Below are 144179 nucleotides of genomic sequence, written 5' to 3'. Positions count from 1 at the left end.
CAAGGGAATTAATTAGATACAGCTCCCGTTCTGATAGGACGTTTTGAACTCACTCTGCACTTGCTTTGCACAGATGTAACTGGGTACAGAGGTTACCAAACATCATAGAATAAAGCCTGTCTTTGTCTATAAACAGGTAAAAAGACTTCGGCCAAGCCCAAAACCAGGCCTGACATTCTGTAGAGATCTACAGCTCCTGAGTCTCCCTTGCATCTTTTGTTTTCAGTTCCAGCTAAATCCAGATGCTTCTAACAAGAAGCAGATGTAAGTTAGCATTGCCATGATCCTGCCCTTAGTCCCGGCTCTGTGTTCCTGTCTCCAGACTAGCGCTCTTACTCCACCTCTTGGGCCAGCCCAAGTGCTCAGCTCATATTGCAAAATGAGCCAATTCAGGGAACTAAACTGATAAAAAGCTACTCTTTTTTTTTTCTTTTTTTTTCTTTTCCCACAAAGATAGTTTTCTGCCAGTTTTGCTCCTTGAACAGGTTCACCGCAGAGTCAGATGAGCATCACAGCTGGAACAAGGGAGGAGGAAGAAATGATTAATCAGGAATTTCAAGTTGCCTCAATTTAAATTTGTCATGGAATTAAAGCCCCTGGTAAAAGCCTTGATAGCCAAAGTTTTCTTCTGTGGTCAGTGAAACGGGAAAAGTAGCCTAAATCACTTCATATATCACCCTATATAGGACTTGATTTTTCTTTACTGGTTGTAGAGACATCTTGGAGATGCAACCGTCTTAACCTAGCCACTACAGTTGTGTTATGGACTAAGCCAAAGAAGTAAACTTTGGAATAATTTAGAGTTTTCCAGTCCAGCTTTTGTAAGTGCAGATGTTATGACATTTCCTGGCTTTTGCTCCTTCCCAGACCCAAGATTCCTGTAACAGAAACACAACTGTGTTCAGGGGTGCACGTGGCAATAACTGTGTTTCTCATAACCAAAAGTGCCCAATATTTCAACTTACATTCCATTCTAACCATGATAGTATTATGACTAAATACATATATTGTCATGCTTTTCTGTGTATAACCAAGCATTAGTATAAACTTACCTGTGATTCATTCATTGTAGAGAGAAAAGCCCAACAAACGTACTCACGAATCTCAAGTTATCTTGGACATAAGTATGCCATTATGTGGGGAAAAGGACCATTACATAGTCCTCCTTATTCAAAGACTTATAGTGCTTTGCAAAGGAAAATTTAGCACAGTCACATATGGGAAAGCTGAGATGTTGTAAGATTAAATGACTTGCCATTTGCCACTCTGTAACATAGCATAAGAGACAAACATAATTCAGGTACCCTTATTCTACTCACTTTGGTTGCTGTCTTGCATGGTAATCACTTTGCACTTAATGATAGCACAGAATGCATCCAGGATACTGTTACGGATACTGTCATGGTACTGAAGTAGTCTGTCCTTCCTGTGTGATCTGGTCAGGCTGCACCAGCTTAAAACCTACAGATGACCAGTGTTTTTTTCTGTAAGTGCCATTGAGCTCCATACCCACTGGAGTTCTCTCTCAGGATTCTGTAGACAGCAGTAGGATTCACTGATGCAGTTGCAGGCAAATTTATGTTGCCTAAATGCAGACAGCACTGAAAGGCATAGATTTCAAACAATCAGGAAGACTGCTAGGTGTACTGTCTTACCCCATCCAGGGCATCTAATCCCAATCCTTCAGCTGTGGCACCTTCCTTACCTAGTTCTCTCTGCTGCCCCTTCTGCTCCGTCAGCCTGATCTGTTGGGGAATGAGCACATAGATTCCTCTACCCCTCTGTAGCACAGCATGGTACGATATCAGATCTCGGATTCTCAGTGCCCTGAAAGAAGTAGAGAGGCTAAAGAGCCCCTTTTTTTCAAGGCTAGAGTACACCTGACCAGGTGATGTTTGATGGGTTTCCTTATCTAGAACGTTGCCTTCCTCTCCATCTTTTCAACAATCAGTTTTGCTTTAGCCTCACAAGAAAGAAAGAAGGAACACAGAGACATATGCATAGTCTTCATACAAATTAGTGGTGCATAGTCTTCGTATAAATTAGTATGTCCAACACTTCATCAGAAAGATACTTTACAAATTGCCCTGTCTGCTTAATACCAGTTGCTGTTTTAATTAGAAATCCAAATTTATCCCAGTTTCTTACATAACATTAGGATAGCTTTTATACCACAGATAGTATTAGCCTGTGACATTTTATATTAGAGCCATGGTGGTTTGTGCAAAACTAGCTCAAAGTGATAAAGCCTCTATACAACTCAATGTCTCTTAATTTTACTATCTCATCTAAATGGTGGTCTTGCATACCACTTAGGGAAAAGCATCCCAATCACAGCATTTTATTCATTTTTTTTTTTTCTCTTAGGAATTAATAAAACCATGTAGATTCTAATGCTCAAGTCAGACATCTGTGCTTTCTAATACCATCGAAATACATCATAGACTCACGCCAGGTCTAAGCACATCTCTCCCAGGGGTTATTGTGTGGCCTCATATTACCAAATTTTATTCATATTTGTAAAGCATTCTTCTACAGTTCATTTATGTATACTATAGGTATCATCATAAGTAACCGCAACTCTGAAACAAAATAGGGACATTATATTCCATTCACTTCATTTGCTTGCTTTCTTTGTAGTGCATAGGCGACAGCGTTTCCTATTCATTCTCAGATTCATATCTCAGAGTTTCTGTTGTGATAGGGGAGGGGACGAAGTTATGGTATGACTGAATTGGTGCCTCATTGTCATATTCAAGAAGGTGGTCTTGACTGTAGTCTGATAAAGCCGAGGTGGTAGGGATTCAGCATCTTTGTGCCAGAATGCTGGTGGGAGTTAGCCCTAAACAAGACATGACTGAACTTGGGTTTTTTGGGAGTGCAACTTGGAGTAGCCCTCGGGATGTTCTAAACCGGCACAGTCAAGCTGGTGGCCTGCAGGCCAAATCTCACCTCTGGCATGCTCCATCCAGCCTTCTGCTTTTCCTTTCCAAAACATCACCTTGTCAATAGGTGATATTTTAGAGCTCAGCAGTAGTCCAGTATCGGGAGAACATAAAGGCCGCATTTCCTCCTTTCCCTGCCTGGCTGTAGCTGAGGAAGTGGGTGGCATGGTCTTTAGCAGTGGCACACAATTTCACAGCCCAATTACATGATGACTCAAGGGAGTATGACTAGCGAGTGTGATGTTTGCTATTTGGCATATCTGTCAAAGTCCTATAGATATTTCTTGGCATTTTTCCAGTTGCCTCCTTAATGTCTTATGACATGTGTTCCGGAAGAGGCTGGATTTCATGTTTACATCTCTCTGGCCAGAAAATGAGCACCAAAGCAGATATTCCAAACCTGAGTTTATTAAGCAGTGCAAGCCAAATACTTTGGAAATAATTTCATTTCCATGCCTTATTTTCTCTACAGTTTCTCTTCTATGACAAACAGTGCTTGCTTTAAACAGGTGCAGAACTGCCAAGGGACCAAGAGGGATGCAGTCCCTCGTTAACACACCCAACACATCAGACCCTTTAGCTGCATCTATGGTAGTAAATGTAACGTGTGCAGCAACGTTCCCAGATACTGATGCCAGCTGGCAAAGAATGTCTCATGCCTATGCTGGTTTATTCTGTTAGCTTCCGAAACAGGGTGCTGCATGCAAACTGCTTACTGAGAATAAGCAAAGCCCGGGAATAATTTGGGAAAATGCAGCTTGGCCTGGGCCAAATGCCAGGTGCCATTCTAGCAATCGAGTTTCGGTGCCCTTGGAATTTACCAAGTATGTTGGGATTTATTAGTAGAGACAAAGTTTTCAGGGAAGAGCTTGCAACATTTCACAGCTTGTCATCTTCACCATCCCAACAGTGCTGCCTCCAGCTCTACCAGTAAAAGCTGATCTCAGTTAAAGGCCAGTGCTGCGGCCAGGTAAATCCATAGACCTGCACTGCATAAAGCACTTTGCATTTCTGTATTATCTCTCTTCTTCAGTATCTCTAAACGACATCAGCATAGAAACAGGAAGTCCCTGCTTGTGGTTTGTCCTACATTACACAATGGGTAAGTGTTCTTAGCGCATGAGTGATAGCATTATCACCATAGAGTTTCAGTTTGCCTTAACATACTCAGTCACAGCCCTTTTCCATGAGAAAAACTTATATTAAGCAAATGTAGCTTGGTCATGAGAGTCAGTTGGGTTTGTGTATTTTGAACATGCAAGTATGTAAAGAGCGTGTGTTGCAAACATAAAAAGTAGTTGCTTTGGTGCAAATAAATGGATTCAATTCCCTTGAAGGGGCTTTTCAGTCTTTGTTTTAAGTGAGCTCTGTGCGTAAGGAGTCCCTTTGAATGAATAGCTGGAGTCAGAAAATCAAAATGAGGTATTACGGCTTCACTAACAGTATGTTTTTGATTGCCTGTGCTGAACGTATTTTCTGAACAGGTGAGTTCTAGGCCCATGTGTTCAGCAGGCCTACCTGCTTTCTATTTTGATTCCATCAGCATAGGTACAGTTTAAGAAGCCATTGTATAAAGCAAGAGAATTAAAGGGGTTACAGGGCATTTTAACCTAGAAACCATTTTATTATTCCTTCAAATACAGGAAGGGAGCACTTCAGTTAGTATTGTCTGATTTATCTCTTTCATGTTCCTGGCAAACTGCACTGAAACTCTTTTTATTGCTTCTGCACCCCAGATCCCAGTGGGTCAAAGACCTGCAAGTCTAAGGTCTTATTTCCTAACATAGGCTCTTGGGTCAGACTCATTTTAGCATAAAAGCATTCTTCAGCAGTTTTAAGTGGTGAAAGCAAGGTACTGTCTGGCAAGCCACTCACACGCAGTTCCTGACCACTGCTAATGCACTGTGTCACTGTGGATCTGTTATATAGAGACTGGTGAGCCCGAGGCCGTAGACATAAGCAAAGTAGGCTATGGGTGAGGGCAGTGGACCATTGAGAGCAGCAAGTAGTCACATTCCAGCTGTCTACTTGGCAATGTCTTTTGCCAGCCCCAGAAAGTCAGATTGGTTCCTGATGCCAGGGGTAGGGTCGGATGATGTTAGAGGTAGTGATGCTCCAGGGAGTACTCCTTCCCAGCAACACCAATGATTACTGCGCTCCCTCTCTAGAGCCCATCCCTCCAGCAGCTGTAAGAGCAACTCACACGCTACAGCTCTCAGGCCTAACTCTGCACAGCCCGCGATCTCCCCTTCCCACGCCTGCAGCAGCCCAACAGCTCACTGTTGAAGCCGCAAAAATAAGTAATGGCATTATTAAGTTATGACAATGGAGGTAATGGTGGTGTTGAGAAGCTCTTCTTCCCTGCCAGCAGGCAGCAATACGTGCACGCTGCTTGCCATGTAACGGAGAAGCAACCACTTGGTAGTTGCTTTCATATCTGTTTCACTGTTTCAAACTGCCTTGTATTTGGATGTTTATAAGATATATTCTGCATAAAACACTCAAGAAACACAGGGATTGCTCCTTTTGTACATTATATATGATGAGTGCTGAGGCCAGTTTTACTATTTGCACGAGGGAAAACGAAGGACTGTGCTGTTCCACCTTGCTCTATCGAAGGTGACTAGATGGAGCTACTGAGTCTAGTTCTCAGCATCTCAGTTTATTCCTCTCTCCTTGCATACTTCCTCCTGTGATTGCCAATTTGTTGCCCTCCTATTATGAAGAGAGTAAAAAGAAAAAAATATTAAGTGAGGCTTTTCCAGAATGTTTAATAACTGCATTTGCATAAAAGAAAGCACTGTGACAAAAAATACTATGGAGACACTGTAGCTTTTTATATCATATCACTCTGGGGGTAGTTTGCACCGAGTTTCAGATCTATGCCCTGAGCACTGAAATAGTTAAGTGCCTAAAAAGGTACAAGTCGGTTTCAGGTTTTTCAGACTGAATTCAGTCTGCAGTGATTATTAAGTATGCTTGCCAAAAACCTTGCTTTGCCCTCCAAACTCGTGCATCGCATTATACCTGCAGCCTGTAACTACTCTTTCTAAAGCTGGGAACGTAGGAATTGCCCCTGACAAATGGTGACAGATCGTCCCCACGAGGCGATCGAGAACTCTGACTGGTATCGGTCTTTCACAGCACTGTCACCAAGAGGTAAAAATTGTTCACAGCTCCCAAGTCCTGTCTCAACTCTCCTGGACAAAAGGAACTGCAGGATGAAGTATGCTTTTTTCCATTTATGTATTGTTTCAGTTGACAAGAAAAGCCCTTTTTCACTGCTCTGGCCATTTCCACAATAACTGAAAATGACACTGTATCAAGATCTGTCAAGCAGAAAAAATGCAGCATAATAATAGACAGCAAGCACTACATCTAGTTACATAGACACATCATAATCTGAAGCAAAAATCAAAGCTGTCCAGTGAACAAGTCTAACTGCTTTCCTTACTAAAGGTTGAATAATATCCATAAGATGTTAAATAGGATCCTGGTGGCTTTTCTGAAATAGACAACTGTCCGTAGAGAGCAGAAGTATAACTACCAGGCTCATTGTACATCAAAATTCAGTGACAATTTGGGGGCAGTGGCTTTTATTAAAGGCAGTGACTGGGATCTGTGGTGAAATGGTGATGACTCAGGTTCTTTTCAAATCCTGCCTGCTATCAGATTGGGGTATAAACAATCACCTTTTCTTTTGGTTAGTCGGAAAAATATTTCCAGTCAGTAAGCAGATGGGGGTTTTTGGAGGATTGATGATAAAGCACATACAGAGCAGAAAGCTTTCAAGAAAATGGGAAGTTACTATCCAAGGAAGAGGTAGAAAATGAGAAGAAACTATTTTTAATACATATGAAACCAAGAGGCTTTTATATGCCTGAATTATTATTGAAATCTGGCTGGATGTGATTACGGGGAGCTGTTGTTTCATGAATGATTTTTAATCCTGTTGGCAGAGTCAGACAGGGTGTAAATTTGCAAGTTGATTTGTATGCAGATCACCCTGCTGCCTTGGTATTGATTTGAAAGATGCAAGATGAATGTTTTCTGCTTTATAAGGAAAGCATATGAAAAGGAAAAAAAGATGCTCTGAGTCCCAAGACCTTTTGTTAAACACTGCAGGATGGGAACATCAGCATCTAGAGGAGACACTGGATGTCATTCCAGGAACTGGAAGAAACTGTATCCAGGAGACTTCACCTTAAAAGAGATGCTGACATGTGGTATGAGGGTTATGGATGTACAGACTAAGGGCACTAGACTAATCCATTTGTTTTTCACCTTTGAGGGCATTGGTTTGGCCCACAGTGCCTGTCACAGTGTAATGACCCAAACGAATCCTCTTTCTGAGATCCCTTTTAGCCTTCATCTAGCACCTTCTCTTTTAAAACCTCAGCATGATCTCACACGAATGTAGCCTCTCGATGACTCAGAGTGAAATGACAGAGGCAGAGTTTGCTAGTAAAAACGAAATGCATTGGCTGATGTCATGGACCCAACAATACTGGAGCAGCAGAACTTGGGTAGTTCGGGGCAGGAATACAGCTCATGGGAGAAGTGTCAGGGAGATGGTGACTCTCCTGATGGCTTCTCTCAACCAGATTTTAATAACCCTTTACTTTTGTAAACAGTGTAATTGTCATAGAGGTTCTGTAAAATATGGGAACTGAAGAGGAACTGTAGTTCTGATAAATTTACCATGCTCACATCCCAGTTCTGCTGTTTTACTCCCCATTTCCAGGGCTGCATAGTGTGCATGGCAGTGGGACCTTGGACCACTTTAAGAGCTCAGGTCTCCTCAGTGCTACCCCACCAAAACCAAATAGAGCTGTACAGGTGCAAACAAGTCAGTATCTGAACTACATTTGTGCATAACCAATCTGCAGACATATATCTGCACTGAATTCAGAAAATCTTGATCCCTAGTCTAACCCTAGACAGGTTAATCCTATCTGCAACTTTAATAAAATGATTAAAAATACAGAAAGTGGGGATTTTGCTATCTTTGCCAGGGCAAAGACACAGTGACCAAACACCAAAATAACACAAAGGACTAAAGTAAACTAACAGAAACTGCAAGTATACATTTCATGCAAAGTGCACACTTCATGCATGAGATGCCAAACAAAACTGTAGAGGAGAGGCAAAGATTAAGAGAAAGTTCTGATGCAGTGAGTTGTGCAAAGAAGGCCAATTCAGTCCTAGTTATTTTTTGTCACAGCTCCACAAAAAGAAATAAACCTAGTGAAAATTCAGATGGCACTTTTAAAAGAGGTAATAAGAAATTTGTTTTTAACCCAGAAGACAAGGGGAAGTCACAGGCACTGAATATTATTCCAGTTGTGTAGTATTCAAAAAGAATCAGGTATTTAGGCAAATAATAAAGTCATCACCTCTTACATTAGATTAGATATGATATTATGAGGAATACTAATGCTTTCACTACTGAAGATTACTGCAGATCCAGTAAATTTAAGCTGCTGACCTTAAAGCAGAGCGCAAGGACGGTAGTCTATACCCTCTCTGCCCTTTTGGAGCAGAGTAAATCACAGTAGAGGTTGCAAGACAGCTACCAATAAACAACTGCTTGAACTGAGGAAGAAAATTAAGATAATGTGCGAGCATCTTTTTTAGCACCCTTATCATGGAAACATTTTATCCCTTGTGTTAATCTTTCAAGCCAAATTAAACTGTGATGAAGCTCACATGTCTACCCGTGTGTCCTATCAAATACTTTTAAGGATATATTTTACCGACTTCCTAAAATCAACGAGACTTCCTTTCCCCCACTTTGTATTTGAGAGTGAGAGTGCACAATTATCTGCGCTGTTGAAGGACTGGATGATTACCTTTTCTCTTGATGCAGCTAGAACACATGTCCTTTAGCATACCACAGCCCAGCCCAGACTGCCTACTGATCTCTTGCAAATGCTGGGTTCTCAGGCTATCCACGCACAATTCAGATGCAATGCTGGAAGTATTAATGAACTGTTCTACCTTGCCAGCAGTTACGGTATTCAAGCAGGTGGATAATTGGTCTTTCTGAATGTGGTAGTAACACAAAAACCAGGCTGTTCTCAGGTGGCAGGAAGGAAGAGTTCTGATAGGACACTTATCAGCATCGACAGGACAGTTTTTAGATCCTTAGTGATCCATCAGACGCACCCCATTATGGCAAAAATAATCTGCTGCTCTTTCCTGCACACTGAATTTTGGGTAGTTATTTTTTTAAGTTTATTGTTCAACTGGGATGAGACCATTAGTTCTGCCTATCCTTGGAAAATTGTCCTTTTAAAGGAGCCTGTTGACTCCACAATAATCTCTGGGAGGCCAAGCACTCACACTCCATATATAATTTTCAGGATATTCAGTGGCAATACAAATTCTTTACAAGAAGTCGTGCCTGGCTGTAGAGATTTGTCTCAGTCGTTGAAGCTGATGCATTGATCTTCCATCTGCTATGCAATGTAAAATGAAGCAATAATGCCATTTTAATGGGTTTTAAACCATTAAAAAATGCGGTGGGTGTTTCTCCACTCTCTCTCTCCCAACAATTTGCAAAAGCTTTCTGTGGTTTCAGGGACCCTGAATGTTTCGGCTCTACATTGTTCCTTCTCAGCTGCAAATCTGCTTGGAATATTCAACAAACACTGAGGTAGGAACTTCAGGGATATTGATGGTACCTCTAGAAATTGTCCTCAGCTTTCCACATCCTCCCCTCAGGGACACATTGTTTGACATGGATCCAGGCTGACATAATACAACGTGACACCACATCAACCCAGGTAGCCTTCACAGTCACATTAACACTCTAATTCTTAACAGTGCTAACGAGTCACCTTTAGGGATGCGAATTAATTAAACTCTTTTAAACTTTCCCCCCTCACTATTTCCATGGGTAAAATTCACACAGTTCTTTCAATAGATGTTATCCTTCAGATGACCCAAACCGTGGGTGACAGTCAGTCTCATTCTCTGTGCAAATTGTATTAAGCCTGGAACAAAAGCTCAGATTTGATACAGAGATTGGCAGAAGAGGGGTTTGGATTATAACAGCAATGAAAGCAAGCAAGAGAAAAACAGTAAAGAAGGAAGAAAAAATTCTTTTAGCAAGACCTTTTGAGGTTTGTTTTCAAACAATAAATAAACATTACTAAAGAAGAGAGAGAAAAATGTAGACTCTTGCTTAGTAGAATAATATACTGTGACTATATACTGTATATGGTTAAGGCTCAAATCATTGAGAAATCATGGCAAGTAAGAGTGGCCGATCCTGACCCTTAACTGTGTCTGTGTGCTGTGAGTGCATTAGAGGGAAAGAACGTACAGTCTTGCTGTTCTATGGTTCTATGCTCCCTTTCCCACCAAGGGTTGGACCAGATTGGTCTTTTCCATTCTGGGCTGTTCTATGTTCTGTGGTTCCATGGTCCTACAATTCTGTTCCTTTTTCCTTCATTCTGTTTTGCTGCAGAAGAAGTAGTTCCTGCGCACAAGGTCTGAATCCATCATACTTCAAAACAGTTTGAACGCATTAGGGATATTGTCATGAGTCTGCTGGAAATGGGAGAGATGCAGGCAGTTTCTCATATTCTGGGAGGGTCAGAAGCTTTCATTCATCCATGCCCATCTCTCTCCCCAACCCACACATCTCAGGAGTGAGCACTGTTGTTTAAGCACTAGTGTTTTACATTCCCAGCATAGTTGTTCTGCCCTGAGGCAGCCAGTGGTAGGTAAATGTACATTTAAAGAAATGCTTTTAAACACATGCAGAAGACCACTTGGGAGGGATGTAAATCTTTCTCCCAAGCATTGTAAATTCATATACATGTCAATATTTCTAATTAAGAAAATGGGAAGAATCTAACATATACTGGAACTACTACAGGCTTACTCTGTTCTCACAAATCAGCCCTGGTCTGAATCTGGGATTGTTCTATGCATGCTTAGGTGGCTATTTGCCAGGTAGGTTACATTAAAATCATTAAGCTAGCAGTAGATATGTAAATCAAAACCTTGCCTTCATTCCTACTAGATGAAGAAATGGATCATGACTTTTTGGAAGGATAGAATGAGCATGGGTGACGAGCAAATACGGACTTTATCTTTCACAAGTGTTAAATTATACTAGGGTTCATAGCTCATGGGTTAGACATCACTGTCTTCTAGATGACTACGGGTTGAGCAGTCTCGTGGGATTTGCATAGGTGTTGGCTTAATATCCCCAGAGCCTAAAATTGTCTGTGTGTTCACAGGCAATTATTTCTTTATATGCAAATTTGCCATAGCTCCTTCACTGAAATACTCACCTGCTATCAATTTTTGAAGTCCTTCGTGCTTCTACTGAGACTGCCAACAAGGCAGATGCATAGAGTGGTTTTGTAATGTTGATGGTCACTGAAACCAGTTCATCAGTAAGATCTTGTAGCCAGCACAGGTCACCAAGCCGCAGAAATCTGTGCAGTTTTACCAAGGACCTTCTATTAAAAAAGAGTAGGTCTTTGCACCTCTCTTTGTACCTTAAATTTTCCTCCATGTAAAATAAAAAGAGTTTTCATTTTTTTTTCAGTTCTGAGCTCATTAACATTGGGAAAATGGTATTTTATTACTACATCTCTTTCCCTTTCACCTTTACTAATTCATATCTCAAACCTCAGAAAAGTAAGTCTGGCAAGAAGACACAAAAATAAAATATCAAACAAGGACATAGAGGAAAACATCTCATGGACCACTTCAAAGAAAGATTTGGTGGAAGCCATCTTATTGTGGCAGTAGTCCTGTATTGATTTGTAGTGAAATAGGAAGAAAAGGAGTCAGGTGAGTGTATGAAAATAAAGCACATCTTGACCTGATGGAAATACTTGCCCTGTCCAATTTTTCAGGATTCCTTGTTGTCTGCGAAACTGTTTGTATGAGCTTCATACGTAGTCCATCATTCATCCCAATAATTTTGTTCTGCTATGCGTCTTTTCCTCCTTTTCACACACCAGCACTCATCGTCTTTCCAAACACAAGCAAATGATACATTGAGACCTAGCAACAAATTGAAGTTAATCATTTTAGCTGTGTCCTGTAAACCATGATCCAGCAAAATTAAGTCAGTCATTTTCAGATAGAAAATTACACCTCTGTGGAGTGATGAATCAGCAAAATCTTGGTCAATCAGCCTTGAAAACACTTACCAAAGCAAAAGCTATTTTAGTTGCAAAAAGATGAAGCAATTATTAATTTTATCTGTCCCTAATTTGTTTTAATGACTGAATCAGAGCCACATTAAAAGCTCAGACTTCAGACTATCCTAACCAGCCAATGCAGATAGAAGTTTGTGATAAATGTCATATGGGTAATTAAGCTTATGCATGAATAATTTATTATATCATCTGGGGGGAATGTGGCATTTTTTGGATGACATGTAAAATTAAGTCCTGGACATCTCACAGTTCCACTCATAAATCGTTAGATGTGGTCTTTGGACAGGCTTCTGACAGTTCCCTCCCTCATGGCTTCCTAAGCCTTTTTGGCAATTTCAGCTGGGTGCAGAAGTGTTCCGCAGATTCCAGCTTTCACCTTCCATTACTGTGTGGTGCTGAAAACAGAGCAGAAGGTCCTTTTGCAGAGAAGTGGGTATTTTTTTGTGGGGCTTTTTTGTGGGTATTTTATGTAGGGTTTGTTTTCTATCTCACATGTTCCACCTTTAACTCTTGTAGCTAGAGAAAAGTATCTTCTCATACCCACTTTCCCAAGCAAGATCAGACACCAAATCTGTAAAGTGTTTAAGTCTTAGCTTTGTAAATGAAATGTAAATATAAACGATGTGTTTGTCTGAGGTTGAATGATTCTCAGTCTGGTTTTGCCATAATGACTGGCAATACTCTTTGTTTTACTTAATGAGCTATATTGGTGAGTTTTATTCAGTATGACTAAAGGTAGCTGAGTCATGTCCTCACTCTGTCTGCATGTTCGGCAAACAGACATATAGATATATAGTAGCTGTTTGTGATTCCACAGCTTGTGTCACTGTGTTAAAATTCCTATTTAACTGAAAGAAAATGGATATCGACCTGTATTAGCTTGATTGCATGTCAGGTTCTGCACTCAGTTTGAATTATTAGGAAATAGCCATGGAAAATGGATTGTATCTTAAAGATCCTGTGAAAAGTTTTACAGCTGTGCATTAGGAAAAGGGTGTTAAGCAAATGAGAACTAATTGTTTTCAGCAGCATTAGTAATTGTCCATTCTGCCTTACCTCTTCAAAGTGCATTAGTTTTCTCTGAATAGGAACAACAAACAAAAGTTCCATAGTGTCGTTAGCTGCTATGTAGGATTCACAGCAAGACACAATACAGTATTTTCAGCACTCAGAGATTCATCTTGCAACACTGCAGATCCCAAGACCAACGGTATTGGAAGTAATATATTGCAAAACTAGTCATGAGCCAGACACGAGAACACCCACCAACTTTGTTTTCGTTTCTCGTACTGAAAAAGTTGCAGTGGAAAGTCAATGCAGTATTCTCCAGTTGTGAACGACAAAAGAGCAAAACCCCTCTGCCACCCTCCAGCCCCGAGCCCTGGGTGTCCTGGGAGAGCCAGGCAAATGCCGAGCCTGGCCACAGCTGTGAGTGAGGGAGGACCCGAAGGCTGCCGTGCACCACCATGGTGCTGGGAGCACCTTCTCCAGGCTGGGACCAGTGTATCGGGCTAGCACTGGGCACTCCCTCCCTGAAGAACAAAAACCCACCAGGCAGAGTACCATTGCGGCACCAAGAATGGGACTTTTTAATTTACCTGAGCCTGAAATGAGTGGTTGATGGGGTTCCCGTCCACATTTTCCAGAGGCAGTTTTGTAATTTGATCAACTCTCTCCAGTTACAGTGACCAGCTTCTGACATGGGGGTTGTGTACAAGTTGGCCTTTGATTAGGAAAATGCCTGCCCTGGGTTTCATGGCTAACATCAGCGTTAACACTCATGTTCATATAAAGACTTGGCGTCATTTCTAATGATCATATGTTCCAGAAACAAAATCTCTCAAAATGCTGTTACTAGGTTAGCCAAGTGCTATTTTTGGTGTTATGGAAGCTCACTTCCAGAACTGCCACTTTTTGGAGGGGATATGAGCTCATTACATGCGCAGCTCTGCACTGAAAGGGGTATGAATCTGTGTGAGTGAGCTGCCGACAACCTGCCAGTGTGAGCTAAAATACTTTCTGGAGCTGCTCCACGTCTAGAAGAGATTTTGTGCTTTGCAGTGCCTCTGTGAGAACACCACATATGAGCACATAGTGGAGCTGAAGATTACATTCATTTTAGTAGGATAGTTAGACAGCAGAACTTCGAAATTTCTACAATGTTAAGGCAAAGAGAAGGAAAGCTACAGAACAGTCATCCAAAATAGGCATGTTTCCCCAGCCTTGTCATGGTTAATCTTTGTCTCTGCCAATGTATTTTCATCCTGCCTTTACACAAGGTTGGAGTTTCTTTCTCATCCCACACAGGAATCTGTACCGAGACCTGTGCTGCTGAAAGTATTCCTAAATGATCTACTAAAGAAGGTAAACAGTGAGGAGACAAAGTCTGCAGACAATACAAAATTATTCAAGAGGAATCCAGGCAATGAAATTTTGTAGAAGGGTCTCGTGATACTAAGCAACTGGGTTATAAAACAGCAAATTAAATTAAATGTAAAAAAATGCAAAGTAATGCGTAAAGAGAAACCAATGTACAACGACCATCTCTAAATTAGTATTTTTCTTAACACTTAAGAGAGAGACACTGGAGTTATTGTGGATAGACCTCTGAAAATATCTGCTTCATGCACAGCAACAGTTTAAAATAATGTTATGAAATAGAATTGCGTATAAAAAAATTAAAAGAATATTATGACTTACATATTAAGAAAGCATAGCGAGAAAAAATTAATATTGTTACACCAGCATGTAAATCCGTTTATACCCACACCTTGAGTGCACTTTCAATCACTGTATCTTGAATAGGCTGTAACACAGCTAGAACAGTACAAAAAGCAAGGATGCCTGGAGTTATTGAAAGGCTTGTATATATTTAATGATAGAACTCCTCAGCTTGGAGAACAGATGACACAGAAATGGCAAGATACAGAAGGGGCAACGTTGTTCTGTACTGGCTATACTCTTATATTCATTCTTCACCTCAACTTCCACTGTTGACTGTTGTCAGGGGCAGTATAGGGAGCTTAGTGAGCTTCGGAGACTTTTGCCCTGTCCTGCTGTTAAGTTCTTATGGTCTTTTATTATTTTACCCTTTTCCCTGCCTCAAGACTAATTAAAATTGGCTATGACAACTTAAAGCCCCTGGCAAACTGGGGCAGATTCTTGAGTATTCAGAGGCATCCAAATTCTGGATATTTCTGCAAATGCCATCATGTTCTCCTCTGCCACGTGCAACAAAAAGAAGTAACTCCTTGGTTTTGTTCTGATGTCTACATTGCTATTCATGCCAGGAGACAAAAACATGCCCAGTCAGCAAAACTGTCCCTCCAACTACAGCCATGTGTCATTCACCAAAAGCTTGAGGAATATCTTATATTCATTTGGAGGTATATCTTAGAGGAATGTGAATTTCTTATCACTGTTTCCTTGCATTTGCCAAGAGGCAGCACGTCAAATAAATAATTTAGACTGGCTGAGGCACCGCAGGAAAACAACGCCATCAGTTATCTCAGCTATATTATTGATCACCAATAACAAGATACTTGCTAAGACAAATGGTTCTGTTATTATACTAGTGAATTTTAGTCTACCCTGACTAAATAAATCGTATTGAACTGTTTGTTGTTTTAAGATGTCCAAACATTTCTGTAATAATTTTTACCTTTCATTCTGTCCAGCTATCTGTAGAATCTCTCTATATATCTGTTGTTTGTTTGCCTACAGTCTTTCTCAAAGTACGACTATGTACTTACTTACCTTAAAAAGCTGGGTAAGGAATTTCATGTCTGTATATGTACTTTTTATATCCACAAGATCATCTTATTAGTTTGGATGCAGAGGAAAACGTGAACAAGGTGATTATGTAAGTCAAGCATTCCACGAGCTCTCCATACAAATGTTTTTCTGCTATCTTATAGTAATGGAGCTTGTCAGGTTCTTGTATCTGGTGTTACAATATTATTATTTTTACTTTACATATGGCTTTTTCTCCATTATCAACATGTAATTATGATAATAGCAGTGCCCGGAGCTTCTTAGTAGACGTATTCCATAGAAGTGCTTCAGTATCTCAGAAATATCCTCCTTCCTCTCACTCTCCTTGCAGTATGTGATAGCTCAGAATTTGACAGACCTATGCAGACTGCTGTGTGCTCCTCTGTCAGCCGCCTGGATCAGTCTCTGGGGGAAGGTGAAGATGCCTCTCCACAGTGAATCTAACCAGTTCTAAAGATACAGGGAGAAACACTTGATCCTGAGCCTCTGAAGTGTCAAATAGTGTTTGCAAGATGCTGTGCTGTCACAGCAATCAAGGGACAAGTTCTCAGCACCTTGGGGATGTGTGGAAGAAAAATTTGCAGCCAAAGCATGGGCTGAGAATGGCTCTCACAAATCCTAAACCCCTGAGCTTCCCACATGATTTTTTTTTCCAAGACTTTTATAAACTCTGGGACTGATCTTCACCAGAATTTTTTATTTCATGTTAAATCTTGCCAGTTAACTTGGAGTAACTAAGTATTTTAAAGGACTAATTTAGGCATTCTCCAGACATTTCATCAAAACTAAAGGCATATGTGGGCTAATTTTAAATTATGGGCAGTAAGTTCCAAATATCACATTCCTAGGAGGAAAGCAATCTAAGAATGGAAGTGAATACAAGTGAAGTAAGATAATATGGTGGGTGGAAGACAAGAACAACAAAAACATTTCTAGAATTACAGTTTGCAAAATGTGAAGGTGATTGAAGGAATGCTGATTCTCTAGCTGAAAGCATCAGCTGTGACTTGCTGACATTTTATTGAACAGAAAACTGAAAACAAGACTTCCCTCACTGGTAGAAATACATGCCAGAGTCTTTGGAGACTTGCAGAAGTATAGAGAGACAATGAAGGCAAACAAAAAAACCCCTCAGTATTGTCTGGGGTCTTGAAAGCTGCAGTCACCTCAGGGGCATGCTGTTGTGCACCTCACTGGTGGGAAACAGTAGTCACAAATAGTACAAGTGTCACAAGAATCCACACTGTGATCAAATGAGATTGCAACCTTGGATGGCTATATATAAATGGCAAAACTAGAAGCACTAGGTCCAAAATCCCTAGCAGAGAAAAGCTGAAGTGGATCACAGTCGGTAACGATTGAGAACACCAAGCCTCAGGACATGGCACAACCACAGTTAAGGGTCTTACGACCATCTGACACCATCCCACTTGCTGTTTTGGGGGCCACTTCCTAGGCATTTCTGAGCCTAATTATATATTGTAGTTCAGAAGGTTTATCTATATGCCTGACATTCCATGTCATGCTTATAATCACTGTTTTGTTAAGTTTGGCTGAAAAGGAAGATGTAGAGGTCTGCACCTGAAGGATCTTGCAGGAGCCAGTTTCCATATCGTTTAAGAGCTCACCTTAGCAATGCTTATCAGTCACAACTTGGGCTCTTGATAAACCAGGTGACTGTTCAAAACTCCAATTTCCAGGAACGGAAGCTTACGTTAGGATCTTTTTTTCATTAAATGCCCTATGCAGCAAAACTTCGATACATGCTGGTCTGAATTGGTAGAAAATGCCATAATCAAGCAGTTTTTGCCCTCTCAACTGATTATACAAATACCAGCTGGGATTCTTGCTATTGAGAGTCACGTAGCTGTCAATCATGGTAGCTCTGTGGAGCTACAGAGATTTACAAATAGCTGAAAACATATTTGTTCAAAACTCAGGAGATGAGTCTCTGAAACTAGAAATACAAAGTGAATAGTAATACAGAGCACATTTTAGATCTTGAAACACTTCGGGAAGGTGACGAATGCTATTGTGATGTTAAAAACTGGTATCTGTAAATTTTCACAGTATTTTGAGTTTTCTTAGGACTCCAAATTCTCTTTTACATATCAGAATGAAGGAGCACAGTTACAGCTGCTATCTGATTTTTAATTTGTTCAAAATGGATTATACACTCTTACCCTGTAGGTGACCCAGCTTGAGCAGTTTCTTCTTCTTTCTCATTAGAAATCCCTGTGGAAAGCAGTGAGATGGCTACAGACAAAAGAAAACTGTTGCCTGAAAATCTTTCCAGGTTTCCTTTCAAGAGCTAACATTTCTCAATCTAAAACATCCTCAGTGGCCTTTGAGCGCTCTTGAAGTCAGTGACTAAATTCCCATTGATTTCAGTGAACCTAGTGCTGCTAATTGATATTACTGAAAAATGTGTCCTGTATCTAGAACATGGGTTCTTTTTCCTGTTATTATTGCTTGTTAACGTTCACTTTCAAATAATGTAAAGAAAAAAATCCCTGTTAATGAAACTGAAAACAAACACAGAACTAAAAAAAGCAACGATAAGATTTCTGATTAAAGGGCTATGCTAAAATGTGACTAACAGAAGGAGTTACCAACTCCTTCATAGAAGTCTCAAACATGGGTTCTTTATCATACTCGTTACTACCCCATCGTACAGATGACACTAAAAGACAAATAGATTGGGGAGGTGCTGGACATCCATCAGGCAGCTCTTTGAAGAGAGCTTGGGCTTTCTGATTTTCGTATCATGGGTATTTGCTATCATGTGCAAAGACCAGGCCCAGTTGTTACCCTTAGAACTAAGCAAGCTAATGCGTCGTTAACCTTGTCTAAAGCTTTCTGTTCTTTGTCTTGGTCAAGCCCTTACACTCATCTACCCCGCTTTTCAAGATTTGGGAAAACATACTTATATTGTCTTCTCCGTTTCTTCATCTGCATATGTCTCTACACTTCCAAGACAAGAATTCAGAGAGTCAAATTATCTTGACAGTTTCAAGCAACTGTTTTGACCCACTTTGATGAAATAGGTAAAAAAGGTGAATAGGTAGAAACTATGATCAGTAGCTACCTCAGGCAAAGAGGTAACAAACTGGTACCTGTTCTAATAAGAGCTCAAATGACTAGACCTGTAAATGCAAGCTGCAAATCCAGATTCCCTCCTCTACTTCTTCAAAGAAGCACACTGTTTCTTCTTAGCCCAAAAAATAATGCAGTCCTCCCTCCTTTTGGAACAGATTAGTTTTCTACGCCATCTAGCCTTAAGAATTCTCAGGCTGACTAACACCCAATCTGCGAAGCATGGACATTTAAGATATTCTTGTGGCTGCATTTCACAACTGGAGGGGCTTGCTGAGAACCTGCTGCCAAATCATCAGCCCAAGTGAACCTGCCTACTAGCTGGTTTCCACCTTCTTCCAGAAGCAGGCAAACTGCTTCGGTACTGTATGGAAACAGGCTTTGAATTGCTTTGAGAACTTTTGGGATACAGAAAGGTGACCAACATTTGAAATTGTATTAATATAGGTTACCTAATTTACAGATGCTAGACAATGCATAAATCTAACATGAACATTGATTCAGGAAAGTGACCTATGTTGTCCTTCGATAGATAAACCTCCAGGGATGAAGGGACGCTCTTTTCAAATTGTATTAGCATACACAGAAATACTACTTTATGTTTCTCAGCACCCTGGAGCAGAGCTGTGTTCTGCTCGTAGCATTGCTCTCCTAAATGACATGAAAATTATCAGAAGGGGTGGATTATGTCTACAGAAATCAACCGTGGTAATGCCTATAGAGGCACTTTCATCCCCATTTCCTTATTTACATTTGCTAGCACCTTTCAAAAACTGATGGACAAATTGGCTTAGCGATCACTGTCCATGCTTGGCGTGTCTTGATGGAGGCTGACAGTTGAAGTGATTTAGCTTTTGTTGCAGCATAAAGACATTCCCTTTTTTCCTTTTCCTTCCAGGGGATAATAGACCTTGTCATAAGCTATTACGTCTTCTGATTAAAAAAAAAAATTAAAAAATCACTCCCCCTCTCCCTTCTCCTTTAGCACAAACGGGAACCAATATTTACAGGTCATATGCATCTTAGAGGGCATGTGTTCTGGGTCTCACAATCTCATACAGACAATAATTAAGCTCTCTGATGTAAATCTAGCACTCAGGAAAAGAAAACATTATGTTGTCAGGTGGGATCTTTTTCAGAGAAGACCAAACTTGTCTGTTTCTTGCTGTGGTTGCCCTGCTTTCTCCCTATTTATCCCCAGGAAGGAGGCAAGATAAGATTGATCATGGGTAATTTTGTTATTATTTATTTATTTATTTATTACTTCAGGAAACTTTTGTGTCTCTAGACAAGTCAGATTGAGGGCTTCTTCCCGTGCATGAATAACTCTGTTTCATCTGTACCTTTTCCACTTTCTGAGTCAGCCACCAATCAACACTCCCACGTATTTTTAACTTTTATTTTTGGAATTGAAATCCCCCCTGAATGAAAAGGGAGACCAGCTATTTTCTAAGGATCAGAAACGGTCAACAGTTCTCCAGTCATTTAGTCCATTACCTTCCCTATACTGTGCTACTGCAATGTGTAAAACACTTCTCATGGGAAAATCTGGGTTGGCATCTTATGCTGCAGTTCAGGGAATTGGAGGCTCCTGTGCTGAAGGGTCTTCAGGAACTGATGGACAAAGTGTTGCTGAAGCTACTGCTGTATATCTAAGAATGGGATGCATCCTACTTGTTTTTAACCATATCTCCTCAAATCCTCTGTCCAATACACTTGTTTATCTTGCTTCTTTGGTATATTTTATAAGTTTCTCATGTCTTCGTTACTACATGAAAGTAATTACCATAATGAGATCCTGATCTGTACAATATCTAGCGTGTTCTTTACATGCTATTATTAACAGTATTTTAATGCAATCAATAGAGAATAATATTCTTAACATTGTATTTTCTCCTCCTGGTCTTACTGAATGGTATGAAAATTCCAGCTTCAAATTGCAAATTTATCTTCTGAAGGGAAAGGAGTTATAATAATACAATAAAAGAAAGCTAACTCCTGAATTAATTTAAAAGACTGCAATAAAACCCCTGTGTTCAAAAGGTTACCTGAACTATACCTGTGCAGTACTCAGCTAAGATTGCAGAAATTGTGTTATGTAGTTTCAGAAAGACAATTAAGCACTATTTGGAATTGGCTTAAACAGTTGTGTTGGTACATTAGTAATGACGTACATTCTGATAGTGGAATAGGTCAAGACAAGGTTGAGTTGTTCAGTTTTACGTTAGTTAGTCTGGTGTTGAGATCTGGTATCCCATCACTAAGTAGCCTTTGCTGCAGGTGTGCAATAGAACATTAGCTCTCTTTAATGACCCCCATCTAATAATCTCATGCGTCCACTTGTCAACTTCAGTAAGAGAAAATAAAAAATCCACATAGGAATGATCTAATGTTCTCATCTCTCGTTGCAATCTTGCGATCATTATGAGAACGGACTAACATCTTGCCTTTTGACCCTTGTTAGACTCTTTGACATGAAAATTTTTATTACAGAATTTTAGTGAAAGATAGGTACTTTGTCTTCCCAGAGCACAGACACTGTTCTTTGCCAAATCTACTGATAGTCAAAACCTAGCCTTTTATATATGCATCTGTTTTTATGACAAATGATATAATAAGAGTACACAGAAGCATCAAATTCATATATACCATTGACAGTAGTGCTCAGAACTCTTCTTTCTACCTGGCAAAGGATGGCCAAAGGATGAAAAGAAAGCGCTATATGACGGGCATTTTTCTCTCATCCATATTGCCTCTGCTTATGAGAACTAAAATAGAAAGTAACTCACTGTAATAGTTTACAGTGTGCCAAGAGTTTTAAAGATTTTTCCAAATCTTCATGTTCCTCAATAAAGTCCCTGAAAGGGCTATTCCTATGGACAAGAGCATAGACTGTTTTTCACCGTGTCTTGTGTATACTTGAGCAACGTGAAGCAAGCATTTGGCGAAACTGCCAGGTGGGAGAATTAGATACAGCTGTGATGGCAAATAGTATGGTACACCAGGAGTGGATATTGAAGCAGTTGGTGCTAAAGACGTGCAATCCACACTGTTCACTTATCAGTGGTTCCATTTCAGACTAGCTCTATCTAGTCTTGTCTGATAGCGTGAGTACCCATTAGTAGCTGGAGCACAGTAGGTACTCTTCTAGAGCACATTTTCTGGTTTACCTCAGTCTGAAAGGAAGCCGTTTAATGAGCTTTAAGATATAAACAAAAATGCAGTAAGTGGGGACACCCAGGAGATCTACATCAAAGCCTTATCCTGACCAGAACTAAAGAAATAGCTTTGACACACCCCTGGTTCTCCAATTAATACTGTCACAGTTTGTGCTTTTAACATTGATACTCATTTCCTAGGGACAATTAAAGTTATGTCCTTCTAATAGCATGGCAACTGCTTAACTCTAAATGTTCTCCTGCTTCTTGGCTTCTGGAAAAATTGCAATCTCTTCCAAGTATGAGGGCTTATTGGAAATTCAGTGTTGTCAGTTCTCATAAAGCACAGGTAGGCCAAAGCAGTCTTAGAAAACAACTTGTCCATTCAGTAAGCAGTGCCCTTCTTTCAGATTTAATACAAAAGGGATGTTTCTTCCAAGGGAAATACCATTCAAATGTGACAGAAAGCAGATGGTGGGAAGCCATAAGTGGAATGACATAAGTGGTTGACAGCCGGCTGAAGATGAGCCAGCAGTGTGCCCACGTGGCCAAGAAGGCCAACGGCATCCTGGCCTGTATCAGAAATGGTGTGGCCATCAGGAGTAGGGACGGGATCGTGCCCCTGTACTCGGTGCTGGTGAGGCCACACCTCGAATGCTGTGTTCAGTTTTGGGCCCCTCACTCCAAGAAGGACATTGAGGTGCTGGAGCGTGTCCAGAGAAGGGCGACGGAGCTGGTGAGGGGTCTGGAGCACAAGTCTGATGAGGAGCAGCTAAGGGAGCTGGGGTTGTTCAGTCTGGAGAAGAGGAGGCTGAGGGGAGACCTCATCGCTCTCTGCAACTACCTGAAAGGGGGTTGTGGTGAGGTGGGTGTTGGTCTCTTCTCCCATGTAACTAGCGACAGAACGAGAGGAAATGGCCTCAAGTTGCGCCAGGGGAGGTTCGGGCTGGATATTAGGAAAAATGTCTTTCCTGAGAGAGTGGTGAAGCATTGGAAGAGGCTGCCCAGGGAGGTGGTGGAGTCACCATCGCTGGAGGTGTTCAAGGAATGTGTGGATGTGGCACTGTGGGACATGGTTTAATGGGCATGGTGGGGTTGACGGTTGGACTTGATGATCTTACAGGTCTTTCCCAACCTTAATGATTCTGTGCTTCTGTGATTCTGTTACTTCTATTTCAACTAGGCAGCTCTGCAGATGCAATGCATCCTAACAGCACTGATATGTAGAAAGATTAAATGAAAAGAAAATATAAGCTTTGACTCTACCAAGTACTAGGTTTGCAAAAGTGAAAGTCCCGCTTTGCCATGGTAAACAATGGGGCACTTGCCACAGAGGGGTTTGACTGCCTAGGATTTTCCCCTGTAACCCAGAATGGCATGGTACTATGTCATCTATAGCTAAAAATTCAGGTGCAAAACTGCTTTGCTGCTACATTAATTCATGTTGGAGTGATACCCTGTGGTGTTGTCATAGTTCAACCATTCCAAATATTTTCAAGCTATCATTTTGTAGTTGTAATTGTTTTCAGTGATAGACACTTTGGGAAATCCGATTGAGATAACAGGAACATTTCTGGATTGCCTTCACTTTGGACTGTCATTTCCATTTCTCCTCTCTGATTCCTTGAGGTGATTCTTGCTCAAGAACTTTTGCAAACTGAATTGTCTGTGCTTATTTTTGAGACCATACACATATGCTTTGTGCTTGTTTTACTTTGACCCACACACAAAAATTAGATCACAAATGATCCCTGGCACTCTAAACTAATTACTTATTGATTTACGAGTTGTTGTGTATGATTTCAGCCAATCCAACAAGCTTCAGAATAAGAAGAAAAATAACAAATCGGTGTCAGTGGTGTATAAATTCAGAAAGAAGCGTTAAAAGGATTGTATTGATAATGGCTAAAACAGAAATTTAATTTTTTGAAAGTCTAAGATACCACCACCGTTGACGATGGAGGATGAAATTACCATGTTAAAGGAAGAGAGAAAAGATGCAGAATGCATAATACTGCTCTCTTTTAAGTGGAGTAGGAAGACAATTCCATGCAAAACCGTGATGCTGAATAAATGACTAGCAGTAAAATTGTCAGAATGTTCTTGATTTCAGTTGCAGAGCATAGGCTTTAACCCGGCTGGGATTTGTGCAGGTGAACAGGAATATTAGCTTGGTGGGGTCTGTCTCCCTTTGCAGCTTTACATCTTGCGTCTTACTGGTTTACTAGTGACCTCAGCTACATCTGCGTGTTAAAACACATCCTAATTCTGATGTCATTTTTACTGGCTCTCTGCCATTCTAAGTTTAGTGGAATTCCTGAATTAAATAAGCAACACATAGATAAGCTAGGTATTTTCAGACTTACTTTTTAGGCAGAAAATCTGAGTAAAAATAAAGTAATTTACTTATGGTTGCAGCAAGTCAGCCTTGGAGGTAGATGATCAGCTCTATCTAGAAACAGACCAAATGGATGAGTGAGCTAGAAGTGGGATTTATGGGCCAGATCCTCAGCTACAGTCAGTAGAGTTGAGACAATTTATACAGGCTGCAATGTGTCTGAATTTCTGGTTCTGCCACTAAATAATGAACATTCTCATGACACTAAGTCAAGTTTTAATAGAAGTTTTAATGAAAAAAGCTGCCAGGGGTATAAGTTTTTGATTCGGCTGAAAAACATAAATAAGGCCTATACATACAAATAAACAGTGAAAGTGATAGTAGGTTTGTCTGCACACTTTCCCCAGTGGGAGAAACATTGTGCCTGAAAAACAAAGAGAAGAGACAAAAGCAAGTAATCTTGCAAAGATATTTGCATATTGTTATTAAACAGCCAACCTTTACATAATGAAGGGCATATTTACAGTGCTGCTCAAATTGATTGCTCTAAGGCTGTTTTATGATATTAAAATATTTATAAATAGGCTTTAATTCAGCTTCACCTCTGCCAGAAAACTCAATGGAAATCCTAATTACCATTTCTCTGCGCAGATGAAAGGCAATCATACGTATGTATTGACATTCCGCTAACACTATTCCCTAAAAGGTTCAATTGTTTAGCACGACTGCCAAATCATTACATAAGGGCATAGGCTGTTTTTATAAATAATGCTGACTGTATTCAGAGTGTTATAGGACACCCTTGAGTTGTACTATTTAGGTAAATGAAATTGCCTATACCCTCTCTAGCACTGCCAGGCTTGAGATCAAATGGAATGATAGAAATTAATTTTTAGGCCTGTCATCCAGGGTATCTTTCACAAGCCTTAGCTTCAATAAATGTAAATAGATTCATAATTTAAACACAGTATTCCCCGATGCTATTGATTAAGCTGCACTCTTGAAACATGGTTCAGGCTCAGGTCTTTCTCTTTAATTCGCTGAAGCATTCTCTGCACTTACCCTAGAAAATGAATAATCATAGCTTGACACTGATGGGCAATGGGACGCACTGACAGGTTTGATTTCCTCACTTGCCCAACCTTCTGTATCTGCTGGGCATGTTTAATTTTGCCATATTTGCTGTCAAAGAGCCTCTTCACGTTTGCCACTGCACCTGCATTTTATGGGAAGAGAAAGAGGAAAAGGCATAGTGGAGAATTATCGTAAACTAGCTTTTGGGATCCACACAGCCAGAGAAGAAAAAACAAATACTGCTATCCCTTGTGTTCTTCTAATCGGCGCATCGCCTCAGGCCAGTCATAGCTTGGGTACTCGGGACTTCCCCAAAATTCACTTGCTTAGCTTCTTACAAAACAAACACGATATGAGCTGTTACTAGGTCTTCAGGCGATCCGTACAACAATGCTTTTATTTGTTTTATTGTGCTTTTTAAGCAGACCGATTTAATTCAAAGAGATTGAAACTACAGGATTTTGATCATTATCCAAATCAGTGGGTAGAAAATTTGCTTTAAACTTTTAAAATTCTGTTATTATTGGTGCATTCCAGCTGATTTTCTAAAGGAAGGAGTTTTCTTCTATCTGGCATTTGTTTTTACTGACTCAGGAGAACATGCTGAATGTATGGGCATTGATGTAAATCATTTAGAAAGCTTAATCTATAGCCATTCAATTCCTTAATTATCACATGTTTAATTTGTTAGAAAATGATTAATTCTACATTTTTATTTATTACGCGATGATTATCTTACAGTTTATGCCAAGCTGCATTTGAAAGGAAACTGAAGTACCATCAAAATCATGTTTTTATTTTTCATTTTGTTGTAAATCAAGTGAAGTTGCTTTAGGCCTGACTTCATGCAAGTCTTTCCAAACCACCAAGAAAGGTCTCTTAGTAGAGGACGAAAATTGAAGAGATCATTTCTAATCACCAGATCCTTTATCTTTCTAAAACTAATTGATCTTCTCCTTCTTATACCCAGACTTTATTCATGGGCTGGAAGAGGAAACATAATTTTTATCTTTTTATCAAGGCTTTCCAAATTTCTCCCCTCAAATGGAATCAGTAATTGAAACAAACTTTTTGAATAATGACTTCTTCTCTGTAGCACAGGAAGAGGCTACAGCCATTTTGACTGAGTTAGCAAGTCAAGTGGATTTTCAGAATTTGACAATTTACTTCTACCAGCTTAGTGGTTTCATATGCATTAGCATTATGATAGCAAACATACTACGTTTTGTATTAGTATTTAATGTGTATGATTTTAGTACAGCAATAAAAGTTTTCATAACTTCATGATTAAATAGGAATTATTTTTATATATTTTTTAAAATCTAAGAGTTTTTTATTAACTACCTTTTATTCGTTCTGTCTTGAAGTGCTACTTGGTTTTTTTGGCAGTAAAATCCACAGAGCTCTGGGAATAATTCATGCAAAGAATGGCACAGGTTTGATGTCACAGAGCCATTTATCAGGTTTCACAGAGACAAAAGTCTCCTTTTACTTTCTTTGTAAAGACAATATAAATGTAGGAGAGCAAATGTTTCTTCTTTCATGTTTCTTCCATTCTCACATATCATCAGGCGGTATCATATGAGATGGAAATAACATACATGGGATTTGGAATCTAGCCTGGCTATGAAGATCTGACAGAAAAAATATTCTGTCTCCTGAAGTGAGCCAATTTCTTCTGACCTCCTTGACGGAGAGCAGATTTGGTACCTCACAATCTCACTTGGAGTGTTACCTTCCAACCATACCCACCCGTAAGTTTACACTGCCATCAGTTTTGAAATATGGTGCTGTGAGAACAATTTACAGGCTTTGACAGGGTGCCACAAGCCGTCTTAGCCTCTCTTGAAATTTGCAGTTCGGAGGCAATGCGTTCTTACCACTGTTACCAAGCTGTAAAAGCCTTGCTTTGAATGACAAAAGCATGTCACAACAGTGCATGAGTAATGTGGAAATATTCTGCAAGCTCCTACACTGGAGAAAAGAACTGGGGGGTCTGAGAGCTCAGAGGGCAGCCTGTGACCCGGGCAGCATCCACGGCAGTTCGGAGAAGCGCCTGAAAATGCGGAGCATTAGAGATTCTTTGGAGCTTTGGAGTCTGGGTTAGAACACTTCTCTTTTGGTAAACTTTTTTTCTCTTTTCAAGAGTGTTAGCCTTCCGAAGGCATAAGGAAGAAGAATATTAACACTTGCTAAGCAAGAAATTCTTTTAACATTTTCAGAGGGGAGAGTTATTTACTGATCCAAACTTCTTTAAAGTCTGAAAAGACAAGCTCGAAATCTTGGTGAAATGGCTCATGCCTGCAGTAATTGCGTGTTTCTTCTCGACTGGAACCCAGAGTTACAGAGCTACCTTGAAAACAAGCAATATAGGAAAGACAGTTAGCATACGTATGTCACAAAGTAAAGATCAGATTTGTGCCAAGGACGGGGCAAGGGCTCAGGCAGAACCTTTGCTTTTCACGGGATAGGACAGTGTTGGCATAACAGTGCAGCAGTAGTGGAAGAACCTCCGTGGCAGCAGTCTGTGGCACACAGAAGGAGAAAGTAGGGAATCCAGAAAAAAGGGAAAGTGTTTGTCTAAATGGAGCAGAACCACAACATAAATCAAATGTAATCACACTTTTAAAGTTACATCCCAACAAGTTAGATCATAGTTGAAGAAAACAGAATGTAGCTTTGCTTGGTACCCACCAAACTGAGTAATTACGAAAATCTGAGGGTTTTTTTCTGGTTCTTCCACTGATTCAGTCTGAGGTGCTAGACAAATTATTTGTTTGAGTACAGACTGTTCATAGAAAGGGGCAATAGTATTGTGCTTAGTTGCTACACAGGACTGTCCTGATGAACTCACAGCTTATAAAGCACTTCGAGATAGCAATCAGTTGAAAAATGTTTTACAAAGACAAGGGTGTAAAGTACATAAGACTTGAGCATGTTTGTCCTAGATTTTCAGTAATTAAAATTGGCAGTATATTTACTATATGAGCATTGATAGAACTACTCCAGCGTATAATTAAAAAGAAGCAGAAACAACTTTGCCTGACAAATGCCTTAATAAGTCATGATTTCATTCCACACTTTGTCTGCTTTGTAATGCCTATCATTACAATGTAAGTAACTAATTGGTATCTGTGCAGAGATGTCTCTATTGGCACATTAGACATCTAGAAGAAAATATCTTATTTGCAAACAACAATAAAAATACCAATGGAAAGACTTGTTCTTAATACCGCACTGAATACAGCCTGAACAAATGAAGAGTCTTGATGTGATTTAGTATAATGCCAACAGTGCACACAACTGTAAATTATTTTTGCAACCTGCTTTCGGAGTCCCAAATTGCCTTTTTACTGTCTGCATTCTTAATGATGGTTGATACATCCCAGGGAGAAGAAAATACTGATCTCTTTTATCATGATTTAGTTACTGAGCTGGGTTCTTTTATATATTGAAGACCAACAAGAACAACAACAACAAAAAGTTCTGCATTTTCAATGTAATAATGGAAATACATTCTAAGAAAAGTAGAAATCACTGTTCATGAATAGAAAGCTTTTATAGTGGTAATTTAACCTGGCTGTTATTTACACTATAAAACTGTCCCTATGTCTGAAGCTGTGTTTACTAGAAAGCTCAGAGAAGTTTTCTTGCCATTTTAGCTGGCTTTAAGGAAAGCAAACTGACAAAGTCACCAACTATGCTGTGCACAGAACAGAAATTCTAGAGTTTCTAGAATTCCTGTGAATTTGTAATGTTTAGGGTATTTCTTTCCATTTCTAAACTTAGGAGTTTGAAGAAATAAATAGTATAATTCAAATGGAGACTAGAACAACTGTACTCTGTCAATTTGCTGACCTAAAAATTTGTTCATTTACATAATGATCAGCTCCTCAATATGCTGTGCCAGTTGTACCTTGCAGATATATATCATAGTGTCCTAAATTTCTGGGGTAGGAGGAATGTGATGAACACCTAAATTTTGCATGTCGTAATATATAGGCTTTTAGAATTTGGACTGGAATTTAATAGTAAAAACTGTGAGGCTTATGTACTGTTACAAAAATTTTTTAATTACAAGTACTTAAAGGCTTATTTTCAGCTGGCTAAGTGACTTTTTGTGATGGAAGGTGCACCTGACTGCAGACAAAAGCACTTTTAGGAAGTGCCTGCATGAAGCAAGGAAGCATTCTGGAGAAAAATCCCCACTAAATATACTGGTTTGCCCACATGATACAACACAACCCTGAGCTGAGATACTAGCTCTGAAGTACTATTAGTATATCAGCACACTACTACACTGAAGCTAATCAGCTTTTCTTCTTAGTTTGTATAACTGGTGCGATTCCAGTGCTGAAACAACACAGGCACGCTGCCATTCAGGGCTAGCTCATGCACGTTTGGATGGTGATGTGTTGCCTGATGTTGACTTGCCTTCACTACAGGGAGATGTGGACGAGATGTGGATTGCACTGCACGCTTACTTCCCCTTGTAGGCAAGCCCTAAATATATGGCATTGTATAACTTCATCTGCATATAGCTTGATCAGTCTGACTTTGAGATTTGCTTTGAGATGAGTTCTTGCTGGCAAGGGCTGACTTCTGGACATGGAAAAGCATAGCTGTAAAACCAATAGGACCCAATCCCAACTGATGCTTTCGTGTCATGATTCAGTAATAATACGGACATGACTATTCACATTAGGAATCTACCTCCAGGTTTTCCATGGCAGAAGCCTATCAGGTCAGCCCTGCAGCTGTATGTTAGAACCTTTGGGTAAAGCAAAACCAGTTATAGGTTATCCTCAGGCTGTGCAATGCTGTGGCACAAGAGCTGCGATACCAAGTAACTTATCATCTTCAGAGAACCTCTGCGAAGACCATGTGAGGAACCGTGTTGGTGATCCTAAGCAAAATCTTCCCTGGCTAGGAATCAGAGCCCTTTAGTTATAAGCCTTTCCACACTTACTTAAGGTAAGGTTCAACCCCATACTAGAGAGAACAGTAACGCATATAACAATCAACTACCCTAGGGCAGAAGTGGATTGAAACAGTGCTGAGATGTGAGCTAGAAATAGACCTTTCAGATTCTATCAGGCCTTTTCATCTTCTCTGCCAAAACAAGGTCATTCTTGTTCATACATTTTCCATAAAAGTTCTTAAGTAACAGAGCTTTTCACCAGAAAGAAACTTTTCTTTTAACAGATACACTTATACAAAGGGCCGTGGCCCTCTTAGATCTTATTGTTATTCTGACAATGTTCAGTGTGTCTGCTTAGGGGATGTCACTCTCCTTTGTGATTTCAAAGATATTTTACCATTCACTGATGCCCTTGACAATAAAATTCCTCCCCTCAGAAGCTGTGAGTGCAGCAGCAGTTTAGTATAAAGGAATGCAAGTGTAGTATATATATTACATATATATATCATCAAGTTTGCAAAGTCTAACACTCCAAAATTAGGAAGTGTCAGAATTAAGGTTCAAGCACAATCTTTCTTCAGATCCCCTCTGCATATGCCGTTATGATACTTTTTAATTACAAGATCAAATGTTTCCCATAGGTCCCCTGCCTCATTTAGTGCACCGATTGGATAGTACTTACTGAATGGTAGCTACTCAATAGTGCTTTTCATCTTCATCATTTATTGCACTGTCTCCCATGCTTTATTTACTATATGCCATCCAATACCTTCACTGAATATAGAATTAAAGGCCAATCAACTTTATTCATAATGCTGTGTCTTAGTTCTTAGCGAATACATTAATTCGCTAAGCCTTCGTCACTGTCTCCCGCAGCATTCTCCTGGAGAAGCTGGCGGCTCGTGGCTCAGACATGTGCACTCTTTGCTGGGTAGAAAACTGGCTGGATGGCCGAGCCCAGAGAGTCATGGTGAATGGAGCGAAATCCAGTTGGCGGCCGGTCACAAGCAGAGTCCCCCAGGGCTCAGTTTTGGGATCGGTCTTGTTTAATATATTTATCGGTGATCTGGATGAGGGGATTGAGTGCTCCCTCAGCAAGTTTGCAGATGACACCAAGTTGGGTGGGAGTGTTGATCTGCTGGAGGGTCGGAAGGCTCTGCAGAGGGATCTGGACAGGCTGGATCCATGGGCCAATTGTATGAGGTTCAACAAGGCCAAGTGCCGGGTCCTGCACTTGGGTCACAACAACCCCACGCAATGCTACAGGCTTGAGGACGAGTGGCTGGAAAGCTGCCCGGCGGAAAAGGACCTGGGGGTGTTGATCAACAGCCGGCTGAAGATGAGCCAGCAGTGTGCCCAGGTGGCCAAGAAGGCCAACGGCATCCTGGCCTGTATCAGAAATGGTGTGGGCAGCAGGAGTAGGGAGGGGATCGTGCCCCTGTACTCGGCGCTGGTGAGGCCGCACCTCGAATGCTGTGTTCAGTGTTGGGCCCCTCACTCCAAGAAGGACATTGAGGTGCTGGAGCGTGTCCAGAGAAGGGCGACGGAGCTGGTGAGGGGTCTGGAGCACAAGTCTGATGAGGAGCAGCTGAGGGAGCTGGGGTTGTTCAGTCTGGAGAAGAGGAGGCTGAGGGGAGACCTCATCGCTCTCTACAGCTACCTGAAAGGGGGTTGTGGTGAGGTGGGTGTTGGTCTCTTCTCCCACGTAACTAGCAACACGACAAGAGGACACAGCCTCAAGTTGCGCCAGGGGAGGTTCAGGCTGGATATTAGGAAAAATTCCTTTCCTGAGAGAGTGGTGAAGCATTGGAAGAGGCTGCCCAGGGAGGTGGTGGAGTCACCATCCCTGGAGGGGTTCAAGGAACGTGTGGACGTGGCACTGCGGGACATGGTTTAATGGGCATGGCGGTGTGGGGTTGATGGTTGGACCTGGTGATCTTACAGGTCTTTTGCAACCTTAATGATTCTGTGTGTGATTCTGTGTGTAATATTTATATCAGCTGTGTGAAGAGAGTTGTATTACTGCTTCATTTTACACATGGGAAGCAAAGGCACAGGTGTGCTATTCTGAATTAGCCTTGGGTGTCCAACCCGAGAAACAAAGTGGTATTCCAGAGTATTTAATGTTTGATATCAATTTATCTGCCACTGACACCTGCTATATTTGCTAGTAATCTGCACTTCAGCAAATCAGTCACCAAGTGTTAAATTAGGTACCCTTTAAATTAGGAAGCATCTGGAGGAGAGGGTAACTTACTTTAAGGAATAAAGTTATCATTACTTAATAACTTACTGTAAGGAGTAAAGCCCACCTGTTAATAATCAAGTCTCCTTCCCTGTTGGAGGCAAGGATCACGATCAAATGTCAGATGGTCCATGTGGATAAATTATGCCAAGCGCAGGGAAAGAAGCTTTTGCAGAAGAAAGGAAGGGAAAGGAGAGCAGCTAGAAACTCTGTACTAAGATCTTCCAGCTTATAATGGGACAAAAAGGAGTATTATAATAGGGATTCAATTTAGGATGAAGAATCAATAAAGTACTGGTAAAAGTACATAAAATTATTCTTGTGTAGTGTGTATATGATGAGAAAAATCAGAATATTTTTCTTCTATTAAGAGATGAGGATTTTGTATCAGCAATATTGTGAAAATGCAAACATATGTGCATGAGCAACTGTTGGTTTTCTGTTAGTTTGGCAAAATAACATACTAGTGGCTTCAAAGAGGGAGGGGAAGAAGAGGAGCTAAAAAGCCGAGACCTCAGGAGGAAAATCAGAGTGATGTGATAGTGAATTGAGGACTATTTTTTAAACATCATTGGAAAGTGTAAGTGAAGAGAGGGCAAAAAATGTCCTTGTTTTACATACAATCACAGTTTAAGGCTGAGGCTTGTCTGAGTTCATTCCTGACTAGTCTGGCAATCTACATGTCTTTCCTTTTGGGACCTGAAATGTGCAGTGAATGGTGTGAACTTAGGAGGCTATTTATAATTATTGGGTAATCTGAATAGCAGGTTCAAGCATAACAGGGGGTTCAGCACCACAAAGGGGTCTATTTATTCATCTCTCTTGTGGTGCACCACCCAATGTTTACTGATTATAAAACAAGATCTTACTTCCTAGCAATCTCTGCTTCTCTCTGTCTGTGTTCTTGATACTGCTCTAAAATTCTGGTGCTCAATTTTTCATTCGTGGAGTCTCCCTTTCTTTGGCTACATGGCAGGTTGTAGGTCTCAGTCAGATCAAAGTAAAACTTCAAAGCAGCCGACACCCAAATTTTTTTCCAAGTATTGGTAAATGAGGGTATACTATATTGTTCACTGTGCAGCCTGTTTGCCACAGGTCTAACTGGATTTATAATTTTCTGTGATCATATAGAAATCAGTGTGATAGCACTCAAAATGTGGCAATACACTGCTATAGGCATCTTGTATCCTTTTCATTCATAGATATATTATACTTGAGTTATTGGTCTCAAAAGCCAGAGGCAGAATTAACAGCTAATCTAAACATTTGCACTATTTTTGTATATGGGACGCTATGAAAGATGAGGGCCAATGAATTTTAGCTCTCTGCCTGTAAAATGTTCAATTTAACACTGAGACTCCATCGCCCTTAACGTTCCCTTAACTACACTGCGTGTTTTTCTCTGAAACACTGGTGACACCTACAGAGACCAACACACAACTTGCTCCGGAATCAGCTCCTGAAGTAGGGTGCCAAACCGAATGTGATCTGCTTGGCCTCTAGTGTAGGAATTGCCACTTTCTATATTCTTGGACAACGTTTTAGCCTCTTTGCCAAAATTTGGCTGAGCTATGAACCATGGTGGCCCCTGTCAAGGGGACTGGCAAGCAGTAGAGAGATGTTAACTGAAAGGTGTAACTGAGTTATAGATGCTAATCTTAGGCTCTTTTATTCTTCCATAGCAGAGACCCAGTCATTTGTGTGAACAACAGGCATACAAGCCTTGACAACCCAACAGAGCTATATTTTCACATCATGTTTCACATCTGAAAAATTAATCTAGAAATGAAGCTTCTCTTCATGTTCCAACTTAAGGTAATGTTGCCACCTTTCAGGGACAGCAAAAAGGCAGCATTTTCTACAGTTTTTAAAGATACAAGACTTAGTTTTACTTTGTTTCTGAGCAAGTTCACACTTTTACATTGCCGATATACTTCTGAATTACTTCCACATGCTCACCAAGTTTCCTAAATCTGCTGCTTCTTTTAGACTATTATAGAGTGTATCTGCTTTTAGCTGTTTTTAGTCTCAGTGGCTGCACTGGTATAAAGTGGACTTGCTAAAACTGGAGTAAAAAAATCAGATACAGATAGAAGGAAATGCAAAGGGCAAGATGAAATGAAGTACACTCAATGTGCCATCTAGTAGGTAGTTACAGTATGTACTTGATGCTTAGGCTTCCACACAGTTTTACGAGGTCTTTTATTGCCAAATCACTTCTGAATAAATTGCAAAAGCTATGTCTTGCATTTACATGAATAAAATGGTACTATTCAGTGTAGAAGTTCCCACATGCCTAATGATTTGGTGTTCTTTAGATTTCAAAACTGAGTGTTTTCGTAGAGGTGCTTTCAAAAAACCTTTATTTTGCGGGAGAGAATACCAAATACTTTCTAAAAATCAAGCCCCTTGACAGAATTTCAAATGCACCCCAAAGCTTGGAACAGTGCTAGTGCCTACCTACTTTGCAAATGCAGGACGAAGTATGTATCTTTCCGATGCAGCATGAAGCAATTAATGTTTGTTAAATGGTTAGAGAGCATATTTTCCTGTCCTCTTATCTACAAAGTTGATTTCTTCCCAAGCCTGAATAAAGTGCATCACTGTACTTTGGTGTACATGAAGTGGATTCCCAAGGCACGAATACATCATTTCAGCAGCATTCGTTTTTCATTAAAAAAATGGAATGAGATTGAATTATGCAGTCGGATCCCAGAGTCCTTGGTAACTTTTCTCTTAGAAACGCTTTCTCTTATTCAAAGTCTTGTCTTTTCATGATTAAATAATACACTCATTTGTAGCCATAGGATGCCTGTCTCCAGGGACACTGCAGAATAGCTACAGTAGTTTCACCAGCTAGCAAACCTAAATACATCTGTGCCAGGGAAAAAATACTGCACACTTGAGCTGTGACAGACAGAACAAATGTTCCCTAATTTTCTGTTGGAGGATTTGCAGTTTTCCACTTGAGTTGATGATGCTGAAATGAGGATTTTCACTTTTTGAATATGACATAATTTATGAGGAAGACATACAGTAAATATTTCAGCTGGAGTAGGTTTAAAATTAGCCCAAGCTCAAAAGGTTTAAAAAATAAGTTCTGTCTTTCTGGGAATTAATTAAGCTGCGTGGGCTTGGATGGGTCAGTGATGAATGAATGACCACCTTGGGAAATGGCTTTGCTTGCGAAGAACATGCTATTTCCCCTGATCAGAAAGAGGGTCCTCTCCTCCTCTGTCTCCCCTCTCCCCTCCCCTCCCCTCCCCTCTCTTCTCCTCTCTCTTCCTTTCATGTGCTTTTTTCTCTCTCCCTCTTTCATTCTTATTGTTTCACCTGACATTATTATTATACCTCCAACCTCCTATTTCTTTTCAAGCACCCTTCCCTGAGACATTAGGTCTGAAATACAGTGGAAGACTTCATGGCACCAGCAGGACTCTGCTTATATGTGTTCCCTTATGACACAATTGTGCATTTTTTGACTTGTTGTGGGGGTTTTTTTGGACAGCAGGAGAAAGACCAGCAGGAGATACTCTTAGTAGGCTGTGGGGCTTTCAGTCTGCAGCTTCAGTTTCAAATCTGACCTGTGTCGGTTGTCGTGTGACGACCAAAGGGCAAATTTGTCAGGAACATGCAGGAGTAACAGTCTAGGATCACTTCTTCGCAACCAAATGTGTACATCCCTTGCAGTGTCATTACAGGGTGTTTTTTTCTTAGCAGAACTCTATACCAGAAACACCAATGACAAGGAGTTCAATCTCACTCACAATCCCTGTAGCTGTTTACCTAAGTTCAGCCTGATGACCACCAGGATTGTATCTGTTGTATCGAGGACATGGCTAAAATTACCTCAGTTTCCAGGGAAAAAATCATTTACAGGCAACAGATGAAAAGGTGAGCTGTTGTGGGTTTTCATGTTTTCCCCTTAGAGACACCCACTGACATTGTGTTCTCTCCAGCAGATGATCTCCAGCAGCAGAGCAGGGGTGACCTTAGCAGAGGAGTAGGCAACATATCAGAAGTGACTCATTGATTTTATGAAGCATTTCCCTTCACAGCCGTGACCCATCGGCATAGGAGCTTTTAAAAATAAAAAGTTGATAATTAATTTTCCAAGACAGAGTCAGATGTCAGAAAACTCCCTACCTCCCTTGTTAAAATGTGGTGTGTTCTACAACCTATTTAGAATATCACACAACATTCAAGATGCGGTTAGTGATTTTTTCTTTTATATTAAACAAAAAGAGTTATAACCTATCTTAAGTGAAATGCAGGGTAGTCAGACATCATGAAAATGAATGTGTAAAACAGAGAAAGGGAGTATAAGGCTTGCCACAAGATTAGGTAGAGCACTCTCTAAGGAGAATGTTTAATAAAACTGCTGGATCACCTTCCTTCAGTGTATGGGGGCACTGAGGAGGGTCTCAGTAGTTACGGCTTTCATAAGGGATACTACATCTAGTAAGCACCATGTATAGCCATATAGCCTAATCTTTCATAATAACCTTTCTGGACCTGTAAGCACTCCAGATGAGTCACGAACTATGTCTTTTTTTTCTGGACTATTTTAAATATGGAAAGACTGAAAGTCTGAAAAATGTGAGCCATCTTCATTAATGCTAGGGAAGGAGATCTTCCTTTGATCTTCCTTACCCAACTAATATATTTTTAGCATATATATTGGAGTAAACTGGATATTACTATGTCCCTAAATGTATAAGCTGTTAGCTAGCAGCACATATTTTTATGGAGGTCTGTAGCTTAACAGATATTGTGGCAAAGACTGTAAGTATAGATGGCAAGTATATTCTGTGCGTGGATATATACTCTCCACCTCAGAACAAAGGACTGTCCCAAACAGGACAGAAACCAGAACTGAAAGGATATATCCTGGGTGACTGTAATGTCTGTGAAAGATGCTCTTTCAGCATTTTCCCCTATAGCCAAGTGATTCTCCTACTCCTGGAGAAGGCCCTACCCACAGTTTCCTATATGCCAAGTATTTCAACACTTCTCACTTCGGTTTGGAGAATGCAATTCTCCTTTCAGCTAGCACAGTGATGGTAGGGAGCAGACAACCCACTGAAAGCTAGGTATTATTTACTTCTGAGACTTCTGTGAAAACTTGCCTTTAAAACGCTAAACCAACCTGAAGGATTTTGCATATCTGCCCTAAAATTTATCATCTCCTAGATCTCAGAAAAGTCTCTCTGTGGGTCAGTCCCATTTCTCCCTGACAGCATGTACCAAAAATCTCTTCTGATTCTTCCCATGAAGACTTCTCATTCCCTGCAAGTTGCTTGAGACTTAATATGACTGTCGCAGCTCTCAGCTTGCCCGGTTTTGGGTAGGGTTTTGTACCAGTTTTGTGTACCTTTTTGTACCAGTTTTGTACGTATACTTACGTCAGCTACATTGACTTGCTGTTCTGTTTTTCCATAAACCTCCTCTAGACAGAACCGATGCATTCCTACAGAACAACTTCATAAGCAAAGGCACAGTAACTTCTCCATACTGACTGCATCTGTGCTAGCATTCAGAATATCATTATATCGAGGTGTCCTTAAATGAAGAGTTCATATCTGTCACTGCCTATTCTTATGCTGTCATAAACAAGTCACGCAGTGGCTTTAGAACGCTGTGACAGATTTGAAAGTACGGGTGGGATTCTGCTATAACACCATTTCTGCAAGGGCTCTGTTCCAAGTCAGCGCTTTCATCCTCCAGTGTTGCCTAGCATCCGTGCAGGAATTCTTCTGCCTGCCTGCAAGGTAGCAGGCAGATTTTTATAATTCTTTTTAATATTCTCTTGCATCTGAAACGAATAATAGACGTGCTCTTTCCATTCCAGGAATCAGAGCACTGTTAACTGTGGTTTATAAGCTTCCAGCATATGATGTTTAAAAGCCATTCGAATACATTATTCATCTTTGAAGGCAGTGGGCCAGCCCTCTAAACTTCACTAGTGGTTGTGTGTGTTTTTGGGGAGGGGAGTCCTTTTCTTCTTACGCTAAATGGAAAGATACTAAAGTTACTGTACAGTTAAATCCTCATTATATATGGTATTAATAAATGTGCCACTGGGACAGTCTGTTCTGTTAAGTAACTTCACTAATCTGAGCACATTATGCTGGATTTATACTGCAGAAAAAAATCTCTGGGGAAAGCAATGAAACAACCTAATGCAGAGCATCCAGATTTATTGTTGTCTCTGCTTTTGTGGCACAGAGAGAGGGAGAAGAAAATGTAAAGGAAGAGAATTTGCATCAGAGTGACTGCAGTATGTTCTGTCGTTGGTCACGCAGATGATCCTTTCTGGATTCTTCCAGTATCCCCGTGTTTCTAAACCATCCTTATTTCATTATAGTTCCAAAATGAACCCCCATAATAAAAAGGCTCATTTTTAAATGTCAATAAATATACATAGACATTCCAGGAGTACAAGGAGCGCTTTGGTGCTGCAGGTCACGGGCTTTCCCTGTCAATCATCCCTTAAAGATCCCTGGAATACCCCTGAATTCCCCAGGTGTCTCTCAGGAAGAAGAGAAAGGACTGGCGAAAGGTCTTTGCAAGGATGTCCTGCAAAATGCAAGGTGGTTCTCACACAAGAGGACAGGTGGTGTACGCATTGAAACTCCACAATATGCTGGGACTTGAATGAAGGAACTTGGCATTAAAAAGTGCATTTCTATCACTTGGAATGGTTGGAAAATGTATGGTTAAAGTTTGTCTTTCACGGGCATTCATGTGCAACACAGAGACAAATTTCTTATTGTGCTTTTACTGTGTATGCAGCCCCTGTACACTCAGACAGTATCAGCTCTGTATGTTCATGTACTCCCAGATCAGATCTGTTCAGATTGCATTACAGCTGGATCATTCAGTAGGCACCTGTACAAAACATTATTAGTTGGCCACTTAAGCATACTATCTATCACCAGATCACAAAGCAGGGCTCTACCATTTCAGCCAAGACAAAATTCCTTTAACAGTTGTTGCTTCCTGTAGTTAAATCTTCTTTATAGATTTCCAGATAGCAGCAAGTTCAACTAATGCTAGGGCCTGTCAAACAGTTTAAATGCAGCAAAGAACTCATGGCTTCAACTTGTTCAAATGGTTATATTTCAGTAACCATTAGAACCCAAAGGCAAACATTCATACACTGAACTAAGAGAATAAAGCAGTTTTTGTCTTCTCACAGCCTCTTCTCCGCTCCTTTTCTGCTTTATTCCTCCATTTCATATTTCCAGCTTTGCATCAAACACTGAAACCTGTCATTCCAGAGATTAAGATGTCGGCATGATGGCATAACTCGCACTTCTGTGACAAAGTATTTTATCTCTGCAATCAGCGTGACAGTGCTGAAGTTCTCTGTAAGCATCCATGTGCACGCACACACCTAGGAACATCAAGACTGAGCACATCATCCATAAAACTTGGAGCACTCAACAAATGAGTTCAAGTGAAAAGCAAGGGGAAAAAAAAAGAATATTTAACTACATTAGAAGCTCAAGAGGTATATATTTGACAGGATGATCCAATTTCATGCTACATTAGTATAAATAGGTGTAATTTGACACACATTTGTATTAGAATGATCTTTTATTTTTCAGGATCAAATTTCGGCATCACGTGGATATTTAAACAAAATATCCTTGCTTTGACTTTAACCAAAATCCCTTTGGGGCAATGGGAGAGAATCTTTCAAGCAAGACTATTGGTCCTGCTTTCATGTAACAGGGAAATACCAGTATATTTGTGTCTCTGCTGCCTCCTTCAGCACAAAAATAATGCTGTTTAAAGATTTGTATCTGTCATCCTCCATTGACTGAAGAACCTCCAAAGTGTTTAGTTCCCTCCACAGGAAAAAAAGGTGGAGATCTCCAGTTAGCTTTGACCTCTAGAAACTAGTCTTTAGTCAAAAACCTTACTGTCTCTTCTCTTGTGTTGCACACAGGAAGCAGCTAACAGTGCACAACGGTAAACCTTGTTGATCCCTTTCTTGAGTCTCTTCTTTTGATAGTACCTGTTTAGTGACATATAGGCTGAGAGCACTTTGAAATGTCCCAGGGGTACAGTGTGTAGAAGATGATCAGGTTACGTGTGTACAGCCATGGAGATTGCATTAGCCACAAAATTAGAGTTGCACCATGAATGGCATCATCCATTTTATTAAAAGTGATTTTCTCACTGAGGCTTTAATGCATTTCATACCTCTCAGAAGAAAATGCCAATATTTGAACTGAATTTTTGAATTCATCAGAAGCAAAGTACAATACTGGGTCTCGGCAGCTCTCCGGGATATCAGCTCTGTCCTTCTATTCATAAACACATCTAGGAGCATGTAGCTCCCAGTTTGCTATATCCACTAAGTGCTATTATTATACAAACAGTAGTAAGAAGAAAAGAAATGTGGAAACATGATGTATTTGAAATTGAAAAGGACTTTCCTTGTCGATCATATGGAGAGGCCGTATAGTTTTGATATCAACTCCGCTCCTGTTCCTAGTCTTCTCACTTATGATTACCAGTCACAAAGGGATTCAGCACTTTCAGAACCTATGAGGAAGCTCAGTAACGAGCTTAATGACCTTACCAAGACGACATCTTAGGAGAGGTATTTAATCTGGTTTAGTAGAAACTGATATTTTGGTTTGGGTTAGTTTTTCATTTAAAATTTTGTCAAAGCAGAGCAAGATTTCATCAGTGATGTCAGCCAGTCTCTTAGCTTCTTTATTAGATGTACAGATCCCTAAGAGCCGATTGTTTTTCTCATCTCCAGGTTCTTCAGGCACAAAGTAAATCCAGATGCTATTCTTAAGAAAACCCTCATTCTTTGCTCTTCCCATTCCTCCCCTGCGCTGCAACTGTTTCTACTTTTCTAGCTTCTCATACTTTTCAATTTCCCAGCCATTCTTCAGAGAACTTCACCATCACTCCTTCCATTCCATCAGTCGCAGACATTTTAGAAATTTAGAAATCCATCCTTTCCATCTGTAAGGCTTTAGCAGGTTGTCTATGACCACAACTCAAGAAATTTCTTTTGACTGATCCATAAAAACTTGCTTTTCTGAATGAAGCCACTGAGCCCTTTATAGCTTTTTATTATATTATGATCCTGATATCCTCCTTCTTATAGCAACAGAAATCTTAAGTACTTAGACTAGCTGTAATTGTTCCTTGGGGAAAGCACTGTGCACTTTGAGAAAGGATAGAAGTAGATACTCCAACTTAATACCAACATCTCTCCTTGCAAATTTTGAACATTTTTTCCCTTTTTTGTTTCCGTGCATGCTTAGCCATCTCAGTGATCACATATTGCTAAAACACTGTGACACCAAAAAGCATTGAAAATAGCCTTTTGCATACTCCTTGCTTTCCTTCATTTGCTACTAGGCTCTTAGACTCCGAAGTAAACTCTTGAGAAAGAACAAAGTGTCCTCTGCTCTCTTCGTGCCTGTTTAGGTCATCCGGAGTCTTGGGTTTGCCCTTTTTAAACTCTTTTATATCAATCAGACATATGTTCTTAGTAGAAGTGAGTTTAATGCCAGCTTGAGTGGTACACTGGCAGCCCTGGAGACCGGTTGTCCCTTGTTTATGCTCGGAAAAGGTTGAGCACCTCCACTATTGCAAAGATTTCTCCCTGTGGCCCTTCATCACCTCTGATGTGGAGAGACCACCTCTAGGCAGAAAGAACACTGGTCTCTATGGCCATTCACTGGCTGGCTTGCAAGGCACCTTGGCAGAATTGTGCGAATGAAGCTTTTTTGCAAAGGAGTTCAATATCCAGGGCTGCCATGCTGGTTCCTTTTGGCTCCTGATAAACACACTTGCGAATTCAAAAGCAAAAGAGAGTGATAATGTGACCTGGTCTTTGTTGTGTAGCGCAACTTCTTCTGCCTTGTACCTGTATACCAAACCTATATTCTGCTGGTTTATTGTTGAACTACTAGTGTTGCAAACACATCCAGATGTTATAGAATAGGCACCTTTTTCATCTTTTGAAGCTATGCAATTCCTACGTCTCGGGAAATCTTGCCATAGACTTCAAATACCTGTTTGACTTGACTTGGCTAAGTTACAGAGAAGGCATAAAATACACCAGTGTTTGTTACTCTCTTCAGACATCACAGTTACTACTCAAAGAGCCTGTGTCGTGGGTCAGACAATGAAAACACTCTTTTTAATGACTTAGGCGACTCCTAGTATAAGCTACTGCTCTGTAAATTAATATTGGAACTGCAGTGGACGAAAAGGTGCCCTGTCAGCTGGCGTCTTGATTAGTAGAGAGCAACCCATTACTCATCATTCAGCCTACCACAGGATTTCCAACACTGTCTTCTCTGACACTAAAGGGAACACAACCTAGCATGTCTCCACTCACTTTACATAAATACCAAGCCTTACAGCCCCTGTAAAGAAATACAGAGTGACAGCAAATGCATGGATAAGTCATAGGACTGGAATTCTGAAGATCTAGATTCTTAGCCTGGCTCTTCTCAAGATTTCCTGTGTCGTATTGGATACATTATTTTTATTTCTGTACACCTCATTGCTACAGCCGAGTTAACTTTGTCAAGTACCTTAAGGTATGTAGGCTAAATCCGAGAGTGCTTATAATTCTTACATGGCAGGTTCTTTGCATTTACAAAGAATAGATTTTCTTTTATCCATTTATGTTGTGGGAACATTATATTTATATATCTTTTTATATATCATGAAATAGAAGATTTCAAACATCTGGTTTTTGGTGATGGACTACTAAAAATTACATGTATCATGTTTCTTTGTTGTTAATAATCTAATTTATGAGATTGGCAGAGATGGAGAATTCCATTTCACAGATAACCCCTTGAAATATGATTTTGGGCTGATTGAAGACAAAACTCCAATTTGTTTAAATTCTCTGGGAAAGGGGCCAGAGCTCTGACCCCCATGGTCTTCACGGCATGGATTCCCTGGGACGTGTGGCCCGTGGAAGTGCTCTGCGGGTTCGGCTGTCCCAGAAGCTGGAAGCCCTGGGAGCCCAGGCAGGTAGGCAGCTGAGGGTGCTTGGGTGCCAGGCTCCCATCAGCCCACCAGCCGGGATGCTGGGGAGCCGGGTGTTCAGGTCCCAGGGCACCAGGCTGGAGGAGATCTGACAGCATCGTAGTCACATCACAACTCTATCAAAATCAAATTGCCTCTCTTGAATGTTTCAGTTTCAGAAGACCGGCAGATTCTGCCAAAATTCTGTTTTGTTGAAAAATTCACAGCTACCTCTGGTTTCTGTAAGTGTTATACATATCGGTCATGTCCTTGCTTGTTCTCTCATGCGTAGATATGTAAAAGTTACAGTGATAAATAAGAGGGAATTGAAAGAAGGACACTGTGGAAAGGCACTTTAAAAATCCTAAGTTATATGTTAAAGCAACTTCCTTTTAGTCATAAGGGTGTTACTTAGCGGGGACATGAAAGTGGACAGAAGATGATTGTGATAGTGGCTGATTTAGTAGAAAAAGTAATTTTTCTCAACTTAGGCTGGCTAAGGCATTAGAAAGACATCTGACGATTCGGGTCTGTCATCCTTTGTGGATAGTTTTTGTCCAGAAACTACTGTTTTCTCCAGCTGGCGAGGCTGTTGCTCGCCCCAGCTGCCTGGCACGTGCCTGCGGGGCTGCGGGCACCCAGCTCGTCTGCTGCAGGAGTTGCGGGACAGCTAGAAGCAGCACCTTGCCACTCTAACAAACTGGCACAAGCTCTGGAGAATGGAAAAGATGTGAGTGTGGAAAACATGGGGACTGAGCTTCCTGTGAATGAACTTTATGCTTGATGTGCATAAAAAAGTGTGTGGGGGTTTTTTTGGGAAAAAAAGCCTTACCAAAAGGAGAAAATTTGTATATTAGTCCCAAATTTATGAGTGTTGGCTTCCTCCAGGGCTGTTGGGGCTGTTGAAATATCCGGTAACAGACTGAATATATTCATCTTGAAAAAATAGTTTTACTTTTTAATGTTGGTGACATACATTAGGTTTCACAGAAATAAAATATATTTGTTCGTTCAGTGTGCAGTGATCAATCCTCAGCTGGTAATAGTCAGGGTAGCCTTATTGGAGGCTGCATGAAAGTCTGGCTTTCAAAACCAGAGCTTCTAAGCCACAACACTCCGTTAGAGCATACAGATGCCTTCATATAGAAATTCAGAAAATCTGATTTAGACAGAGGTAGAGGGACATTCCAGAAATTATTTGTATTTTCAATGTTTTTGTTGATGTGTTTTGCCAGATCAGAGGCTGAAGTAACTCAGTTAAGAAGTCAGGGCTCCTGAGCTCTAACCCTGGCTTAGTCATAATATGAATTCTTATATTGAAGAACTGGTTTAAAATATTTGTGCCTTGTTTCTCTGTGTAAAAAGAAATTACAGTCACCATACTGGAACGTTTGTTATGTGGCTGTCTGAAATCAGGACATCTAAAACTGAAATTTCTAGAAACAGGAATTGCCATTGAAAAGCGAAATATTTTCTGGGGAAAATTGAAGTAAACTGATTCAGTTAGCTGATGGAAAAAAAAAGCCCAGATACACCAGAGCAGCAGTTAGTAGGAATATGAGCATAAGAAAACCATTGGAAGAAGCATATTTTGTTCTTGCAGGGTGGCCCCTTTGTTTTACATTATCGCAACAAGGGCACGACGTGACAAATGTTGCTGCTTCTGAGCTTGATAGCGTGTGCAGGAGGAGGTGAGAGCCAGGGCCGGGCGCCTCGTCTGCAGGGTGCTCACGGGGGAAGCAAACTGCCAAGGGTTTGGGCTTCGGTTTAGATGTCTATGCTCCAAGCCACGCTAAATCTCCACGCGCGCTCCTCAGCGAATTGCTTCTTGTTATTTTATTATATTAAGCAGCAGACTAGCTCCTGCTTAAATTGGGAGATGAATTCCCCTGTAGTCTTTTTCAGGGTTTATGGATTTGTCATCAAGATTTCATGGCTGCTGTGATGAATTGCCATTAAGACATCATCCTCAAAAGAACAGAGAAGGGCTTTTATACCTGAGCAGTTTTGAAAATAAAAGGAGAATTTAACTAAAGTGAAATGACTGCTAGAAGAATATTTCATACTGTGTCCAGAGATACTTCTTTTTGCTAAACATGTTAAAGCTTGACTTCCCCTTTGAAACAGAAATGAAGATATTACTCTGCACGTAATGCACGCGACATCGCAGCCTTCAGTCACGGAGATCAGCGTATTCCTATACATGTCCCAGACCTGAGGCAACATTATATTTAAAAACAAGCACTGGTCTGTAAGGGTGGATCTCTTGCAATCTAGCCCCAGCTTGAACATTTATTCCCTTTTGTGGTTTTGCTCTACTCACCACCATGTGTTACGGTGCACTTCCCTCAGCTATAAACAGGATTATATGACTGATGGATATCTGGACCGGTATTAGTTAACGTCTGAAAAGACAGTGTTGTTTGGATCAGCATTACATGTTGTAGTTCATACCAACATTACAGCTTCACTATAGAAAAAGCAGCTAGATCATGAAGGAGCAGCTTTTTAATAGCTATGGAAATTAGCAGGTATGGTGTGAAATGTTATCTTAGTCCGGTGAAGGGTAAATGAGTTAGTGGTTAACGGTCAGGACTGTCCAGTACTAACCCAAACAAAGCAGTAAAGCTAGCATCCTGTGGGAGATCAGTTGGCTTTATAGCTTCCCAATTGCTGCTTTCAGACTTATTTTCAGGATTTTTTTTTCCCTTTGTCACTTTCTTGTTTTGTACCTTTCATTGGAGGAGACAAAAAGTAATTCTGAGAGGTATAGAATTATAGAGCGGGGCAGAACAGGATTGTACTGGCATGGAAATACTGGCTATTTCAGCTGCAGGAATTTTCTCTATTTAGTGGATCACCTGGGTAGTAGTTAGCAGTAAATGGACAGCATTCCCACTCTAGCTCTGTAGGTGAAGCTATGTAGCAATTCTAGCTGAGCCATACTGAGACAGTCTTTTGTTTTCTAAAAATAGTCAGTTTGTTAAACTGAATCATCTTTGTGATTGCCACAAAATCTCATGTGGAAAAACTTCTTGTATTCACAAAAATTTGGGAAGTGATTGTTCTTTATAATATCTATATTCACATCGAACATGAGTAATCACTGGCCATTGTTTTTTCTCTGATGTATGTTATTCTTGCAGTGATGTGCCACAGGCAAGAAAAAAAAGGTGACAATCATGTGCCTTGATTACTTATTAGAAGATAATGAAGTTCATGAGCAGCTCCTAAGATGAAAACAATTTGTTCCCACTGTCATTTACGAATAGTAGACATATATAGAGAAAATCACAGTAGATAGTCAGAAATGCTGTGGAACATACAATAGTTTCTTACTGTGATGCTGCTTTTAGGCATTTGCATGCAAGCATGTATCCAGGATACTCAGAACTGTTGAGAAATAGAGTGCATTGATAATAATATTATTACCATATCATTCTTGCTGTAATAATAAGTCTGGGTCAGGTTCCACTGCGTTTGTTGCTATTCACGCTCAGTCAAGGTTTACAATCCAGTAAGAGGTATATTCGCGTGTTAGCTACAGAATTAGATACATCCAGTGATTTAATGTTTTCACATTGGTCATTAATTCAGAGCTTCACACTAATTATTTGCTAGTTGAAGAGCATGCTGTTGATGGCTTGAATGTGGTCACTGGCTTTTTTGTTTAGAAGGATGGTAAATAAAGCTTTAAAAAAGAACACAAAGAATGAAACTAGTTTTACAGTTTTCCTGGGATCCAAGCTGAAAAATAACAAGAAAAATGTTAGTCAAACAAGATGACAAAACCGATTGTGTTTACAATGGTTTATTACAAAGTCCTACAGCTTGACACATTTAATTTAATATTCTTTAACTAGGGAAAAGGAGAGATGTGCATGACAATATTATGCATGGAAAGTGGTTTTGCATTACTTTCAAATAATTACTACTGAGAGGAGAAGGGAGAAAGGAGAAAGACAGTCCAGGCTTTCTGTTTTGTTAATGTAGTGTTTCTAAACTAGAAAGAGAAAACAAGAGAAAGAAAACTGACAATTTCTGTGGCTTTCAGGTGAAATATTCCGTAAGAAAAGCCTGAGACTCTGTGTGCTGTGTCACAATAGCTATTATACAGATAGGCTTACCAAATCAGACTCTATGTCAAGGTGGAGAGATTACCTTGACTGCTGATGTTGGGAGATCACCAGGGTGACGGAAGCAAAGAGAGAAAGAGAGCAACTGCAAGGATGATAAGCTATGTGCATGTAGAGGAGTTTCATCTTTCTATGTATAGGAAATGAGTTTGCACTTTCCCTCCCAGAGCATTTCTCTCTGTTGTCCAGCGGAGCAATCCGGCATTCCCTAGGTGTCTGTGCAGTATGTCTTACAGAAAGCGTTATGATAACACAGCATGGGAAGCAGCCCAGCGTGCGGGAAGAGTCTCAGAGTCACACACACATCAGGCCATTGAATGGGGGAAACTGGTACAGTGGATCTCCCCAGCTTCTCGCCCTTATCTTTGGAAACAGTACAGCTGCAAAGGTCAGGACCATTATCTGATCTGTTACAGGAGACTGATAGTTCTCATCTTCCACTTGGCCTCTATTGCATTTTCGTGGTGGAAATTTAATAGCAATTACAGGATTTTCAAATTCATTTGTGTGGTAGATGAATGGAGAACGAGACAGAAGGGGAAAGCAACAAGGAACGCAAGTGGTGGCAGTGACATATTATCTGGGTATCAGTAGAGCCAGGAACACTGCTCTCATCTACCCAGCTTTCCCCGATAAGATTTCTCACCACCAGTAGTCACTGGCAGCAACTGATGGAAAGCTGGGATAGACGAAGCATCGCCTCCCAGTGTTTTCTCAGTAGGTCTTAGAACTAGGTCTTGAGAACAACATCTAGCCTATGCTAGCAGGACTCTTTTGCCACCTGAAACAGAACTCTTTTGCCACTTGGCACTACAGCAGAGAGAGTACTGGCAGGAATTTTAAACTAAAAAAAAAAAAAAAAAAAAAAAAGAGTTAAAATAGGACATCCAAGAGGAACAGGTCCAATCTTGCCTGCTTTCCAGTAGCAAAATTCCCATTGAAAACTGATAATTTCACCTCAGTAAAGGTCATATAGCTCGGGGCAGGGAATAATAAAGAAGCAGAGACACACAGACACAGAGGTATAGGTGGAAAGCAGTATGCACATCTACTTTTCCAAGAACGACAGGTTGTACAGGAGGAAAAAAACATTTCTGTGATGTCGATTTACATTTCTGTCCTGCTAACAAATGGGCCAGTGAAACAGCTGACTGCTCCCCTATTGCAGATGTGGGAGTTATTTACTTTCTAATCCTTTCCCTTTTAGCCCTGGCTGGACAAGAATGAAAATCCCTGGCATTAGGTATTAGAAGAGATGGAGAGAGCACAGGAACCAATTTACAGAGTTTCACTTGACTAGTTTTCTTCATCTGACTCCTATTAGCTCTGATAATGTATCCTCACCATTAATCAGCTAGGGAGAGAAGAGGCGATGCCTGGTTTTTCACGTGCATAGGAGGATGTATGTACACCACAGCAATCTCTTTGGAAAAAGAAGGTCAGTACCTTGAAGTGTCTCCTTCAGGACTTACAAGGCACAAAGGCACTGACCCTGAGCACTGAGACAGCTGTCAGCAGGCGCAGAAGGGTTTGAAGGAATGTCTGAAATAAATATTTGAGTTAGTGGTACCTTCAGCATAAACTCTGTGGAACAAATCGATCCCTGCTGTAATGCCATTAGAAGCAGTGGGACCAAAGGGACTGTGGAGGCAGCTGATATTGTTAGATCTGAACTTCTTCCAAGTAGTGAGTTTCCCAGCACAAAAGCACAGACACAACAATCTAATAGCTGCTGTGGTCGTATCGGCAGTTCCTTTGGAGAACTCGCGTTCTGCCTGTTCCTGGCTGCTCCTGAGGAGAAGAAACAGGCTGTGAGCTGAACAGTCCCTGAGCCTTCATCTCTTGTGCCTTGCACTACAGAAGCCAAATTGTTTCCTCCCGTGACCCTATGCAGATATCAGAGCTTCATCAGTATGGAGCTTGTGTAATGTTTCTGCATGTTATGCCAGTCACTAGTCAAGCTTGACAGCTCCTCATTGCTGGATCATTACACAGAAGTGTAAAAAAAATACAAAAGGTGTTGGTTGATTTCCATGAGATTTGATGCAAATGCATCATCACTAATGTATTTTAAAAGTGTAGTCAGTAAATTGCAGTAGAGTTGGTTTCCATAGCAATGATGTCGACAGCAATGTCATTGAAATTTGAGATTTTGTCACACAAAAATAACGATGTCCATAATGAGTCAGAACAAAAGTCCAGCCAGGCCTGTATCTTATCTCCGGCGGTGGCCTAGATAGATGCCTAGGGCAGAATATAAGAGCAGGGCAATTGCAGTGTAATGTATTCCAGAGATACAGCAGCAGTATCCAGGGGTCTGCAGCTCAGAAACTTTCTGAGTTAGAGATGGTGTCTTTGTTTTCAATGGCCCTTGATGGATTTTTCTTGCATGAGTTTGTTCTATTCCTTTCTAAGCCTATTTAATTTTCTGCACCAGCTGTTTCTCTGTCTGCCACTTCCCTGCACTTCAAAAACCTTTACCAATATATACATATCAGGAAAGAGACAGGTAAACCAAAACTCAATGTGAAGTCTGTTCCAAGACTCCTAAGACCAAATTTAAGCTTTTTCTTTCGCTAGCAGTTAAAAGTTGGTATAACGGACTTGCCAGAAATTCCTCTCTCTGGTTACTAATTGAACTATGAGCAATCAGGCCTGAGGCAGAGCACCCAAAGTCTCCCCGAAAACTAAGCTGACTCATGGGAATACCTTGCATTTGGATTATTCCCAGCAGCTCTAAGCCCCTTGAGGAAAAACAAATAAGGCTTCGTGTTGAACTGGACCCTGGCGATGCACAAATCTTCTTCCTTAGGACTGATATCTATCTGATCCAAATAGGGGGCTACAAAAGATTTACACCTTCTCTGCTTCATTCCTGCTAGCCCTTACCCCTGAACCAAGTTGAGATGAGGTTATAGCACAGAATCTGAGCCCTGTTTCAGTGAAACAATTCAGTGTTTGCTTTCCATCACTCACTGTTTCATTAAGACCCCAGATTTGTCCCCCCCTATTTAGATAAAGAATTGTTTTTTCAACAGCTGTATTTTAACTAGGAGAAGTCCTGAAGAACCATATGGAGCCTATAAGGTGGGACAAAGTATCACAGAAAGTTCCTAAATTTCAATACTTTGTCATGTGGTAACTGAAGAAAAGAGAGGGGAAAAAAAAAAAAACCACAAACAAACAAAAAACCCCAACTTATTTTACTCCTCTGCTCAGTGCAGAAATATTTCTCTTTAAGGGAAAGTGTCCCAGCAGCTTGTGAATCTGGCCCTCACTCTGCTGGAGTGGGCAGCTGAATCTGGTTGCTTCACTAGATTCTCGCTAAAAAGCATCCTCTAAAACTGCAGCATGTTGCCCCAGCAAAGCTGATTTGGGAATGTGTTTATAGCAAATAATTCAATGTCTTCTTCCTGTGCTTTGCTCATGGCTGTTTCAAAGCAAACACATAATATCTGTGAATGTCTCTACTAATAGTGACTATTCAGCAAAGGGTCCATAAAACAAACGACAGCCCAAGAGCTATGTCCTGCAAGAATTCACTGCCCAGTGTTCGCAGTGGATTTTATCATCTAAATTACCTGGAGTGTTACCTGTTTCTGAGTGAGTGGCTGCAACTTTTTTAGTGAGTGAATGAATAATAAATAACAAATATCAAGTAATGAGAACAAAAGTCAGGTATTCTTATTCATCTACACTCATCCTCCCTCATCTACCAGTTTGGTCTGCATGCAAGGAACCGTTTCCTAAAATACTCTTGTGAACAGTCCTGGGCTGTTGCATATACATGAAGAATTTCAGACTCAGAGGAGAATATTCCAGTAAAATATTTTCATGACTGCAGTATGTTAAAACAGAAGTTATTTTACTACTCCAGTATTATGGTTTGAGAGGGGATCATAGGAATAGATGGCTGGATAGGGCTTTAATTTTGGACCATCTGGATAGCTAATGTTAGGAAGCCAAGCTCACATAGGTTTTCTCCACTGTTATCCTTTGTTACAGTTAACTCTTGAGATGTGAGTGTCAAAATTCTGCTGATGTCAAATAAATCATCCTTACCAGGCCTCAGCAGCCAGGCTATGCGCCTTCCCTGGCTACGGGAAGGTTACTGAGAGAACAGGGCAGACTCTGTAAGATCAGCCACAGTACCACAGATCACAGAATCACTAAGGTTGGAAAAGACCTGTAAGATCATCAAGTCCAACCATCACCCCAACCCCACCATGCCCACTAAACCATGTCCCGCAGTGCCACGTCCACATGTTCCTTGAACCCCTCCAGTGATGGTGACTCCACCACCTCCCTGCTTTAGTGTGCTCGTCTCCCTCATGAGAGAGAAGGTGGCATGATCTGAGGTAATTGCGATTACTCATGAGAAAGAAAGTATTATTCAAAAGTTACTGCACTAGCCTAGGTCTTCAACTATATCCCCTTTCACTGTGACTACCTGCAATTCACAGAGCTTCCTGATAGATCAAGCTTCTATTTTCAGTAGCACTGGGTGAATAAATGTATTTTGACTGTTGTGGGCTCAGATGATGTACTAACAAGGGTGGATAAATACCCACTATAAAGAGAGGCAAAGCCTTCTCCCTCTTTGCCTCACCACAATCATTCCTTCCATGTTACTGCAAAGACTGCTATGATGATTAGGCTGCAGTGCCTATAAGAGGTAATGTTGGGGGGTCTCTTTTTCATTAATAACTTTTTATTTTTTTATAACTTTTTCTGCTTTTTGTAACTTTGTCCTTTCAAATATTCTCAGATTTACTTCAGGTTTTGGAGAGCTTGACTTGCAGCTACAGTCTCATGGCACAAAGGTCATCAGATGATTAATTTCTCCTGGCAATGTCTGTAGACATCCCAAAAATACAGAGCATTCTGCAAGCAAATCAGCTGATGGTTTTGTTCCGTTCAAAGACAAAAGACTGAATCAAATTTTTAAAAAACCAACAATACAAAACACAGAAACATACATGCCACATTGTGAAGTTCAAGCATGGAAGTCCTGTGATTAGAAGTAGAAACTGTTCAATGCTTTGGTCTCAGTCTTCTTGTGAGTAATCAGTAATAAAATTATTCTGCTTTTATGATGCACAGAAGGACACATTAAGGTCTAGTGCAGAAGGCTTTGATTTTTTTATGCTTTTTTTTTCTATTGGATATGAAATTACCACTTTAGCCAGTTGGAAACGGTGTATGGCTTTAAGTATTTATTTCCTGTTACGTCTTTTTCAATCCTCAAACTCCTGTAAAACTGTTTAGTACAGGGAGCCACTAAAACTGAGCTGTGCAAAAAGTACTGAACGTCTTACCTTTGGAGAGCTGTTTTTGCCTTGATACTGATCACTGAAATTAAGGGTTAGGTGTACATCTGCTTTCTTCCTTCATGCTGAGAATTAGTTGCTCCATCCTAATACCACCCTGAGATCCTCTGGAGCCCTAGAAGAGGAGAAACAGAGGATTTTTAGTTGAGGTTAATAATCCTTTGGAAGGTTAAAGTATATGGGGATAGCAGTGAAACTTACAGGTCTGGGATGAGGTTTATTATCAAAGTGGATACAGCAGGAGCATCTGTGAGTCCGGAGAGTGAGCACAGCAGTAAGCCGGGACAGAGCCAGTTCTGAAATACAAGAGGAATAATGGCTGCAAATTAGAACTTAGTTTTATCTGTAAAAACTACAAATAATTCTTTACACTGCAGCTATTGCAAGAAACAACTTTTTTTTTTTTAAAGAGTTGCCAGGAACTCAGGAGAAGTATTTTCAATTCCCACTTCCATTTGGGCCAGCCACTTACGGTTTGGTATTCAAGATCTGGTGTTTGGATGGCTGCAGATGCAAATAGGTCTCCCATTGTACATCCTGTCTATTGGAATTGTAAACTTCTCAGGGTTGGAATTATGCCTTGTCATGTTGTTATACTACCTGGCAAAAGCTTTCTAATTTTGATTGAAAACTCCAGGCATTATTGTAATGAAAATAACTGTAACGATCTCCAGTGGAAGAGGCTGCCCAGGGAGGTGGTTGAGTCACCATCCCTGGAGGTATTTAAAAGACGTGTAGATGTGGTACTTAGGGACATGGTTTGGTGGTGGACTTGGCAGTGTTACCTTAACGGTTGGACTTGATGATCTTAAAGGTCTTTTCCAACCTAAACGATTCTATGATTCTATGAAAATCCAAGTGTCAAACTGAAATTGAAATGCTAAAATGGACGTAGTGGCAGACAGGTACCCACAGTGCAGTAGAAGCCTCTTGTATCACAGACACTATTAAAACATTAAAATTTCAATCAGCATTTTTCTACAACTACGAGTTAATACATCCTTGCATCAGGTTTTATGTAATTTCTAAATTGAACTAGCCGTAATCCATGTACGTCCAGAAGTACTTTCTTCTGGCAGGTTTCTAGATCCCTACTTTACAAACACCCATCTACCCCCCCCAAAAAAAGCTGGTTCTCTAAAGGTAGCTATCAGGAACAGAAGAGATCAGTGAAAGGCGTAGAGTTGTGAAATGGAATAAAAACCATGGCAGTAAATGCCTGGAACCAACAGTTCTGCCTTCAGTTTAGGCTCTTTTCACCACCCAGGCCTCAGAGCTACTAACAACAATCCTGTTTATTGCTAAAATGTCGCTTAAAATGTTAAAACGTTTAAGTTTCTATAGTTAGTCAAAGCTGTGCTGGAAGCTAATGAACTACAAGACAATGCAGCTGGTTCCGTGCCAGTGTGATCCTCAGTGCCTTCTGGAAGTAACAGAATACTAGGAATAAAGTAAAGAGGGGGAAAAGGAACGGGAGTCCTCTCCGTGTGTGGTTGGGTGGGCGCATGAGAGAAAATTCATTTTCAGGAACAGGAAGAACAAAAAAAAAAGAAATTCAGATGATCAGTCAAAATAAATTAAGATAACAGTTTTAGAGATCTGCCCTTCTGTACAAGGGTTAGTTCTGCCTCTAGAAGAAACGGTGCCAAGCAGGTCACCAGGGCTGATTTGATGCACACGGAGTTTCTGAGCCATATCAAGAAATTTTCCAGGAGCTTTTCTCACTTGTATTTACACTACCTGTTTGTGTCACGTCTCTTTACTCCGTCTCCACCATCTTTGATCACTTTTGTAGATTCCTATCCTCACCTTCTTATCCTTTTGCCTGATATTTTGAGGAGAAATAAGGCTTATTAAAGGTGATCTTTCAATAAGGCACACTGAATATTTACTCAGTTAGACACAACCTGTTACCAAAATCACATTTGCTTCTTTTCACTCTTTTGTGTTTCCATTCCCATTCTTCCTCAAGGTTCTGGTTTTGTGTTGTAAAAAACAGTGACTCTACCACAATTTTTAACATGCAGTGCTTTCTCAAGAGGCGTAAGGTACTTATTACAGTCAATATATAACACCCAGGTTCTGTTATCGAGCATTAGAAATTACTTAAATGGTTATAATTATAAATTTTTTTAACCAGAGTATATAGCAGTTTTCACTGGGTTACCTTTGGAGCCTTGGAGGATTGTTGGAGCACTTTAAAAGATATTTAAGCATTAATATCCCTAGCTAAATGGCATGAGAGATGGTAAAAACTTAGGAGCAGTGCTTTGGGGTGGGAGCTTTGAAAAGCTTGCTGGTTTGAGTCCACTAATAACTGGAATAAAAGCACTAAATTTACTTCGCACGAGTCTGTGACTAGCTGGTAACAAGAGTTCACTAGAACAAGGACAAACAAGACATGCTAGCCTGGAGAGCTGTGAGGATGTAATGTTCAGAATGAGGATGTAATAAGGCACATGTGTTTTCCGAGTGACTTATATACAAGACCTTAGTTGTATTGCAGTTCTGCCTGAGTAATGTAGACAACAGACTGCATTATTGCTTTTAATAGAGATTGTGTTTAATTGTATTAAACACAATTATATTGTAGTTCTGCCTGAGCAAGGCAGACAATGGAATTCATTATTACATTTAACAGAAAATGTATTTAATTTTCTAGTAAGTAATCTCATTGAAATTGAAATGGTCTACTAAAATATTTTCCAAAACCAAATTACCTTTGGCTGTAATATTTTTGCAAAATAGAGCTGTCCATATTCAATTAAGTTAATTTCCTTTTAAGCCGAACTGCGGGAAAAAGTGATTTGCTTTTAATTTTATGTGGAATTGTTTCACATTTGATCTAAACATTACCCTTGTTTTATGCCCTAGTTACGAGCTTTCTGTATAATAAGAAAAACAGAAGCATCCATGTACATATGTAGATATATTTACACAAAGGCTTTATTATCCAGTTCAGTGAGTGGGACAGAGAGACCCGTACCACTGGGTTTCCTTCCCAGGGTAAGAATGCAACAGAAAAGAATAAAGTGCACCCCAGGTGTCATATGGAGGCTGAACATGGCGAGAAATCTACCTAGATCCAGAAATCTGGAGGGTCCAGAAATCCTGTAGATTAGACAATAGCTGCTGAGAGCCATATATATTTAAAGTACATCATTAAACAAATAGGTTGATAGGTTGATTTAAAGAGAGGCCATTTGCAAGCAACAACTGTTCATGTGCGCAGAGGCAGCTATGCTCACTGTCATCTAGGTCTGGTCACAATGCCCCCGTGGATTAAGATGCTGATTTGTGACTAGAACAGAGCATGTCCCAACATGTGTTCTTGCAGCTGCTGCTGGGCTGCGCAGTCCCCCTGCCTGCGCAAGACGGACAGGCCAATATTAAAGTAATTTAGGCGAAGAATGGCTTGAAGGTGACGTGACCATGACTGGTTTGCCACTTCTGATCTTAGCAGGAGCTCTGCTGAGTCCTTTCTTTTTTTCCACTCTCTTTCTCCCCGACCCACTTCTCCTCCCACTGCTTCATATCCTTCTTAGAAAGAGAAAGACAAGGTAGAGGGAATGCATTTTCATTAAAAAGTAACAACAAAAGCTGAAATCCAAAAACATAAATCCCAATAAAAATTTCAGTAAAAACCAATGCATTTTCTTTCAGTAGCTCTCACAGGGGCACTTTGAGAATCAATTCAGAACAGCATGTTCATTATGCTTGGATCAAAGAAACTGGAGAAGGAAAGGCAATGGTTTATAATTATTTTATTTATAGTTTGGTAGGATCAAGGACTTTCTGATGTGGATCAGGACCTCATTGTGCTGGACATCGTAAGCACAGAATAAAAAGATGATCTGCGCCTTGTGGAATTTATTACCACTGTCGAATTTTGGCAATAGCAAAATGAATCTAGCTTGGAAAAGCAGCTTTTGCTAACTTCTGTGCTACATTCTCATTTTCTTAGGAGCTAATGATAACTATCCATTGTGAATCATTACAGCTGTTTTTCTTTTTTCCTATTGTCAAAGTAAGCCTCCCGAGCTGGCGGGTTTTTTATGGGCAGCAAAGGTTAGTAGTGAGATTTGTTGGGGGCCAGAAAAGTGGGGCATTCCTACTTATAATTCACATCTTGCTTCTGCTTGCACTGCAATTCTCAGGACTTCATGTGCTGTCAGATTTATTGTTGGAAAACTGATTCAGACTTGATCTTAATAAAAACCTATGCTAATTATATATATATATAAAAAATCCTAAAAAGCTCAGCTTGCTTCTTTGTGCCAGACAAATTCCAAAACCAACCCACGAAGTAGAAAACTACTCTGGATGGCATCGCATGTTCATAACCTAGTTTTTGTATCTGTCTTAAACCTTTGAAAAAAATGGTCATGTGTAGCCATCCTTGACTGCAAGACCTAAGGAAATTTCTTTTTGTCATGAGAGAAAATCAGGCTGAGATTTTTGGCTTCTCTGAAATCAGAAGAAATTTTGCAAGTGACTCCGGAAGGAATGGGGGAAGAGAGCAGGGTCAGTAGCATTCCTCCTCCACGGGTCAGCTGTGTAAATCCAGTGTCAAAGGCAGAGAAAGAATTTTCCCAGTAGGTAGGAAATGACACAGAGAAGAAAACTGGCATGTGAAATTTAAGTAGCTACTGCAGTCTTGGTAACAGGGCCATCAAAGAACCCAGTACAATAGTAACACCAGCATATTTAGAAAGTCCAGGGATACCAGACAACATTTGTCTCACTGTATGGTAAATGAGTGCCATCTACTCAACAGCAGCAGGGAAGTAAAGTCTGAGGCAAGAACTCAAATTCTGAAACAGCCTTCACGCCCGCTCTTCTCACATACGCCCACCACCATGGTGGCACTTTGCAGTGGAGAACCATGGATGCACAATTCAGCAATTACCTTTCAGGATGGATAGGCTCTGGGGGCTCCGTTCTCCATGTAACCCTGGAGCCTGGGCCGCGATAGTGAAGACTCCATTAGTGTGACCTTGAGGACCTGGATCTTCTCTGCTTGCCCAGGAGGGTTTGAAATGGTGAGTTTCACTCTGTTGCTAATATCTCACCTCAGCAGAGATGAGACACTCGGCAGAGACAAGATGCATATCCAGTCTATCCTTCCCCAGTCCTCACTCCCCACTGTACCCTGGTCTGTATCTCCAGCTCCTTCCTTCCTCCAGCCTGACTCTGAATGTCTCAAAAAGGTGATAAACACTGCAGTTTGGTCTAAGACCCTTTGAGGGGAAGATGCAGAGCAGAAGACAGCTGCTGGCAGTCCCAGGTTATGGGAGATAGAAAACGAAATATCAGAGACTTGCCTACAGTACCTGAACAGGTTACAACAGCATGGAAAGAGTCCTGAAGTCTGTGTTACGTTGGGGAAATCCCCGATCTCACTATCACACACTTGCGGTGAGGCACTGAACCTCATGACAGGCGCAACTCATGCCTCCCAGCACCACAGCTTCCTCCTTGGCAGAAGAACCAGCCCGTTTTTTAAATGAAAGCTAAACCATTCCCCAAAGCTTTGCAGCAAGGCAGAGATTCTGAAGCAAGTCTAAGCTCCACAAAACTGAGAAACGCATTTGAGGATGACGTGGGTCCAGGATAGTTTCAGAGCTACATAACCCTCATCACACCCAAAAGTACAGAAGAAAAGAGAGCAGAAGATGCTCACGGGAGTAAAAAGGAGTCCAGGAGAGGCACGTGATTCCTGAGTGCCCCATGATATTTCAGTTTCTGTCTTGCTTCGGCAGCACTGTTATCAATAACAGACTATTCTAGGATTTCTCGCTACAAACTGCAGCCAGTGTGCAGTAAAGGTTTCGAAACAGTTTCTTGTAACAGAAATAGTTTTCCCTGTTGTCCTTGGCTGTAATTTTCCCCTCTCTATACACTTTCTGCTAGTGCAGCGTTTTAGTGCTGCAGTTGTATTTACATAGTTTGTGAAGTGCTTCAGGACCATTCAGCTTGAGGAGAGCTATATTAATGTAAAATATTCTTCAATAACTAAGTTAAACAGTAAACACTATATTGATTCAATGCCTCACAAGGTCTTACAAGAATTGATTCAGATAGGCTCGGATGTAAGCCTTTGTTGCATGGACTGAAAACTGGCTGAAGGCTTGTAAACAAATTGCAAAGATTAATCGCACTGCAACTTGCTAGGAGCCTTCTCAAACACATTTTCTGGGTGCCTTGAAACATTAAACACTCACGCTTGCAACACTCTGGAAGTTGGGAGTTACTGTGAGAGGTCACCCAATTTTGCAGACGGGAAGCAGAGAAGTCTGGAGAATCTTTGTAATGCATCAGCCAGGATTTTGGTAAAAATTCAAATCCAATCTAATACCCTAGTTGCAAAACTATCCTTTCAGACAAATCTTCCCCAAATCTCTCCGGAGATACTGATACTAAATCTATCAGTTCTAGATCTGGTTTGAATTAACACATTTCTCAAGCTTTAAGAAAAGTTAAACCAAAAATTAGTGGTAGTTTCTCTCCACATTTCCGTCACTTTCTCTGCTCTTCCTAGTCATACAAAATTTAGTATTATGACATAAAGTGCGCCTTATAAAGCTTGTTTTCCATATTGACATTTTAAAATATTTAGAGGAACATCAGAATAGCAGCAGTTGACAGTATCCCCTCTCTGACATTGACCAGAAGAATATGGAAAGGAGGCAAGTGTATACCTTCCCAGCCCATGGTCTATAGACCAAAGATTAACTCAGTGATTAAATCCACGTTTTAGATTAATAGCTCATGGTGTGCCTACCCTCTATCAGTTTTTCCAGCCACTTTTTAAACCCTGTAATGATTTTGTTCTCTTCATTCTATGACAGTGAATTCAACAGTTTAATTACACATTGAGTAAACAATTCCGTTCTTTTATTTCAAGCTTGTTGGGCTATTTCACTTAATAATCTCTGTTCCTTGTCTTACAAAAATCAGTGCATAATCATGCCCTTTTCACCTTCTTCAAGTCATTTGTGATCTTACGTTTTTCACATACTCTCCCAGCCTCTCTTTGTATGAGACTATGTTCTTTTAAGACCAACAGACTTTTGGACAAGAGCATCATCAAAAGCTTTTCGGAAATCCAAATGCGGTATACCAAGAGGATGACACATGCCCAAAGATCTCAGCTGGATTTGCGAAGCAGAGATTACTGGTTTTTTAAAGAAAAGCTTTACTGACTCTTCCAGAGAATGTCACATTTATCCACGTCTATCGTTTTTATTCTTTATCATAGCTTCAGTCAATTTGCTTGATAAGAAAATCAGACTTGTTTGTTTGTAGATTTCACAGCCTGCTTATTCCCTACCCGCACGCACCCCACGGGGTCCTTTTAAAAATGAGCGGTAGGCTTGCCACCTGCTCTTTCTCTGGTGTAAAGACTAATTTATTCAATAGTTCACCCAGAGCAGTTAGTAGTTCAGCAGCAACTTCGAGAATTCTTGGGTTAATACCATCTGTTTCTTACGGTGTTTGTTATTATACATGTTATTGATCTGTTCTAAAACCTCTTCTGCTGACACTTCACTTTGAGACAGTTCTTCAGACTCGTCCCGTGTAAGCAAAGGCTTCAGTGCAGCAACCTCTCTAAGCTCCCAGTGGTTAGCACTAACGTAAGCAGTTCTCTTAGCCTTTCTGCTACAGCCACAGCATCCTCCAGTGCTTCTTCCATAGCTCAGCCGCCTGTCAGCCCCACAGACTTGGGAGGATGCTTGGTTTTCATGTGTTTTAGAGAGATTGTATTAACAATTTCCATGCCTTTAGCAGCAGTTTTGACATAGCTTATTACGTTTTTACATTTCGTGTATCAGAATTTTTATGCCTTTTCTGTTTTGAACCTTTGGATACAACTTCTGGTTTTTGAAGGATGTTGTTTTGCTTTTAATTGCCTCTTTCCCTCTGTTGTTTAACCACACTCCTTCTTTTTGGTCATTTAGACTTTTTTTTGATGGAGATAAACATTTGCTTTGAGGCTGCAATATGGTGTCTTTAAATACTCTTGAAGGCATTTTTCCCTTTTGATTACTCCCCTTCATCCTTTAAAATAGTTTCCTGGTTACCACATAGTTCCCATTTTGAAGTTAAATTTTACTGTAGCAATTTTTTTCACTTCTATAAGGTTGCTGAATTTGAATACATGTGGTAACTGTTCTTCCTTTTGAATATAGTTGCTTCAAGGGACACGCATCAGTGTTTTCTAAGAATGTGATTTTTGCATAGTGCCTTACCTTGACACTTAGCTAGCATTCGTGGGGAAAGGGGAGGTCTCATTACAGCTGTGTTTTCAGCCCTTGCAGGCTCTCTTATCACTCACAGCATTGTGCAGTCATCATTCCCCTCCTGATCATGTTGTCAAGACATCCCATAATATTCTCCCCATTTAAAAATGAAATTTTAATGTGAAGAATTTCTGTGATGCAGATTTAGAGATTTTACTTTTTAAAGTTAACTTATATTAACCACGTACACCAATCATACAGACTTTTTGTCCCTATGCTTTCCTCAGCATAAAGCACCAGGCTCTAATTCGCTCCTTGATCTTCTAGCGTGCCATTAATTATTACCCTTCCACCAAGTACCCGAGACGAACGTTACGCCAACTGTCTCATTCATAGCTGCAGTTTTTCCACATAACCCCGCTGTTACTTCTCCCAGTGCTGCTGTTTCCTGCAGGAACATTCACCAACAGCTCCACAACAGTATTCTCTAGGAAGTTGTCCAGATGGCTCATGAAATTTGCCACTTCTGCACCTGGTAGAGAAGTCATCATGCATAATGTAGGTTTTTTTATGAAACATGTCGTTTTAAAATAAATAAATTAGGAAATAAAGCCTTTTTTTGGCTAGATGCTCTTGTTACAGAGAGTGTTTATATGCTGTTTCCTAAGAGACGTGGAACAGAGAGAGTACAGACTCAAGAACCCTTGCATGAACACTTGCAAAACTACTTCATTATCTTCATCCAAGTATTTCTTCAAAGCTGTGGTTTGCCCATATGTTTGTAACTGTTGAAAATCATTAGGCTGTTAATGCGTGATCACTTTATACCAAGCCAGTGGTTTCTTTGCATTTGACCCCATTTATGTGTGTCCAGTCTCTTGCCTTTGACCTGATAGTCACATTGCAGGTCTTTGGGACAGAGTAGGAAGGCTTTCTTTTTATTCTGTATTTCCTGAGTTGCTATTAAAGTACGGCAATACTCCACAGGTACCAATTCTACATAGGCTACACATTCATCCTGCCTGTGCCAGATGGACACAATCAGCCCATATCTGGTCAGGTAATTGAGTTGGGAGGGAGTTCCTACGACGTGATTTTACAGACCCGCACACACAGACTCCCCATGTAAAAATGAACTTATAGTTGGTGTGTGACAAGTGCACGTAACCTCATTCATTCACAGAAGTGCTGAACTTGCATGACACAATGCCAAGTCTCCAGTAGGGACAGCTTTAAAAGTTTAGTTAGTGCAATACAGTCAGAGCCACTGTAATCAATAAACGATTTACATTTTCATCTGGTATACAGCCTTAGTATAATAAATTCAAACACCTTACAAGTCTAAGATAGAATATTTGCATAGAACTTTATATACAGTCAATGTTCTGATTATTATTATGGGGTTTAGTGTTTTTATCTACAGTATCTGGGTCTTTTTTATGTAGCTGAATGAATAATTTAACAAATGACTTAGAACTGACCCCAGGAAGAATCTCAACTGTTCCACTGGCATTGACAGATCTTCTGAGTGGGGTGATAACAACGAGAGGCACATGCTGTCATAAACAGTGACTTTACAGAGCTTATAGAAGCACACAAACCATTCAGTCAGGCCTGTAGCATTAGTCAAACCTCTTTCCCAGCAGGAACAAATACACCTGTCCTCATGCATTTGAAGACTGTAACACAGAGTTCCAGTTTAAGGTCCTTTAAATTTTCATTTCTTCTGATTTCTTGCGTTTAGTTCTATGCAGCCTCAGCTTGTGTATTCCTTACTTCGTCATTCTCTGTTCCTGCAGTCCTTGCATGCACATAGCATCTGAGCTTCCTTTGTGCTACTTTTTCTTTGACGGAAGATAGGAATTCCCTTTTTCTTTGAGTCACTTGCTGTGAGAAAGAGGAATTCCCAGAGCTGACTGCAGCCTTTCTCCCTCCGATGGCATATAGCACACACACAGAGGATTAAGGAGGGTGACGAATGCCTGGATATATTTATTGCTTTACAGAAACTTATTAATTCTATTGAAAAGGTATTGGAAAAGTGGTTGGAAACTCAGCTTTAGAGAAAGATGGCTCATGCTATGCCAGTAAGAAAATGACTCCATGGTGACCCAGCATGCTCTGGAAATCATTTCTTATAAGACATCAGAGGAGACTGCATGTTCAGGCTATGTTAAAGCCCCTCTTTCCATTTCTGCTAGTTTATCTTTTGGAGTACGTGCAGTAAGTATGTAAGTACATGCAGATGAAGCTATTAAAGGTGTTTCTGGATCTTTGTTGTACAATTTAAAGGTACAATTAACTGTAGAATTTACAAACAAAAACAGGCCAGGGAACAATAACGGAGAGAATAATATTGCAAACATACAGAGTCTGGGTCATTCCCTCGTTCATCTTCAGCTTGATGGAAGAAGGTCTGCAGTAAGTGAAGGATGGGCCTGCTGTAATGAAGCTGTCGGCAGTAACGAAAGTCGTTTGTGCATGGCCTACCACACTAAATTACTACTGACTACCTAAGACGGAGTTCTCATCAATCCAAGCACACCTGCTGGGCAGGGCGATGTGGACCATGGGGTAAGGTATCATTATTCTCTCAGGGAAGCCTCTGCTGGTTCTTCATCATCTCGCATCCCTCCTCTACATGAGTTATCATTGATCAAGTCCTGTTATTTCTTCAGGTACAGAGCCATGGTACATACAGTAACACCATTACTCTTCCTTGCAATTCACATCCACCTCTGAATTATTTCTTGCCCTTCCAAATGAGTTACTGTCCAACATCTAAGCATCTAAGCTCTTCTTTTTTTCCACTTGTGCCCTGAATATCAATGCTGGAAAATAAAAAGGAATACTCCACTTAAATCTGTGCTTCCTAGACTTAAGCCATTCACTATATCTTCTCTAAAACAGGTGACCGGACCATTTCTAATTAGCTTTCCTTAGTTGAGGTTCACGTACACGTTTTTTGGAGGGCGGGCCCTGAACAAGAAACAAATCCGAACGTTACCTGTCTGAATGCAAGGGCAACACTCCATGCCAAAAAGTAAGGTTCGTCACGTGTGTAGCAGAAAATTAAATTTCAGCAACATATCCCTTGGCTATAAATGTCAGGAAAGATCAGTAACAGAGAGAAGCATTTGTTCAAAAGTAATTCTTTGGAAGTAGTTTTTCCGTACAGGAGAGAAGGATGGTATGTTGTTTACACAATCAGCACTCTAATTATATTCTTTCTGATGAACTCGTCACACCTTGACATTTATTTTACATCACTTCCACTGTATCAGTCTCAAAATTAAACCAACATTGAAATGTTTACCACTGAATCTGTCTCTTCTGGATGTGCCTAGTCCCAGGGACTGTTTCTTCTGTAAATTGGCTGCACAGCATCGTGAGAGAATTCACATTTCTAGTCAAGTGAGCTGTTTGCTAAGTAAACTTGTGTTCAGTGTTGTTGGAACATTAGTTATCATTTTAGCTCTGTGTATAAAGACTGGGCACTTAGTATCACCTTCAAATTATCTGTCCTGCAACCTGTGCTCCCATCCTCGGGCTCTGTACAGACCCTACATCCCGCCTATGAGCTACACAAGGTTCTGGGTTAAAACAATAGCAAGTGGATGCTGTGTCTGTGTGATCCCTGTTTATTACTTATATCTATTTTCCACAGCTTTCTATGCATTTGGTCAGAGCTGCATTCAGTGGATAACCCCCATTCATCAAAACTTAGGCGCTTCAGTCTAAGTTTTGCAGCAAAGTTGCACTTTCTGGTTCTGATGAAGACCTGAAATGAACATGCCAAAAGACACATCCTGAAAAGCTGCCCTTTAACAAGTATCAGAACTGATCAGAACAGCAGTGAAGTAATTTTGATTGCTCATCTTAAAACTGGTTGTAAGTCATTGGCTTTCTTAAGATACTGGGCAAAGGATGGAGTACCCAGATCCATTCTAAAGAAAAATGGCATCTTACTTCTCTATCTGTCATATATGCAAAATAAGCATTGTCCTCCAAGAGATACATAAATGTGATTCACTCTCAACATTCCATTTTGTGTCGTGGCAACACAGTTCTGCAATATCCATCACCTCTAACTTGCAGCATTGTTAGCTCTGTATTTTTTAAATGGCTTTATTACCTACATCAAATGTGCTTTGTGAGTCCAGCAATAAAAGTTATTAGCATCTTAAAAAAACTAATCCTTTTCATTTGCAAACGTAAACCTGGCTCTATCATAAAAATCAATGAATGGAATACATCAGAGAGAAATATGGGAAACTGCCAGGTTAATATTTCGGAATATCGGGATGAAAATGTATGTGGAGAAATCCATTTGGTTACTTAGAAGAATAAGCCAGTCTTTTGTCTATTAATATTCTTAACTATTTCGCCTTCCAGATTTATGCTCAGGTAGTAAGTCATTAGACATAACTTCCACATTTACAGTTATGAACGAGGTTGGACACTGAAAAGGGGTGAGAAGAAAGTGGAAAAACAACAGAGACAGAAACGTGTAAAAGACAGACCTTGAGTTTTGCTTCAGCTATCCTTATGTAGTGGATAGGACGTGCTCTGTGGTAGTGTGTAGCTATGAGAGAATGTGCGTATATATTGCTATGTGTTCATCAAAATGAAATTATTGTGTGCTCAATTTGAAGAATTTTGTCAATGTTTCAAGGGCAAGCATGGACAATTAGGATATAACAGAATTAAGGGAGTGCCTGCAAATTTAGTTTGGCCTCTGGTATAGTTTGGCATTATGATACAGCTCTTAATCCCATGATCACATGCTTTTATTTACAGAGGACTGTTGTCTCACTCAGTGTTCAGAATTGACAGGATGTACGTAATGAACGGCTCTTTAATATTTGATTTTCTTCTTATTGTTCAGTATGTGCTCTTAGTCCTTATTTACTGCATTGCATTCAAACCCTGCTCTGAATACGGAACTATTCATTTCCTTGTGGACTTTCCTGTGGTGTTCATGACTAATATCTAAGTACTTCACAAACATTAATGAATTTATCTTCTCAAAACCTAGGTGAGGTGAAGGCTGTCATTATCCTCTTTTTTGTAGATCGAGAACTGAGCCACAGAGGAGTTAAAAGTCAAACATAGCCACTAACACCAAGCAGGCTATCTGAGATGTGTAGCACTTAAGTTTTCAGAGTATTTAGCAGTATATCTCATTTTGTATGCTGAGAGCACATCTCTGATTGACTGCAGCTATGGTTGTGAGCGTTTTACACTCCTGCCAATCAGGAAAAGGAGTCTCATGCTGGGCACCCTGGGAACAGGGAAAAACCTCCTAATGACCCCATCTGAAAACCCCGCTTGGGATTGAAGTCACTTGCTAAGCAACACATCAGAATTCAACAGAAAAGATGAAAGAAAACCTAATTCCCGAGTTCAGCGTATGACTGTTTTAACTATGAGACTTGCCATTCCCTTCTTAAAATTCCTGCCTCAGAAACCAAGCAACTTCTAAAAATGCAGAACAAACGAAGGAATGATCCTATGCAAGTTTCTTGCACTACATCACATGTATTTCCCATTTCTTATTCTTCCAATAAGCCGGTGTGTTTTATCTTAAGTCATAGTTTAAATGACAGACATCTGGAAGTCAATTTAAGCCCAGAATCTTTTGTCCTGAGGTAGTCTCGTTAGGAAATGATTGCTGTGGAGGGAAAGATAGGTATCATCATGGACAATAAAAGCTGACTGGAGTCACTTGTTTCATGAGCAGTTAAAGATAGGTTTAGTCTTCTGTCCTTTCTGCACTTGTGGCCTTAGAAACACGTCCTTGTCTCGTGTAACAGATGGAAATGAGCAAAGACTAACATCACCATTTTTATCATAAAATCATGGAATGAAAGAATAATTTAGGTCAGAAGGGTCTTGGAGCTGTACTCATCAACCTTTGCCGTTTTAAGAATGTCCCTAACTAATAGCAGTTTAAAACCTCGCTACTAATAATTTATGATTCCATTCAGGACACATCCTCTGGCCTGCTCATTACTGAATGAATGAGCAATGTTATCAGCACATTATCTATCTAAAGATTCTAAAAATCTGCATAAAGACAGTCCCAGATAAAGAACCTACACCTTACAGCCTTATTGCTCAACACGGAGGACTGGTAAACCTCCAGAGTCAGTTTGAATTAGCAGTAAATAATATGGACATCTTTTCTAAGGCTCGTGATGATGTTTAGTATGGTTAAATATAAAATATGACATAAAACTAGAACAAGTCTTAATGCACCTAACAGATGACAAAAGGGGGTTTTCAGTGCTATTTATACAAGTCTGATCAAGAACAGTCATCTGAACAAAGCAGCCTCATAAGACATTTGCCAAATGACCATTTTAATGCCATTTAGTAGATTAAAACCAAAAGTTTTGGAAGGAAGGATACAAGCAATTCCCAACGCTGCATTGATTGCAATTCTTTATTCCAGTGCAATGAGTAGTCAGAGTCAGCATCTGAATTATTTTAAACAATATACAAGATAAATTGATAGATTTCTTTATTTATCCTGATCATAGTAATGCTGTTCAGTAATCGTTGCTGAAGGATGGAACAAGGTGAACATTGTGAACACACCCTGGAAATGCTAAGAGGTGGGGCAGGCTAATGAAATACGGCAGAGACTGAATGATCCTGCCAATAAAATTACCCAGGATGTCACCAGTAGTTTTAAACCTGGTTTTTCTTTAGTTTATTTCTCTTGCTCTTTCTTGTCCTGTTTTGCCATACTCCTTCATCTACTATTCCTTCCTTTTAATGCCAATAAATTCTATTTATTTAGAAAAGGTCATTGCAGAGGCCACACTGTCCAAGGCAAACACTTCAGCGAAAACTGCTGTTATTTCAGTGACAAGATAAGGTAGTTTCTAGCCTGAAATAGTCACACAAATGAGTATATAGGTGTTTAATGACCATCCTACAGAATCAAAGAGTTCGTTAGGGACCACAATGGCTTTCTGTACCTCCTATGTCCACTGGATGCGTGTGCCCTGGGAACAAAGGTATTGCAGTGCTATGAGTTTCTTTGGTTTTCCCCTGTGCTTTTTTTTACCCCTTTTGTCCTCTCCCTTTCACTGTACTGTATTTGTTTTCCCCAAATACTTTGTCCTAAATCTTATTGCTTTCCTAGTCTTCCCATTTATTGATCCTACTTTTCCAGTTCCTTTCTCACCTTCTAAATTTCTCTTTGCTTTCTTTCTGTCCTATCTCTTCTTTTAAACCTTTTTTCACTCTGTACTCAGTTCTGCCCTCCTGTAACCTCAGTCTCTCGAGTCCACATCCCTGTCTCTTTTTCAATGTAACCTTCTTTCTGGACTTATATTCCATCCTTTCTCTTGTAGTTTTCCTTGTCTTTCTTCCCTGTGACCCTACTGCCCAGTGGCCAGAGAAACAGAACATTCTGGATATTTACCTTCCTTTCCCAAGTAATCCAGATTCTCTTTATGAGTATTATTTGTATTTCAAAAGAAATGAAACACCTTAAGTGATCCCAAAGGCCTTGAGGGCTAGAAATAGTACATGTAGGATACTACATATAGGAATAGTACATTAAGAAACAGTGCTCGTGCAAAACAACTTTTAATCAGGTAACCAAGACCTACAAAAAGGAGAGGGAAGGGAATATTATCACTGTTTTATAGTGATCAAATTTAAGTGATTTGAAAATTATGTCTGGAAGCCTAGGGAAAAACCCCATCAGATCTGGACTGAACTCAGATGTCGTACCTCTTGATCCCAACACCTCGAGTCCACTACCATTTGTTCTGTCAACTTCTCCTTCAGTCTGGATGATTGCCTTGGACTGTTACAAGGAAGAACAGGATCTGTCTGGTTGTCTGTTTTTGCCTGTGGCTCTCACTTCTTTAAAGAATCAAGGCTCAAGAACTTCCCATGAAGAAATCTGCACATAGCCCAAAGAAATAATTTGTTTTCCTATGTTTGTATTTTAATTGAAACCTAAAAGCAATGAGACTAGAAGAAGCGGCATGTGTAGTTCGTGATTAAGGATTTGCAGCTAACCAAGATAACCCAGCAAAGCTCAGAGAGGGAGTTCTCTCTGTGGGAGTGCCTGACCTTTCAGGTCAAACCCTTTCTTCTAGTCCTTCCTTTCATGGCAGATGAATACGAACTTCAGTGCAGAGACACAAGTAACTGCTGACTAGAGAGAATGGCAATCTGTGATGAGGAATGAAAGACACTTCTCCTGTGCTCACACAGAAACAGTCAGTATATTTTTCTTCTTTCTCTCATCATATGGCAACAAAGCTCCTTCTCTAGCCACCAATTATTCAACACAGCTTCATTGGTACATAGATAAAATGAATCAAATATACATACCTCCATCTCTAAGACCTAATAATTAATCACCTCTAACCCACTTAACAGCCCACCCCTAGTCAGCTTGTAATGGTCATTATTTAATGATACAATTGCAACATCAATACAAGTTGAACTTTCAATTGCTGCTCAAGTCCATCTTAAAGAACAGGGTAGAGTTAATCATTTCAAAAATAAAAAAGAAGCAAGGTTCTTTTTAGCATAGCTTTGTATTAGCAGAAAAAGAACAAGCTGAGCCACAAACTATAAGCCTTCCTTCTCAAGCAGCTATACCCCTTCAAACACAGTGTCCACACCTGTGTTTTGGGTGCAAATTGCCAGAACTTTCCGTGTTTGATGTCATTCTGCCCTGCAGTATTCTAATGCTGTCTGTATCATAGCTCTAAATTTTCACAAGTGATCCTAGCTGCAGGAGCAGCTGCTGTTCTGTGAGACCCTTGATATCACCATTTAGCCTGTGTTCGGATATTCCCTGCAGTTTCAGCTGCAGAGGTGTAAGATGCTACTAACCTCAGCTAGCTTGGTACCAACCCGCTGTTGGGGCTTGCCCACCCCGCAGCAGGGCAGCAGAAGGGAAGGAGCCCCTTCTGCGAGTGATCCTCATCTCACTGCAGTGCAAGGAAAATATTTTCACTGAAAACACCAGTGAAGCCTGTCTAAACTGAGCCGGCTGACTTTGCGCTGGAACAGAAGAATAACCATAAGCGGCCGGGAGCCTGTAACAGCTCACGTGATGCACTGATCCTTACAGATCAGATGATCACAAAGGGAAGAGATGTGTGCTGACTTCTTGTTTTCTCTTTGGGGCTTCATTGTCCCCACGACTAAAGTGAGAGCTTTTTCCGAGTGAAAGTACCCACGTGCTTTCCACGCATGAAAAATAGAACGCATAGATGACCTTGAATTTGTGTATATACAAGCTGCGGTTTGTACTTTATAAATCGCTTGTTAAAGTTTGTTGAATGCGTTGTGATCTCGGATAAAATGTCAATTAGTCTTCTATACTTTTGAAATGCTTTTGTGAGCGCTTTGTTGCATCCCCAAGTAATAGAGCTGCTTATAAATGACAGCAGCAACCCTGACGGGCTTCCGAGATGTCAGCCTGCCCTGTATGAGAATGCAAACTAACACGCAGCTTGTGTTGAATTGGTCAGTGCCACCTGCACTCAGTCCCAAGACAATGCTTAACAATTAGAAAACACATAACCTGAGTTAACAGATGTATCTTGTTTTCTCTTATCCCCTTGCCTGCCCTACCTTAACACAATTTAGTCTGCAAAAATTCTTCTCTGAAATCACATAGTGAGAGGTTTTGATAAGCTATCACTGTGTTAGTCATCTCTTGAAGGAGAATCTGAGGAAAATGTACAGAGACAAGGCCTTGCATTCATGCATATGAATTCAATAACGTATCAAGTTGCCTTTCTCCTAGGATGGGAAAATTCAAACAAGGCAGACGCAGCTGATGTGACTGGAGCTCACAAATTGTAGCGGTGCTCCCAAAGCCTTGGCAGCCTTCCTTTTTTAATTGGCATATGTGATTACTTCTCGGGCAGAGTGGGGGTTTTTTTCCCTCTCAGTTTTCTTCACCGAACTTGAAGTACTGACTGCTGGAGACTGCTGTTGGAAGGTGTCACTACTGCGATAATGTCTTCTCGTTATTAATTTCACCGTTAACAAATTATGTTTGTACATTGAAAGATATGTAATTGACAGAAAGATGCATTTTTGTCTATCGCTAGTAAAGGGCTGTAAGTAGGCAGAAGGAATTATTTAATAAGATTTTTCACTCTCTACTGTGCTCAGCTGAAGGGAGAGCACATGACTGAGAAGTCCGTTGTCTGGCCCCTTCTCGAGGCAACCCAACCAAATCACCTAGTTCCATGTTTTTCAAGTGCACTGTCTGCAGGGTAAGATTTGGCACCTGATTCTCCTGAGCAGCTGCACGTTTGCAACTGCCCACAAAATCAGTGTCTGTAGTGGCTTGAAAAAGGTGCCCAAGATTAGAGGATTTTTTGAAAAGCCAGAAAATTACTTCATTTCCTTGTGGGATGGGAAAGGAAAGTGAGCGTAATGATACAAATACCTCTCAGTTTATTCTAAAATGAACAACTTAATCTAAGAGCCATGAGTGTTTCAGACGAAGCGTCATGCAGAAATTAGTAACAGTCGCTGTTCAGGGCCCGGTTTCCTACGTTGCCATTGCATTAGCAAATTCACTTCATGTACAAAAGACCTTTCTTTTTTCTCTTGGTATTTTCGTAGTGGCACTACTTTGTCACTGGATAATTCTCAAATGATAGGATGAATAACTAGATACGGATGACACAGTCCAGTCTATTAAGGCCAGTTGTTTCCTGTATTTAACATAAATCATTCTATTCGGCATTTACCACACATTCTGGATCCAAAGCCTCCTGAGATGCAGGCTCATAGTGTAGGTGTTATTTTTTGTAGCTTGACAATCTTGTTCGGAAGGCTTCCCCAGCAGAAATAGAGATATTTAGGGGTAATGCTATCTGAAATGTTAAATAAACGCTTTATTCTTCCAGTCTGCATGCAGCAAAAAATATGTGGTTATGATTTTTGTTTGAGTTATGTCTATCCTAGAAATTAGCATTGAGGAAGACCCACAAAAGTAACAGCTTAGGATAAAGTTTTATCTTGCGTCTGGCCCCACATACCATTGTCATGGTTTATGAAGCCATGAATGAACCCCAGTAGATCATTTCCCAGGCAGAAAACTTACCTCAGGAAGAACAGGGCTTCAACTGCCTCCTTTGTAATTTTGCAGGAGAATCAGGATCAAAGGTGGGAGCGGTTGGCTTTGCGTGCCGAAGTGCAATAGAGATTGTAGCTGCACTGCAGCACATCAGTACCCTTCCCTACAGGTTACACCTTCTGATGTCAAGTCCAGTCTTCACTGCATGGGGCCTTCAACAAATTCATGTCACTCCTCACAAGAATAGAGATGTAAACCAATCTGGCCAAACTCCAACATACACAACAACTTTTTATCGAGTAAACTGCCCTGGACTTTCAGCATTTTTCATCATTACTTGTCTTAAAGGCTGTGTATCTTTGAATGGTGTTGAAGTTGCTGTCACATTCAGCACTAGAAGTGGCATCTTAGTTGTTTAAAAAAGCAATTTCACTGAGCTAAGTAGTAAAGTGCCAAAACCACCCAAGGGCTTCAATGGAATCAGCATAAAACCTGTGTGAAGCTGAAAAGCGGAGGATAATTTATGAAGGTAGAGCAATTATCAGAGATAGGATTCTGTCAAGGGCATAGGAGCAAAACAACTCGACTCGTATGGGAAATTGCAAGACTACCTTTAATGACCACAGAAGGTTAAGACCTTTGTTCTATATTTCTGGAAATATGGGATCTCTGGCAGAGCGACAGCTGTTTGGTGCCACATCACCTGGTTAAGATAAAAAATCAGAGTGATTTCTTTGATACAAAGACATGGAAAAGACGGAGAGAAAACATGCACACAAAATAGCTTATGTAAATTGCCTCTGGTGATGCTTCAAAATGCAGCCTAGGTGGATTCATCAGTGTTGAAAGAAATAGCCAGCAGAATAAAAATCACTGTGATGTGTCTAGACTTCTCTTCAGGGAGAGAATAGTTTGGTCCTGGGCCATGTCTCTTGATTTGTCTATGGAGTTACAAGATCAGCTATCGTTAAGCACTGTTAAAAGATGAAAAGCTCAGTTTGGAAGCTGGGAGCTTGGATCTGGCAGGAGGAGGAGTGCCAGGTTGCTGGATTTCTGGAGCCAGTTTTCAAAAGCATCTGGATTAGGTCATTAAATTTATTTCATGCGGACAGCTGTTTGCATCAACCTAATAGTGATGACTGTATCCCTGTGGTTTTGTACACCTGATTGAAATATGTTTCCATTAAGTATTATCCGATAGCAATGAGGACTTAATATTCATGTGATAAGACTACTGGAAGATGTTGTCCTTCACCCTACTCCTGTTGGAGCCATATGTTTTATGTATCATTTTGATTAATCGATATGTATGAAACAGCAGCTCTGACATGACTCTAATTAAAACAGTTGTATGAGCCAGATTCTCATTTGGCGTAAGTGGGTGCAGCTCTGTTGACTTCAGAAAAGTCACCCCCTGTTCTTACCAGAGCAGCATCCAATCTCACAGAGAGATTGGCATACAAAGCTAGAGCAGGCTGAATCAGCCCCAGTATGTCTCAATCCAGAGCTCACCTGTGAAATAGTAATAAAACCCTGAGGGCACATATGTATGGCGTCCCTGGAAAGTGTTCTGTGCCCAGCCAGGTGGCATTAAAGATGATCTGCCGTCAGCTCAGAAGAGCGTATTTGTTACCCAGTTGATACTCCTTTCCTTGTCACTTGGATTATTTCTGTCCTGTTTTTTCAATAATAAAATTTGATGGAAAAAAGTATCTCCAAATTAAAGTCGTGCTATATTACAACTGTGTTACCACTCTAGGTAATAACTCCAGTGCATAAACATTGATTTTTTGAGCTTGAAGCAAAGGTAGCTCAGGCCATGGGGAAAGTACTGTAGAGCCTTTCATCTCACGGTTAGGTTACTAGACCAGCCCCAAGGTATGTCAGTTCTTGCCATCTGATAAATGATTTATAGTCTGCAGAAAATCAGCTGGTGATCTCATCGCATTTCTACAAATCTAGAGATTGCATCAGAAAAACTGGTATTAAATGGGTCTCTAACAGGTAGCCTTGTAAGGAATGAGAGTTGACGCAAAGGTTAAACTCTCATGTCACCTTGAGGTCCTGATGGGGTAAATTGGTCATGGCCTGATTTGGAGCAAGTCTGCAGTGTTGTATGTGTTTATGCTGCACAAGGAAACCAGCTTGAGACAAGCCAGATGACAGTGACCAAAGCAGATTGTGAGGGTGTTAATTTATTGTTCGTGTCTCTTATGAAAGTGGGAAGAGTTGTTATAAAGTTCCAACTATTCCAGATACAGGTAAAATCTGTAAGCTTTTAAGCTTAATCAAAACTCAGAAGTTTGGGAATACTGAATTAAGATTCCAAGTTAAAATATAGTCTCTCTGTGTATCATGTATGTAGGATATATAGGATATATAGGATATATAGGATAAGCTGAATTGGGATGTGTTGTTCAATCTGCGTTCAGTTGGACACATCCACGTCTGCATCCTCACTTAAAGTCAGTAAAGCAATTCCAGCCAAATCTGGCAACTCTTGGTTTGTGGTCTTTTGCCTTGGCTTTGTTGTAGACTGCTTTGCGTTCTATGGAACAAGCTACATTTGCAGAAAATCAGTTTGATTCCTCTTCAAGTCTTTGCTCATTCATTGTTACTACACAACTTCTAGTGTTGGCCATTTTTTACGATTTAGTTCTGCATCAAGGTCGTAACAGTAAGTTTATGCCCTGGTGAGCTTAATTTCATGCTTCCAGGTTGTCAAGTAAAAAGAAGGTCATCACAGAAGGAAAGGAAAAGTGGGTGAAGGCAGAATCTCTTCGTAACAGTGTTAGAAAGATGTTACTTTTTATTATTATGTTCTCTATGGAATACTTTAAAATGCAAGCAGTTCTGCTTGATGACAGTACTGTGAAGGGATTCAAGATGGCAGCTGGAAAAAGAAATCCCTATGTCACGCACCCTCATAACAAATTTGTGTTCACTTTTTATTTTTCACTAGTTTTCTTTAATGTAAAGTGAAATTGTTTAGACTGAAAGTACCAGTTGCTTTTTGCATGGAAAATGGAACGGAGGAAATGCAGAGTAGGTTTTGCCAAGAAAGTTCAATTTTTAAAAATTATTCCACACAAGTTTGCAGAGGTATAAAAGTCTCTCTTCTGTGAAATTGTTAGATTATGTGTCATATTTTGACTGCAAAATGTTGAAGCCGTTCATATGTTGCCCACTGCCTGTATCTAGGGATATTTAGAAGGGCATTTCACAGTTTTTCTAGATTCATTGTTTATCCTTGAATGGACTTGATTTGGGGAAACTGGCTGAGTGTAAAATCTAGCCATCCCTGACCTTCCATGGCTATGTGTCCTAGTCTGCTCTAAAATAAAATCCTAATTAAACAAGAGCTGTTACAGAATCACAGTGCATAGAACCTACAAGTGGGGGCAGAAAAAAGAATAAGAAATCCTCCTGAGTGGTATGTGAGGAGGCTGACTCAAAACAAATTACAGAGTCATGGGGTCTCGTTCTCTTATCTGCTTATACAAGTTTTGCGTTGTTATTATTGCACCTTAGTAACACTAAAACTGGTGTAAATAATTAAGAATCAAGTTTACATCACTTCAGGATGCCCTGGCAAAGTGATGGACCTATGGCTATATATTGCAAGATGAAGAGGGGAGAAGAAAGGCATGGAGGAGTGATAGTTAACTTCAGCGGTTTAGCTGTGAGAGGATATTGGTACCTAGATCTCTGTAAGCGTGCGCACACAAACATATGGATGCGCCCTTTACATTGCAAACAGAAGAAGCGGCAGCTTCAGAAGACGGTACCTGGGATAGGGGCTTGTGGAGTTTGCTTAGGGGGAGCGTCTCTCCTCTAACCAGCTGGACGCTGCTGTGTTACAGGCTTGCTCGGCAGGTATGGGGTCAGCTCAGGCTGCAGCGAAGGGAAGGGTACTTCCCGGCAGGAGGGTAAGGAGGGAGTCTGCCTTCTGCTCCTGGCTTGGGTAAGGACCCAGTGCGTGCTGTGCTGGCGGCGGGGAGGGCAGAGGCAGCCCGTGGGCTGGGCTCTCAGCGCAGAAGGAAGCAGAAGGGGGGCATAGCTGTATCTGTATTGCTTTAAAAATCATTGGGGATAAATGTGATGAGGGAGAGAAAGAGGAAGGCAGCAGGCTGATTTGCAGTGTTTATGAAGTCCTCATGAGGACTCAGAGGGTGAGGGCAGCTGCAGATTCTTTGTCCTCAGCCAGTTAGTGACAAAGCTACTCCTCCGAGTGCCATTTTCCATGGATTATTGCAGTAGGCTAGGCTAGATAGAAATGCCAAGAAGCCATGGCTGAGACCAGAATCCAGTTATGATGAGAAAGAAAAGTAGACCAAGACTTTGATCCAAGGGAAAGAGAGACATTACTGAAGAAACAGTTGTGGAAAAAGACAGAAGTCTTTGAACAGCTCTTGAACATTATATTAACTCAAGAGAAAAACCAAAGACATTAATTCTTGTGAAGGGAGACAGCAGCAGGCCTTTAGGAACGTTAGACTAAGTTTGCGTAGCTTCTGCCTGTCGTTCTGAGGTGAATATCAAACAATGCAAAGAGCTGAAAAAACAAGTATTGCTGATGCAGGACTGATTAAACTTCATGACTGAGATCATTGAGATCAACAAAGTCTATTCTACAGATATGTTGCTAATTTTTTTCCCGGAATGCAGAGGTCATTCTTTTTGTCTCTACTGTATTCTGGACGGTGGAGGCGGGGTGCTCACAAGAGGGGCTGAACAACTAGAGAGGCTTTTCACGTCCCTTTTTACATTTTAATATTTCTCATTTTCCAGCAGGGAAGCAGATGTGCCATGCAGGCAAACTGAAAATGCAGAAGTGCAAAGTGCAAAAGTGTTTGTATTTGGCTCTTGAACAAACTCCTTTCAAAAATGGAAACACACGTACCATGAGGCTGGGAAGAAGGGAGGAGGGAGGGTGAGGAAGTGGAGAAACACATTTTGTTGAGACCTTTTCTTAAGAAAGGTGTAAAAACACTTTCCCCGTAGACAAGTTGGTTCAACCATTGGACTCGCCAAACTCTTTTTGACCACTGTGTTTTATCAGCTTTGGGAATAATGCTTTGGCAGTACCCAACACAGGTGCTGCTGTCAGAACTAGATAAACCCTGCCAAGCACTTCTTGCATTAATAAAAGAATTGCAACAAATATATAGTAAGAATAGGGCTGCAGCGAGGATTTAGGCAGCAGGGCTTGCCTCCTCCTTCCCCAGCCTCTACTCATCCGCTCCTGCAGCCTGAGCAGCTCAGGCTTATTGACCTTCAGCTGGTGTCCCGCTCCAAGGACTGGAAGGACAGGCAGTCTTTTCTCCTTCCTTTGTTAAAGCTACTGCCAGAAAGCTGCTCCTGCACCTCTCCTTTTCTACCTGCTGTCACAGAAAAATGTCATATAAAGGAAACAGCTGCTTTCTTACCTTTTGCCTCATACTTGGGGGCAGGGGGGCATATTCACTGTGCTCTTCTTCTACCTTAAAAAAACAAGTTTCCCCTGTCTCTCCACATGTCAAAATCGGACTTTTTATCCACTACTATACATAGAAATGTAATATTTCTGTTTGCAATTCCAATTTCACAGTCGAGCAGGATCTGCAGAGACAGAGAATTCTAATAAAATTGCAGAAACATTTAATGCAATGACTGGCAGATGGGGAAAGGGTTCGTGGCAGCTCCATTTTTCTGATTATGTTAACAAAATATGGCATGTGCTTTTCTAATGCATAGACAACGGTTTCATTTACAATTTAAATCTGATGAATGAAACGCTCATTAGATGACTTTTTTGGAGAGTGTGTTTACCACCTGAATGATCTAATAATACAGAAATAGTTATTTTTCTTCCCTTGAATTAACGTTCCAGACTTGAAGTTTAATGAAGTTACATGGGGTAATTTCAAAAATTGTCTAAGTGCAGCAATGCAATTTTGGTAAATTATTTATGCATATTCGATTCAGCAATTAGAAGACAGTGGCCTATTTTGATCCACACTAGGAAGTCCTTTAAATACAGATAGGTATTTCAGAGCACTAATGGGGTAGGGGGGTAGTACTAATAGAAACGGTGAAGAATGTCTGCAAAGTCAACAACACAGGCTAATGTATAAAGTTTTCAAAATTTGTTCCAAACAGTTTATTTATATGAAATTAGTGTGGTACTCTGGATATTTGAATAAAATCTGCCTACCTAGCTCACACCTCTCATCAACCTAGTATCACAGGTCCTGGATCAAACATTTTGAGTTTTCCCAATGCTTGAACTTAGTTGTCTCAAATCTGACCTGCCTGATGCATCAGTGCTCATTTACACGTGTTGTCTGGTTTGCTGGAATCAGAAGTTGGCATGTATATCCTCTCCAGTTCTGTTACCCAAACCAAATTCCTTCTTTTAAGAGAGGGTTCTGATTATTAAATGGGCAAAAGTATCAAATAGCAGTGAGGGAGGAACGGGAGGAAGCACCAAAAGTCAGGCTGTGTCTCCGGGTCAGGCAAACACAGACCTTGGAGAAAACATACGCATGTGGGTTTGGTTTGGTTTTGGTTTTTTTTTCCTTTGGTCTCTCCAGCTGAATCAAAGCTCATTTTAAATGCAGGTTTAGAAACCAAGTGAAAATGACTTCAGCTGATTTTAGCTGACCCCTGGTGAGCCTCAATCATTTAAGGTTACAGGGGAGTTATCATGTGAGTTGCCATGTGATTTACTCCTATAAATTATCATCAGGTCTCTGGATGACTGAAAACGTGAAGATAGTCCTTGAAGCACAGTTTAATTGGTGCTGGTGAAAGTCTGTGTTACGATCCCTCTCGTTTAAAATCTTATCCTTTCTCCCTCTCATTCCCAAATAACACCACTGCAGCTGTGGTGAGGCTAGCTAAAGTCTAGGAGCATTATCCTATATCTCTAATTAGTGGCCTTTTAATAGTGGCACAGAGGAGGTAAGGGAAATTTGCCTTTCTTTTATTCAGTCTGGCCTCATCCTAGCCTTACACATTGGACTTCAGTTTCTAGGGCTGCCAAGTCCTACAGGAAAAGCATTTGAAACTATATGGATTGCAGTTACCAAGGAAATGCCGCACTGAAAATAGGTCCTGAAACATCACGGACCGCTAACACCATCAAAATAAAAGCAGGAATCATCAGCAGTGATTCAGAGGGCCTCGTCATTGCTTTCCGAGCCGGCACTGGAGTCACAGGGCAGTAGACGTATCTTCTGACCCCATCCTTAATCCTCCCCGCCTTTTTCTTTCCCGGTGTGACGCTGTCAGGCAACTCTTCGTTTCTCATCTGTAATCACGGTTCTGTTCCCTTTCCACGCCTGTCTCCCCTCGTTACGGAGCAGTCCTCCTGCTGTCCTCCCAGCCACCAAAGTGCAGCAGACAGGGCTGGCTCCTGTGGCTCTTTGGTCCCTCACTGAGCACGGATCAAGTTGATGCACTCTCTGTCTTTCCTGGCCTTGCACGTTATCAGGAAAAGCAGCTATCTAAAGATTGCACCTTCTAATTCAACAAATCTGCTCCCTGTGGAGGAAATTTAGGGCTGTGTTGCAGCAATTCATGCCAGCAGTTGAGGAGGTCAGCTAGCAGAGCTGGCATAAACTGGCAGCAAAATAGGCGTGCATGCTCTGAGGCAAAAAGCCAACGCTGACTGATATGGAATCTCTGTAACCGGTTTTACACCAATGCCACCCCTCCCTGGGAGTCCTTTGTACAGTGTGAAAATCAGGAATTAGCACGGTTTGGCTGTTCGTACATGCCGACCACGCTCAAATGCCAGAAGCTGCGCACCCAGGCTGCCTGGAGTCCCAGGAGCACGGTGTCCCCTCCTTCAAGGTCTGTGCTGAGCACAAGCACGAGGGGAATTGCCTGTCGGGCCGTGAAGTCTTGTCACTGCACTGATCTGAGTACAGTTTTCCACTCCCATGAATCACATGAAGACGCGGGAGGAAAGTCAGCTGTCATCTACGTGGCATCATGCATCCACAGAAAGTAGGGGCAGAGAAATCTAGGCTCTTGGATTACTGGTACTGATTTCAGGGAGATTTATGCCGGTGGGTTTTCTGTGAATGGGGGGAATACATGCCTACCAGCAGTCAGAAGAAAGCCAAGAAAGCTTCTGGCTTGGGAACTGAGCAATTCCGAGAGAAAGAACTGATGGAGGAGGGATGTGGTACCAGGGATGCTATTTCTAGAGTCACTTTCCAGAGTAGGAAAAAACTGACGTTTAAAACTGACAAAACCTGACTTTAAACGGCCATCCAAAGCTCGTAGGTCCGAAGAATTCTTTTAAATGGTGTTTCAGAGAAGATTGTGAGCTGATATCGCAGGTTTCCGCTGTGCACTGTAAAACAATGAGCTAAATACCAGCAGCGCAGCAACTCTGTGGGTAAATGTTGCAGCTCACACATAGCATAGGATATCTGATCCTGTTTTTTCCGAAAGAGGGAAGTGTTACAGTATCCCTCAGTAAAAAAAGAAGTAGGATGCACCTATGCTAAACGTAAAGAGCTTTTTTATTGAGGATAAGTTTGTAATTTTCTTTATCTTTCAAATTGATGAAAATAGGTTGCAGTGTGTGATATAAAATTATATAGGGTTACCATGCATGAGAAAAATTACATACCACATTACATAATCTTAAAAATAGTGCAATCTGATTTTCTAGAACTTCCAGACAGAAAAAGCCCAAGACAAATAAAAAATGACTGAAGTACTTTCTGCCACAAATTTTTATTTTCACTTTTTTTGTGTGCTGTTTTTCTTTCTGTTTGGGCTTTTGGGGTTGTTTTTTGGATGGTTGAGTGGTGGGGTTTTTTCTCACTTTCATAGCATTAACAGGACTATAAATATCCCTGGACTTTGTTTTTATGAAATTTTCATTGTTGTCAGGCTGACAGTTTAGATATCTCTGAGCTCTTCTTAAATTGAACCGAGCTAGACCTTTTGAACTCACCTTATCATCGTGTATGAAGTGGTACAACCACCTCCTGCTCCCAAAGACAGCCCTATTTTAAGCTGTGGACTGCCCTGTTAGTCTTTTTCCCACCCTTTCCAAGGTAAGGCTGAAGTAAAAATACTCTCTCTTGATTGTCATTCTTCCTAGGAGTTTACCTTCTTCCTAGACAATCTGTGCGTCTTATCAGCCTTGCCTGTAGGATGGGATTAGCAAGGCTTCTGACCATACCTATCTGGATGTAGCACTTCTGTAGCATTTACCCTGAGGCAGTGTCTAAAGATGAGTTTCCTCCATCTCAGAAATATTTTATGGGTTTTCTTAAGGGAGGGGGAACATGATTTTGAAATGTATTGTTTTCATCTTATGCAAAGTTCACCCTGACAGTCGGCTGGTAAGGATCAAAGCTTCACATGGCACGTTGAAAGGTCAAAGCGTGTATTAAATTGTGCACTGAAAAATCAAAGCTTTGTAATTTACAGGCAATAGCTCAGAAATTCATACTTGAGCAGCAGGGTCAAAAGAAAGCTCTTATCCCTCTTCATTCAGCTGGCGGCACGGTTCCCTTCTGTGTCATAGCAGTGCCTCCTGCTGCTGCTGCCATGCAGGTCTGCTGATATTTCTCCTAAAAATTTCAGGGCATGTAAGGCTCCGTGCCCTCAGTCTGCCTCCTGCTATGGCACACCTGTTTCAGGACTTAAGAAAAATGTACTTCAGGAGATGTTCGACAGCAGTTTTTTTTTCTGTATCTCAATATCCTCTTGGTAACATGGATGAAATACTGTCCTTTACGTGAAGTTTGTGAGGATTGCGTTTGCAAATAAGCTGTTGCATTTTTTGAGATCTCTTTGTGAAAGATCCCGGTGATAAATTTACTTTATCCACTGAATCACAGAATCACTAAGGTTGCAAAAGACCTGTAAGATCATCAAGTCCAACCATCAACCAACAAACACCACCATGTCCATTAAACCATGTCCTACAGTGCCTCGTCCACACGTTCCTGCAGGGATGGTGACTCCACCACTTCCCTGGGCAGTTTATTCCAGTGTCTATAAATACATTATAAACAATAGCAATTCTAAATTAAAAAACCTCATTTCTAAGTAATAGAGATTTGCTTCAAAAATCAGCCTCCAGTAGTTTTACCTCACTTGAATGTAAAATTTTGAGAGGATGGTGGCTTATTGCAGCCTTGCTGACACAAAAGAGTTATATCGGTTTGGTTACAACCCAGGCATGGGTATGGATTTAGTTAAATTGCTCCATATCCCATGTGAATAGGTTTGGGATATAACTGATTTATATGGATTTCTCTCAGTTCAGTTATGGAATTAACTGGATCTGTAAAGGATTTGTATTACTTTTAACTACATCAATTTAAAAAATAACCTGAATAAAACTTGTGCAACATGCTTATGTAGACGAGGCATAGGAAGAGGAAAATGAACTTTTCTTTTACCCTTCTCAGAGCTTTGGTCTTCCCTCACTTTCATATACTCTCCTGTCCATGAAGGATGATTTCAAAAACTTCATGGAGCCAGATTCTGGTTAGATGATCAGAAAAACCTCCTAATCCTAAAAAAAGGGAAGTACTGGAATCGATAGCTCAGGGACACTGCAGCTTCTCCTTCATTAGAAGTCTAAGAACATTGTCCCATGTCAGGAACATAGAGAATGATACAACAGGGTACTTTCTAAACCAATTTTTCTGTTACTGTTTATGCTCAAGGCATTGCTTCTCTGCTATTTATGCTTGCACTGCACTGGGAAAATGGTTTTCTTCATTCCAAAATGACCAACCACAACTCAGCTCCTGCAGCATTAAGCAGAAGCAGAATTTATTTAAACTTGACTGGGAAAAGAAGGAATAAAAAAGAAAGAAAGGCAACCCCCCTCTTGTCTAGACAAATAGTCATTATTTGATAGGCATGGTGCTTGGGTTTGAAATGCACGGTAGTATTATCTAAAACTGAAGTTCCCTGAGCTAGGAGGAAAGGTTGCAGTGTGCCTCCTGACTTCAGAAATCACGTCCTTCACAGAATCACTAAGGTTGGAAAAGACCTGTAAGATCATCAAGTCCAACCACCAACCCAACACCACCATGCCCATTAAACCATGTCCCACAGTGCCACATCCACACGTTCCTTGAACCCCTCCAGGAATGGTGACTCCACCACCTCCCTGGGCAGCCTCTTCCGATGCTTCACCACTCTCTCAGGAAAGACATTTTTCCTACTATCCAGCCTAAACCTCCCCTGGTGCAACTTGAGGCCATTTCTTCTCGTTCTATCTCTTGTCACTTGGGAGAATTTCTCCTAATATCCAGCCTAAACCTCCCCTGGAGGTTTCTTCTTGTGATGTCTCTTGAAAGTCTGTTCTTACCACATCTCAGTTCAGTGAATCAAATCGCGTCCATCCTTCCCTGTTTTCTCCCACTCCAGTGCGATACTGAACTCAAGCACAAGTCCAAAACAGTTCTGTCGTCATGAAAGGATCACTAATCCTCAAAGTCCCGTCCAGTACAGAGTACTTTTGCCTGTTTTGCCTGGAAATAAACAGGAGGAGGTAGTCTTTCCTAAGGGGTTTTAAGTAGTCTTGGACCTTTAATCCAGGTCTGGTGTGTCACTTGTAGGAAATGCGTATCGCGGACTTCCTGGGAGACTTCTGGTATTAACCTGCTCGCTGACTGTATCCGCAGCACCATTCCTCCCCAAGCAGAAGACTGGGTGCCAGTCTCTCTGGAGGCCTGCCTGCTTTACTGAAATGTTTCTTTCCCTCTGAAGCACTCTGGAGAAGTGATGGGGAAGGATCCATATGCCTACAGCTCCTCTTTGTTGTGTCCAGGGCAGCATTTGTGTGTCCTATCTCATCAACCGTGATGACCTGCTGATGTAGTACAGGGATCCCTGTACTACAGTGAGGGTGCTCTGAAGCTTATGTATATATACTGCAAGGTTTTATGGTGTCATCCAGGTCTGAAAAGTAAGATCACCCCTTTTATCCTTTCAAAATTTCCACAATCTTTCGGGAGGAAAATGCTATGCCACCATGCATACAGAGATATCCTGTGTTTGCAGGCTAGTTGTAGAGTTCCATATAGAACACAATATTGATTTTCTTTAGATTTACTGTACCAGTCATACTAAGTAGGAAGATACCAGCTGGCACAATAAAACACAGAGAAGTTTCACGGATAACAAACGTGCACTGTTATGTGTTACCCCTTCTGCAAAAGGGGGTGAGGGGGAAAGAATTCCAGCTAGAGAATGAACAAAACATGAAACAACAGCCTTCTAATTTCTGTAATATAAATTCCCCTACTGAAATATCTCAACTAATCAGGGGAATAAACACAAAAACCAAAACTCTGTGAATAATTTAAAAATCCCTAAGTCTAGAGTATAAAGGAGCTATGAAGGCGAGCTACTCGGAGCCTGTCAGGTCTGGGAGTAATTCCTACACATCTTCACAGCAGCCTCCTCATCTCCAGAAGTTGTTTGTGGGAGCTGTGCGGAGGCAGCCTGTCGTCGCAGCCAACTCTCGCCCCACTTCTGAAGTGAGGAGCTATTAACGCTCATACGGAAAGCTGAAACCAGCATGGTATCTCAGGGCTAGGCTGCTCTGTCAGAAAGCAGAAATGCCCCCACAAATCTTTTCTTTTGCCAGCGCTACGTTCCACGGGGTGTAATGAATTATTAGCAGGCAGTTTGATCTATATTGTCCAACAGCCAAGTATCTGATGGTTCATCTGTTCAGGCAGGCAGCGCTCAGTCACTGCTCAACGTGGGTGCAGGGCAGGGCAGCGGTTAGATCAGGAATCAGGGTCTTCCCCTCATGCGGTTGCTGAATCACCGAGTGGCTTTGAGCTTTGCTTTGTGAGCTTTGCCCTTGGTTCTTTCTTCGATCCCTCTGCAAATAGGGACAAAGAGGTATTTGTGAGCAGAAAGTACTGATGGCTTGACATGCTTTCAGGGAAGTTGAGAATAAGCAAAGGACTGCAAAGCCACCAACCTGCATCTCACGTAAAGCTTGTTGCACAGTTGCAGCCAGCCTCACTGAAGACACAGAAGCCTGCAGCTATGCGCGAGGGGGTATTTCCAGCACATTTACCATCGCTGCGTCTGCAAACTGTGTGATGAGTGTAGTATGGTTGGGGAGTGTGGGTTAGAGAGAAGTGGCATGCTCACTCCGAAGGGTAATGGTAAACAGCGTTTACTCATTTATTCTTTCTGACATGAAGAACTTACTCTGCAAGCTAACCTTGACAAACTCTTGATCCCACCTTCTGTTGCTTGTAGCTGAGGAGACCCTGGCAGAGCATCCAATCGCCAGTGTTGAGGTGTGCACTTACTATTCAAGTTCTTGTATATGCATGCAATAAAATTTCAAGGTTTTTCACTAGATATAGTAGGAAAAACTATTAGTGGTTTTAGGCACAACAGGATTATTTTTAATTTAATGTCCTGCATGCTCATCCTCACACTGCTCATTGAGATTAATATACCTTTTATTGAGTATTAATTACATTCTGAAATGAATTAATGTCTACCAAGGATTTCACAGTTGTCACTAACCAACTTAACCACATTGATGAACAGAAAGGCAGTAAGAGAGCACAGTCAGGAAAATCACCTTCTCTATGAGCTGTAGAGGGCCCACGGGACAAACAGATGGATGGTTTTCACTGAATTAGGCAGAAGGGAGTAGTGAATGCAAAGACTAATCAATTTATTATAATATTAAGCTTACATGGTTCTCCTGTTTGCCCCATTCCTGTAGGAAGAGTGTGCTTTGAGACTGGTAGTCACCTGTGCTGTTTTGGTGTCAGAGCAGAGAAGCCAAGTACAGCACGGATGCTCAAGTTTGAATCCCCCCCTCATCCCTCCTCAGCTAGATTTAAAACCTACTGAGTGAAAGAAAAGCCTGCATGCTGCTACCTGTCCCGCTGCCCACCTACGGTTAAACAAAGCTTTATACCACTGAGGTTGTCCAGACACCATATCGTTTCCAGATAAAGCTCATTTGCAGATACGTTGCAAATTTTTTTTGGAACAAGTAGAAGGAGGCATGGCTGCAAAAACGGCGTAGTAATACCAAGGATGTTTTCCATTAACAGACAGAGCTAATGGAGCGGAGGACAGAAGGGATTTGTCTATGTAGTAGTCATTTAGAAAATAATTTCAGGGTGCATTCTCCTCAGTGATCTCAGCTTAAATAAGCTCAGGAGCCAACGGATTTAGCTCAGAGGTGCAGGTAACAAGCATTCCTCAAGATACTGCGCCAGAGTGCGGTGCCTGCCAATTAACTATTATCAATTGAGAAAAGGAAATAAGTTTCTATTTTGTCTAATGAATGAAATGAGGGGCTGAAGCAACCATTTTTATTGCGATAGTTGTATGAATAATATCAACATAAGCCAGTCAAAGTGAAGAAAATTATCTCTCCGTTTTCAATCACCGACTGTACAATGTCCCTGGTTTTTAACATCCGACTCAATCCTGTTTCACTATTGCAAACGTGAACTAGATACCAATTGATTTTAAAAATGAATTCAACAATAGCTGCAGGGCAGTGAATCAAAACTACTCACATGCTTGTGACTCTGTCTCTGTAGTGGCTGAATCCCTACAAAGAGGAGATCAGCTCCAATAATGCACAGCTGATCCAGTTTTTGTGTAGTTATCTCTGTCTGTGCATCCCAAACTTATCCTCATCATATCCGAATTCACATGGTGGACAAAGACTGCAGTTTAGCAGCATGATAGTTTGCCTGTTTTGGTGAACTGATATATGAGGTCTGTGCATGTAGCCAGAGAGTATTAAAGCGGCAGATCAGGATAGGAAGATCCTCAAGTCTCTGTAAAGGAGACCAACGTCTTTTGGGACAGAAAAATAACTCTCCAAACATACATTTTTCCGCTAATAAGGCAGAAAACTTTGTGTTCCTCATGCCAGAAAAGGCTTTCAGAACAGTAAGAGTGGGCCTTAAATTATAGGCTTTTTCCTGCTTCTCAGCACAGCATGTCCATGTGCAATTCCTCTTCAGCAGTCCGGTGTCACGTCCTTTAAAATAACAGTCTGGAGCTTTTCTGTGAAATTGTTCAACCTTTCAGAAACATGAAGGTACAGACTGCTGCTTCTCCCCTCTCCGGTGTGAACCTGCCCCGCTCTGCCTCTCCCCATCTCAACAAGCACTGTAGGACCAAGTCTCCAGCAACTTCACTGGGAGCTGGCCTTAAGTCGTTCGCATGCAGCGTGAAATAAATTGGATGGGGAAGACTTCATAGCTGCATTTCCTTTTTCTTTTCCAAAAGAACCCAAAAGAATAGCTACTGTGTTTCTTTCAATGAACAAAATTCAGTTCTGAATCCACCGGAGTTACTCCCCTTGTGACAGGACTGCATTTAGCCCAAAACATACCTGCTTCTTACTTTGGATTCAGTCAGATGTATTATGACTTAACATTTGCATATAAAAATGAATTATACCTGTTTGACTTTCTGTGAATTCACATACTCCACGCAAGTATGAAGAAAAGAAACCATACCTCCATTTCTGTGCTTTCTGTGTGTGGCTCTTTAGCTCCACTGTCTGGCAGTGATTTAAAATTTTACAAAGAAATGTGAAATCATTTATTTTCTGATCTAAGTAAGATGTCACTGTTACGCTCCACAAGACAGGGGGTATTTAAGGTTCCTGGATGGTATAGCTGGCTGTCGGATATAGTAGATGAAAAAGGCGTATTGATGTTAAATGCTTGTTTGCTTTTGAATTAAGTGTGTTTCGTATTTTACTTGTATTAATTAGAAATTATCTCAAGGTATAGAACTCAGATCTATTACTTCCAGGGTTCTTGCGTGTTACGAATCAAAATCTTGGATTGCTCCATTTAAGGATAGGAGCATCCTGAAACTTAAGACAGGACACCCTTTAAGTATTTCCTTGGCCTGCCTTTCCTTCTCTGTTCTTCAGAGAATTATCACGAGCCCCTAAATAAACAGCTTGCAAGAAATGATTGCATCCATTCTGTTCCCTTTTCCGTCCTCATGTTGTTAAACTCCTTTTGATGAGGCTGTGATATTTTTTGAGTGCTTGCCCTAAGCAAGTGCCAGTCTGTATGCTGGGAGGGGGGAAGGTGGGCAGGCAGCAGAAGAAAGAAAGGTTTTAACTTTCTTCTATAGAGACGGCACTCAAGGTGTCGTGGTAAGGACCCTGCTACACACAGTTAGTCAGGCAGGCAGACAGGAATTGACTGAGTAAGCGCACAGCCAGGTATCCTGAGAAACACATTTTCTTTCAAACCAGCACTGCTGACTTTGAAAGCAGTACTAGGCAGCTACACAGTCTTTACTGTAGAAAAGACTAAGTACATTCAAACCAAAGCCTGCCCTGTTGACTTTCTTCTATCAGAGGACCTTAGGAAAAGGCATAGTCTGAGCTTGATTCACATGCGCCCAGTGTAACAGCTTCAATCCACAGACTTTGCAAAAACATCATCTGCCTTCTCACAGCACTCGCCAATGTTGGCTTCAGGATCTGCAGAGGGGACCTGGGCTTCTCAAACGGAGCCCTAAGCTCATCTGAAATCTGGGGAATGTAGAGTAACATTTTTAAAATGTTTTCTAAAAAGAAAACAAAAGGCAAATATGCAGCAGAGCACATGATTTCACCCCTTGTATCTTTGTCAACCCCCTACTCCCATACCACTCTTCCCATCTCCTTGGCTCATGATCTTTTGTTACACCAAGTCTAAATACATTGGAAGGCGTCGGTTGGATGGTGCAAGCATGTCTTCCTGTACTTGTTGACCATTTTTGCTATAGTTCAATAAAAAGAGAAGTGGTGTACTTTGAGGAAGCTAGAGGAACTAAATTAAATGTGACGGAGAGGCCATCTATGAATTAAAATAATTGGAAGTAATGCCTCTTATATTTTCATAGGCAGTCTTCTTGGACTTAGATGTAGTACGGTAAATACAAGGATTTTTTTTTTTAATTGTGGGCCAAAAGATTCAATAGGAGCAGTTTTCAGAACCAGTCTTCTCTAACAGGAGAACTTACATGTTCTTTTATTTCTTAACAGAATAGCCTATTCTTAGATAAGCAGACACATATTTATAAATAAGCATTTCAGTCTGACATGTTGTACCTATAGGGCTGATTATTCACACACCATTTCATTATATTTTCACAACATGACTCCATTGTTCAGTGCGTAAGTGCAGGTTTGCTCTAATCTGTAAAATAGCTCCTTCCCCTTCACGTTGGACCATTAGTTTAACTGTGGGCTTTGGTGTGGGGTGCAGCGTGTCTCACCTCTCATTAGTGCATTTCTTGAATGTCCTGGTCTCTAGTTCCCCGACCCTCCCTCCACCAACCACCTTTCGCTCTTTCGAAGGCCCACAGCTGCCTGTTGATAAGAAACAGGTTTGATTTTTCAGGTGGTGACATCGGACGCAGCCCACAGGTTCTGCTCCTCCGCGCTGCCGCCTTCCTGCGCTTCTCCCCGAACCTGGGGCGGCTGCGGCTGCTCCGGCGCTTTGGGCTCTCTCGGTGTGCCCATGTCCCGTGCTTGCCTGGAAGGTGCTGCCATATACCCCCAGCGCCCGGCTGCGTTTTTGTCCACCACCTTGGACCTCCTGAGCCAGGCAGGGTACGCACAAAGTCCCTGTTGCTCCTGTCTCTCCTGCTTCTCTCCCAGCCTTCCCTCCTTTCTCTTCCAACTCTAAAGCCCAAAGAGGAGGGCTATGCCAACACCCCGCCAAATGCTCATGAATATATTTCTGTGATAGCTCAGGAGATACTGGCCTTACCCACACATTATTTCCAAACAAAAGCACAGACAAGCTAGGGAACCTGAAGAGACTTATTTATGTCCTTAAAAATAACCCAGATGAGCACAGTGTTTACCGGTCATTTTTCTGGGCTATCTTCTTAGCCCTGCCTGAAGTCAGGACTTTGAGGGTTAAGCTGGGGATGCATTCAACCTTGTAGCTCTGTTCTGTTCATAGGTAATTTTAAAATTTCAACACTGAGATACTGCTAACTTATTACAACTGATCTTAAACAGTCTAGTGCTTCTCGGCTTTAAAACGAGCCTTTCAGTTCACCTGCAAAACATGTATTTTTTCCTGACAGATGGATAATAAGCACATGGAAAAAATAGCTTTTCGAACTGACTGGTTGGACTTGAAAGTGTATGTTTTGTATGCATTAAAAATGTATACAGGCTGGCAGTGTCAAAGGCTTAAAAGGAAAGATCATTATAGCTTCTGCTAAATGCAGCTATGCTGCTAAATTGCCTGTGATCCTAGAGAGCAAATTCTTGCAAGAATAATCTATGGTTTCCCAGTCAGTTGTAAAAGTTAGGTTCCTTTGAACGCCGTCTTCCTTCAACGTAGCACTCCCCTCTCCATTACTTGACATGCAGTTTTTCAAATATTAAAGCACTTTTTCAAACAGCTTTGTCGCCACACAAAGGATAAGTCTGGAATCTGTGTAAAATATTTACAAGGAAAATAAAAGAGAAACTAAAAGGAAATGCAAACCAGAAAATATTCTAGTTATACAGGCCATGTCAAGCAGAACCAGCCTCCCAGAAATTAAGATTTATTATAAAAGCAAGTCTTGAGACATTCCAACTATGTTGTCTTGAGAATTGTTAGGTTGAACTACTGTGTGGAAGTTACGGTCTGTTACCCAACTACAGCCTGAGCTTTCTTTTCACACCTTTATAAGGCAACTTCATTTGAAACAGGACAAGGAGCTTTCCACCCCTCTGTGATCAAATCATAGCTATGGAGGCTCGCAGATGCCAAATCACATCAAATGGAAGATTTTACCCTCTGATGGTTGCCTAATTGTTGCTTTGCAGCAGGAACTGGTGGGGTTTAGCCCCTTGTATCAGGAAGCAAATGTTCACCACTCCAAAGCTACTTTGCCAGTCTGTCAGTCTTAGGAAAGACACTGAAATTGTTAGGGGGACAGAAATTAATTCCTCTTTCATCCTGTACGCTATCAAGGTTGATGTTAAGCCAATATACCAGGTCTAACTTTTATCAGACTGACTCCTGCAGTTCTGTGGCACCCAGCTGTAATTTTTATCCTGGCATTTAATAATCAGTTCATGCCTTCTTCTAAGCATGAAGGCAGTCTCTGCTCAGATGTCACCAACCTCAGCACAACTGCCAGTTACCAGCTAAGTGCAGGTTTACCTGTTGTGAGCTCCTGGAGTCCCCCACTTTCCGTGTTAGCAGATGTCTCCTAAACTTTTAGCCATTTCTCCTACCCTCAAATGAGACTTGAGGTACGTTCGCTTACCACCAACCATGACTATCTGGTCCTGAAAACCGTTTTTCTCCTGACAGCCTAATTAGTATCATCAAGTTTCTATTTATTAAATAGACTGTTGTTTTAGAACATCGGTGTCCACTGAAAATAGACATTAAAAAATGAAGAGTCTATACACATCTATCCATCTTCCATTTGGGTGTCGTGTCTAATCATCGTACAGGCAAAGTCAGTGTCTCAGGTCATTGGTGACGTGATCTGTTCCCTTGATTTACAAATCGGGATATTAAGAATATAGCTCCACGATACTCTAGCATTGGTGGCAAAATGATTCAGGTGTTTAAAACAATCTTTTTCTGGCTAACTTTTTTTTTTCACTCAGAACATTTTAGTGATCAGGTTTATGGAGCACCCCAAAATAATGGTTTTACCATTATGATGAGGGGAGGAAAAGCAACACATTGCTGCCACCGGGTAAGAATGACTGGGTAAGGGCAGAAAAGGCTGAAAGCAGCTTTGTCGTGGTAGGAAACACCTGTTTTGAACCGGATTTACAAATCAGGGTTACCGACTTTCCATCTCGTTCTGAGGGTTGTTATTCAAAGCCAGTCAAAACCAAATGCTATTACAAGTTTATTTGATGGACTGGAAAGTAGATGGATGCCACTGACAGGAGCATGATGGATGAACTTGTGAAAGGAAAATGAAAATAACAAAGTCCAATATATTGCTTGCTTCTTGGAAGTTGTGCTTGTAGTTGTTTATATTCTGCAAGATTCACAGGCAGCAAATATCTTTAACTATTTACATGAATTTTTGTCTATTTTAAGCTTGCAGGCAAGTTGTGTAATAAAAAGCGACCTAAATATTAGATTCAAGTAAGAACTTTTACAATACCCAAGGACTGACCTGCATAGGAAAGAATCCTACTTAGTTAAACAAGAGGCTGCTTCAGTTTTTTTAATCTGTACTTTTGAGATTTTCTAAGTCACAAAGTTTTAAACAAAGCTAGAATCTGTTATTTCAAAATTCTAACATATCATATAAATGTAAATTACATCGCAATCAGAGGCATGAATTCATCATAAACAGCATCTTTATGGAAAATGTTGAGGAGGGACGCTGCAGATAAAGGAAGAAAATCTCATTACGCCATTGTGAGAGCGTGTGATTGTAATGGATCTTGACAACAGCCAGCTATATATCTTATGGAAAGCCACCGGGGGAGTAAACACCAGAATCTCTCCTCAGAAACAAATTGATACTTAAAACTCTTGCAAGAAGGACTCTGAGCATGTCTCCTGAAGATGCTGTGGAAAGGAGCCTCCAATGTTCTAGAGGTGGGAAACCGGACATGTCTTCCTCTGTTGGTACCAGAGCCGGAGGCAGACCCTCAGCCTCCCGCCTCCATGACAGTTGTGCTCCCAAGCACCTTCCTCTTTCCCTCTCTTCCTCGCGCAGAGAGGAAGAGCCAAAATGATACAGAAGAGAGGTTACACAGTCCCCAAACAACGGAAGAGGTTTTGTGCCCTGACCTTCATACGCTGTTCATGGGATGGTCAGGGCCAATGCTGGGCCCCGAGAGGCCAGGAGACTTCCCCCGTCCCAGGCGTGTTACAGATGAGGCCACCCTGCCTCAGTGGGTCACCTCACGGGGACCGCAGGTGACCCGAGCACAAGGTGCACGAGCCGTGCCTGAGTTTCCTCTCAGACCAAATCTTTCATTCAAGAGGAGACGTGTCAGGCACAAATCTTGCAAATTGCAAAGAGACCAGCAGCCCTCCCAGTTTAACAGGAGAAGGCAAGATGGTGGAAATGGCTGAAGATGAGCCAGCAGTGTGCCCAGGTGGCCAAGAAGGCCAACGGCATCCTGGCCTGTATCAGAAATGGTGTGGGCAGCAGGAGTGGGGAGGTGATCGTGCCCCTGTACTCGGCGCTGGTGAGGCCGCACCTCGAATGCTGTGTTCAGTTTTGGGCCCCTCACGACAAGAAGGACGCTGAGGTGCTGGAGCGTGTCCAGAGAAGGGCGACGGAGCTGGTGAGGGGTCTGGAGCACAAGTGTGATGCGGAGCGGCTGAGGGAGCTGGGGTTGTTCAGTCTGGAGAAGAGGAGGCTGAGGGGAGACCTCATCGCTCTCTACAACTACCTGAAAGGGGGTTGTGGTGAGGTGGGTGTTGGTCTCTTCTCCCATGTAACTAGCGATAGAACGAGAGGAAATGGCCTCAAGTTGCGCCAGGGGAGGTTCAGGCTGGATATTAGGAAAAATGTCTGTACTGAGAGAGTGGTGAAGCACTGGAAGAGGCTGCCCAGGGAGGTGGTGGAGTCACCATCCCTGGAGGGGTTCAAGGAACGTGTGGACGTGGCACTGCGGGACATGGTTTAGTGGGCATGGTGGTGTTGGGTTGGTGGTTGGACTTGATGATCTTACAGGTCTTTCCCAACCTTAGTGATTCTGTGATTCTGTGAAATTCCGGTTTTGAGGTATCATGTCAGAAGGGCAATGGTTAGTGACACTGGAGAAGCCCAGTTTGATGTTTCCTTTAATGTCAGAATCACTTTGAGTTTTGTTTTCAATTTTTTTCTTCTTTACAGACTTGTGGAGTTGCTAGCACTTCTAGGAAAACAAATTTAGTGCTGGAAAGATTTGTATTCAGTGAAAGATGCTCAGAGATAAACCTCAAGATTACAGAAAGATCTGTGCTCCTTCCTGGGTTATTCATAACACCTTCAGCTCTTAAAAAAGACAAGATCTGGCACATCTAACATTTTCCTCAGCGTGTCTGTTTGTGTCCCAAACCCAAGAAGATAAGACCCGGTTCTATTCTTCCTGTTTTCTCCTCACCTTGTAGCAATCCACCCATAAATGCTCTGTGTGGTTCAGGCTATATCCATATGTTAAAGGGTATGCTTAGGAGGTATGTCACTGTTCACAGCAGTATGTTGAATATGTTGAGATTTCCAGACCACAATAGTATTCATCAACCTAGCAACTGTTGTGGAATATAGAATAGTCATTATATGGCTAGTCATTATCAGGACAAGAGGAAATGGCCTCAAGTTGTGGGAGGGGAGGTTTAGACTCAATATTAGGAACAATTTCTTTACTGAGAGAGTGGTGAAGCATTGGAAGAGGCTGCCCAGGGAGGTGGTGGAGTCACCATCACTGGAGGGGTTCAAGGAACGTGTGGACATGGCACTGCGGGACATGGTTTAGTGGGCATGGTGGTGTTGGGTTGGTGGTTGGACTTGATGATCTTACAGGTCTTTTCCAACCGTAGTGATTCTGTGATTCTGTGATGTAGAATGGTGTTTAAAATGGAAACCTTTGGCCGTTGCCTATCCAGCTGTAAAGTGGATAACCTACCTAGATTGTAACACCAGGCAATTCCAGCTCTTGTTCATTATCTGAGGTTTCCCTCCATCAAGGACTCTTCCTGCACATTTTTATTTAGAACAGTAAAAAGAAAAAAGCTATAGAAAGCAACCAAAACAACTGTGCTAACGCATTTATAAGCATCAAGTAGAAACAAAAATTGACTATTATTATATTGAACACCTGGAATGAAAACATTTCTCAGGCTTCTGCTAAGAACTGTTAGCGCCTAAATAAATATTGCTGGGATGTATTTGAAGACACCACTTGCAATTCACATCTGATTTACTTTCTAATTAAACAGTGCTTACAAACGTACTAATAATGAAATGCATGTAAAAATCATCTAGTACAAATATCCAGAGTGATACATGTCTTCACATTTCCTACTCATATCCAGAGCATTTATGAAATCCTGAGCCTCCAGCATATTGTATTCAATCGGGGGGATGGTGTGTGAAACAACAACATTCCGTTAAAGGGACCTTGTGAAATTATTTTAGTAAATATGATTCATTCTTTAAAATAGCAAAGTTCAGGTGTAAAATAAACCTTATTAAAAAGTTTTGCTGGAGAGCCATGCAGTAGATTTCTAATATAGAAAATACCTCTTTAAATGTCATATATACCTGCCAGAATCCCACTCTTCAAGCACTTGTCCAGAGCTAATCCTGCTGATACTGCACTCAACATGTAGGATAAAAGTACAACGTTCATTTTAGGAACAGAACCTCAGAAAGTTGAAATATCGGACCTTGCTGGGATTTGGGACTTGAACATGCTCTGTAGCAGCTATATCATCCCCAGGGTCTTTGCATGCCAGATGGTAAAAGTTCAATAGAACTTGGTTATTTTTTATACTAAGCACAAGTGTTAATTATTATGAAGGTTTGTATATTAAGTTCAAATCTCTTTTCTGATTTGCAGAGCATATATGAAACAAATACGCTGAACAGACAGAACGAGGCAGACACTTAAAAAGTGTTTGGACACGTTTGAATAAAATCTATGAATTCTCTTTCATAGGATCTATGGACTACTTGTATAAGATTTATGAACTACTTGTATAGCTTTTTTATGCTCACAAAAACATTTATAGAAAGAAAGGATCGTGGGTATGCACACGAACACGTTTATATCACATTTATGTAACTGACTTGAAAACGCTTTGTGGGTTTGTGGAAAAAAACAGCCAACATCTGTGACTGACACTCTTGAGTAACCAAGAGACTAAACTATGTTCCAGTAAACCACTGGATTTGTTCCAAGGCATAGCAAAGCAGAAAGTCAGTTCAGAGCTGAAATGATATTCAAAACAATTTGAATTCTAGTTGGGTTCAGCTGTGTTCATTTCTTTTCATATTCATAAAGCTTTGGAGGTAATCTAGGTAGCGAAGTCAAAACACTTCAGGTGAGTACTCAGTTGCGTGTGACCCTTCAAGGCACCTTCTTCATCCAGTCAGGTGAACAACAGCAAAAGAATTTGATGGCTAGTCAGGTTCGAAATTGAAAACTCATTGCAAACCCAGCTTATTTCATTACGCTCCTTTAAACGATCCTCACTTGTAATATTAGCTGGATATTTTCAAGCACAAAAATATTCCCCAAACCAGGTCAAGGACACTGCAGAGAGAACCTAGGATTTGGCAAATTCTGTTTGACCAGCACTGCAAATTCAAACAAATCAAAGTCTGTTCATGACTAATCTGTGAATACGGAAGGAGGCTAAATTTGTCAAACAAATTCTTAACTCTACAGTGTTTGCCTGAAGCTACTGCCTGCTCCAAATGCCCTTTGGTCTCAGCCAGTGTTCTTCATGCATAGGAAAAAATCCATACTGGGACTAACTGAGGTGCTATGAATTTCAGAGAAAAGACGTTTACTGCAAGCTTCTGTGCATGTATACACGGATTTGATGCTGGTAAAATGCTGGTGCTTCCGCAGTCTATCTGTCTCCTTTATCTATACAACAGGAACAGTTTAACTTGAACAAAGGAAAAACAAGAAGAGGAGCTCAGCCCCTGTGGCTCAGCAAGCCTAGGACTGTTTCATTATGTCTGACCCTCAGACCCAAAGGGTCAGTTGCCCGAGCCAAGCAGTCCCTCTCCATATTCTGATATGTGCTGGTATGTCCCACATGCATGTAAGCATGCAATGAAAGCCACCCATGTTTCAGACTGGCTTCTCCATAACTTATGATGGAAAGCGAGTATCCATCAGCCATCAGCTGAGGCAGAGAAACAGGCCATGGGCATCCTCTAAGTTCATCCCCAAAGTGAAGGAGACAAAATGTATCACACTCAATATTCATGTTTTGGGTTTTTTTCATTTAACTTATGCTTGGCAGGGAGTAGGAAAAGTAATATTTTTATTATTTACAGATGTGGAGCTGTCCAATGTAATAGAAGCTCCGATTTTAAGCTGGAAATGTATTGCTCCAACTTTACAATGAAAATAAAATCCATCTCTTCTTTCTCTTACATTGTTTCTGTGAATTTAGGGAGGATGTGACTCTCATTTTGGGGTAGTATCCTTGCCTTCTGTGATCCCTGGATAATGTCTTTAATTTCGGTATTAGACTGATCTAGTTAATTTATCATAGCATACTCTCAAGGTCTCACTAAACCTATCATGGACTTCTCATATGGTACTTAGCATAGCTGTTCAACTGGCAGAAAAAAGTCTTACCTTCTCTCCCCAGAGACGGATAATCTAGCCTCTGCAATAATCAGCTAATCTAGCAAAACTTGCAGCGACTATTGAAAAACTACATAGGACGTCTTAAGATGCACAAGCAACCTTTTCCCTGCGAGTTTTCAGTTACTGATTGAGCCTTGTTTTCTGTTTCTTTTTCAGTAACAAATGGTGACTGATGAAAGCTTTTCACTGCAAATCAAAGGCATTCATCCTGTTTTCTGTAAGAATTGGGGCAGTGACAAATCCACAAACGCTTTGCCTGAATCTGTTCTTTGGAAGAACTCTGGCTTGGCCCAAGGTATGTGTTTGATCACTGTAATATCTTCTACGTAGTGCGTGAAACTAAAAGCAATTACTGGAAGAAGTTTAGCTTAGTGGTTAAGCAGAAGACTAGACCCCTGCTTTCTCTGGTTTGGCTCTGCCACTGAGGTTTACGTTTTCAAAGGTAGTTTACAGTTTTGGAGGGGTTCACTGTCTAAAACATCAAGGGTCCTTGTGTTTGGCAAGCAGAAAATAAAACGCACGTGCAATTAGAGAGCAAATTTTAAGGCTGCTCTAAAGCTCCTTCAAAGCATTGCCACTGATTTCAATAATCTTTGGGTCAGTTGCTCAGGCCTTTGCTTCTGTGCCTATCAGTTGGTAGCAGGAGACAGATGAAATGAATGCTCTGGACAGGCAGCACAGTTAAGTGGAGCTGCAGGTCAGAAAATTTATGTTCTGACCCTGCACCTGCCACTGATGCAAGCCTAGACAAATCATTACGTCCCTCTCCATCTCAGCAGTAAAATGGGATGATACTTACCCACCTTTTAAGGCATTGCACTTTGTGCTCCACCAGCGGTAATCATGCTATGACTAGGAGGCTTAATTATTTGAAGCACTTCGAGATGTGAGATGCTCTGAAAGTATGAAGTGTTGTCATTAATAATAATAACGAAAACGCAAAAAGAATAATTTCCAGTAAATTAACACAGAACCACGGATCAGTTCCAATCTTGTGGGTTTTAAGCATAGCATTTCCTCCCGAGGGCTACAGTAGGATCTTCCCCCCTTCATTCATTTCAGCCAACAGTTAGGTTCAGATTGCCTTTTAAATATTTAATAACTGCTTGGGACATTTTATTTTATGGCAATTCCACATCATGCATCCCTGGGCTTCTAAATTCAGCACCAGGTTTTAGAACAAACAAAGCCAGTCAATTCCTCCGTGTGCAGATCGCATCACCCTCCCTTAGAGTTTCCTGAAGGTCAAGTGAAACATCCAAAGGAGTTTTTTTCATTTTTCACACCCTTCTTTCCACCCACCATCAAATCAAGCAAAGCTTCTCTTAATCATTATCAGGGAGACAAAAAGTTATAGTGCGGAGCAATGGACCAGAATTTCACACTCCATTTGCACAATAACTCTGAGGGCTGCTAATGTGCTGTTTGCTTTTTAGCAGGCATCTCTGCAGCCATCACTGAAATGCATTTTGGCGCTGCTCCCAGGGCAACTTAACTATTTATGACAGCTTGTCTTGAAGTGCCTACATGAACATTAGGATGTCCATGGCAATCTGCAAATTGACCCATCCACATGGCATTTGAGATCAGATGGAAAGAGCTTTAATAATGTAATGAAGGTTAGGGTAGATGTCATTTTTAATTTATCTTTTTTACTTACACTCCAGCAGCAGCTCTGATTTTCCATCCCATCTTCTGGCCAGGATATGTCAAATTGTGAAATCCTCCCATATTAACAGATGCTAATGACCCCACTCAGACTTGGACTGTCTTTTATTACACATTCAGTCAGACAATAAATGGGAAATATAAACTCCCACCCTGCGTAAACCATTTTCCTCCAGAGAGTGAACCTGCTACACCAGACCCAGCTGTTTGCTTATTGTCCAAGATGAGCGATGGATGAGTAATTTAAAAGACAGACATTCTTCATGACAGCTTTCATTTCCATGCTGCTCCAAGGTTCAGAGGTGGATTTTATTCTTCAACCTTTATTTCAACTTCTTATTCTCTCTCTTCGAAGCAAAGCTGCCTAATAAAATGACATTTTCAGACACACATCATAACAGGGAAGAAGAAAACAACCTTCAGCTGAGATCCAACTTCAGCCCCCAGCAAGAGTGAGGAGTTATGTCAGGGAGATTCACTAGGGTGAGAGAGGTCACAGCTCCTAACTCTGTTGCTGATTAATTCACAGGGCAGCCGGAGTTAAGCTTCCTCACCTCGTTAGACCACACTTTCTCTGTTAAAGAATTGATGCGCAACGGGGGCTGTGAGAGAGGCAATTTGTTACAGAAAGTTAGAGCAGAGGAAGATACAGAAAAAGAGTGAGTTACTTCCCATCTTTGCACCTCTGTTTCCTGCTTTGACTATAAATACTTTGTGTAGCTATTAGTTTTAAATATACGGCTGTATAGTACACGTTGCAATTTTCCCCATAACCCATCTCCTTAGGTGATAATTCTCTTTCTCTCTCTCTTTCTCCCCCACCAGGCTAACAACATTCTCCCCTCTCTCTTTGCTAACATCTTCCCTTCCATGGATATCAGTCACCTTTTTGCTCCAACTCTCAAACTGATTAGCATAATTAAATTACGTTAGAGTCACTGATCCCAGCTTGCACTCAGTTTGAATTTTGTTGTTTCTGTTCTAACGAGCAGAGGGGTTTGAGTATCACAAACTTGTGCATTTTTCTAACTATCAGTAGATTCTAACAAAAGACGGTCTCCCTCTGATTACAGTCTTCTTTATAATCATAAACCACAAACCTACATGAAAAGGTCTGTGTGTATATATATATATATTTTTTTTTTTTTTTAAAGGGTCTGTATAACACCCAGCAAAAGGTGACCTCAGCTTCAGTAAGACCTTCAGGTCCAACAGTGAGGCAAAAACATTCATAACCTGAGAACTACAGAGGCCTTCAGGAATAAATGGGATTTTATTAGGTCCCTTCGAAAAAATCCACTGTATGTATCAAGGTGTGACTGGTTTCAGAGTTAGGATGTAGGTCTGTTAAAGGGGAGCAGAACAACAGTGTACTCTGGGAAGGTGTCTGGCTAGATAAGTTGCCATAACCTGTTACACCCTGACTGTCATTGGTACTACTCTACCATTGCTAACGTCACATGAAACGTGAATAGGCTTCATGTAAGTGAGACGTATCTGGTTTAGGAAGTGCTATGGTTAAAGTGCTGGCAATAAGTCTCAACTAGTTGTTCTCTTGTGCTTGTGACAACAAGGCTTGCACCAGTAATCACAGAAGCTGGGAAAATTTAAAGAAAGGGGATACAGTGTGGTCAAGAGCAAGCACTACCGCAGATCAGCATAGCAGTTTGCTGTGCACAATTAAAAGAAAAACAGTCAGAAAGCAAACTTCATGGTAACAAAAATGATTACTCAAAGAAATGCATTGGTTTTGCTCCTCAGAGAGAAACAATTTAATTTTATTTGCTGTGGAAAGTTTAATGTACTCCTGATTGTAAGTGAACTGCAAAAGGCTAAGCAATAAACAGCCCTTAGTGCCTGAAACAAGGTGGCAGGAAATCATGGGGGACACCCTCAACTGAAGCAGGGCGAGGTGACAAGAGCACGGACAGGGCAGGGCCCCTTGCTGCCACCCTCGCTGGGTGGAATCAGCTCTGGTCAGCACTCTACTGCTTTGTGCAGCTAAATATGCTCTTACGCTACTGCTAAAAAGAGAGTTCCTTTTTTTTGAGCAGTAAAATTTCAGTCTCTTCAGCCTTGCCTTCGAATGGGCTAATAGCAACAGCCATTACGTCTTAACTTGACACAGATTTCTTGTATAAAGTTCCTCTATGTAAAGATTCACTGCATTCAATATCCTAGAAAAAGGCACTTGTGAATTACAGTATTGATGTGGAGAAGATTGTCCTGGAAAGGTATTTTATTTTGCTTCTTTTTTATTTGGTTTTGCTTGCTTGTTTGTTTAAAGACAGATGAACAGAGAACAAGCAATAGGGTTAAGAATGGGAAATTTTCATTGCCTTAATCTCAGAATTTCGACAAGATGTAAAGTTTCCTGTGTATGGTGGATGGAATTGTATCTTCTGAGAGAGATTATAGATTACAAAACATTCCTTCCTTGTGGCTGCAACCATTAGCCAGCGCCAGCTTACTCAAGACAGCAGCAGGGATTCATTCCACAACTGTAATCATTCACAAAATAAAATGTTCGCGTGTTTTTTCCCAAGGACCTGATCTAGTGCCAGTAGACTCAGCAGTAAAACTCTCATTGCATCAAGAGTGGTGTCTGAAGCAATGACTACAAAGAATTTGTCCCATTCCTGTCCTTCCTTGACCACCAAATGTGAGATCAGTTGTGTCTGAGCACCATTCTTGAGCTCAGCACCAATGTGAGTTGCATGGGTTAGTCAATCTGCTTTGGTTGCTTTCAGTCCATTTGATAAAGGGAAGTGTTGCCTGACGGTCTTCAGAATTTTTATGTTGTTTTTTACTACTGAGTCCTTGCCGCTCCGGAGGAATCACTCCAGCAGGCTAACTGGGAGCTATCAGCTCACTGCCCAGTCTTTTATGTAATGTCCAAAGTCACAGAGCAGATAAAGGTAGAAGTAGTAAGGAAGATGCTGTTTCTCACACCCTAGGGAAGGAGTTCCAGAGTTTACATCTACATCACATGAAGAATTACTTCCATTGGAGAGTTTGGTAGGTCCTTTAGACAACCCTTAGATCATCTCTTGGAGGACACAGTGAACAACTGGCCTGTGTTCACCCTCTCTGTGACACTCATGGTTTTATAGACCTCTGCCATATTCCATCTCAAGTCATACCTTTTCCAGGCTCAAAGAGTCCTAGGACTTACAGTCACTCCTCCTGTGAAAACAATTCCAGACCTTTTTCTGAATCTTTTCCAATTGCATTATATCCTTTTCGAGATGAGGGGAATAGGGCTGCACACCACGCAGCTGCAGCATGGGTTTCTATAGTGGCATGAGGATGCTCTGCGTTCTGCTCTCTGTATCTTTCTTAAATGTCCCTAACAACTAGATTGCTTTTTAGACTGTTACTCAGCACTGAGCTAAAATCTTCCTGAAACTTTTTATTATGATTCAAACATCTCATTCTTGCGTGGTCACAATAAACTCAAAGCCCATCATTTTGTATAAATCAATATCAACCATATAAATATTTCATCTTTTTCTGTGATGAAAGGAACTATATAAATGGCAAAAACAGTCATCTCTTTGAAGCGTACTCACAACTTCAGCTCCAACATACTCCAGCATGTTCTCATGTTTTGATCTGGTATTTGAAGGTCATTCTCATGGGATGGAAAATATACAAGTGTGTAAATAAATAATAAATAAATACTTTAAAAATTCTTTTTTAAGTTCATATAACATTCACGGAGAATAAGGGCTGGCAGTCCTGGGCGAAGATAAAGACTACTACTTACCGAATGGAAGCAGAGCAAGCCTTTCTTACACAGCCTGCCTCAAGCAGCGCTGGGTGAATATTTCAAAAGCATTTCAGGTTCCAGTCCTACCTTCTCTTCTATGGAAAAAGGACCTGATACCTGTAAAGAATCTTCATAACATCTCTGGGACACCAAGCTAACTCAAAGGTCTGCTGGTTGGTTGGGCAAACATTTAACAAGCTCAAAAGATTATTGTCTCTTTGTTCATTTCTGTATGCAGATTTTCATTAGGAAGCTATGGTTATCAGCAAGCTCAAGTTCCTGTTATTGTCAGTGTGAAATTAGAAAAATAAAATACCAATGGAATGGACCCAACTCCATTCCATCTGCACATATCATCAAAGTTGGTAGTAACCAGCTGTAATGCTGATTTTCCTACCTCACAACTTTTGTGAGTCCTCCTATACACATCCATAGTGTTCTGCCTATCTTTCCTCCATCCCCTGTGCGTTTCCCATAACATGTATTATGCATCAGGCTTCCCTCACAGCTAGTTTGGAAGAAAACCACACTATTTGTGTGTGACCAACTCCTGCAGCCAGCTGAGTGGCAGTCTCCATCCACAGCTCCCAAGCGCCCAAGGGAAGAGGAGAGGTGTCCCAGCGTTGAGTCCCTGCAGCTGAGCCCTTCCCCAGCACTGCCTGGCTCGGAGCTCAGTGATTTTTGAGAAGATAGTGCTGCCTGCTTCTGCATACTTTTTTTAAGTTCCTTGCAAACCTGAAGGCAGAAGTTCAATAAAATTCTAAGGTTTTTTTTCAAGTCCAGGTGAAAAAAAATTACTTCATTGTGTGGGTGTGCACTTCCTGGGGTCTGCAGAATTTCACAATTTAAAATTTTTTATAGCAGATAGATATATTTTCTGGTTTTTGAAACTGACAATGTCACGATTTGCATGATGAGAAGCATGAAAGCAATATATATATATCTGGAACTGAATATACAAACAGCCATGAAAAATATGTGAGTATAAATGTTAAATAAGCTCTTACAATCCTCAAATTCACAGTGCAGTTTTGTCAACAAATATTTCATCCGTCCTCAATTCATGCAAAAACCCCCTTGCATTTTATAATCTAAAATCCAAGAGATTATGACATCTCACTAAAAAAAAGAAATAAACACACAAAAAACCAGCAAAAAACCACCCCAAAACCACCAAAATGTAAATGCTCTACTTAATTGAAGCTATTAGAAACCGTATTCTTTCAGCTGCTGACAAGGCTTTGCAGACAAACAGTGCGGGGAGGTGAGGAGGGATTAAGCACTGAAAGAAACTGAGATGCCAAAAGAAACGTACAGCTTGTGTGGGGATCAGGGACTCTCTCCTCAGCAACGTGTTCATAAATTTTATCCTGAGTGTATATCGTGAGCAGAAAGTCAAGGATTCAATATCACTGGCAGTAAGCCAGCAGCACGTTGGGAAGGTTTTCTGTTAATTCCCCACGCACACCACTCGGCTGGTGCACCTCAAATTGATCTGCAGAGCCCCTTGCTGCACCCGTGCCGGCTCCCCCATGCACAGAACTATTGGCACCTCACCTCGCTTCTCCAGCCCGGAAGGGCACAGTGATTCTGCCATACGCACCATAATTCTGAGTTTCTTCTGAAACTCCCTGCAGCCTCTTTTGCTGAAGCACAGCTCCTTCATGCCAGCTCCCAGCAACTTTTTGACTTTTCATCCCTGTCGCTTTCACAGCAGCTAATCCTGTTCCTTACTTGTCAAAGGAAGAACTTGGGAAACCACTCACCCAGGCTGAATTTGAATCAGCAGCCAGCTCTATATTCTGTTCAGAGTCACTTGAGCCATTCAGCCTGTAAGAACTATTAATCTTACTCTAGCTGGAATTTCCATGAATTCTCTAGCCAAGAAGGTAGTCGTTAAAATTATGCATATTATAATACTGAAATGCTGAAGTGATGAAGGCCATATAAGCAATTTGCAGATCTAAAGGGAAAGCTAGCTAATAGGAATATGAAAGCTGAATACTATGATATATTCTGTCAAAGCTGAGCTTGGAAGTTGCCTTATTACTTTATGGACGTATTCTGAACGTTTCCTTAACCCCAGGAATATCATTTACGTCAAAGTGCCGGATTCAGGCACTCAAAGACTGACAAATACCTTACCTTGCAGTTAGTTCCAATGACTTCAGGAGAGGCATAGATCATGTTTTGGGTTTCTGAACCATGGTGAATTCTACTGTCTGCTCAGTGAAACAGAAGATACTGCCTAAAAAGGACAGGAATTTCCAGTATAAATAATTTGCAGCCAGTGACATGATCCTCCCTGTACTGAGGACTAGCTTTGTTTTGTTGGAACTCCAGTACACATCACCCGTCTACGCATGGAGAAATGGGAGTAGATGTGCTCCCATCAGTCCTGGTTTGCAGGTCACCCAGGTTAAGGTGCAGCCTAATTACACCAGGGATTGTCTTCCCAACCATGGCTGGGCCAGAGCAGCCCAGAGGCATCAAAGCCAGTCCCCTGCCTTAGGACATGGTTTCCAGCCGCAGGGGTACTGTGGTGGTTGTGTTTAGCAAAGCTGAACAGAATGAGTCTCGGCAGAAATTACAGTATTTGAAGTGAAAGTCGTGCTGAGAGGTGTTGTTTTGTTATAAGGAATGCTCCAACTTTTATCTGGGAAGTGAAGGAAGAACCTTCTGAGTTCGAGAATAACAATATAAGAAAATAGAAAAGGAGAAAAACACTTGCCATGAGAATGTAAAGATTTTCAAAAAGAAAAGAAAATTTTTTTCCCAGTCCACAACCAAGTAAAGGTTTGTTTCAATATTTTAGCTTGGAAATAAGCATATAAATAAATTATAAAACTATACACCTTCTTTATAATGCTTTCATATGAAGTTTTAATAAGACGTCCATTCTTCCTGCCTTTCTCTGCCAGTGAAGCCTGTCTTTGACCAATGCATGTTTTATTATTATGAAAAAAGCAGTTAGCTAATTAGATGGGAGTGCTGATCTCAGGTGTCACTGAGAGGGGAATGGGAAGCAAACTTCCTTCTTAAGAGCAAGCAATCTGGTTTTCACAAAGGCTGAACACCAAAACTTTAGCTGGAGGTAGCAGAACCTAGCCTCCACACACGAGTAGTTTTTGCCACCTGGATTTCCATTTTCCAGTCATCTACTCTTTATTCAGCCTCTTTCAAAATAATTTCTTAGTTCCATGGAGCACCGGTCCCTGAAACATGAATTTTGTTATTCATCCTCAGGAGATAGTTCAGCTAATTCTTTATGAATCAAACAGCGGAAGCAGATTCTACATGAGTCAAACAGGTTCCCAAAGCTTCTTGTAATTAAATGATAATCATCTGGTGTTCACGTTTGTGTATGCATGTATATGCCAGTCTATATAATGTATGTGTACCTGTAACCGCAGGAGAGCAGTGCCCTTTAATGAACAATATCAGGACAATGCAAGACTTTTGTCGCCTTCCTTATTAGTTGGAGATTCTCCTTTAACTCACCGTTTGAATTGAATCAGTTCTTTCAAAGCTAGGTTCACACCACCAGTGTCTACACAGCGCCTAGGTTGCGTTCACAACCTTAATACAACATATAGTGATGCACAAGCTTAAGATTATTTTGTTTGCCATGGCAAAGCCACTGCTGGAGGATGCCCTTAGGAACACAAAGGAAAGCTGGAAATCCTCCTAGAAAAGGAAGCAAAGAAGAACACTGAAAACACCAAAGAAAGCTGAATAGACTCAACTGAATTACCTGAAGTGAAATTTTTGCATGGTACAAGTAGCCCCCCACAAATTGAGCACAGTATCTGTAACCAGCACACTTGTAGACCTTGCTGAGCTACAATATCTTTTCTACCACACAGCTGGTTCTGTGTCAGAAGGAAAATGCCACCTACAGATTTCTAACATCCAGTCAGCCGTAAATGTTCTTTCTGGGTCTCCTCAGTCAAATACTGACTGTCTGAACCTGGTTATCTAACAAGATCTGATGAACATATGCTGCAGGACAGTACTGCTTAAGAAAAATGTTCTTGATACTGTTATAAATGCTTCCAAGGTTGTGAGTTTTCCCAAAAGAGAAACTGTCCTTACAGTTAACTATTGTGAAAAAATCCTGACCCATGTTAAGGTTTTTATATCGTATCTTATTCCACGGTATATTCAATCTCTTTAAAATTCCCCATTTGCCTGCTTGCAATCTATTTTACAGCCAGCTCTGTGAAAGCACTGTCACTTCCTCTTCTGCCTTTCTCCTTAAGGCTGCTAGTAACCCCTACTATGAGGGACATATGTGAGAATTAACCTATGTATACATCTTTCCCTGATACGATTGTCAGCAAGCACTGCCTTAATACACAAGATTTCTCATTTATGTAGAGCAAACACAGTGAGATCAAAGAGCCGTGCTCATTTCTCTTCACACGCCATGCTAATTCAATCAACTCTCTTTTGTTAACTAACTGCTATTCCAGAAAAAAAAAAAAAAGCAATACTGAATTTGATAAAGTGGTGTGGTGTATGTCAAGCATAGGCTAGGAACAAACCTTTTGTAAGCTCCATCCTAAGACTTGCAGTGTGCTGTGCCATACCATCCAAAAAAAGCGGCACCAATGAATCATACCAGTTCAGAAGGATCCTTACAAAATGATGTAATTCTTCATCCCAGTGACGTTATAGATTACCTTTAAGAAGACACTTAGCAGGATAAATTACTTGTTGTTATCTGCAAACCAGACTTCTCACATTCTTGGGTCCCAAATAAATACTCTTAGATTTGTTGGTTATTTCAAGATCAATATACATAGCCTTATAATAGCAGAAAATTAGTTCATCAATAGGATTGACTAGTGCATAATCCCAAAATTGCAGTTATGCAAATTAAAAGCAGTTAGTTTAGGTGGGTGGGTGGGTAGGTGTGTATTGGTTTAGAAAGATTCCCTGTCTGATGTGCCTGATCATGAAATTTGAAATTTTCCATTCCAGTGCAGACCAAATCTAAGATCACTAAATCTGGTAGAACAGAGGAAATCAAAGTCTGAGATTACACAGCCAGAGGCTTTGAAACTACATCTTATTTTCTGGATCTCTCCTGCACTGAAAAATCAAACATATGACAATGGAATTTTCTTGAGACCTTTTTCCATTCTTTTAATGTCCGGGTTCCAAAAATACTACATTGGAAAGGATCACCCCTTTGCACAGAGTGTATGCATTGCTACATGGAGTAGAGGGAGAGGAAAAGGAGAGTAGGAGAGAACCAGTATGAAGAAGAGGAACTCAGTTTCCCAGAGAAGACTGTAAACATTGCCTGTGAACCCCTCTGTGCACCACAGGCTTGGATAATTACTTATTTCTAGTGTGACTGCTTCAGAGCTTTACGTGAACATGGCATGTGAATGACAGACAGAGAGAGGAGCCATCCCTAGAAAAGCGCATTATGCAGGCTTTTCCTTTTCAAGAGCAATTCATTATATACATCTTTCAGTTAGCTATCCACTTGAAACTTTTGTGCCCTGTTTTAAACAGAATGAACAATCCTTCTAACTGTATGTGAAAAATTAGAATCCCCTTATTAAATGCAGGATAATCTGAACATCTGTAAAAATTGTGGATGATTACTGTGTCTTCCATAAAACAACCAGAAAAACAATTACTCAACTTAGTGGTTCAAGAAGCATGAAAAGCAGGATTTAGATCTGAGTTCTTATTTGTAGTTTGTCTCAGTAATTTTATTCACTTAAGCCTATCACAGTGGGTCAAGAAACCTTCTGGAAGGAAGAGTTTGCAAAATGTCTGGGACTTGTTCCCTCTGTTTGGACACTCTGCACTGGGAGCCCCGGAGCAGATGCAGGAAAAAAGGAAGCAGGAAAATTTTCAGAACATTTTCAATATTCGTAATATATCAGGATGGAGTCCCGGTTGAGATTGAGTGGTAAATGAAAGTTGACAATAGTTTAACTTTGAGCATTAGCAAGCTGAAAAAGAAAATTCAGGTTGATGCAGGCATTCATAGGCGTCTCGTATCAAAGGTTCAAGGCAGGCATCTTATGATGCCCAAATCAATGTATTTCCAGATGAGATCTCTGAAGTAAAACATTCAAAGCACCTAAGGACTTTCTGAAAAATGTACCTCTTGTGACCTCAATTTCCAGTTCCCTCTAAATACAGGACTATAATCTAGGAAATGCTTAAATTCAGGAGCAAAATTAATTACCGGCAACTTTCTCCCCTGTTGTTTACTACTATGTACATGAAATGTGCTGGAAACTTTTTTTCAGCAAAAAGCAGTTTCACTCAATAAAGCCCCACACAGAGGTCATCCTCCAAACACGGAAACCATTTCAGTGCCCGCTTTGCAAAACCCAGAAGTTGGTAGTGTCTTCATTCTGACCAGTGGATCGAAACTCAGAAGAATTTGGTTTTTTGAAGTTGTTTCGTTGTTCTTTAGATAACCGAACACCCCCCGGCAGAGGTGCGACTGCTGAGATGGCTCACATCTGAGGTGAAGGTCCTAACTACCCATGCCATACGCTTGACTCAGTGTCTAGTCAAATCTTTTCTAGAGTGTGGAATACCTCCAAAAGAAGGAAATGTCCTCATTTGAGGACACTCACCTAAAATACTCCCCTGTTCTCTCACTCTGTGTTAATCCAATTGGTTTTGTTTTCTCACCTAGTTCAGCAAGCAAACCAAGAAGTCAGTTATTTGCACAGCCCCATGTGAAGTTTTTCACACCAGGAATAGTGCTCCCATTTCACTGTCTTGCTTGTCCTCACAGTTCTTCCATTTGGGAACCAGATTATGGCCTCATAAAACTGTAGGATGCAATTGAAATGGCTTAAGTACAGTAACTATTAAAACAAGTTGGAGCACTAATTGAATTGCCTCTTCTAAGGGATTTTTCCATTCAGAAAGGTAAAAGGTACAGTCTCCTTCATATAACTGTGTCTGCCAATGTATACACAATGTGCTTTTAGCCAAATTCAGTAGTCCCTCTTTCTGTACATGTAATTATTGGTCTTACAATTCGTGTTTATGGGCACGGGTAAAGGTTTTTATGAAGTACCGAACAGTATCCGTGTCCGTAGATCTCACTCTCCAAAACTAGGAGTGAATAACAGGTCTCTATTTGCCAAATATTATTCATCCTACTGCAATGGGCAGCCACCAGCTGAAGCTAGCCCTGTCAGACCAGGCATTGTCACTCCAGCTCTTCCCGGAGCTGGTTCGCATGAGCCCTCAGTGACAACAGACAAAGATTAAACACTGAGAACCAGAAAATACTCAACAATAATGAATTCCTAAAAATAACATTACTTTTTGCATTCAGGAAAGAGACCTGCAAAAAGGCAAAAACGGAAGTTAACCTGCAGAATCCTCGATCTCCCCAAAAGCTAAGTAAAATGCAGATTTCAGAAAAACAGGAAGGGAAAAGTGAAATTTCTGTACCACCTTGACTCAACCTCTTCTTTCCATTCAGCAATTCACAGAATCACAGAATCACAGAATCACTAAGGTTGGAAAAGACCTGTAAGATCATCAAGTCCAACCACCAACCCAACACCACCATGCCCACTAAACCATGTCCCACAGTGCCACGTCCACACGTTCCTTGAACCCCTCCAGGGATGGTGACCCCACCACCTCCCTGGGCAGCCTCTTCCAGTGCTTCACCACTCTCTCAGTGAAGGAATTTTTCCTAATATCCAGCCTGAACCTCCCCTGGCGCAACTTGAGGCTGTGTCCTCTTGTCCTGTTGCTAGTTACACGGGAGAAGAGACCAACACCCACTTCCCCACAACCCCCTTTCAGGTAGCTGTAGAGAGCGATGAGGTCTCCCCTCAGCCTCCTCTTCTCCAGACTGAACAACCCCAGCTCCCTCAGCCGCTCCTCATCAGACTTGTGCTCCAGACCCCTCACCAGCTCCGTCGCCCTTCTCTGGACACGCTCCAGCACCTCAATGTCCTTCTTGGAGTGAGGGGCCCAACACTGAACACAGCATTCGAGGTGCAGCCTCACCAGAGCCGAGTACAGGGGCACGATCCCCTCCCTACTCCTGCTGCCCACACCATTTCTGATACAGGCCAGGATGCCGTTGGCCTTCTTGGCCACCTGAGTACACTGCTGGCTCATCTTCAGCCAGCTGTCAATCAACACCCCCAGGTCCTTTTCCGCCGGGCAGCTTTCCAGGCACTCGTCCCCAAGCCTATAGCATTGCGTGGGGTTGTTGTGACCCAAGTGCAGGACCCGGCACTTGGCCTTCATGCATGCTGTGCAAGCTTGTACTCTGGCCTTGAACTTACAGAATAGCAATCATCTCCTCCAGCCCTACACTCAAAACCAGAAAAGGAATCACAGCTGTCAAATGCTACAGCCCTTTCACCTCTTTTTACAACCTTTCACATATGTGTATATGATGCCAGCTAACACGACCCTCTCTCTTGCTCATTATTAAAAGCCAAGGTAGCTGCTGACAGTCCTTGCAGCAAGGAGATCTCTATGTCTCAGTATTGATAGAGATCTGAAATCAAAGTACATGCATTTTTTTCCTTTGATCACAGAAATGGCTATCAGCACGAGCTCACGCCCCCTCCTAGTAGAGGTCCAGAGTTCCCCAAAATAAAGCACAGCCTGCCCAGGAGGCTTCCGCTCTTCGCTGCAGCAAGGATTATGTCTACACCTGGTACAATGAACAGGGATAATTCCTGTTGGCTCCTACTGCCTGCTCCGAGGAAGCAAGTTAAAGCTGCCTGGACATACACATTACAGCTGTATTTGTGACATTCAGTGGATTGAGAGAAAATGGTTAATTCTTTGTTTCCCAACTTTAGGAGGTTTTACCAAAGTCAGTGTCCTGAACAGTCTCAGAATGCCGTTGGGTCACCTAAGCACTGTGTAAACAAACGGTTTTGTCACCGAGGCCCTCAGCCAGAGAGCTCTCCTGCTGCTTTGAGCCCATAAAGTTTGCTTATTTGCCTCACGACTGTTAGAAAAAGGAACCCCTTTTCCCTCTGCATGTCTCGGGTACAGATGCAGCCCAGTGTCTGTGACCACAGCTCACTATATGGGATTGTTTACCACATCAGCCAGTGCTAAGATGCAGATGGGAATTAAAGCCCTCATAACCTCCCTACTCATTCCCCATTAACGTGTGGCGGTATTTGTGCTCCTGTCTTCATTATTAAGGGTGATTTATGCAACTTTTTTAATTTAAAGGCTTATCATAGAAGGACTGACCAAACTAACCGCGTGGTTCTGTATTTTCTCTAAATGCGTGGTTTGCAGATACTGACTTTAGTTTGTAGCAGAATTCTCTTCATTCTTGCTCAAAAACACTTGAATTGTGCACATCATGGGCCTCTAACTGTCTGATCTCATTACTGCTGCCTTCATTGTCCTTCACTCTTCTACCATTTGTTATTTATTCATTGCATCTTGCCAGATGCTAGCAGGCAAACTTTTCAGAACAAAGACTGTGTTGGAACAGGCTGCCCAGGGAAGTTGTTGAGTCACCCTGGAGGTATTTGAAAGATGTGTAGATGTGGTGCTTAGGGACATGGTTTGGTGGTGGACTTGGCAGTGTTAGGTTAACGGTTGGACTTGATGATCTTAAAGGTCTTTTCCAACCTAAATGATTCTATGATTCTTGGGTACCTCTATGTAGCCTACTGCAATCGGAGCCTTCAGGTACAGCGTGGCCCGTAATCCGGAGTGTTTTCAACAAGCGAGATCAGACGTCCAGCATTGCTGGCTCCTGGCCGTGTATCCTGGGGAGTGCAGCATGCAGGCTTCCAGTTCAGTCCTGGGTTCAGTTGCAACTGAAGTGGTTTTAGGCCACACCCAGAATGGTTCAAAACTTAGTTCCGTAACCATAAAACAGTCAAGCAGTGTTCACGAGAGAATAATATTTTTAAAAGGAAAAGCTCGTGTGGCAAATTTATATCGGACAAGTCCCTGGTAAGGGATGCCTGTCTTCAGTCACGCTGCTACTGTGAACCAATAATCAGAGATGTTTGATTTTCTTTGGTCCTGTGTGGGTTCAGCAAAGCCTTCAGGCTAACAGTTCAAGTTCATTCCAGTTTCAGAAAAAATAATAGGATCAACCATCTGAATCTTGGATTCAATGTGACTGCTTTTGGTGCTCTTTCCGCTGCCCTACAGAGCCACCAAACCTGTTTTGGAGAATACAGAGGAGTAGCACATATGTAATCGAAAGATTTTGTGTGGAACTGTTTGTATTTCACAGAACTTTGCTTTGTTTTGGCTTTATTCTCAAAAGCAGATGCACGTAGATATGGCGATGACTATTCTGACCAGTTAACTCACGCAGTCTGTCACTGCACGCACTTACAGCTCCGCACCGTGGAGGTTGCCACTTTCCCTTAGGGAACTGGGAACACACATTGCTTAGAAAGCAGTAGAGGGGAAGCTCCTACCCGCAGTGCACTGAAGCATAACGAACAAAATCTCATTAGCCACATCTGTCTTCAGGACAGCTCCAATAAAAGGAGGAGGTTTCACACAATATCGGCCTTCTTCATCTGGGTATTGGAGTAAAATCAGCAGGACCATCTCTCCCCTAAGCAAATTCAGCTGTCTTAGACAAAACAATTTCTTGTACATGTCCCCCTCGATCCCTGCCTGGCACCCCTACCCTGCAGACAAGGACAGAATTAATTTTCCATTCTCCATTCCCAGCAAATAAAGAATACAATGTTCGCTCTGCATCATTTTCATCTTTCATCTTAATTATCACTGCAAAGACTACAGAAATCATTATCTTTATGATGATGAACGTCCAATTAGCATTTCCCATATAAATTTCAGATCATGAAGGAGGCTGTAATGGATAATGCAAATTCCTAATGGTCTTTTTTTTTTCCTAGCTGAAAAATTGAGGTGCTTAACAAAATGAAATTTAATCTGGGCCATTTTGAAACAAGTCAAGAACTTTAATTACTTGACAGGGAGGGGGGAAAGAAGAGACTGAAACTAAATCTTAAAAATGGGCATATTTTAAAAGACCTTGCTTTTCCAGCCCATTGCTCCAGCTTTCTCCTCCAGTTAGCTAAACACTTGTCTGGTTGTGCTCAATAAGTTTTAAACTATTGTGAAAGCTGGTAGAAGCAATTTCTTTCATTAGTTATACTATTTAGTAAATCGAAAAATTATTTCAAGTAAACATTCTGTTGTCTCTAATATAGCATTTTAATTGATTCCCATCCACCATACTTACATGTAGAGTGAAATTGCCAATAATTACATCATTGCCATTGAAAGGAAGTAAGAGACCCAACGCATCCCTGGCGCTGGTTGAGGTGCAGAGGTGTGTGTAGAGGTATGCCAGTTGGATTTATTTCCCCTGGATGCTTTTGTTTGGGGGGAAAATTAATTCAGCTGGCAATTTTAGAAGCATCTCAAGTATTATTTGCACATAGGAGCAGCAATTGCAAATGTGTCATGGGGTCCATATAGTCTAGTTTGTAATTTGTGATTATAAATGGTAACTATTTCCTCGAGCCAGGAAAAAAACAGAGCTTTGCCCATGTCCTTCTACTTAAGCCTGCAGATAATTGTAGTAGACAAAGCAAAACTACACCTGGTCCAAAAATGAAGTAGGGACCAGCTGTCTAGTCCTTTTTGCCTTTTTCTCCCCTCTTTCCCTCTTTTTTTCCAGAAAAATTGTACCCCTTCTTTTAGCCCATGTGACATGCAAGTAGCTCTTCACACCTTCCAGGAGGCTCACTCTATGGCATGAGTGGATGCGCACACACCCACACCCACACCCACTTCTCTCTCTCCCTCTTCCTTTTCTCCCCCCGCTTTCCCATCCTTCACAAATAGGTTCCAGGATACATTTTTCAGGTTCAATATCTTGTTGACTAGATATGCAAGTAGAGGTGCTGCATTGCGTCTGTGAATTGCAGTGAAAGAGTTTGGCAGCCTTGGGATGGTCTCCTTCAGAAAATGCCACCATTTCGGTGGGGAGCCAGGGTAAAAGGTGCCCCTAGGAGGTATTGCCTTACAGCATAAAATTTCCATTTTATAGCAAAATACTCTGTTAAAGACCAAGAAAATATTTTCTCTAGGAAGGTATTCTCTCCTGAGAAGAAGTTGTGTGGTTATATGTAGTGTGACTTTCTTTAGTCTCTTCAACCTTTAATCTACTCAGGACGTGAAACAGAACTTTGACACTGCATTCATGGACATGAAGCAGTTGCAGAAATTTTTACTTGGCTTTGATACTGGTACAGGCTGGTTGTCTCGTTGTTGGTTGTTGCCAGTTGTCTTCTTGTCGCCTGTAACAAGTTTTTATGTAGGTTTATCATTTACAATTCTTTTTAGGCCTCCTAAGGTCCATTAAGTGGAGGATTCTAAGTGACGTTTGAGTGTTGTTTTGTTACTGTATAGAGTATGATGTAATTCTAAGTTTAATTTTAGCATATGTGGTAGATGCATGACATTGAATTATAAGACCCTAATAAGCCCTGGCTAGTGTAACTTCAGACTGTGTGTTTATTATTCTTATAAATGTCTAATTCATTTCTGAATCCTCCTTTAAGCTTCATCTCAATCATGTTTAATGGTACCAACAATTATTATTCATCTTAAAAAGCATTTCTTCCCATCTACTTGCATAATAATTTTCACTGGTTGCCATTTGGTTTTCTTCATGAGAAAAAAGCAGAGAGGATTACCTGACTGACTATTATCTGCTTTCATTATTTTATATCATTCTTTTCCTTTTCTTTTCTGTAAGTGTTGAATAGGCCCCCTGTCTCCTTAGTGAGGAGATTTTTGTGTTTCTAATATTTTTTACGCCCTTTTGCCCACCCTTTGTATATGTATTTGGATGTTGAGAAGTAGAGTCCATCTTTTAGGTGATTATGAATTACCTCACTCTAGCGTCACGTCTCCACTAGAACATAATTACGCAGCCCAACTGCATCTTTCCTTCAGCTTATGTATTCCTCACGGGAAGGAGATCTGTGTTTTGGATGCACAGTGACAGGTCTCCAAAAGCTTGAATTGCACGTAGACCAAAATCATGCATGTGCTGAAGTTAACTGAGATCTACAGAAACTAGTTGATTGATTCCACATCTTTAAAAATTAGCCGTAGGGAATGCAGGTAAAAATAGTGAAGTTCTGTATATCGTTTTCATTTCTTTTTAGACTGCTTTCTAAGGACACTGTGCAACTTTGCTCTATGCTTTTTTGCCCACTATTCTATTTCAATAAAGTTGACAGAGAACTAGAATTATCAAAGATTTAGATTTTGCTAAGTTTCATGAAAATAATTAGTGAGGTAGCTTAAAGAAACCCTATTAGTGCCATTTGAGAGGAGAAAACTGTAACCCTCATTGAACACCAGGGAGTCCACGTAGGAAAGATGTTATAAATACCTTAAAAGCAGGGAAAGAACCACACAGAAGAAAAACGTTGGCTGAGTAGTGGATTCCCTGGTGTCTACTTAAGAGCTTGTTCCAGTTGAAACATTTGTTCACCCAGAGAAGCTGTGGCTGCCCCAACCCTGGAAGTGTTCAAGGCCAGGTTGGATGGGGCTTTGAGCAGCCTGGTCTAGTGGAAGGATTCCCTGCCCATGGCAGGGGGGTTGGAACTAGATGATCTTTAAGGTGCCTTCCAACCCAAACCATTCTATGATTCTATGATTTTTCACATTTCACATTGTTTCACATTCATTACATCATCACTTCACTCCATGCCTGTACAGATTCTCCAGTGTTAACTACAGGTTATAATCTTACTTTGTCTTTAGTCATCGCAGTAAATTAGTTTTCTGAATAAGGCCTCTGTCTCTATGGAAGGGTTTTATTAACGTAGGCCAGAACAACATGCATAGATGGGTGTAACAGGAAGGACATGTTTGAGATCTACAAACAAGAAGGAATATATAACATGTAACATCAATTATATATAATACTGTTATATAATGCTGTTATATAATATATAACATCAATATCAATATCATCAATTTAGGGTCTGCTTATCAAATAATGAAGGAAGAGGGGTTTATAGCTCTATAATTCTAAATGATGCTCTCTTAAAAGCCTATCAGAATATATGAGAAGTTGGGACAGTTTTACTGCCCTAACAGATAAATAACTACAGTCAAAGTTCCTGATGGGAAATGCAGAAACAAATTGATGGATGGGCATCTTCAGCACAGCAGCTGATTTTTCAAGCTAAACTCATTAAGAAACCATAACAGTGATTGGCAAGTTCCTTTTAACATAAAGGCAAATAGGTGAACAGGAGTCTGCTTAAGAAGCTGTCATGTCGTTGATTAAGAGTGAAAGCCATGTCTAATATATTTTCTAGTAAATCTGCTTGTTGAGTAAACAAATTTAGCTCTTTCACACAGCAAAAATAAACGTGCTACCTGGAACATACCACAATCTCAGCCTGGGCACCACCTGCGTGTGAGATGGTTTCAAAGTGCTTTGAGTCTACAATAAAAAAGAAAAAGAAAAAGCTTATGGACTGTGCAGCCTAATGCTTAGAGCTGAGAGAAAGAGCTAGGAGTCCTCGGGTTTGTTTACATCTCTGTCCCCGCTCTCCTTGCTTGACATTTTGCTGTTCAGGCTTGTCCCACTGTGAAAAACAGCTTCCTGATAAAGACATGCCTGTGTTTTGATGGGAAGTTACAAGATTTAACTAGTCAGAGCCTGTTTCTGTGCAACTGAAGCTAATGGAAATTTATTATTGACTTTAGTGAATGCAGGAACAGAACATTAAGGATTTTAAAGTCCTTTCATCCAAAATACCTGAGTATACGTAAGCGTAAAGCAGACCACAGTGAAAGCTGTTTTGCCAAGCACCTGGGTTCAGAAATGGTGTGGCCAGCAGGAGTGGGGAGGGGATCGTGCCCCTGTACTCGGCGCTGGTGAGGCTGCACCTGAAATGCTGTGTTCAGTTTTGGGCCCCTCACTCCAAGAAGGACACTGAGGTGCTGGAGCGTGTCCAGAGAAGGGCGACGGAGCTGGTGAGGGGTCTGGAGCACAAGTCTGATGAGGAGCGGCTGAGGGAGCTGGGGTTGTTCAGTCTGGAGAAGAGGAGGCTGAGGGGAGACCTTATCGCTCTCTACAACTACCTGAAAGGGGGTTGTGGTGAGGTGGGTGTTGGTCTCTTCTCCCAAGTGACTAGCGACAGGACAAGAGGGAATGGCCTCAAGTTGCGCCAGGGGACGTTCAGGCTGGATATTAGGAAAAATTCCTTTCCTGAGAGAGTGATGAAGCAATTGGAAGAGGCTACCCAGGGAGGTGGTGGAGTCACCATCCCTGGAGGGGTTCAAGGAACGTGTGGACGTGGCACTGCGGGACATGGTTTAGTGGGCATGGTGGGGTTGGGTTGGTGGTTGGACTTGATGATCTTACAGGTCTTTTCCAACCTTAGTGATTCTGTGATTCTGTGACCATATTCAGCATTCAGATGCTTGAAGAAATCTTTTCAATGGCCTTATAAGCCATTTGTTCTTATAAGCCATATTTTAATCATGGAAAATTGTTGACCTACTGACAAATATTTTGCTGCTTTTTTCCCATCAGAATAGTACTCTCAAAAATAACAAAATGCCTTTGTCTCAGTAACACTTTGCACCTTCCCTGGGCAACTCTGTGCCATTCACACATTCATATTTGCATAAGAGGCAAAGAAAATTTTATAGTGGAGACAGGGAAGACAGTATAAACCTGGAAAACTAATGACAGGGAAACTGTAAGTCTAGTTCTTAACAACTGTGCGACAATTTTGAAATAAGATGCCTCTGAAGAAATTCTCTTCCTAACCTGATCAGCTAGTGGTTGACCCGCATGCTGGAGTGTAAGGATTGTAGATAGCTTTTAATTTTTTTATTCAGTTGAATGCACCTGTGGATGTTCTCATTATCCATATTTTAATTGTGGTAAATTGTTGGCCTACTGACAAACATTTTGCTGCTTTATTCCCATCAGAAAATAGAGTCCAATAACTTAAATTCATTTAACAGTTTTCTCTCTCATGGAATGCCAATAGAATTTACACATTTTGGAAATTATGTATTTACAGGAATGCAACATGGTGACTGTTAAACAACACTTAGCAATAACCTGTAACAGAAAATGGTGTCTACTGTGTCAGTGTAGGAGGGCGTGCACATTAGCAGATGGTAATTAGATCATCTTCCAGTAATTTGGTAATTAAGATACAGTGTTTGATGAAAGGGACTTACATTACAGTTTGGAGAAAGAATTTCTGTCCTGTGAAAAGCACCATGAGCTCTTCAATGAATGCGAGCAGACTGGTCTTTCATTTTATATTTCATCTGAAAGCTCATATCTCACGCAAACCCCTCACTCTTCACTTCCCCACGTAAATCACACGTTTCCGAGGCACAGGATCAGCCCAGATTTTAAATTCTTCCCAGATGTCATTTAACTTTGTCACTCAAGAACATAAACAATCTGCTGTAAGCCAGGCAGACTTTTCTTTTTCTTTCTGTCTAGAAAAAATCATGTATTGCAGAAATATCCCTGTTTCACAAAATTGTATCAATGAAAACCTATTCCATTTAACGTGAAAAAACCCGTTCATTTTCTAAAGCAGCTTCTAGTAATACTATCTATAAAAAAAAAATCTGTTGCCTCAAACTTAGCCATCATGAGGCAGGTGGTGGAATTTCGAGCAGAATATTTTTCTTTCTAGGAAATCCCGTTTTCTAAACCTGCAATTTTCTACAAGAAATATCAGACAAATTTTCAAGCATAAAATCTATGTAAAACATTTTTTGCATGTCAGCCTGAATCTGAGTATTGTATCCTCGTGTTCATGTTGTTTGAAAAAGGATGATCTGGGAAGGATTCTACTTTAACAGTCCAGACCTAGAAAGTTATATGACCATATTTCAGGACATGTATGAATGTTTTGAGCAGAGTTCTCTAGTTCGCTCTAGTAAACTAGAGCAGGATGCTGAAGAATGAATATAATTTCAGTCAAATAAGAGAAATGGAGAGGTACAGTGGCATTCTAAATTTTAGTTGCAGCTCAAGTTAACCATTCATGAATAACTGTAATTTGTTCTCTTAAGAACTCAATGCCCAGTTACTACAGGTTGTGTGGCAGCCTCGGTATTACATTCCCCTCTACAACAGGAAGCTCAAAATGTCATGCAATAGTAAATAGATTATATTTCCTATCGCAGCCATTGAAATCAGTCAAGTCAAGTGGCTGGAACCTGATATTTCAATGTTAAGCGAACACTAATAAGACTACAGACAAGTCATCAACATGATTAACAGGCTGACAGCCTTTACTTTGGAATGAAATATCATGCTGGCAACACTCACAGCCAATGATCCATCGCTTCTCGCTTTGGATTGGCAGCTTTGGCAGCTCTTTTGGTGTATTCAGGAGTGAGTTTGATCCTTTGCCCATTAGACCTTTTGCCCGTTAGACCTGTCTTAGCCCATGTGAAAAACTTACAACAACAGAGCTCAGCATTACTGGTAAATTGGTCAACTGTTAAGTGCTTGGTAGATTATGTTTGTTTTAAGACTTGTCCAGAGCTGTAAAATCACTTCCTAGAAAAAACTATAATTACAATAATAATGACAACAACAACAAGAATAATATCCACCTTTATATAGATTTAATCTGTAGAAATCAGGGTACTTTATGGCAAAAAAATAACAGTTTGATAGCTGTTATTTTGTGTTTTGTAATAACCATCCCAATGCACCTGCTGAGACAGACTGTTTTCTTAAAGGCAACAAAACTGAATTCAAGATGCAAATATTTATTCCATAAATAATACAAATAAATAATACCACTGCTGCAGTATAGGGAGAGATCAGAAAATATGAAACATGGGAAACTTAAAACCCAGTCGACCAAGCAGAATTTTCACTCGGAATATGATTGTTAAGTGAGGCTGGTTAAGCATCACCTTGTTTTGTTCTTTTTTTAATATTCAATCTGTTTTGCTCAGTTGATTTTTTTCCAAAAAGAAGAACCAGCCATGTGAAATCACAGCAAGAAAGAATGGGTTTGTGGTTTTGCTCAATCCAGGAATTTCAAGATAGCTCACAAGGAAGTTTAATTTTACTACAAGGTCAAAGCAGTAAAAATTCTGGAAGCCAAATTGCTCATCTTCTTACACCTTACAGCTCTAACTGTGGGAAAACCCTTATTTTGCTGGTCTACATCAGCTATCTTTGCTGGCCTACATCAGCTATCTTTGCTGGCTTTCAAATCTCTTCAAAAACCTCCAAAACTTCATTGAACTTCGTCTAGACCTTAGAAGTATATCCAAATTGAATCTTCTTCCTCTCTTTCTTTTGTCTTCTTTTCTATCTTGACTAACCACCATGTAAAATACTCAATTCAACTGTAATCCTAATCAATAAACAAGTAATGAACTTTTAGATATGTATGTTCCTCACAAAGCTCTGATTCTAAATGGAAATGGGAATTTCTGTCTTAGCAAACCTTATGTTACCACTGGGTAAATAGTTACTACGTGCTTTAAAATCTGGTATAGGTCATAAAGGCTTGGCCATTCGCATTAATATGAGCACTACCCAAGGATTCTAAGAAAATCTTGAAAACATGCCACCCTGGACGGTATCCAGAAGTGTATAACCTTTGCAGGAAACTTATTGTGACCTGCAAAGAAAAACTTGCACTGCATATGATTAGCACAGAGTTCTCAAAATTGTTTTCCTTAGGTGAACAATAAGAAAGACAGGTTTCTCTTTGTCTCATTACTGTCACCTTCAGTGCTGGTAAATCACAGAGCTTCAGTATGTTATTGCCATGGAAACGTACAACTAATACTGTACAACTTCTCTTTCTTAACATATTCCACTGTTTGCAACGTCCTTGTTCAGTTCAGGAAGTTTAAGAATTTGATAAGAGAAATATCTCCAGATCAGTCCCAATATGAAATCACATTCAGACCCACATTTTAAGTGGGTCAGATTCTGGTTTTCTGAACACACACACACACACACACACACACCCCTCCCCTGAAAATGCAGGTTTTGTTTCTGAGCCATATCCGTCACTAAAGCTTTAATTTTACCCTGGCGTTTTATCTGCACATCTTTCAGGATGCTTCGAGAGGAGAATAAGGTATTGCATGTGGATTCTGTCTGATTTGTTATCGTTTGCTACATCCAAATCTATTCCTAGCTTATTTGTCATCACCTTTAGTTACTGTCCACAGCCATCGTGTTTTGCAGCCCTAGAGGGATCAGCTGGAATATAAATGGGCTGCTGCTACACCCTCATTTCTGTTAGATAACATGCACATGGTTGTGCTATACCAATAAGCAACCTGCTGTGTCCACAAATTTGCCATGCTTCAGTCTACTAAAACTTTATCAGGCACAGTATGGAAACTCAATTAATACTAGGAATTACATTGCCTAATGTCACCCAAGTTGCATCCAATTATTTTTTCTTAATAACTTTTGTTCAATCCCAGGCTAACCTAAGAGAGTGGGGCCAGTGCCCTTCCCCTTCCAAGAGCCCTTAGGTAGGAAGACAGGGATCTGCTGGAGAGTCTCAGTGTGGAGGCCACTGGCATGGCCACAGCTGTAACCCTTCCACTTCTTCCCACAGCAGCTCTGTTGCTGTGACGGAAACCAATGAATATTGATTGACATTTGGCTGTGCGATAGATTTTGCTTCATAGCGGCCCCATTCAAATTACTCCTCTTTATGTCTTTAATTCGTTTTTATGGTGGTTTTTTTTTACTAATTTTTACCTGATCTCAGAAAATGCCATCACGCTAAGAAAAAGCACCCTAGGCAGCATCTGCCCTTGACTTCGTAACTATGGAATATGGTGGAATAATATAGTAAAACCTCAAAACCCAAACACAACTCTTCCCCAACCTTACCCTCCTTCAGAGCTTGACTGACTAGATCACCTTAATGCAATTCTATTCATAAATCTGTGCAGGTCATCAACTTCCAGCTATCGCAGGGAGAGTAAACGCAGTACTGCCATCACCTCTGCCTGATGGGATGGTTAGTAGAGTACCTTTCACCACTGAGCTTCCAGCCAAATATCTAAAATGGGTTCATTTCTTCCTGTCTTACACACAGAAGTTTCTGCATGCTGAAAAAAAAGTTAAAATGTGAGGAACGAGCAGCACTTTAGCCTCCTTAGAGTATACCATGAATTTCACCTCAGACAGTGTCACTGTACTGTAGTCATAGAATCATTTGGGTCAGAAAAGAGCCTTAAGATCATCATGTAAGACATATTTCAGACAATGACACTGAACAGTTAGCAGAATTTTGAATTGTTTGAAACTACCTTTTTATCATCATTGGAACGTAGTGTTTGGGGTGGGTGGTTAGAAAAATGAGCAATAACTTTTTCAGACACACTAACAAAAATTACGTGATACCGATTAAGCCCAGCTGAAGACTTGATTCCATGGGATGTGCAGTGCTTCAAGGGAACGAGAGCATTGTTGAAATATACTGTAGCTTATATGTTTGTCGTATGTATAAGGTCTGAGCTATCTGGAAGATGGAGAATTTGTCTTTTGCATTGATATAAAGCTCTCCCTGATTGTTCCCCTATCAGCTTGTTATTGGTTCAGCTTTATGCTACTCATTCTTTACCAGGAGCTTTCTGATTTCAGCAGCAGGTGAAAGTGCACGGCTCTTCTCAGGCCCTTTGATTGAAAGCTGATGCCTGGTAATAAAACCCCATAGGAAATGAAAAACACCCCAAGTGTGTAAAATCTGATTTATTCTGAGATTATTGATACTTCAGGTAGAATTCTGCATCTATTTAGAGCTCTAAAATGTCACCAAATAACTCCTTTTTTATGATAATTGATTGCTGCATGACATGAAATGTGCATTACAGCAATTAGCAATTTTGATCCTGAGATTCTTCCCAACAGGGTTGGGAAACGCAGAATGAAACCTGTTGGCCCTATCCTCTTTCTGAACTCTCAAGTATTGAGAAGTTCTTTGGGTATCTCTAAAAGCTTAAGCATTATTTATTTCCAACATAAAATAACATGATTGTAGGAACGGACTTTCTGCTGAATCCCTGTCTCATGACTTAAGATACACCTCCATGTCGTTTTTATGTGATTTATAGTTGGGTACACAATTTCTATAAAAATGCATATGTGTTAAATACATCCATGCACCTTCACAGAGATGTGGTACAAACCTCAACAAAAGTGGGGTTGCTTACTGTTGATGATTCTAAAAATGAACTGAAGATTTCACCCACACCCTAATTCTGATCGGCAAGAAAGATTACAAAATCTAGTGTGACACATGCAGGGCTACCAAAGACAAAGCATCAGATAGATGGGCCAAAGAACCCCAAAACTCAGACAGCTGCCATTACAGCTGCTACTGCAATCATCCAAAGAGATGGACTGCAGGTCCACCCATCCGTGAGAGGCTGTTGCCGGGCTGTCTAAGGCACTGTCCCGCCACTTTTGCACTTGGGCCAGCCTGTCCCACCTCCAGCCTTCACGTAAGGACCCTGCTCACCCCCTTCCAACTGGTGGAAGGCGAAGGAGACCGCGGAGGGAGGGTGAGGTAGCAGTGGCTCAGAGGAGATTGAGGGCAGGCTTGAATGCTCAGGAGAGGACCTGTCAGTCTTCAGCCCGAAAGGCTATGTGCCAAAGTGACACAGACTCTAATTTCCCAGTGTGATAACTTCGGCTGCAATTTCGCTTCTAAGAACTGCTGCTCATTCTCCTCCTTACCCCGACATCCTGTTGGGCCACTCAGTTACCCTGACACACCTTTTGGGGTGCCTGCACTATGAACCAGATCAGTAAAACCCACCTGTAGAATAAGCCTCTGGGACAGCATCATAAGCCTCCTTATGATGGAGCTGCTGGAGGGCTCCTAAAAGCCGACATGGAGCGATTCCAGCCAAGACACCTTTGTTCAGGGCCCTGTACCTGCAAGGTAGGATCAGGAAGAACTAATCAAGCAGCAAGAGCTCCTTCTAAAATCTCTAAGTGAGGTTAGAGAGGGTAATTTAGCTGTGAAATTGGTCCAGGAAAATAGTCCCTTGGTTGCCCTCAGCTTGGGTTTCTGTACAGAACAAGCTTAGCGCAATTGAAACAACTTTTGGAGCAACGCTGAGCCTCAGAATGGGGATTTTTTTTTTTTACAATTTTTCAAATAATATTCAAGCTAAATGTTCAAATTGTGTCTTTTTTTATCATAATAAAAATGCGATCTTACATAAACAGTTAGAGCAGCTATGACATAGGAACAACTGCTGACGTGTAATGCCCATGCCACACAATGTACATGCCTACACACACAGGTTTGAAACTTGGACAACTCCTTACCACTACTTTCTTTCTTACCTCTACAGCCTTCTTTTTTATTTTTAAGGTAACGTTTGTCTTTTTACCAATTTTCTCAGCTTAAGCTTCTCTGATGATGTAAAATGTAGTTAATAAAGTGATAGTGAGAAGCTATTGAGTAATCTGCCCAAGGCATTTAGCAATAATTTGCTTGTTCTATAACCTAATAACCATTTTAGCTTCAGGGTACAATAAAACAGAAGTGCTAATTCAGTAGTGTTAAAGGAAGACTAATTATACTGAGGACACATCCTCTTCTGAGCTTAGTCACTTGTGACCTATTGTGAAGCTACCAGAGAAGAGCCAGGCACTCTCCTGCGCTGAATTATTCATGGCCTTATCTCCTTCCAGGGGCTGATAGAAGCATTGTTCATCCAGTTTTACTCAGCAGACTCTGGCTGCACTCTTCTCAGCACAATTCAAGAAGTATTCGAGTCATGAACAGTCAGATAGGGAAACACAGATTCATGTTCTGTGTCATGTTCATCTGATTTTCAAACAAGTCAGAACATTTCCCTGTAAATGAGACAAAATGTGTGAGAAAACAATGAGAGGGAAAGTCTCAGGAGCACGTGTGTCCATGGGTTATAATCATGGACTGCACTAAGATAAAACAACCTGTTCAGCTACAAGGGGAACCCAAAAGCTCCCCTAACTCCATCACCTACAGGTGTATAACAGCCCCTTTCTTTCATGAGCCATTTACTGTCATCATTACAGGAAGCCAAGGGCTGTACAAACCAAACAAATGTCTTCCGAAATTGGGTTTCTGTATTAAAAAAACCCCAAAACATACATTGCCAACATTCAAGTAGAAAGCCTCTAAGTTGTGTCAGCAGCAAAACAGGATTCCTTCACATACCATCACCTCCAGTGCGCGGCAGGTCTTACATGAGACATGAGAAGGAAATTCAGTCTCTGTTTACATTCAGTTCTTGACTCAAAAGCTGAACCTGGTAACTAAGGTACAATTTTGCTTCATTTTAAGAGATGTGAGTGCCCATAAAAATAATTTCAGATGGTACAAAAGAGCCATAATACAGTAACGCACTTAATTACTGTTAACCTTGGATGAAGCTGAAACAGCAATCATGAGGAGAACACCGTTGTACTGCACTGTGTTTAAGCCACCCAGACTCAATTACGCAACTTTATTCCCTGTAAAAATTGAAGCATAAGAAAGAAAGAAATTTTTATTCCCCTATGTATCATCAATCACTGTGCAGGGCTTTCTGGTTTGGACCAACTGGTGTTTAGGGCCTTGACCATGCAGAGTGATTTAAAACTAATGAGTTGCTTCACATTTTTACACACACTTGAATTTGAACAAGATAAAAAGTGCTGGGGATATGCAGATTTCCCATTCTAAACCTGTTAACACGTTGCATACAAGCAATTTATTGGTGCTGCCATCTCAGGCATCACACTCTTTAGTTCAATCAGTTCTTAGCACAGACAACCTGAAATGAGAGCCAGGCAGGAGGAATGGTCTGTTCCTCCCAAACCTCACATGCTGCCTAAAACTGTTACAATGAAGGAATATTTTTAACACATGCACAATTCTTTTTAAAAATATGCCAGCTCAGGCCAAGGGAGTAAAGCTACAGAGTCTGTCTGAAGACAGCTCCAAATTGTACGGAAAACCAGCAAACTTCACTCTACTACAACTGTTTTCTAGCTCAGATAAACTGAATTTTCCTGGTGGAATTGGAAATGCGGAGGAGGAGGACTCTGATACTCTTCTATAATCACCTAGCCCCAGTGGCTGCATATGCCTGTACATATAGATGCAATATTTATCTCACAGTACTAGATTTGGCAACAGATTGTCTGGATTGGGCTGATACATTCTAAAACATCCCTCATCTTTAAAAACGAGCTAAATTCTTTAGCAGTTGTAATCATACAAATGCAACCGTCTGAGTGTCACCGCATGTTCCAAATATAAGCATTTGTATTCATTAGAGTTCAGAAAACCACTCAGAACCCAGGGGATTTCTACTAGGTGTTGATGTGACCAAATATGCACCAATCCAGCAAGTCAATACATGCCAGTTTTATGTGTCTCTCTGAGAGAGCCGACGTGCACTTCACCGTGAAAGCACTGAAACTCTTCCTCATTGATTTATTTGTTTAGTTTTGAATTTGTCCTATTAGATTCTTTGTCAGCCTCGTAATGGAACAAGGCGTTCAGTAAGAGAACCACTGGAGAGTATCTATGAATTTGTCAGGGTGATGGAAAGAGTGGTATTACATCAAAGAGCTGCTTTCAAATGGTGAGAGGGGACAGCAGGTGCTTCTTTATGCACACAACTCTCATGAACAAAGGCGATGGTATTTTATAGGGAGATCAGTAAAGGAGCTGCAGTACAGAATAAAACAGGCAATGGAGACCTCATTGTTCGTCTGGTTTTGTCCGCCTTGAGTGACAAAATGCTGTCTCCGTTCTGAGACATTCATGTCAGGGTAACAAACCAATGTTACGTCTTTGTATCTTGATGCCACGCTCTTGCAAATAAACATATCATAAATGTGAATACTACTGCATTGCATCATGTACTGCACAGTGAGACTCACAAAGCTGAGGCTCTGCCATTACCACAAAGGTGGGGCTGGGGAAATATGAGGGTCAGAATAGAAACCCAAAGATGCATTGTTCATGGCTCAGTGAGTGAATGAGTATCCCCTTCCTTTGAAGCACCCAGTGTTGGATTTTGCCAGGCAGAGGTTACCTGAGAGGAGGTAATACAGATGTTACTGTCCCATCCGTAAGCAGCAGTACAGCAGATGCTGACGTGTTGCATGATGCTGTCTCAGCTCTGTAGTCCCCTGCTCAAATCAGAGCTCTGTGTGTTGGGAAGAAAACATGATGGACAGAAGCCTGAATGGACAAGATAAATTCTGTCCTAGTTCAACCTCTTTTAGTGCAGAATCTCTTGAAAAACTAGTTAGCACCAATATTTGCCCTTATTATGAAAATCCTAATGAAGATTCTTCAGGAAAATACCTATATACAAGGATAATAATAAAGCTTCAAATCAATTGTTCTTGTGTGTGGGAACAGACCCATGAGATCTACCTTGCAATCCAAAGGATTCTATGATTAGAAGTCTTCTGTAGTCTTATTTGATCTGTATATGAATTTGTGTCCCTTTCATCTTTTCCCCTGGATGAGTGCTCTGCAGCTGGAAGCCTATCTATCCATCTGTTTCAGTAAACACAGAATTAACTTTCCAGCTAGCAAGTGCCAAGCACAGCACATTTGGTGCACAGGTAACGAAAGGCATGCTAATCCTTCCACCGTCCATGTCGGGTATTTAACTACCACTGTCAAAACTTATCTGTCTTTTGTCACGTTGTCTCCCACAGACTTACAATCGTGATGTTGTTCCTACTTCCAGCACTGAACCTAGCTTTAGCTATTCTGGGTACATCCAGCATGATGTTGGTACCTTGGCTGACTCTTCATGTTGCTGTGTTCTAGCACTTTATAGTACGCCACTCCTGAGTATTTGGGAAATAGTCTGTCACGTCTCTGGATTCCAGCTGTTTCTGCCATCGCTCTTCTCCATGGTACCTTCATCCTAATGGTCGCATTGGCATGTTAGAATAGGTTGCTATGCGGTCTCTGCATCCAGACAAAGGATTTTGTGGGAGTACTTGGAAAAGCCTTAACAGCCTTTGTGTGTGAGTTTCCCTGCAAGGAAACAAGGGACCGTGGTGAGCTGGAGTGCACCCGTGCCCCGGCAGGTAGGCTATCATTGTGGTGCACTAGGGACCGGACCAGGGCCATGCTGCAGAGAGCGTCACAGCGTAGGTAACATCTTCCTGTACCGTCAAGGCTCATATTGAACTCCCTGCACACCTCAGAGATAACTCAGTCTCTCCTGGTACATGTTCCTCCTGTGGGCCCCTCTGCATCTCTTACAAAGCATCTCTCCGCGGCTTTGCTGTCCCTTTTCTGTCACAGTCCTCTCACCACATGTTCAGTCCTGCAAATGCACACCTAAGTGAGCTGTGAGGACATGTGAGTTGCTCCGATGATGTTTTCAGCTTCCCTTCTGTGAAGATTTGAACAGCTGAATTTTGTTTGCTTTGTTAGGAGCTTATATTTTTCCAAATATAGAAAAATTTTCATGAATGAAAATTTGTGAAAAGCTACAGATGCATAAAAATTTATTGTGCTGGACAATTCATAGAAAATAGAAACCATATCAAATAACTCAGCTGACCACTCAGGCAATGGAAATTGTGAGCTCTCGGTAGTGATTACTCTAAGGAATGCTTGTTATGAACAACCTAAGCAGCTCACCAGCTGAATTATGTCCATTAAGACAACTCCTTCTCAAAAAGAACAGCTGAAAAAAAACAAAAGCCAATCAGTGAAGAAAAAACGTCTGGCTATCTGCAATTTAAAAAAAAAAAAAAAAAAAAGATGAAGAAAGAACAAAACTAGCATCTCACTTCTCCACTTCCTTCCTAGGCAGGCTGATCTTCCCTGACTTTCACGTACTGCCAGTCAAAGGCTGTTCAAAATGTAGCTCATGGACTTCAATCCTTGAGCCTTGACTTGCTGATCTGGGCTGCAGCTAAGCAGAAAGCATTTATACAGTACATGCAAATAAACAAGCATTATTATTTTTATTTTTATTTTTATTTTTATTTTTATTTTTATTTTATCATCATCATGACAGTTGTTACTGCTATTATTATCATTATCATTATTATCACTATTAGCAGCAATATCATTATTAAACAAACTACTATTTATTTCTGTCACCATAGCTTTTAGGAGCTACAGCCATGGATTAGGACTACACTGTACTAGCTTTATCCAGTCAAGCAAAGGCCATGGTGACAATCTCCTTAGCTTATGGCCCTATCTCACCTATGCCCAGCTCTGCAGGAGTGGGATGTCAGTGGATGTCTGCCTTCCACAATTGTTTCCCTGGAGGAACAATAATTTTGTATTTGACCTAAAAGTCGGGGGGACTCTAAATATTGGTGAATGGATCTGGAATGATTTTCACATGAAAATCTCACTGTAAATCCTTCACAGTGATGAACAGACCAGTATTTTAAAATGTCCGCGCTAACGGCAACACTTAATAAATCACTAAACAGCTGAACTACCCAGAGCTGCCACTGCCAACCCACACACTTGCAGCAGAAAGTGTTTTATTGCCAGATAGCTGCTTATGTGGTTGTATTTATGCAAGGAGACCATGGCACCCTGTGAGAAGTAAATCACCCGTGTCTATACCACTCCCTTCTCCATCTTCTCTGGAAAGAAGTCTCAGGGCACCAAGCACAGTGTCAGCCCCTGTCAAACTAAGAAGTGTTTGGGGTTACCCAGCACCAAAATTACACGGAGGAAGTCATATTATACAAGAAAACTGTGAAGATGAAGCCTTTTCTGAGAGGTCCTCCATCTCATGCCATCAGTTGTAGTCTAGGCCCAAGCACAAGTCTTTCCCTGAGGTCTAAGGTTTCACTGTGACGCAAGGGAGGCAGATACCATTAGTCTCCTTAGGGCTGTCCTTCACATACCTCTTGGTGGACTATGTTTTCACTGCTGATGATTACCCAGCAAACAGAGACCGATCAACCTTGGAACCCATCAGTGAAACCGCCTACGTTCAATTTCTTTGTGATGACAGTGACGTTTCCTGTTGCAAATGCCAGGTCCTTGGGATCAACAAACTAAAATGTGAGCTTTCTTGTCCGTGTTTCCCGAATGTGCCTTAGCCATTCTGCTCAATTTTAAACCAAAGGCCATGAGCAAATGACACGGCTAGCACATGACAGGGAGTGGCATGGACCTGCAGTTAGTACCACACTAAAGGGTAAACAGCTTCAAAGTACCTCACACGTACTTCAGGCTTAGGCGTACATGTGGATAGTTTCTGGCGAGAAGCTTACAAGCTTCTGTAAATTGTGAATCTATGTCATGGAACTATAGACTGATAGGGTAGTTCAGCTTGGAAGGGACCTCTGGAGGTCTCTAGTCCAGCCACCTGCTCGAAGGAGGGTTGGCTATGGGGTTGGACCAGACTGCTCAGTCAGGTCTTGAAAACCTCAAGAAATTTTCCCGTATTGTATATTGCTACGCAATTCTGCTATTGCTGTGAGGCTGCATACTGGCAGCACGTGGCAAAGATCTGTAGCCAAAGAAACTGAGAGCATCAGTCGGTAGAGGTAGAACATTCTTCTTCTCATCCGGAACCCTGTCACAAGGTGGGATGGTGATTATAATGGGTGCAGCCAGGGACACACTCGGCACACTCCTGTTCTTCAGAGCAGGAAAATTAAAGGAATTGGGAACTTTATGACCAGGAACTCTCACTGCATGGCCCCATCATATCCCATCGTTGTATGAACAGCCTACTGTTCATACAACTGACAACTTTACTACTTCACATCTTAAGCCATAATAAATGCTTAGTGTGTTCATAGCCTTAAATGAAAGCACCACAGAAATGCAGAAATACTGATACACTTTGGGGCAATGACTAATTTCATTTGAAATAAAACCACCAAGAAAAACCTGAAAGAAAGCAGAGTGGAAAACAGACACATTCTTCTATCTTGGTGGCTTGGCCTGTCTTCATTTGCAAGTCACGTAACTTAGCAGGCGCCTATTTGACTCCACTTTATAGGATATGCACTAGCAACAAAATAGTTTTCTTTATTAAATGATGAGGATTTATGTTTCTCTACAAAATGCTTCAATAACATAAACCATCAGCTCAGAGAATATGTGACCAGGATACCTAACACCTTCCTCTTTCATCTTTGTAATAACTTTAAGACTCTCTTCTGCAGCTCTTAACACAGTAGAAAAGAGCCATATTGCTTTCCCCTAATTTCTTTAGCATTTCTCAGTGGATATTTATGAAGATGACAAATAGACAACTGGGAGGCAGCTGGCATATTTGAAACATGCCACACTTTTCCACCACACAAGAGAAACAGCCAGGGTATACAGAACAAAAACCTTTCTTTCTCTTCCTTCTGTGTTCAGACCATTGGGCAAGTACTCAAGTACCTGATACGTGCCACATCAAAACAACTGGGCAGCAGTGAGTGTTTAAAAGAGTCAACTAGTGATAAAGTGCAGAGGTGAAATCATCTACTTTGCTCAAGAAAGTCTGCCTTTGAGACGACGTTTCATTTCTTTCTTTTCAGTGGTCCTGCTGAACATTTTCAACTATCAGTGCATTAGTTTTTATGATGTCTTTCATGCCAAAAGATCTTCAAAGGCACATCCAGCTGCACAAATACCTTCATCTTTGATTGGTATGAGGTTCTGCAACTATTAAGTGATAGATACAAATGACGTGACTGCTCAAGGCAGGAAGTGGTATCCTGTAATAATTACTACCAGAATTTGATCAGGCAGTTTAATTTTTCTTCAAAGTTTAGATATTCTCTTTCCAGTGTCTTCAAAAGGAGTTTTTGACTGTTGCCTTATTAGCAGAGTAACCTATCAGACTCCTTCTTCTGACTTTGACTTTAACAGGTTTGAAATAGGTTCTAGACAGCCAGGAAACATGGATTTAAGTCTCTTTACTTGTGTAGATTTCTTTAACCCAGTTAAACAGCTGGTCAGACAAAAAGGCATCATGTTCATTATTTATGAAACCGTACAGGCTTCTCTTGCAGGAGAACACAGTTTCTGTCTGGATCTCAGTTCAGGGACCTCAATGACTCTCCAACCAGTTGGATCAGACAGCTCAGAGTGCCCAAATGATGGCTAAGAGACACCTACAGTATCTGTGAGATAAGACAGCTGGGCATCTCATATCGTATTATTTACCTAGTTGATACCTATGTGATTAAGCTCTATAGTACTGCTTGGGATGTAATGTCTTTTTCTAGTAACTCGGTAATCAGGCATTTTACCTATATAATATCTTCTGACTGCATATACATATGTATTTTATGTGTCTGTTAAAATCATATTGATAAGATTGTGCTGTTTCTAAAAATCCTAGCTAGCCCTCCTGTGCATCGTTAGTCAACTAAAGACATTTAAACATCTGGATACCAGCACACTGAGATACCAAAACCAGGTAGAAAGGATTTAACAGTGTTCCTAAAACTTACTCCACATTGCATTTTTTTAGACGTAAATTCTGATAATCAGAACATTTGTTGTCATTATGTGAATACTATAATGTTTATTCATTGACATGCAAATCAGGACAGACATCATTTACATTAGAGTTCTACATTTCTGCACTTCTAACATGGATATGTATCATTTTGCTGATTTTGCAAACTGAAACTATTTGTTACATTTTATTCTTGGTAATCATGCAGGACTAAAAAGTTTGTGAGGAAGCTAGCGCATAGATCGTCAATAATACTGCCGTACTCAAAAAGTAGTAGAGGTTTTCTGGTTAGTAGCATGCAGGCAAGCACCAGCCTCTCAGATCTAAGGCTTAGTTTTAAAGCAAAGTGGTTTTTGTATTTGTTAGGTGAGCAGATTTAATTTGGAAATATAGAAAGGTAATAAATACAGAACTCCAAGAGATTTTATGACATTTTTTCATGAATGTATGCTGAAAGGGAATATTTTCTAAGCACCTGATGTATCATAATATTTCTCATTTTACTGACTTACAGACAAATGGCAAATATTTGACTGTTTAGAAGTCCTGAGCATCCCTAGCAACTTCTTCTTCATTCGATTTAAGTGGAGTTCCTACACTCAGAATGTCACTCATAGGTTCTGAGTTGCAATTCCCAAAACAATGCGCAAAGCAGAGCCAGAAATACCAAATGGTACACTGTGAACCCACAGGTCATGGGTTTTCACCCAAGGCGCTCAAAAGTCTAACTTTTCTGTTCTGTTAGGGAGTACGAAGAAAAGGAGTAAGTCTGCAACAGAGGCCAGAAGTCTTTGCAATAGGGTCCCCAAAACATGGGTGATTGTGTTAGGAACATAATTATTCTTCTAAAGGTTATAAAGTAATTACACCTCTAATTTGGTTTGAATGTAGATTAATTCACTCTGCTGAGATCCATGAGAAGAGAGAGATCCCTGGAGTTCCTTAAGAACTATTGAAAGAATTTTAATTGCAAAAGATCATGTGGAAATGTTTCTTCCTGCAGAATAAATAAAATAATGAAAAGTTACTAGAAATTTCTGTGCTCATTTAGAAGGATGTCAAATGCTTGCCCCAAGAGAGTCATTTTGGTGGGTATAAATGCAAAAAAGATAGATATGACTTTTTCTAAGCATGTTGTACCAGGTGCATGGAAAGCCAAAAATACCAGTCTCAAATATCCTAATAAACAAGATGGAGACACTGGGAAAAAAGAAAGAATCTGTTTTCATGAGCAGTACAACCCAAATGTGCATGCTTGCGAAGTTAAAATGATAATCCAGATTAGGCAGTACCATCTTTAAATTGACTATAATCCATACTCACCAGTTGTCTCAGTATTTCAGTAAATTAGAATAAATATTTCATCTTAGATACATCTGTCTCTAGCAGTGAAGTCCATAACATTTGACCATGAAAAGTAAGAAGAAAGTAAAAAAAAAAGAAATATTTTTTTCCCGTTACACAGTTAACCCCCCGTGTACTTTGTAAGGATTTTCACAGAGCCAGCACATGTTGTAAGGAGAGAAAACTAGTCAACAGATACTACATTTCTTAAATTAAATGATTGGTTTTCTTTCTTGAATCAATCTGGGAAATCCCCTGAAAGAGGAAATCAGACACTTGGACAGCACATTTTTAAAGACCTGAGCTATTTCATTTGAAGATCAGCGTGTTGCAAATAATCAGATCTCCGGTGCGTAGGGTACAGGTCAAGCAGCAAAAGAATTTCCAAAGCCTTGCACAGAATGTTCACTTGTTGTGGGTTAAGTGAAAGAAATTTTGTCTGTTGATTTATTTAGTTAGTTGCTTTTTCCTTCTGCTTTTTTCTAGATGGCTTGCTAGGACAATGATCGCACAAAGCTGTTCCTGTCCTGGACAGGGGAAGAATGACAGGTAGGTCTTTTCTATTCTATAAGAAGAAAATGGTTTCCCTCTGTTGTTGCAAGTACCTTCCTTCCCCCTTTAAAAAAAAAAGAGTTGGCCTGCATTTCCCATGCATGAGAGTGTATAAAAACGGAGTAGCTATTTCTAAAATATTTCAAGCAGTTCTTCAGACATCCAGGTAACAAAAAAAGTGCTCAATCTGTTACTAATCTCATTCTAATTGGATAGTCAATTTGCAACACTGGAGTTGCACAAAACATGTATAAACGACACAGCAATTAACCTTTAGTTTTGAGCAATTTTTTCCTTCTACCCAACATGGGTCAGTTACCATAGAGATTATACCGACGTGATCTGCAGCTGTGACTCAAAAACGGCTGGAGTCTCCGTCTCAGCCACATCTCAGTATGGCACCAGGGTAATTAAAAATCTGCTAAAAAAGAAATGAAAGTTCATCTGAAACACTAAGGAAAAAAAAAAAACAGTTAAAAGGAAAATTACTATGGGGGAAAGGACTTTGAAACTCTGGGGAAAAAAGACTCCTTGAATCAAAACAAGATGTCCTGGCCATCCCCTGAGTCTCCTCTGGAGGTCAAAGTGCTGTGAACGTTTGGTGTCTCGTGTGGTTCAGAGCCCAGCCCAGAGCAGGGCCTGGTCCGTTCACCGGCTGAACTCAAAGCGTTCAGAGCTTTATAGCTGAACCACACACCAACGCTGTACGCTTACACCATATAGCAATTGATTCCAGCCGCCTCTGCGTATAGCTCTCTGTAGCTGTCCAAGGAGCACACTGAAACACTAAAATAACTCTTCTAGTCAATGCCTTAGGAAGAATATATTAAAATTAGTTGGCAGGAGAAATCATCCTTTCCTGATGAGATTTTCTTATGGGCTTTTCACCAGCTTCCAGAAAAGCCTGAAAAAGAGCAAAAGCATTGTGGGCGTGTGCTGTAAGGAGTCAAAGAGAAAGGAGGCTTCAGGGTTTTGATTAGCCTCCTAATTTTAGGTAGCATTGCATTTTGGTTACCCTTCCAAAATTATCTATATAAGCATTCATATGATACACTTGCCACAGAAGTTGCACGCCTTCTAAACGGAATAGCTTTGTGCGCAGTTTCTTTTAGGCATCATCTGAGAGGCTTTGTTGAAAGTTCTTTCTGCAGTGTGTTCAAAAGAGGATTTGGCTGCATAGCGTTCACCTCCATGGCATGAATATGTCATTGAGATAAGTAACCTGGGCTTCCGAGAGAGTGAAGGGTGCACGGAGTGCTTGGGAAGCACACGTGGTCTTTTCCTCTGCAAAAGAAAGGAAATGAAGAGTCATGTCTGTGTCCCACAGACTGGACCATGTAGTGCAGTGCCGCATTTTTATGGAAATCATCATCATAAACTTCATGGAGCATCACCCATGTTAACGTATCATAAAAAGCTTTACAGACTGAAGAACATCTAGAGAATTACACAAATCGTGCTAACGGTAACAGAAGCAAGTGAATCAAATATTTATGGAGCCCTACAGAAGAGCTGTATGAGTGGATGACACTACTCTGTATGTACACAGTGTCTTACCTGACAATTGCAGCTTTGTATGGACTGGGAAACTGAGGCAAGGACACCGTATTCCTTTCACTCCAAAATAACTCAGTCAGAAACACAATCCACATTACCTGACACAGCCAGTGCTTCTAACCAATGTATTGCATTGCCTTGAAGTTAAATCAGAAGAGAGGGGGACAAAAAAAGAGCTGAAGACATAAAAACATAGAAAAAACAGGGGATTTTTGTCTGAAATATGAACAAAGATATTGCATCGATTAGGTAGAGAGGCACAAAGTAGAATCTTGGAGAAAAAGCCTGATGTATCTGGCTTTCTTGGGGAGAAGATGAGAAAATGGTGTACCAGAATCCCAGAACTCCAGAAATGTTAATTGGTGTCTTGAAGCACGGGAGTCAGTGGGGCATCCCTGCAACAACCTGTAACTTCTCGGGTGATTTGTTTCGGACCAGTAGTTACAGCCACCCAGAAAGCAATGTGGAAAGGCCTGATTACATGGAGCCTAATGCATCCTTCCTGGGTTTTATTTCTGAGATTACGGTGATACAAATTATTATGAATTACTGTTTGTATAGTACTTGGGCAATGTAAACCACTGTATTTTTTTATAAGTCCCATGCATTATTAATGGTATCATCTTCATGAAACTAAACATCTTTATTCTACCAGGCAAAGTGTGTAGAAATTAATAACCAAAATAGAGCCGCATTTCTGTAACAGAACAATGCGGTTCTTCTTCTTTTTGAAATGAGGCCAGGAAGTAATCCCAGATGGAGCTGAAGTACATGACATGGGAGGCTGAATATCGCTTATGCTACCATGCTACGTCTGTGTGCAAGGGAGACAGAAAGTGCCATTACCTCCATTTGTGCATGAAATCCTCTTCAGAATGTTTCAGCGATACGGATAGGAAGGGTAAACCCACCACCTGGGATTGCTTAATGAACATTGCAATTAGCAGCACCAATTAACTAATTGTTAACCTGTCAGGAGATAGATAGTGCAGAAGCAGTCAGCCTGCCTGCCCATGTTGTCCTGAATGGTGTTTTAAAGCTGGGGAGAGTCTCGCAGCATATTAGGGCTCTTTTACCTCACGGTTTGAAACCGATGGCTTGGAATTCTTCCTAATACATCTCTCTTTAATGGGGTACCAGCACTGCTTTGAAAAATTTCCAACATAGCAATCAGAAATTACCCGTTTGCCAACCCTGACAACACTTCTGATCCAGGCAGAGTTTTTTCTTCCTACCTCCTACTTTCCCCTAGAGAAATAAAGACAACCACCCCCCCCAAAAAAAAAAAAAAAAAAAAAAAAAAAAAAAAAAAAATTGAAGGAAATTGAGATCCTAAGGGTCAAAGCTTTAGATGAGGAAGAAATTTTAGAAAGACCAGCCCAGGTAGAGGTTCAGAGAAGTCCTGTACCCTGAAAGCGATGATGGCTTTTAGGAGCAGCAGGATGAAAGACAGTTCCAGACCATGAAACCAGCTGGTATGGAATTATAATCCTGCCCCAGGTGCACAGGGGGAAGCGCTGATCCACAGGTCACCCATGAAACCTGTGGAAGAGCATGCAATCTCTGACTCCGCTGGTCACAGCCTAAATGCAGGATGGCGCTGAGCACCCACCGCCGCTGAGCCCAGCCATCTCCTGGGGACCTGCTGCAGCCCCCTCGAGGCCGGGGAATCTCCCAGGCCCTCTGATCTTTGTTGCTTCTTAGACCGAAGTCCAAATTTTATAACTGCATTGTAGATGTAAATGCTTGTCAGTGTTCCTGTAACAGATGGGTTTACTTTAACTACAGCTAAGCACAAGCAAATTTCGCGGTAGCAACGGCCATAATATGTAGTAATCTGGATCTTTGCCATGAAGGAATTAAAGGAAACATCACTTTATGAGAAAATCATTGGGGCTTCCACCTTACTTCCTCCAGATTTTTAGCAAAACACAGATTTATTTCTGAATGAATAAATCATAAAATGCTGCTTGAAATAAGGAAACACAGTATTACTAGCTAGAATTAGGTACTTTCTCCTTTTTCTGCAGTCCCTAAGCATTTCTTCCTTAAATTTTACTCAGGCACACACAAGTCAATCCATGAGCGGAACAGTGCTCCTCCACAACTTGGCTTTTTAGTCCAGAGCCACCCCCACTGCTCTACTAATCTCTCCACAGCAGCCTCCGGTGCTCCGGGCGCCACATCCCTCCCAGGGTGCTGTCAGCTTTCGCGGTCCGGATGGCTCTGTCTGAAAGCCTCGCGTTTGTTTAAATGCCAATAGTCCCTCAGTGCCTCCGTGAGGTATTCCAACGGTTTTGGAATCCCTGTATTCATGTCACACAAAAAAATGCAACTTCTCTCCAAAACCAAGCAGGAAGATGTGTAACACTGAGAAGCAAAGAAAAGCAAAGAAAATTTAAAATGGAGCCTATAATGTTAATTACAGTCTCTCAACCGGCTTATTTAGATTATTTCTAACTTATTAACACTATGCAATGGAATGGACTAACATTAAGTTTAAATTTGGCAGACATTCAGTGGTACAGAGGACTAAAATCACCATTCCAGAATGTTCAATACATTTTGATGGGCTGAATCTAGTTCTAATTACATGGCAGGGATATTTGTAGTCTGCAGAATTCAGTGTAGCGTACAGAAACCTGAGCTGGCTTTAAAAAAACTACTTTAGGTACCAAAAATAGCTTAGCTATGGCAGCACAGGTCTCCATTTAGGTTAATTTACACTTTACCCAGGCAATCCTTGCTGCAATAGGACGGCTTTTTCTGATGCAGCATACTTAGAGAAAAAAACCCCTTGAAATTTGCAGTCGCAGAAATGAGGAAAGTAGGGCCAGAAAGAGCTAGAACAAAATGCACGTTGGAGAGTCTGACTAGGCAGGATTTTGTCTCTAAAGTGATGGAGGCACATGGGGAGTCACCCTGTATTACCCTCAACGGTAGGAGCCACCACCTACAGCCCAGCTCCAGCCGCGGCAGCCTGCCCGCCGTACGGGGCTCTTTGCCTTCGCAAAGCAAGGCGCTAACGGGACATGGCCGATGCCATGGCCCCTCTTGCTCGCCTGACCTTCTGGTTCCCGATCCACCCCCTGCATCTATTTAAAAGCATTCCCGGTTCTTTGTACTGCACCACAGTCTGACCATCGTCTAGTCTTATCCGAAGTTTGACTCGGTGTGCTTCTGGCTCATTCAGCACCAAACATTCCTGTTGTTGCTGCCGACAAGCTTCACTCTGAACATAGATGATGTTTGCATCGAATCATCAAAACAAGCTGACTCTAGCCAATTCCCTTGCTGGCAGTTACACTGGAGATTTCTACTCCTCAGGGGGCCATATGGCCTGAATAGCCCCTCTCCTTTAGCAGGGACTCTTCTAGGCAGCCTGGCAGGCTACTTCCTCCGATAGCTTCAAGGTCCGCTGTACCTACACGGATGAACTGAGAATCTGACTCTTCAGGGATATCCAAAAAGCTAGCACCCTCAATTAGCATCAAATTTTCTCCAAGTACTATATATAGATGCCTTTTGTTTGACTTGTTCTTAGGGGTAAGATGACATCAATGAGTTTTACAGAGTTTAGAATTCTCTTGTCTACCCTTCAGTATCGCTGTATGTCCTATATTCGAAATTTCTATTCGGGAATGCACATCACGATGGTATCTGATTTTTACCCCACAATAACAACAAAACAAAAAGCCAGACCACCTAACTGTGTGCCAAGAGCACATCATTACTTATCTATTCTATTTTTCAGTGTAAGACTGAGATTCTTTCATTGCCTAAAGTACTTTTTGCAGCTTATCTAGCTTCAAATGTGCTTTGAAATACAAACCTACGGTTTCACAATAATGACTCCTTCACATCTTCTGATCACTTTTGGGAAATCAAAACTGAAAACCATATTTGAATGGCAACCTCGGGTCATGTGCCCATGCAGTGGAATTCTTAGCTGGGGCTTCAGGAGGTATGAATGGCACAGGAACGAGAGGAGCTGCTCCGTGTTGTAAGATGTACTTGGAGGACAAGAAAGTAGGAAATGGCATAACACACTTATTCAAGGGTAAGTTGTTTGATAAGAAAGAGGCTGTAGGAAGGAGAAGCAGCAAAGTTTGATACAGAAGTTTATGAAGGGATAGAATTTTTTTTCCAGTTTTTGTTTGCATTCTGAGCATCTCAGATCAACAGATCACAAGGTATCTCAGACAACGGAACTTTTTATTCCTCATTCATACTTAGAAAAGGCAAGCAGACACATTTCATTTGTCCAGGATTGCACAACTAATGACAAAGGCAGAAGAACCCAACAAAGAATCCATAGCAAAGTCACCGAGTGTGAGGGAGCTAGGGGCAGAATCTCCTGACTCCAAATCGGGTGTTGTATTCACTAGGTCTCTCTCCATTTGTTCCAGAACCTCTTCCATTTCCTGAAAACATCAGCTGCTTCTTGGGAGGCAGCAAAAAGTAAACTTGAGATGATTGAGATGTATTTCAGAGGAACATTTTGTGGGGTTCATACAATTAGAGTGGGATTCTTCTGAAAATATTTCCAGATATTCTAAGTGCAAGTTGTCACTGCTCAGATAATAGATGATGAGTGTTGGTTAAATAAAATGGATAGGTAAGTACTGAACAACTTCAGGTATCCAGCCCTTAAACTTCCATTCATGGCTTGAATGCAGAAAAAATTGGCATTTTTAAGTGGAAAAATGAATGGCACCCTTTGTAACTAACCTCCTCATTAAGTTTTCCTCATTCTTCCTTTGGGCTTCCCAGTACACTAGATTACGCTAAGTTAAGCTTACAATGCAGCACAGTTGAACAGTCTGTATTTTCATCTTCTTCCCTGGGAACTCTCAAGGCCAATCTACTAATCAGTTCATTTTTCTCAGAGATCCACAAGGGTTGATTACCCCAAGGGCATCGCTAATTAATATTCAGGGTTGAAATAGAAGACAGTTAAGCTTGATGCTAATTAAAGCTAGAGACTTTCATCCCCAGAAGCCCACAATGAAGTCAGTTTTAGTGTTAGAATGTGTTTTGCACCACCGATTTTTTTTTCCCTTTTACCTTTTCAGAAATTTCTTCCAGAATCAAATGTGCCAGACTTTTTCTCTGTCCAGTTTAATGGCCTGAGACACATTTGGTTAGCTTTAAAAATCTCTGCTACTCTTTCAAAGGTCATCAGACACCTTACACGTCTTTTTCTTCATGCAATCTTGAGGGATGTTTGTGAACATCCAGCAAACTCCACGTCTTGAAGCATTCACAGCACACAGTCTGCTTCTTCTTTCAGCTTCGTCCTTCACAGGAGATCTTAGTGGGCATGAATGAATTTGGAGGATCAGAGAACTCTTCTTTGGCCTCATCCAAGGAAAGTTGGTTATGATATCCCTGGTACATATACAAAGCTCACTGAAGACCTCTTCTAAACCCTGTAAAGTCAGTGGTAAAGCTGCCACCTATTTAAATGGACTTCAGAGCACACCTTACAAAGACATGAAAAATGCAACTTTTCTATGTCCCTAACGTACATTCATATTTTCAGGTATTTTTACCTTATGGAGTTCCTGCCATTCCTCATTTACTCCCAGATACATAGAATAATTACTCTCGATACACTTCAGGAACTATCAATAGCCAATTAACTTGTCATTTCCAGATCTATACACAGGGCGCTGCATCCCTCTCTGTGTCACTGACATTTGATGTCCTGCTATTTGCTTTTCTTGATAGGGCCAGGGTCTCTGAGGGACAAAGGATTGGAAGTAATGTGCTGCACCCATTAAAATTAATTGCATGCAAACATTAGAAACCAGCCACCCATTTCAGTCATGAAATATGGATAAGGATTTGCTGAAAGCCATTTATATTAAATTACTTTTATGATAATATTTAACTTTTTGGTATTAAATATTTAGTGCCCTTTTTGCTTCCCCAATGTGATGAACCTTCCAGCTCCCATATTTTTGACAGAACTGCAGGAAGTGGCTCACTAGTACCCTCAACTCTTGTCTTTGAACCTACAAGGTGATTCTTAAGAGCAGGGATAGACCAACAAGCCAGAGCCATGAGCACCTGAATGATGCAGCGCTGGACTAGGTGCCAACCAGTTCGGACTAGGATAGGGCACGCATTCTTTGTGTGCCCTGCATCCTTCCTCCAAAGATCTCAAAGGACATCACTAACTTGTGTTGTTACCCTCCACAGCCTACGTAAAAGGTAACTAATATCTCCCGTATTTGTGATGGTAGGCCTTTGGCACCAAGTGAACCCTTTCCTGACAGTCAGTCGGCAGTGACAGGTACAGTGCCCAGCCCTGCCCGCCCCAGACCCGCTCGCAGTCCCCGGGCAGGGCTGCAGTCCCTGACTGTACTTGTGTGTCTGTAGCGGTACATCCACAGTCACTCCCAGCCCAGGGGTCTTGCCAGGAGCTCACCGAGGGGATCTGCCATCCTTTGGGGCATCAGAGAAATCTGTGGCCAAATAGAGAACATCAAGCGTCAGAGACCAGCTCCAGTCTCACTTCCATGTTACAGCCAAGAAGAAGCCAAGAAAAAGCTTGGTGCTACAACAGCAGCACCATTTAGCTCAACTGGGAGCTCTTACTGTAGCAGAGTCAGGATTGGGGCCCCCCCCTTACAAAAAAACCTTTTCCCTTTTCTTTTTTCATTTATGTTCCACAGTAATTCAAAGGGAAAAAAACATCAAAAGCAATTCTGTATCTTGACTCTACTTCTCTTCCCAATTGAAGCAAACTTGGTGTTGACTTGAACTTCCCGGTTAGTTAACATGGGAGCTCTCTGTGTACCAGCTGCCTCTGCTAATACGATGATCAAAACCAAATGCTCAGATTATGTTTCACTAAAAGCAAAAGAGATGCTTCAGCTGCTCATAAGGGAGAGACT

Source organism: Gavia stellata, chromosome 7, assembly GCF_030936135.1.
Source record: "Gavia stellata isolate bGavSte3 chromosome 7, bGavSte3.hap2, whole genome shotgun sequence".
Taxonomy (NCBI): domain Eukaryota; kingdom Metazoa; phylum Chordata; class Aves; order Gaviiformes; family Gaviidae; genus Gavia; species Gavia stellata.
The sequence above is the reverse complement of the archived record's forward strand: the minus strand, read 5'-3'. Positions refer to the sequence as shown.